The following is a 144,179-nucleotide window of genomic DNA, read 5'->3' on the forward strand; positions in this document are numbered from 1 at the left end:
AAAAAAATAGAAATAGTAGATAACCTCCATCCTTGATTAAAAAAAATTTACAAAAAGTCTACAGGTAACACTATATTTAGTGGTAAAAGACTAAATTCTTTCCCTTTTAGATCAGGAACAAAACAAGGATGCCCACTCTCACCACTCTTATTCAACATAACTCTGGAAATTCTGGCCAGTGCAATCAGGCAAGAAAAGGAAATAAAAGCTACGAAGATAGAAAAGAAGAAATAAAATTCTCCCTATTTGCAGGAGACATAATAATTCACAGAGAAAATCCCAAAGCATCTACAAAAATGTACTTAGAATTAGTAAATGAATTTAACAAGGTCACAGGATAAAAGGTAAACATACAAAAATAAATTGTGTCTATAAACTAGCCATAAACACAGGGAACTCAAATTTATTTAATTAATTCATTTATTTATGACTGCGTTGGGTCTTCGTTGCTGCGTGCGCGGGCTTTCTCTAGTTGTGGGGAACACTGGCTGCTCTTCATTGCGGTGTGTGGGCTTCTCACTGTGGTGATTTCTCTTGTTGCAGAGCACGGTTTCTCTAGGTGTGCGGGCTCAGTAGTTGTGGCTCGCGGGCTCTAGAGCATAGGCTCAGTAGTTGTGGCAAATGGGCTTAGTTGCTCTGTGGCATGTGGGATCTTCCCGGACCAGGGCTCAAACCCATGTCCGCTGCATTGGCAGGCGGATTCTTAACCACTGCACCACCAGGGAAGCCCAGAAACCCCAGTTTAAAACGCAGTACCATTTACAACTACTAGAAGATGAGAGAGAGTGAGAGAGAGGAAGGGAGGGGGAGAGGGAAAGAAAGAGGAAAAGGAAGAGGGAGAGGAAGGAGGGAAGGAAGGACAGGAGGAAGGAAGGGGGAAAAAGACTTAGATGTAAGTCTAACAAAATATATATAGTGCATTGATGCAGAAAACTACATAATTGATGAAAAAATCAAATAAGACCTAAAAAAATAGTCATATTATATTCATGGAAGATTTAACATAGTAAAGATGTCAATTATCCCCCAATTAATACACAGGTTTAACATGATTCCTATCGCAATCCAGGAAGTTTTTCTTTTTTCTTTTCGTAGACAAAGAAAAGATTATTATCAACTTTATATGGAAAGGCAAAGCAATTCTGAAAAAGAATAAAGTTCAAGAAATCAGCCTACTGATTTCAAGGCCTATTTATTATACAGCTATAGTATCAAGATTATTAGCATGGGGATAGAAACATAAATCAATAGAAAAGGATATAGAAGCAGAAATATACCACACAAATGAGCCTGACTTATTATTGAAGGCAAACGTGCTAAAGCAATACAGTGAAGGAAAGATAGTCCTTTCACAAATATTGTGGATCAGTTAGACATCCATAGGCAAAAATGGGCCAAAACTTAAGTCTCACACTTTATAAAATGATTACCTCAAAAGGGATCACACCCTTAAATATAAAATGTAAAACTATAAAGCTTTTAGAAAAAATCAGAAGAGAAAGTCGTTGGGATCTAGGGCTAGGAAAGTATGCTTGGCTCTCAGATGACACCAGCAGCACAATCCACAATAGGAAAAATTGATAATTTAAACATCAAAATTAAAAATTTTGTTCTATGCAAGATCCTGTTAGTAGTATAAAAAAAAGACAAGCTACAAAGTGAGAGAAAATATTTGCAAACCACATATCAAACAACACCTAGTATCTAGAATATATAAAATCTCTCAAAACTCAGCAGTCAATTTTTTTTTTTAAATCCCACTAGGAAATGTACAAAAGACATGAAGAAACATTTTACCAAAGAGAATATACAGATAAGCACATAAAAATATATTCAACATTTTTAGCTATTAGAAAAATGCACATTAAAACTGTAATAAGATATCACTACACAGTTACTACAATAACTAAAAGGAAAAGAACACAGCGACAACACCAAATGTTAGCCAGGATGTGTAGAAACCAGGTCACTCATACATTGCTGGATATACAGGATTTACAGTGGGATGTAAATGCCAGAGCTACTCTAGAAAACACTTAGGCAGCTTCTTAAAAAGCTAAACATGCAACCACCATGTGACCCAGGAATTGTACTCCTGGGCATTTATCCCAGAGAACTGAAAACTTACATTCACACAAAAACCTGTACACAAATATTTATAGCAGCTTTATACATAATAGCCACAAACAATACAACCCAGATGTCCTTCAACAAGTAAAAATACCCATAACCATGTGACAACCTGGATTAACCTTGAGAGGATTATGCTGAGTGGAAAAAGTCAATCCCAAAAGATTACATACTGTTTTATTATATTTATATTATGTTATTGACATAACAAATATAGAAATTGAAGATAGATTAGTGGTTGCCAGGGATTGGGGGGGGAGGGAAGTGGGTGTGGCCATAAAAGGGCAGTATGAGGGATCCTTGTAGTGATGGGAATTTCTGTATCATAACTATACCAATATCAATATCCTAGTTGTGATATTGGACTATAATTTTTTAAGATGCTACCATGTAAGGAGACTAGATAAGTGTATACAGGATTTCTCTGTATAATTTCTTAGATCTGTGTGCAAATCTGCAATTATATCAAAATTAAAACTGTAATAAAATATAAAGATATAATCCTCTCAAAATTATTAGTGACATTGAACACTAAGATTAATCAATGTAAGTGTCTTAGAATAATATGGTTATAAAACTCAATGAAACATAAATCTTTATAAAAGCAGAGCAATACCTTGAAACAATTGATAATGTAATAATAATTCTATAAACATACGATCTAGAATTATTAACAGAGCATTAATTGTAGTAAGGATGGTGATGGGGGAGGACAGAATGCTCTGAATTCCTTATCTCAGGTAAGACTCAGTAGAAGATTCTCCCTCCCATAATTCTGAGAGTAAGATTTCAGAAAGTAAATATAATATTGAAAATCTTAACAGTATTCACTGGTTGAATGAAAAATAAGACATATGCATATTAAATACCGAGTAATATAAAATCAGATAAAGCGAACCATATAGAAAAAGGTGTAAACATTGTAAATAAGAATAAAATAAAAAACAAAAATCATAATAACTGTTAAATGATATTTATTCTGTTCTAAATGCTTTACATATAATAATTCATTTAAATCTCACAATATCTGTATGATGTAGGTGTTGTTACCTCATTTTACAAATGATAAAATGTACAGTTTCATTTACTTACCTGAGATCATACACTAGTAAGTGTTGTAGATAGGATTCAAATCTAGACAGTTCATATTTTGATACAGCCTGCCTCTCTATTATACAACAAGATGATGGACATTAACTTAAACACTTTATGCTGATTATAATAAAAATGCTAATAATAAGCTTTTCCAATTAAACTAAAGCCTCTTAGCTACAATTACAAAGCATAACTAAACAAAATCATAGGAAGAACAAAAATTATAAATGTAGAACATCATGCAAAATGATTTAAGGCAAATGTAAACAAAATGGAATCAGACAATGATTACAATAGTTATACTAAGCAAAATGTAGTCAAGGCAAAAAATAAAGATGATTGTGATTAATATTTTGTAATAATAAACAGTAAAAATCACAACAGGGAAATAATTGCCAGAGACTTTTCCAGTGTAAAGAACATGTCTTTGAATCCTATGAACCATAATTAGTGGAAATACAAGAACTGAACAAAAAAATTGTAAAACTGGAAGATATTGCATCATACAAATAGGCACAAATAAATAATGGTATAAACCACTGCTTTCATACGTTTTAATTCAGAAAAATACCAATATTCTGTTGCTCTCACGAGGAAAATGTCATAGTTGAGCTGATGCAAACATCTGGTCTCCTTAAAAACATTACATTTTTGTAAAATATTTAATGGGAATTTTGGTTACACACTTCAGTTTTAATGACTGTAAATCAGTCTCTCCAACTTAAATCTACCATGGAAAGTAGTTAAACAACATTTATGAATCTGCACAGGGAAGTACAAGTAGCTAAGGTACATGTCTCACCATTATGCTATTGTGTGACCAGCCAGTTACTCCTCACTGCCTCCTTCTCAACTTCTCTAGAGCATATTTAATTAAAAGCTTCTAGGAGTTGTAAGAAAGACTTATCCCAATAGAAAATTTCAGAATAAATTTTTTACCTATATTTCCTTATTTATCACAGGGGATTCAATCAGTTCCCTTACTGTTAGGCTTTGGTTTGTTTTCAGACTTCAACATCTATAAATAGTGCTGTATTGATTAACCTTGAACACACATTGTTTTGTATTTTTCCAATATCTTTAGTATGAAATTCTTTCAAATTTCTGGAATTTGCTGGGTTTTATTAGAAATTTAGAACACAATTTCAAAAGTATTTAAGATAACCTATTTAAGATAACCTGTTTTTGTTTATTTTAACATTTCCTCTTAAGTGTTATACTTCTTTTTCTTGATGGCCTGGATAAAAAGGAATTGAATCCAAATAAGTAGATTGACGATAGTTAGGTAGATAGATAGATAGATGGACAGATAGGTTCATTATTCCACTCAAGAGCCTGTGGAAGGCAAAAATAACAATATGAACTGTCACCCGTGGAAGAGGTCATCAGCTACTTATAAAAACCCATTTATTCTTCTTACAGGACATAAAATTAAACCGTATTTTTCCAGCTCCCCTTGCAGGTAGATAAGACCTCTTGCCTGAGTGATGTTTAATGAGATAAGTAAAAGTATTATGTGCTATTTCCAGGACTGGCCCATAAAATCCTTTCAAGTGTGATCACCATGTTTAATCTCCACTTCAGTGGTTCTCAAATCTGGTCCCCAGATGAGCAACAGTATCACCGGGACATTGTTGGAAATGCAAATTCTTGGACTTCACCCCAGATCGGTGGAATCAGAAACTCTCAGGGTAGACTGAGTGATTTTGTTTTAACATACCCTCTGAATGATCCTGATAAACACTAGTTTGAGAATTATGGCTCTCTCATGGGCTGAATGCAGAGGACTATGGGACCCTAAAGGAAGGCAGATCCACAATATGGAAGGTACCTATTTCTGAATAGTACACAGAAGACCTTGCTCTAATCAGGAACACCTTTATTTGTCTTTAATCTTGACAAGAGATATTGTATTACTTCTAACAAAAACACTTGTACCAACAGGAATGTATTAGTAATCAAAGGTCCTCAGCCTTTTGTTAACATGCCTAATCTCTTATTGTCTGTCAACAATGTCCCTTTTTGATATCACAGTATAGTTATAGATGGGGAACAGCCATCTTAAGTAAAAGAACAAAAATGGCTAAATCTCTGAAGATTAGTTGACATGACAGACAGAGCAACGTAGGGTCTTAGTGATCCAGCTATTTTTTCATTTGATAATTTTCTTTTTCTTGTTTTGAAAGTTATTTCTGTGTAAATGGAAAGCTTCTCCTAGCTACTATATATTCGTCAATCCAGGCAGATGATGTAATGTCCCTGCTATTGGTAGGGAGATGTAATGATGTCAGCTTTCCACCAGACTGAGTAGCAGGCTGTTGCCATTTTTAACATTGATTGACATTACAAGGGTGCCTGATGATATAAACCAAAAATAATAATGATAATTATTAGGGAACAATACAACTAGGGAACAATACAACTCTGTTCTTTATTTTTTGCTAAAATCTACTTTGGACCAAATCCCGGGTATATTTCTCTGGATATAAATACCAATTTATGCTATGAAAAGTGAGATAGACATGCCATCAAAGAATTTACAAAGGCAAATACCAAACTTTGTTAGGTGTGTGCAAATTTATATATTCCCTCCTGCACATTGTTATTTTTTACTTGACTGTCTCAAAAAATACTGGTATTGTAGGTACGTTTTCTTTTTTAATAAAAGGCTTTCATCTGTCTTTGAGTCAGAAAGTTCTGTACAGGACTGATTATCATGGATATTTAAGTATTGGACTCAAATTATTTTTGGTTCGGTAATTACCCTCTTCCGGGGACATTTGGTAGAACACGTCATTCATATAGTTAATGGCCATTTCATACCACCCGGTGAATTTAGTCGTGTTTTTCATGATGATGTACTAATCACTTTTAATCAATGACTCAGGAATATACTGTCTTATTATGTGCTAAGTGTAGTGAGACACACTACCTCTCACTTAAAAGTAATTACTGTTAATCTTCCATTGAAAGCAGAAGGGGAAAGGCCATTGCCATAGAGTTGAGAACATTTAAAATAAAAATGAACAATTGAACTATATTGAACAAAGAACTGTTGAATGTTCATTGTAAGGTGTATTGTTTGGCTTGGTTGCCAGGAAATAATTCTTCAGAAGTAATACATTACAATTAGCTTGTTAATCCAAGGAGCTCTAATATGCTCTGCTATGATTTATATAATTACATTAATTAAAACCAAATTTATGTAGAACTAACTGCACTAAATACCCAATATAATTATTTTAAAGAAGTCTCCTGAAATATCTGCATTCCTCACAACTGAAGACAAACATTTCTATAGTGGAATTTGAACCTGCTATATGTTTGATAATTGTCAAAGACAAAATTAGAACAAGACTGTTAAGATAAGAAAGGCTAAAGACCTTCCCTCTAAGCATCACCTGCTTTGAAATAGAAAAAAAAAATCTGTATATTTTCCTAAGGCCAGCTTGAGAAAATAGTACTCCAGGGTCGTGTTTGCAAAGAAATTCTAAATTTTCTTTTTAGACATCTACAAGCAAAATGAACAGGGTGGTCTTCTTAACTTGGATGAGATAAAACTCAGTAGGGTATATATGTCCATGCCACTCTCTCACCTCTTCCCAGCTTACCCTTCCCCCTCCCACCACCGTGTCCTCAAGTCTATCCTCTACATCTGTATCTTTATTCCTGTCCTGCCCCTGGGTTCTTCAGAACATTTTTTTTTTTTTTAGATTCCATATATATATGTTAGCATATGGTATTTGTTTTTCTCTTTCTGACTTACTTCACTCTGTATGACAGTAAAACAGATAGCTAGTGGGAAGCAGCCGCGTAGCACAGGGAGATCAGCTCGGTGTTTTGTGACCACCTAGAGGGGTGGGATAGGGAGGGTGGGAGGAAGACACAAGAGGGAGGGGATATGGGGATATATGTATAGGTATAGCTGATTCACTTTGTTATACAGCAGAAACTAACACAACAATGTAAAACAATTATACTCCAATAAAGATGTTTGGGAAAAAAACAAAACAAAAACGGATATGGGATTAAAAAAAAAAAAAAAACTCAGTAGGAAGATCTTTGTACTTTTGAAACTTACTACATTTGCCTAGTATCCATTCTAGGTAAATTTTCTTCACAACATTGAATATGGAGCAAAGTGTTCTTCAAAGAGACATTGTTTTTTTGTACTCAGTGTTTTCTAGATGTCTTGTGCATCTTAAAAATTATTATAAAGTGCTTCGATATTTCACTAACGAAAAACCAAAATCCTTCAGCACGTAAAGAGCTTGCTTTCTTTCTTATATTAGGATCTGGTATGTGGCTTAAGTCTCTCTAAATTCTCTGTAAATCTGGATGGGAATCATTAAATCATAAAACAATTCTTGAAGGCATATTGCAAGATGATTGTCTATGATGGTACATTGCATCAAAAAATAAAACACAAGACAACTGTCAACCCATCAATTATTTTTTTGTTTTGTTTTTTGATAAATGCTTTGCATTTCATGGAGACATGTTAGTAAGAATTATTCATTAAACAAAATTAAAAGTTGATATAATTTGAGACAGAAAGCTGGTGTTCTCTGTTTTATTAGTAGGATTCAAAACATGTAAATAATACACTGAAATGGCGAAATTGCTAACTGAAATAAATTCAACAGAAAACAATGAAGGAAGCAACAGAAAGAGGGAAAAAACCCTAAAACTATACGGAAGAAAAGCCTCAGGAGTAATTAAATAAAACAAAAACAAATAGTTCATTAGTAGGCAATCATTTTGGAAAAATTTTTCTCATTTGTAGATTATTGAGGACCTCCTTTAATTTATGTCATGCATTTTGTTTTGTGCACATCTTTTCATTCCAATAGTGTAAGTAGCTTTTTAGGACAACAGATATTTTTTTTTAAATAACAATCCCTTACATTTTTATAGCAGGTTACATTATACCCAGTTCTTTCATGTGCTTAACTTCATCCAATCCCCACACAGCCATGACTGAAAAAATGATGAACTTTTATTGAAATGTTATTATTGTTTTAAAATTAATATTCAGTTTTCATCCTGACTGATGACTGTTTTTATCTCCCTAAACACTCAGATCCTACCAATAACAAATACAAAATGACTGATAGGAATAGGAAATTTTTCCTAGCTTCTTGTTCTAATCTCACATTTCTGACCTAGTATATCCATTTACATATAGCTAAGAAATGTCATTATCTCTTCTTTAATTAGAAAATTTCAGAATATGCCTTCCTTAGTTTTCATTAAAACATTGATAAATTATTTATACATTTAGCAGGTAACAAGCACATTATTTTTCTGTTTGTTAATTACCTCATCACATTTTTTCTTTTCTTTTTTTTTTTTTTTTGCATTTCAGTTCTTATGGTTCTGAACTCTTTGAGTCAGACTTGGATTAATTTAGATGAACGGACAAAGGGTATAGGAAGATTGTAGTATGCAATACACTTCCCTTGCTAATCTGATAATATTTTAGATCTCTGTGAAAAGATTTGCATTAATGCACAAGCAGTCAACTCCTTTTTACATTTCTCATCAACATTTCTCCCTTATAGACATGAGTAGAACGTCATCATAAGGATCAGTTCTTTCTCCTGTTTTAGGTATTAAGAAATAAAACTATTTCTGTTCACAGATGACATGTATGTCTATGTAGAAAATCCCAAAGAATCTACAAAAAACTCCCAGAATTAATAAGTAAATGTAGCAAGGTTACAGGACACAAGTTCAATATATAAAAGTCAATTATATTCCTATATACCTAAATAACTACATTCCTGTATGCCAATGGAGGACAGTGGCATAAATATGAGAAAATGCATATTACTCTGTAATTTCTTTTTACTTCATGAAGTATGCCTTGCATAAAAAATTATGGAGACTAATGTGATAAACACTGGTGTAACCCCTCAATTCAGCTCAAGATACAATATATTACAGATTCAGCTGAATTTCAAGGTGTACTCCTCCTATTTTAACCTGTCTCAGAGTTTATCACTATTTTAAATTTAGAGTGTGCCATTCCCACATTTTTAAAAATAATTGTACACATGTTTCTTCACAAATAACTATTTGTGTTATTTTACCTGTTACAAAACATATATAAATAATATAATTTATTCTTCTGAAAATAAATTTTTTAAATTCACTATCATGTTGATGAGTTTTACTGATATTTATACAGGTGGATTTTGTTCACTTATTTTAATCAGTCTATAGTATTTATTTGTATAAGTACACTACAAGTTGTGTACCTATTCTAGAAATGACCTTTAAGTTTGTTTCCAATTTCTACTATTGTAAATAGTGCTGCAGTAAACAGTCTTTCACATATCTCATTTGTACATAGGTAAGAGTTTCTCTAGAGCAGTGCTTCTCAAAGTGTGGGCCCTGGACCAGCAGCATCAGTAACACCTGGGAACTTTTTAGAAACGGAAATTCTTGGAGCTAACCCCAGCCTTACTGAACTAGAAACACGGGTGGTAGAGACAACAATCTGTGTTTTAGCAAGCCCTCTAATTGATTCTGATGCAGGCTAAAGTTTGCTGACTCCTGCTTGGGAGAATATATCTAGGTATGAAGTTACTTCATCAAGCATGCATACTTACTCATTTTATTAACTATATATTCTATAGTTCTTTACTTATTGACATTACATATTTACACTCTAACCAGTTATATATGAGAGCCTCTTTTGCTCCATATCGTCTCTAACACCTAGTGTTTTCATATTTTAAAAATTACCACTTTGATGTGTGTGTGAAATGGCATTCCTTTTAATGTACATATCCCTGGTTATAAGTAAAATAGAGCATTCTCTTATGTATTTTTCATACATGTGTGTCACATATTAGTTTATTGATGCTTTCTCTTATGTGAATAATTAGCTCATATTATTTGTCATATATTTTAAAAACTAGGGTTTTTGTGTTCTTCTAATTGATTTGTAAGATCTCGTATAATTTGGATACTAATGTGTATTCAGTTATTTGTGTTATATATATCTTTTCTTAGTGTGCTGTCTTTTCTCTTTGTTGGTGGTTCTCTTTTCTCATATTTTGCTATTACATTTGGTCTCTTATTCTTCATTATATTACACACATTTCTTTAAGCCAAAACATACAGATCTAGTGTACTTTATGGGTACAGCTATGTTAAAATTTATTGAACCATTTTCTTATTGATAGATGTATCAGTCAAGATCCCAGCTGGAAGCAGATGGCACACACTCAAGCTGAAGATAATTTAATAAAGGGACTATTTTTAAAGGTGTTAGGAAAAAAAAATAAGGTGCTAGTAGCAACAGGGAGCTATAAACACCAGGGAACCACTAACACCAGAAAGCCTGAATGGACAAGAAAAGGGAGCAGATATTAGAATTCAGAGAAATAGCAGGAGGAAGAGTGATTCTTGACAGGAGCTGTGGCCTTTGGTCAAGGGATCTAACCAATCCATGGCTATCTAGTGGGGAATGAATCCGTGAATAAATATTCTGGGTTTATGCTCCTCTTTTCCTTCCCCTCACTATCTAAACCCAACTAGAAACTTTTCTCAGAATGCAAGGGAATTCCTGATGCAATTTGTACACATCAGCCTCCCAGGTCACAGAGCAAGTAAAAAGATTGGTGAAAGGCACTGGTGTTCAAATGACCATCAGTCTTTAATTTCTATTCTTTGTTATACAAACAACGGTGCAATATGCATTCTTGTTCATTTATAAAATGTATTGGTACTCTTATATTGCATGATTGATCCCCAAATTTAGGATTGTGAGCTCAAAATATGTTGTTTTTCTCTGTTTATAAAGCCGTAATGCCAAGTTTCTTCCCCAAAACACAGGAATTCATACCCCATAAGCAATGCATGAGAATGTTCTAAATCTTTGTAATATTTCAAATTTTACTAATCTAAATAAAGACTATAGGCACCTCATTTTTAAAATGTATACATGATGTTGACCATAGTTTATTGGCTATTCACATTTCTTCTGTATTTACTTTTTCTCCTCTGTAAAGATTCTGCCTAGATACTGTTTTCATTTTTTTTTTATTTCTGAGATATACATTTTAAAGTAATAACTAGAATTATGACTTATAACATTTACCAGAACATATAAGATTTTTAGAAATTTCATGTAGTGTCTGAAACATTTATATTAACATATTTCCATACAAATAACCCAAAGAAAGTTTAGTATTAGTTGTTTCTTTTGTTTGTTTGTTTTTTTATACTGCAGGTTCTTATTAGTCATCAATTTTATACACATCAGTGTATACATGTCAATCCCAATCACCCAATTCAGCACACCAGCATCCCCACCCCACCGCGGTTTTCCCCCCTTGGTGTCCATACGTTTGTTCTCTACATCTGTGTTTCAACTTCTGCCCTGCAAACCGGTTCATCTGTACCATTTTTCTAGGTTCCACATATATGCGTTAATATACGATATTTGTTTTTCTCTTTCTGACTTACTTCACTCTGTATGACAGTCTCTAGATCCATCCACGTCTCAACAAATGACTCAATTTCATTCCTTTTTATCGCTGAGTAATATTCCATTGTATATATGTACCACATATATCCATTCTTTATCCATTCGTCTGTCAATGGGCATTTAGGTTGCTTCCATGACCTGGCTATTGTAAATAGTGCTGCAGTGAACATTGGGGTGCATGTGTCTTTTTGAATTATGGTTTTCTTTGGGTATATGCCCAGTAGTGGGATTGCTGGATCATATGGTAATTTTATTTTTAGTTTTTTAAGGAACCTCCATACTGTTCTCCATAGTGGCTGTATCAATTTACATTCCCACCAACAGTGCAAGAGGGTGCCCTTTTCTCCGCACCCTCTCCAGCATTTGTTGCTTGTAGATTTTCTGATGATGCCCATTCTAACTGGTGTGAGGTGATACCTCATTGTAGTTTTGATTTGCATTTCTCTAATAATTAGTGATGTTGAGCAGCTTTTCATGTGCTTCTTGGCCATCTGTATGTCTTCTTTGGAGAAATGTCTATTTAGGTCTTCTGCCCATTTTTGGATTGGGTTGTTTGTTTCTTTAATATTGAGCTGCATTAACTGTTTATATATTTTGGAGATTAATCCTTTGTCCGTTGATTTGTTTGCAAATATTTTCTCCCATTCTGAGGGTTGTCTTTTCATCTCGTTTATGGTTTCCTTTGCTGTGCAAAAGCTTTTAAGTTTCATTAGGTCCCATTTGTTTATTTTTGTTTTTATTTCCATTAGTCTAGGAGGTGGATCAAAAAAGATCTTGCTGTGATTTATGTCAAAGAGTGTTCTTCCTATGTTTTTCTCTAAGAGTTTTATAGTATCCAGTCTTACATTTAGGTCTCTAATCCATTTTGAGTGTGTTTTGTGTATGGTGTTAGGGAGTGTTCTAATTTCAGTCTTTTACATGAAGCTGTCCAGTTTTCCCAGCACCACTTATTGAAGAGACTGTCTTTTCTCCATTGTATATCTTTGCCTCCTTTGTCATAGATTAGTTGACCATAGGTGCATGGGTTTATCTCTGGGCTTTCTATCTTGTTCCATTGATCTATGTTTCTGTTTTTGTGCCAGTACCATATTGTCTTGATCACTGTAGCTTTGTAGTATAGTCTGAAGTCAGGGAGTCTGATTCCTCCAGCTCTGTTTTTTTCCCTCAAGACTACTTTGGCTATTCGGGGTCTTTTGTGTCTCACTGTTTTCATTTTTACATTGGATTTTTTTCTTATAATTTGGTGTATTTTTAGGTGTATTATTGATAGTGACACAGTTTGATTGCCTTAAGAGGTGCACATATTATCTCCTAGTTTATTGTTTTGCTTTATTTATGGTGATGAATGTGTGGAAGTGCAATATTGAGAAAGAATATTTACTATGAATATTTTAGGTGATTTTTTTATCACTTGGACTCCAGCTATATATACCCTTCAGTGGTTTAGTCCAACTCTGGCCTACATTACTGAGCACAATAAAGCTTTGTAATATTAATGAATGACACCAATTCAAACTTCATTAGTGGTGTAGTCTTATGCCAAGAAAAATAATGTTGGGCTCTTCTTGAAATGAATAATTGATGTGAAAAAGAAACTCACAGAAATTTTCATGTATGTCAAGAGGAAAGCATTATTCGTATACATTTTTTTGCATTCTGAGAGCATGAATACGAGTAATTTGTTCTATAAATTAGACTTCAAACTAATTCTTTCAAAAGGCAATTAACAATTGACAGCTTAATATGGGACTATGAAGAAATTTTATATTATTTGTGGTATATTTCTTGTTTCATTGTCTTACTTGTAATTTTCACTGGTGTCAACAGGAGCTATTAGTTTATTGATGTGGAAAGAGACTTGAATGTCTTCACTCACTAAGTTCTCCAGATCTTGAAATTGTCATTAATTTACTGAATGTATTAATATTTTCCCCTCTCCAAAACATTAAGTCAGTTTATAACAAAGTATAAAAATACGGTTAATTTAAATAGAAATTATGCTAAAAATCAGAGGTAGTGCATAGATGTGAATATATTTTGTTATAGCTAACACACTCCCCTGTATGTTTGCTTTTGAGATTCCTGATAACCAGGGCAAACCAGAAAATACAATTAATGTAAGGCACTTAGCATATGCTTTAGAAAGCCAAGGATTTTCCTGTGAGATAATTCTAAATAACTATGAGATGGACTTTTTCTAGCCAGATTGAACATTTAGCACTGGCCCATAAAACTATTTCCATTTTTATTTTATGCCTCAATAAAACTGTGGAATTATTTAAAAATCCCAAAGACCATCTTTTATTTATCTAACAAACGTTAGGATGCCATTGGTTTTTTTCCTGAGTTCCTATTAAGCTAGGTCAGTAATACTGAGAAGGAGACAAGATTAGGTAATGTCAGAAATGCATTATGCTTATATAGTTGTTGAGAAGTTAGCAGAAATAGAACAAAGTACAAAACAATAATGATTTAATGCTGTAAATAAATTTTCAAGTAAAATGTATTTGTCTTAATGAAAATATGTTACAGTATTATGCTCTTTATTTGAGGCATTTTTCAGCTTTTTAAACAATTTCAATGTTTGCATTTATAAAGAGATATTTGGAAGTTCTAATTGGTATTTATTAACAGACAGCCCAATAAGCATACAGGAAAGCATAAAAAGATTACAGAAGAATGAGTTTAATGCTGAGTTAAATTACATGGCAGGAGGTGAAATGAAAATAAAAAGGCAAACACATATGGATGAGGTGGGAAGATTAAGCATTAGTCAGAGTAAAGGTGTTTATAAGCCAAAAACAGAACAGGAACAGAATATTTGTACATAGTAGCAACCTATTCACACTGTATTTTTAAGTGGCATTGTCTTTGATCATTATGTTCATAATACTCCTTAAAATAAGTAAAGAAAGCAATGAATAATAAAGGGTGACATTATCTTAGTTATTATGTGCCAAACACTTTTCTTGGTGATTTACATGCAATTACCACACTTAATCTTCAAAAATCCCTATGAACTGGGTGCTATTATTATACTAATTTTATATAAAAAGAAATTTAAGATCAGAGAGATTAAACCACTTGTTCAAGATTGCACAGATAGTAAGTGGTAGAGCATGAATTTGAACTAAGGGTACCTGATTCCAGAGCCGGGGCAGTTACTCACAATGCTATATAGGTTTTGCAAGCAACTTTTCCTGGCCAGAGACTGTACTGCATATTTCAGTCATATTCTCTTATTTAATGCTCACAACTCTGGCAATTGCACATTTCTCTCAATTTTATAGAAGAGAAAATTGAATATGGGTCCTTTCTTTCATGATATAAATCATGCTAGATAGGCTATAAACCCCAGTTATATCATAGATAACCATGGAATATATGTCCATTATTCTGTGCTCACATGGAGATTAAAAAATGAGGCAAGATGTAAGAGGGACTTTACTTACTATTTCTAATTTGGACTAAATGACTAAATAGGGAAAGTTGACCCAAGCCAAATAAGTTCTTCTTCCTTTGAGCTCCCATAGCAATTCTCTGTATATTACAAATATAGCAATTAAACTGAATTGCAGTGGTTTATTTATGAGTCTGGTATCATGTAAAAAAAAAAATAATGGGAAGTACCATACTTTTTCCAGCTGTAAATTCCAGAATACGGTAAAATGCCTTGTATGTATCAGATTCTCTGTAGTGTTGCCTATATACATTCAGCTCAATAAATTAATGAATGACAACCTCTGGGGTCAATATATTGTTGAGAAGCAAAATGAGAGAAAGAAACTGACATTCTCCATGACGTCCCTATTGGATATGTAAGGTTTTTAGACCGTATTATCAAAAACTAGGTCTGGATAAGCTGATGAGACTCTTAGTGGGTAAACTTAATGCAAGCTTCAGTGTTTACAAAGTGTTCCAGTAAGATCAAGTAACAACCTGGGTACATTTTAGGCAATAGAAATTAAAGCGAATTTTAGATAGGAGTTCCCAAGATGGCAGAGTAGGAAGACCCTGAGTTCACCTCCTCTCAAGACCACACCAAAATTACAAATATTTACAGAACAACTGTTGATGAAAAAGACTGAAGCCTACCAGAAAAGATCTTCTACAACTAAAGATATAAAGAAAGAACCACAATGAGATGGGAAGGAAGGGGGTCGCTGTATATTCAAGACCCATACCCCCAGGTGGATGACCCACAAATGGGAGAATAATTACAATTTCAGAGGTTCTTCCCAAGAAATGAGGGGTCTGAGCTCCACATGGGACTCCCCACCTGGGGGTCCTGCACCGGGAAGACGAGACCCCAGAACATTTGGCTTTGAAGGCCAGTGGAGCTTACTTTTGGGAGTTACAGAAGGCTGGGAGAAAAAGGGGCTCCACTTTTAAAAGGTACACACAAAATCTCACATGCTCTCGGACCATGGGAAGAAGCAGTAATTTGAAAGGAGCCTGGATCAGACCTACCGGCTGATCTTGGAGAGTCTCTCGGAGAGGCAGAAGGCAACTGGAGCTCAATCTGGGAACATAACACTGGCAGCAGCCATTTTGAGAAACTCAGTCTACTGCGTGAACACTGGTGCTGGAAAATGCCATTTTGGAGTCCTCCTTCTAGCTTATTAGTCTCAGGACCCAGCTCTGCCCCCACCCACCAGCCTGTAGAAACCAGTACTGGAATGCCTCAGGCCAAACCACTAACTGGGCAGGGATACAGCTCCACCTACCAGCAGACAGGATGCCTTAAGGATCCCTGAGCTCACAGCTGCCCCTGGACACAGCCTGGTCCACCAGAGGGCCCAGGACTTGGCCCTACACACCAGTGTATGGGTACTAAACTTGGAACTCCCAAGGCCCTGCAGCCAGAGACCCTGGGACCCAGCTCTGTCCATCAGCAAGCCTACTCTAGCCTTGAGACCAGCTTTCACCCACTGGCAGGCAGACAGCAGCCCCAGGACAACTGCAGCCATGGCAGGACCCAGTCCACCCACCAGTAGTCCAGTACCAGCCCTATGACTGGCTTGGCCAGCCACACCCACCAAAAGTCCAATGCCAGCTCTGGGACCCCTGGGCCCTGCAGCCGGACCTTAGGACCAGGCTTTGCCCACCAGTGGGCCAGCACTAGCCCCAGGACCTGGCTTGACCCACTGGTGAGTGGGCATCAGCCCCAGGATCTGCTGGACCCTGACTTCACACCAGTGAGCCAGAACTAGCCCTGGGACACTGCCCCCCGCCCCACCAGGGTTCCACAGCCAGTCACCTTATGACCTGCCCCACCAACCAGCAGCCAGCAGCCAGCAGCCTCCATGCAAGGCAGAGCCTTGCAACAAACTGGACCACGGATGAGTCATGCCTACCGGAGTGCCCACAGTAATCAGCATGCCACAACAGAAGAACCCACACAGCCCACATTGGGGCACTACTAGAGCACTGGGGGCACCACTAGAGCATATAGTTCTGGTGACCAGAGGGGCGTATGCTGCTGGGATGCACAGTATGTCTCCTACAAAAGACCACTTCTCCAAGGTTGGGAAATGAAACCTACCTACCAGATACACAGAAATAAAAACAGCAAGTTAGGCAAAATGAAGAAACAGAGGAACACGTTCCAAAGGAATAAGATAAAATTCCAGAAGAAGAACTAAGTGAAGTGGAGATAGGCAATCTACCCAAGAAAGTGTTCAAGGTTATGATAATAAAGATGATCAAAGAACTTGGGAAAAGAATAAATGAACAGAGTGAGAAGTTAGAAGTTTTCAACAGAGAGTTAAAAAATATAAAGAATAACCAAACAGAGATGAATACAATAATGGAAATAGAAAATACACCAGAAGAAATCAACAGTAGACTAAATGATACAGAGGAATGTATAAGGGAGCTGGAAGAGTAGTGGAAATCACTGAAGCTGAACATAAAAAAGGAAAAAGGAATAAAAAGAAATGAGGACAGTTTAAGAGACTCTGGGACAACATCAACCATACTAACATTTGCCTTATAAAAGTCCCAGAAGGAAAAGAGAGAGAGAAAGGGACAGAGAACATATTTGAAGACATAATAATTGAAAACTTCCCTAACTTGGGAAAGGAAACAGACATCTAAGTCCAGGAGGTGCAGAGAGATCCAAGCAGGATCAACCCAAAGAGGACCACACAAGACACATTGTAATTAAAATGTCAAAAATTAAAGATACAGAGAGAATATTAAAAGCAGCAAAGGAAAAGCAACAAGTTACATGCAAGGAAACTCCCATAAGTCTATCAGCTGACTTTTCAGCAGAAACTCTGCAAGCCAAAAGGAAGTGGCATGATATATTTAAAGCGACGAAAAGGAAAAACCTACAATCGAGAGTGCTCTACCTTGCAAGGCTCTCATTCAGATTTGATGGAGAAATCAAAAGCTTTACAGATAAGCAAAAGCTAAAAGAGTTCAGCACCATCAAATCAGCTTTACAAGAAAAGTTAAAAGGACTTCTCTAAGGAAAAAAGAAAAGGCCACAACTGGAAACATGAAATTTATGAAAGGAAAAAGCTTATTAGTAAAGGCAAATATACAGTAAAGGTGATAAATCAACCACAGACAATGCTAGTAAATTAAAGATGATAGAGATGGAAGGTATACCGTGTTCATGGATTGGAAGAATTAATATTGTAAAAATGACCATACTACCCAAAGCACTCTACAGATTCAATGCAATCCCTATCAAAATACCAATGGCATTTTTCACAGAACTAGAACAAATAATTTTAAAATTTGTATGGAAACACAAAAACCCCGAATAGACAAAACAGTCGTCAGAAAGAAGAGCAGAGCTGGAAGTATCACAAAAAGACAACCTACTGAATTAGAGAAAATATTTGTAAATGATATGACCAATAAGGGGTTTATATCCAAACTATATAAACAGTTCGTACAGCTCAATATACATATATAAAAAAAGAGTAAAAAAATGGGCGGGACCTGAGCAGACATTTTTCCAAAGAAGACATAGAGATGGCCAACAAGCACATGAAAAGATTCTCAACATCATTAATCATCAGAGAAATGCAAATCAGAACCACAATAAGGTATCAGTTCATACCTGTCAGAATTGCCATTGTCAAAAAGATCACAAATAACAAATATTGGAAAGGTGTGGATAAAAGAACCCTTGCACACTGTTGGAAGGACTGTAAATTGGTGCAGCCACTGTGGAAAACTGTGGAGGTTCCTTAAGAAACTAAAAATAGAACTACAATATGATCCACTAATTCCACTCCTGGGTATATATCCAAAGAAAATGAAACACTAATTTGAAAAGATACATAAACCCCAATATTCCTAGCAGCATTATTTGCAATAGCCAAGATATGGAAGCAGCCTACTTGTCCATCGTCAGATGAATGGGTAAATAAGATGTGGCATATATATATATATATATATATATATATATATATATATATATAAAAGAATGAAATTTTGCCATTTGCAACAACATGGATGGGCCTGGAGGGTCTTATGCTTAGTGAAAAAAGTCACACAGACAAAGACAAACACTGTACTGTATGGTACCACTTATATGTGGAATCTAAAAAATAAAACAAACTGGTGACTATAACAAAAAAGAAGCAGATTCACAGATATAGAGAACAAACTAATGGTTACAAGTGGGAAGAGGGGAGGGAGTGGGTAAGATAGGGGTAAGGAATTAACAGGTACAGACTACTATGTATAAAATGCATTAGCTACAAGGATATATTGTACAGCATAGGAAATATAGCCAATATTTTACAACTATAAATGGAGTATAATCTATAAAAATTTTGAATCATTATGTTGTGCACCTGAAACTAATATAAGTCAACTATACCTCAATAAAAATAAATAAAGTGTTGTCTCAGAATGAAGGAACTATAAATAAGGGAAGTTCGGTAGAAAGCAGAGAAAGTGTGCAATTCTCATGATTAAAACAAAGAAATCTGGTTAGCAGACATTTGGTCCAGTTCAATACTTCCAGGTTCCAGGTTCTTTTAGCATGAACCAAATATATTATGGACATTTTGGGTAGGACCAACTGTCCTGCAAGGAGAAACAGTCTGCTAACCAGATGGAAGAGGCATTCAGGAAAAAAAATGTCCAAGTGAATGCATACCAAATGAGATGATATTGTTTAGTACAATTACTGTGTGGAAATGGATTTGAAATGATCTCATATATAGGATATAAAGGAAGAATTAGATAAAGAGTTATGGCTAATGTGGTTTATAATATAATTTATGAATGATTATTTTGTTCATTCATTCATTCAATAAACATTTAATTGAAGGACTACTTTGTCCCAGACACTATTCAAAATGTGAGGGATATAACAGCGGACAAAATAGCAAAAAAAGAGAATGTCTCATGGTTTTAATTCTAGCGAGGAGAGATGCACAATAAAAACATGTGTAAGGAAAATATTGATATGTTAGATCATGATGGATGATATGGAGAGAAATACAGTAGAAGAAGTAGATAGGGAGTATTGGAAAGGTGATTCTAATATAAATAAGATGTTTAGGGAAGGCTTCAGAGAGGACACTTGTGAACAAACCTGAATAAGAAGAGAAAGCTAGCTGTACAGATATTTGGGAAGACTTACCAGGTAAAAGTTTAGTAAGTGCAAAAGTCCTGAAACAGAAGTTTGGTATCTTTGAGGACAAGAAAGGAGTCTTTGCTGACTGAGGTGGAATGAACTTGGAAAAGATAAGGGGGAGATGAAGCTATCAGGAAAATGAAAGACAAATCCGGTAAAAGCCTGGGAAAAATTGGATAAGAGGCAGGCTTGTTATCCATTCTCTCCTTTTATCAGGGAGCACCTGTGGGGAATAAAAAAGATGAACCAATCAAATATGATTGTAAACCTGCCAATAACAAACTTTCTGGCAAAGAAACTATCTGTATTTGCTGGTGGGACAGTCTTTGTTTATGGAATCCTTCAGCAGGATATAACTGGTCTACTTAGGATTGCATATGATAAATTCGGAATTGATGGGTTTATAGGACAGAGTTCTGGGGAAAATGTCATGAACTTGAGAATAAAGAAGAGATATTTCATTACCAAAAACATAAGCCTTTGAGTAAATATTATATTATAGCTACTTATATTACTTACAGATTTCATATGTTAATCTGTACCAGATCAAATCCTGATGCAGGGCATTGTATCCTAAACCACTCTTTTCTTTGCCTGTCCCTCATGATTACTTTTATCCTTGAAATTATTAGTAAAGCTTGGTACTAAGAACTTTTATTCACATGGGTCTGATTTGACAGTTATCTAAGGACCTTATAGCAGACTACTACTCTTTCTCTGAATGAGATGTGATCACTGGACAGTTTTAAACAATGGCATAATATAATATTACTTGAATTTTAAAATGAATAATAGATTGTAGAGGAGCAAATACAGAAGCAGGAAAAGAATATTGCAGGTGAGAGCCCATAGTGGTTTGGATCAGATTTATAGCAGAGTAGATGGTAAGGAGTGGTTGGTTTTGGATACTATGGCATCAAGAATGACAACACTCAAATTATAGCTCCTTAGGAGAAGTCTATAGAAACTATTATTAGGTGATTCCAGAGAAGCACACAGATGTAATTGCTAGGTAGTTAAATCATTAAGGTATGGATGACAATAGATGATGTCGCTAAAGATAGCTAATTTAAAATATAAGTAAATTCTAAAGCTCTGCATTGGCAAAGCTCAAATAGCATAACTGAGCAGCAGATATGAAGGTAAATTCTGATTCTACGATATGTTCGCTTTCTCTTTGCCCACTTTCTTTATGTGTGTGTGGAGGGATGGCATAAGGTAGGTTGGTACATGTGAGCTTAAAATTAGAAGAAGCAGAACTATATTTAAGTGAAGGGAATTTCTTTTTATTGCTGAATATGCCATTGTATGGATATACCATAATTTGATTATCCATTCGTCTGTTGATAGACATTTATGATACTTTCAATTTTTAACATTGTAAATAAAGCTACTATTAACATTCATGTACAAGTTTTTTCTGTGTGTGTGTGTGTAGACATATAGGATTTATATCCCTTTTCAGAATAAGTGTTCTAATCTCCTATGACTCCTTTTCAGTATTTTTTTCACTTAAGGTAGGCTTTCATTGTTGGTAGCTGTTTTAGGTCAATCTTAGGCTAAATCTCCTTTTCTCTCTTCTATGCTTTTTTTCCCTAAGCTGCACTGCCTCTCCATGTGGGAGAGGGTTTCACGCATAATTTGAAAACTGGATGTTGTCTTTCTCTTAGTTATGCTGTGGGTGTGGGTTTTGCTTCATTTCTTCTTCTTCTTCCTCATCTTTTTAAGGAGTTGTTGGAAGATTTGAATTAAATGGTCAGCATTACTTTGGCTACCAGCTATCAAGAGGTAAAGAGGAAGAGTGTGACAGGCAAAATAATGCTCCCTCAAAGATATCAGGTCCACATAGAGGAGAAGGTGATGTGAAAACAAAGCCAAAAGAAATTTCAGGATGTTGGCCTGGAAGACTGGAGTCCAAGGAATGTCACAATCCAAGGAATGCCACCAGCCACCAGCCACCAGAAGCTGGAAGAGTAAGGAATAGATTCTTCCCTTAGAGCTTCTGGAGGGAATGTGTTCCTGCTGATACTTTGATTTTGACCCAGTTATACTGATATGGGATATCTGGCCTCCAGAACTGTGAAAGAATGCATTTCTGTTGTTTTAAGCCACCCAGGTGCAGTAATTGGATACAGCAGCCACAGGAAACTAATACAGAGAGGTTTTGTTCTCTAACTTTACTATGGGTTGAAGATAGTAAAGTATAACTATAAAGCAAAAAAGAAAGACTTAAAACATAACTTCAGATACAGCTCCACTAAACGGCCAGTAGATGTGTCCATTCACAAGGCAGTTAGTTAGTTAGTTAGTTGTTTGTTTGTTTGTTTGTTTATTTATTTATGGCTGTGTTGGGTCTTCGTTTCTGTGCGAGGGCTTTCTCCAGTTGCGGCAAGCGGGGGCCACTCTTCATCGCGGTGCGCGGGCCTTTTCACTATCGCGGCCTCTCTTGTTGCGGAGCACAGGCTCCAGACGCGCAGGCTCAGTAACTGTGGCTCACGGGCCCAGTTGCTTCGCGGCATGTGGGATATTCCCAGACCAGGGCTCGAACCCATGTCCCCTGCATTGGCAGGCAGGTTCTCAACCACTGCGCCACCAGGGAAGCCCCACAGGGCAGTTATTATTGGCAATTTTTCTCTTTAGTCTACATGTTGAAATTATGTTTCCAGGACCCTGTTCTACCCGACAGTAGAAGATCAACATGTATTTGAAGGATGTAAAATGGCTCTGTGCTCTTCTGGTATATTCTCTAACTTCTATTCCTGCAGCTCAACATTACCTCATTGATTACTCACATTACCAAACTGCACCCCCCCCAAAAAAACAAGTTTGCGTGATAGTAATCTCTTCAAAGAGATACCATTTTACCAGTGAAGTGAGCTATTAAATATTAACATCATCATGTAGAATGATGGATTTACTAATCTGAAAAAGCCATACTTGGATTATTTTACTGACTCAGGTCATCTTCAAGTAAATGAGTAATGAGGTGGTATATTTTTAGGCTTAATAAATCAGCCTCCACTAGGATAAAATAAAGAGTCTATTTCAAAGACAAATTTTAGTTCCCACTCTTAGAACTAATAAGAAATCAGGAATGTTCTAGTCTAGCTCCAGAACAGCCTGGTACCACTGTTAGAAGTATCTAACTGCTTCTTTTCTTTCTTTAATTTTCTCATAATCTAATTAGTACTTAAGGAAAATAGAATAAACAACTTTGACTGAAGCAAAAGCAGAGAGTCTTGTGTGTGTGTATGTGTGTATATATACACACGTGTGTATATGTATGTGTATATATATATATATATAATTTCTATTTATTGATGTTTTCAATTGTGAAGAAAATCACAAAAATATAATGAAAGCAAACAAATTGTAGCTAACATGCAAGCAATTGATTAGTTCCAAATTACTTTAAATATATGGGAAAATGTAATCATCTAGTATTTAAAAATAATTTCCCTGTACATAGTGTTTTAAGTATATCCTTTCATTATCATGAAAACTCTCCAAAGGATACAGGACTGTTCATAGGACAGTAATTTCATAGATGGAAAAAAAATGAAGCTCGGAGTAGTTTGGCCTCAGATCACAGAGTGGTGTAGCTCCCTTAATACTTAACATGTCTAATGTTCTTTGCACTTATAACATCTTTTTGTGACAGGTGAAATTTAGCCATACTAACACTATGAACTCACTTGAGAAGAGAGGAAATAATTCTAAAACAATTCAAAATTAGTATCAGTGCACTGACTAATGTATTAAAATTATCAATCATTTTAAAATTGGGCTAAAACTACCATTTTTGGAAAATCTACAGCTTTCAAATTTTAACATAGCTTCTGAATATTTGATCCTATAAAAAATTACTCAATGTGAACTCATTTTTTTTTAAAATAAATTTATTTATTTATTTATTTATGGCTTTGTTGGGTCTTCATTGCTGCGCATGGGCTTTCTCTAGTTGTGGCAAGCGGGGGCTACTCTTCTACTCTTCGTTGCAGAGTGCGGGCTTCTCACTGCAGTGGCTTCTCTTGTTGAGGAGCATGGGCTCTAGGCACAAGGGCTTCAGTAGTTGTGGCTCGCCGGCTCTAGAGCGCAGGCTCAGTAGTTGGGGCTCACAGGCTTAGTTGCTCCGCGGCATGTGGTGGTATCTTGCCTGACCAGGGCTCGAACCCGTGTCCCCTGCATTAGCAGGTGGATTCTTAACCACTGCGCCACCAGGGAAGCCTGTGAACTCATTTTAATAAGAGTTCAAGTGTGTCTAATCATGGCAATTAGTGGAAGTAGTATTTTCTTTATTAATATTATAAAGCAATATATTTTATGAAATTAGTTTTTTCTAGGTCTAATGGCTTTGCTATAAACTAAGTATTCACTTACTTTTTTTCATCTTTTCTCACAAAATGAGTTAAATTCAAAATATAGACTTAAAAAATGGACACTAAGATTTGGTAACCGTAGAGAATCTGCAGAAAACTTCTCTGTTTCTTCTTTGCTTAGGAAATCCAGAAAACCGATATGAGCACTATCTACTCTGTGATTTACATTCGTACTGCAGTGCAATGACTTTAACTGTTAATTGAAATTTCTCTTCCTGAGCTATAGACTAGTAGACCGGAAAGATGTCTTTTGCCAATTGTATTGTGTAATGCAGAGTTGCTCTTGAATACAGTAGTACACGTTTTACTCCTTGGAGTTTCTCCTGTTTTTTTCTTTAGCATTTCTAAACAAATAAGAAAGAATATCATAGCAGCTATTGTATGCATAAATGGGATATATGTTCTGAATATTCTTGATGCCAACAATGGAAAAGTTTGTTTATTCATTTAGTTTCTTTTTTTGTTTATTTTTGTGTGGTCTGGCATGAAATCAAATGAATCTATATCTTCACTGAATATGAGAATATTCATCCACTTATTTATTCAATAATTCACTTATTTCCAATATTTTATTCAATTACCAGTTAGTGATTGCCTACAAGTACCAAGCAACCTTTAAAGTGCTAGAAATATAAATGAACAATTTACAGCGCCAATTCTCAGGAGACTGAGTTTATTAGGCAGATAAGGGGACCTAATTCTATCACATAGAGTGCCATGTCAGAGGCATGTTTTGTTTGATAAGAGGGCGCTGAGGAGAAGCTTCCAACTTAACCTGAGTGTTTCAGGAAAAGTCTCTCAGAAGTAGTGTTTGACAATTCCTTAATGGTATTGATTTTGACATCAACACCACCTGAGGCTTATTTTATAGCAATCTCATTTCATGAAATTCTTCTGTAAACAAAGAGCTGATACTGATATCCTTTGAATGCTATTTCAGGGGGATTTTTTTCTTGTCCTATGCTCATGCTTTAGGATGATATGTGAGAAACGAGAATTGAGAGGTGAAATTACTAACAGAATGAATACCTGTGTTCCCAGATGGGCTTAACAAATGAAGACAGGGGAGGGCCCCATGTAAGTGACTATACAGTTCAAGCGTTTTTTTTTAATTATAAGGTAAATATGTTTATATATATGGTCAATGGAAAAGGTAGCTCAGTAATGACAGTGTTCATCATAAAATATCATCATATTTAAACCCCAAAAGCACTGCCAAATAATTGATTTTAGAAACTGAAATCTAACACTTGAATTAATCATTATAATTTGGAAAGTTCATACCAATTATTGTCCTTGGCTTTTAGGTAAAAATAGATAATTTTCAGTACTCTGTATAGATCTTTTTATTTGTCCTTGGTTACCGTGTAATGGTGCCCTCAATGACCATTCTATACATGCATTTTCCAGCACCTTGTTCAATATCTTTGCTTGTTTCTTCTAGAGAAGATAGAGGAAATCGGGTATGAACTATCTCACCTTTCTGCTATCCATGCATTCAGACATTGATGCTGGAGCTCCCTACTTCCTTTCCTCCAGTCTCTGATGATAATGTTTCCTTCATGTCCTATTCAAGTTAACCCACCACCAATTTGGATGTTGATTCCACTCCTCTCCTACTCCTGAGACTTTGCTATGTCAGTTATCTCTTCTTCCTGCAGAATCTTTAAGCTCCCTTTTTTTCTCTTCTGACTTTTTCCCTTTGGCATTTGAACCATCTTTTTCATCCTAACAAAAGTCAACAATAAAAATCACTTAACCCTAAATAAATACCTCTGGCTAAGATCCAGGTTTTCTTTTTTTTTTTTCATTACATGATCAAAAATCTTGTCTACTTTTGCAGTCTCTGTTTCCTCACTTCTGGTCATGCTTAACGCCCCCCCTCCACCCCCGGTATGGCGAAAGTCCCTGTTGATTGTCATATTGCCACACTCCATATTATGAAAATGAAGCTCTCTCTTGTATTTGGCAACTTTGACCATTCTCTCCATTAACTGTATTTTCTGTCCTTGAAACTTTACTTTCTTTGTTTCCAAGACAACTTTGCATTAACCATAAACACTACTGTAGTAGCCTCTCAACTCTTCTCTAATTTTTAAGGCCCATACATGTTATCTCCTGAGCTACAGGAGTAATCTAACTGAAATGCAAAGCTTACCAAATCACTCCCCTGATTAAATCAATCAGAGACTTCCCATCACCTAAAGAGTAAAATTCTTGTACCTTAAAAAGTAAAAGTCAAGTCCCTCTGGACTTTACCTTGACTCTCTCTCCAGCTTCAGCTCCTTGTTTTTCTTATATTTCTGACTCCTAACTTTTGGTGCTCCAAGAATTTCATCCTTTATTTCCTATTTTCCTTAGTCAACTACTCTCCTGAATGATCTTATCTACTCTTACAATTTTTACCTTCTTGATAATCACTTCATAATTATCTAAAATTCACCATGTCAAAACTGAAATGATCCTTTTCCATCTAAATATGTTCATTGTGGTTCATTTTTTCACTTATGTAAGTTATGTAAGGTAATTACTGTTATTAAAAACAAACATCTAATTAAATATAATAAAGTTCAATACAGGTCGGTAGTGAAGCTTTGCTTCTTAGGGTCATTCAGGGATGCAGTCTCCTTCTATCAAGTGCTGGGGTCTTGGAATACTTTCTCAAAAACCTATGCATCCAAAAGAGTGAGAGAAATAACAGCAAGATTACAAAAGGTTTGGATGAGCCAGGACCAGAAGTAGCAAATAGCAATTCTAGCTATAGTCCACTGGTCAGTACCAAGTCATAAGGCCACCTTAACTGCAATAAGGGCTGGAAAATGTAGTCTGTCCATAAGCCTAGGAGGAAAAGTAAAGGGGTATGCTGAACACACAGCATCTTCTCTGCCATAATGGCTGCCTGCCAAATTGTTTTTTTTTTTTCTCCTTTACTTCTTGAATAAATTTTAAGTCTGCTACCACCTCTATCTTTAACCCAACTAAACCCATTCTCACGGGTCTGACCTCATCATATCTCGAAAGAACTACTGCAATAGCCTTCAAACTGCCTTCTGGTTGAACCCTTCCTATCTATCATCTACACAGCTGCAGGAATAATCAAGTAAAATGAAAATTTTACCTATAAAACTCCCCTGATTAAATCCCCTTGGTGACTTCCCATTATGTACAGAGTAGAAATATCATAGAATAGAAAAATAAGGTCCTCCTGACTTGGAATCTGCCTATTTCACCAGCTTCAACTCTGGATACTCATTGACTTTTACTTTACACTTGGCCAAGACTGAAACATTTCTTGTACCCTGAGCACTCCATTTAGTGTCTTTGCTCATTCTACTTTCTAATCTGGAACACCTTTCACCTCCCTACTCCATAATCCCTCAGGATGAATTAGCTGCCTCTCATCAAAACCTGCATAATCCTGGTACCTTTATCAATCAATAATGTACTTGATTATACACAACCATCTGTGCAAGTGCCTAAATAATTCATTAAACTATGAGATACTTGAGAACAGGGGCTGTGTCTGACTTTTCACTCCCAGTTCTAGCAGATGCTTGGCTAATAGTAATCATCTATAAATATGTCTCAAATGAACAAACTGCTTGCGTTGAAGTAAGAGGGACCTTGAAACTCAGTTCCTTTTCCTGTATCCCTTGAACCCTACTTATGTCTTGCCATTCACTTGCCTAAGACTAGTTCCAGACCTTCCCTAGTCTGCTGACTGGAGTTTGGTTTTGTATGACCAGATGATACAAGATAATAATTATCACTCTATTAAATTCCCCACCCTTGTACCCTGCTCATATGATTGGATATCCTGGCACCACATAAGCATATGACACTTGGGCAACATGTTATAAGCTGAGGGAAGCCCATCAACCTATTTGGAATTGGTCCCTCAAACCAAATCACTGTCTTTTAGCCCATAATTATCTTGAACAATAGATTCCTGCTTGTAACCCCAGCTACCACTCTATGCTCATTCAAGTAACAAATCATGTCTCACAACTAAGGCTGTTTCATATTCTAATGATAGACACTTAAAAGATGTGCATTTCTATTACACAGTGGGATCAAGAGTGTAACTATGATAATAGTGCAAAACAATACAAAGCAATTCAATTGGAGCAACAGAAGAATGTGGGCAGCAATCTAAGTGGAATTTCCTTTTCTTCTCTGAATTCTAAAATCATTGGCGCCAATTGTGAATTGTATTTTACAAAGAAGCCAAAACTGAGTGGAAAGTGCTCTCCACTCAATCTTCCTCCATTAAGTTTTAGTCTCATTTCAAAATGGTAGTTCCAAGGCTGCTTCTTCCAGTACCTTGATTGATATCTTTCAAATTATGATTCAGGGGCTTCCCTGGTGGTGCAGTGGTTGAGAATCTGCCTGCCAATGCAGGGGTCACGGGTTCGAGCCGTGGTCTGGGAAGATCCCACATGCCGCGGAGCAACTAGGCCCGTGAGCCACAACTACTGAGCCTGCGCGTCTGGAGCCTGTGCTCCACAACAAGAGAGGCCGCGATAATGAGAGACCCGTGCACCGCGATGAAGAGTGGCCCTCACTTGCCACAACTAGAGAAAGCCCTCGCACAGAAATGAAGACCCAACACAGCCATAAATAAATAAATAAATAAATAAAATAAAGGTTAAAAAAAAAAAATTAAAAATTATGATTCAGTACCAAGTACATTAGTAGTACTTGTACCTCATATATAGTACATCAGTTTTCATTAATTAATGCCATTGAATTAAGTTGAATTATTGGAAAAAAGGAACATAAGTACATGCCTTAAAATGTCCATATGTTTAAATAAATACTGTTTAGAGGTTAAGTATCTAGAATTCTTGAATTTGAAGTAAATTTGATACCTTTTGTGATATGTAAAGAGTGGATAGAAATTATTAAAATATCTAAATTTAGGAATATTTTGGGAAAATATTATTTACTTTGTGATTCACTTTTAAAGGAATGTTTGTACAGTTCATTTGAGGTATTTTTCATAATAGACAACAAAACAAAACAAAAGAATGTGTATATATGTACATACATATATATAATATATATGATATTATACAGATATTTGATATATATTATACCTGTACTACTTCATATATGTCTTTGGAGACTTGAAAAATGTATTTTCTTAATCCTATTTATTATTTAAGAATATATATGGATATAATTATACTTTTCTTTTTCAAATTATGAATTTAATAATTCAATATTTGTTAAGATATAATAAATAACTCTACACTGGGGCAAACAAATAGTATGTGCTTCATATCAAAGACCAACAAATCCATTTTCCAGGCTATGCATCACACTTTGGTCAGTTCTGCTGCAGATTCTAACATTGGCCATTAATCTTCTGTCAATTATTTTTATAAATACCGTCTCTTCCGGGATTTATAAACAAATCATTTAAAACCAAAATAACCCAAGATTCATTAATTCTGTCTTGTACATTATAAACTACTAAAGGTAAATAATCATTCTTGAATTAACTCAGAAAAATAGAATATAAGAAAAAGCATACTGTTTGATTCTACAGGAAAAGATCTTGCTTAATGATAACTCCGAGTATTAGGAAATAATTTGTCAATGTCAGTGTTTTTAAATCTCAAATTCCCCTAAGAATTTAGAAAATGTTCCGTCACGTCTATTTTTGTACCCTCTAAACACACACAAACCCACACACACCCACACACACACAAACACACCCTAAATTATTCAAGGCAGTTAGTCAGAACTCAGAAAACATATACTCATGCAAATCGTTCTAGACTGCCCAACACAAGATCATTTTATCCATACAATAACTAAACAAGAATTAGTTGAGAACCATAGAGCCACTTTGAGCTCTGTGAGTTCTTGGGAAATGGAAGGAAGGTGGAAGCAGCGCTGAACCTCCAGAGGTTTTATCCTGAAGAGGAGGGAAAGAGGATGGGGAGGCTCCAGAGTGTCTGGTTGCTTCCGTAACAAAGAGAAGGAGTAGTTTCAAAAAAAGGAAGCATCAAAAAACTGTGAACAAAAAAAAAAAAAACTGTGAACATTGTTATTATTTTTACAGACATTAAATACTTACTTATAAGGCTTCATAAAATTCTTCAGAGTATAGTCCAGGTGTCATCTCCTCTGTCAAAGGGCCCTAAATCTCCCAGCCTGAGTGTGAATTGACATTGATCTCCTGTGTATTTCTATAACAATAATATTTTAGAACATGCTGCTTTAGAACACTTATCACTTCATTGAATTAAAATTCCATGAAATCTGTCTTCAGAGATTCTGGGATCCTTGAGAGCAGGAACTGTGCTTTTTTCACCCTTGTATCACCTTTACTGGTGCCACCACCACTATTCCAGTTTGTAGCACCACGACTGGCATTCAATAAAACAGACACTAAATGAATGACTGAGGCACAATCAGAGGACATTAAACGCATGTCAGGCTGAGTAATTTAATCATGGACTGTGAATAATGGGAAGCCAAAAAAGCAGGTGTCACAAATTCAGATTCCTAGTAGGTTCCCAAGAAGGTAACAAAAGTGTTACAAATTTTAAAAAAGAAAAGAAATTTTTTTCTAGTATTAAAAAATGCTACAAGATAAACTATAAGGTTGATGACAAACCCCAATCAATAGTTGGTCCCAGTATCAGGGACATAAGAGGGAATAATGTGTACTGTGGGAATGCATTCCCTGGATCAAGAATATGTCTCTCTCATTTCCAACCTATTGTGGCAACAAGGAAATCTGCGTTCAGTACTGCTAGATGTACCAATTTATAAGAAAAGCCAGAAATTAAGTATTTATATTTATTATTATATGACATATCACAGTATGAACATGTTGGCTTTTTTTTTTTTTAAAGATAAAGTGTGAGCCAAACACACTCTGTGAATGTGAAACAGAGACCACCAGAGTTTTAATGCCCTCTAAGTGCTCTTTACAGGATTGACAAATCTCCAAAAGTATTTTAGGAAGTTTAGTTTCATGCCAGGCTGTCTCAACAGTCCAGGCTAACACATAAGCATATTCAAATCCGGTTCCCAAGGTGTTGAGTCCAGAAGCATGGTGACAATAGCTTATATAAAATAATTTTATAATCTTCCACTTTGTTTCCTGTATTTGACTCTCCTGAGTGAGCACAACAATGGCACAGCCAAATCAGTTTAGATACTAGGATCTCTACATTTCACATGTTATTGTCCCTTCCTCTTTTATTTCTGGTATTGAGTTACTATTTCCTACTACATTTCCCATAATTCTTCAGCACATTCATTCTACCCAGCCAGCTCTTTTTTTTCAAACTTCCTAGATTCTGACAAGCCACAGAAATACCTGATTTCAAAGAGATGCTTGCATTCTATACTGATACCATCTAGGAGTGTAAATGCCTAATGTCACACTGCTGAGGAAGGTAAGAAAAATCATTACAGGTCTTTATATCTTCTAATCTTTTAACATTTTTTTGAAGAGACAGAAATGTTTTATTTTTCAACGAATATCTTAGTTACTTATTTTTGTTACATCTGTGCAAATCAAAATGCAATAAAATTTTTGAACGATAGAGCTGGAATGTGGACTCAAAATGTGACCCAATAAGATTGCAAGGACTATTTAAAGAAGTCTTCCATAAATCTGACAATGACTCTGACTCCAACAGCGTGGATCTGAATATAAATTTTGCACAAATAATGAACTACTAAGAAAACAATTAAACTGCTATCCTGTCTGATTGATATGCCATTATAGCAATGCAAGGACAAATTCATTTAAGTTAGGCTAGAGGCTTAATTAATTTTTTCACAACTATCATCAGAAACACATATTAAGTTTCTACTCTCAAATCATTTCATGATATGATTTTTTTCTCAAATTTTGCAAATAGGGAGTCAACATTTATGACAAAAATAAACCCCAGAATATACAAAGAAAATTTGAATTGGCCAAAGCAAAATTTAGTTACTCTGGTAGTAATAGGATTTTTTTTTTTTAACTAAATGTGAGTGTAATCTGATAAGCCTATTTTCCAACTAGTGGATATCATGGTTCTGTATTAAATGTATGCAGTTGAAGAATATGTTTGATTGTTTACTGCCTGGGATTTATATAAAACTGGTATATTACAATATGCCATGTGTGTGGTTAACCCAGTTGCAAATCATTAAACCATTATGTAGTAATTAGCAGTGTTATAAAAAGAATGAGATATACGCATCATTTATTTTCAATACAGCTTTGCATAATCGGAATAATATGCAATTTGATCTATTAAGATACTAATTAAATTCAAAACACTTAATATGTACCAGAATGTTGTGCTCTGAAATTGCATAATTGTCCATTGTGTGGTCATTTTCTTCACTATCCCTTTCTCCAAAGCATGTGAGAGTAATCCATAAATTACATTCAGGGAAAAGGTAATATTAAGAAACAATGAGAACCACAAAGAAGTCTTCAATTGGTCAAAAGTGTTATACTTCTCCAGGCAAGTAGAAAAATCTAATTTGTTTTATACCTCCATTCCAAGCCCCTCTTCTGTGCCCTTGAAGATGTGTATACTTAATAAAATGGCCCCAAACAGAAAAAGAAAAAAAGGGAGCAGTTTAAGTGCCTAAATAATTGAAAAATTGGGAATTTTAAATAAAGTATTTCTGAAAAACCAAGAGGTAGTTTTTCTCCAACTTCTAATTAAGGAGTCTGTCTTTATGAAGATTCACATCCTGGCAAGAGATCAAAGTCATATATTCTTATTATTCTTTTTCAATTTAGCTTCAGTGTACTATCAGATGAAATCTTATCACTGTATTCAGAATTTATCACTTAGCTCAAGAATTTAGCACTGTCTACAATATCAAATCCAACCTCAAACATTTCCCAAGGCCTTCACATATTAGCCCTTGCTACTTTTAGAATAGTAAGGATGATGGTGAAAAAAAAAAAAGCTAATATTTTTCCTAGGTATTGTGCTAAAAATGTGCCACATTATCTCATTTAATTCACAGAGGTTAAAATATGTGAGCAAACTCAGGCTGTGAGAGGTAACTTAAACTTGGTTTGAGTCTTACTGTTTCTATGTTCCAAAGTTGAGTGAAATCTGAGGTTATGTGATTCAGAGAAGCACTGTTCTTAACCTTTCACTATGCTACAAACTTCACAATATTCCAACACTCCTCAAAACCTCCTCTGTACCTGCTCTAAATGAATCAGACCAGACTCTTCCATGTACTTAGTATTGACTTATTCTTTTCTCAGTGCCTTAGTTCATGCTGTTTCCTCTCTTAAAGTGTGTACTTTGTCACTTAGCCAAACATCCCTCCTCTTTCAAGGCATGGGTCACATGCCTCCTCCGCCACAGCTCTTTCACCTCAAATGCATACCTCAGATCTCATTCGTATTCCCATAGTGCCTAGTATAGAGTTACAAAGGTGATTATCTCTCAATAAATATATTTTCTGAAAGCATTAATAGCAAAGACATAAATAATCCATTATAAAACAAAGAATGTTGTCATGCACATTTGATTCCTTGTTATAAAGGATAGATTTGCTGCCAGACATATTTCCTGTGCCAGATTTTCCATCATCAACAAAATTTTCAAAAAGATTTTCATTCACTTTGACTGCCCTTGGCCTGTGTCCAACTTTTTTTTTTTTAGAGCTTGCAAATTTAATTTTAAATTCAAGTGCTGCTGCTGAATACAAGCAGTATAGAGCCAGAGAAGGAGTTTTCCTAGAAGAGAAATGGGATCCATTTTAATTTAGAGGCAAATAAGGGGAGTATCCTGAGGTTGCACCCATTATCAGGAATGGTCGGCTCCATCCCTCTGCTTTTTCACCCTAGTGTTCCTGCTCCCTTTACCCTTAGACTCAGGTCCATTCACACTCTTGGGGCAAGTCCTGGCTTGCCCGTGGTAATAAAGGAGAGCTCTTCTTGAGAATGTGGTGGATTCACTAAAGCTCCAGCCAATTTTATCACATGTTATTCTGACGTCTTTACCAAAATCCCAACCTCATGATGGCCAAACCTCTTTTTGTCTCTCTGGTGTATTATTGGCAGGGCATGGATGTCTGCCAAATCGTCAGGCTAGTGGTGGGAAGGACGGCTGCTTTGGACCCTAGGCTGGCAGGACCAGGAGGCACAGTTGCCATTTCTTTAAGCTAGCCAACATTAGGCATATAGGTATCATTTCAAGGGTGATAATTTAGATGTGTGACGTAACTGTACTTACAGAAAAGGCAGTATGGTGTAGTGATTGAATGACTCTGGAGCCAAACTGCTTAAGGTCCAGTTCCAATTCTGACACTTGTAAGTTGTGTGTGACCTTGAACAACCTTGGACAACTTATTTGATCTCTTAATAGCTCAGTTTTTTTCAACTGTAAAACAGGGATAATGATAAGTCCTACCTAACAGTGTGTTTGTGAGGATTAAAAAGAATTAATCTATGTCAAACACATAGAGCAATGATAACACTCAACAGTGTTAGCTATCATTGTTTAATATTCCTTCAGTAAGTAAATGAATAAAAATAATAAATTTATTGTATAGTAAAGTTTTTTTGCTTGTCTCTTTCTTCCTCAAGACCAAAAACTCCTGGAGGGCAGAGAGCAGTTACTAATCATCTTTGTACAGCCTCAGCATTTTCCAGGAGGATGACTCATTATTTGCACACAATGACTATTTGTTGAATGAATGCAAGTTGTAGTCATTAGAGAGAAAAGGTAAAGTGAAGTAGAGCTTACCATTGTAAGAGTCCAAATTATTTAGGAGTAATGAGACTATGATGTTTGTAGTTTTGTCCCCTTCAGTGTTGAAGTCACACCCATGGTAACGGCAATAAAGTGGAGAGGGGAATTGTGAATCAGATGTCAAAGTTCTCAAGAGAGAAAAAAGTATGAACCTAAAACATAAGAAGATATTGACATGTAGACTAGCTTAGACTACTGGCACAGGCTGCATATAAAGAGTTTTCCATGAAGAAGAAGTTAGATTATCTGGTTATACTTGGGGAAATAGAGGAATGCCAACAGTACTTACAGTATTTGATGTATGAGGTATCCTTTTAAGATGTCCTCCTACTCTCTATTTCTTCTTAAATGTCCTAAAGTCATTTTCAAGACAGCTCTTGATTTCCTCCATTTCTTCCCACCAAAATATATACAAATTAACAGCAACAATGTTATGGGCCAAATTGTATCCCCTAAAAATTCATACATTGAAGTCCTAACCCCTGGTACCTCAGAATGTAATTGTATTTGAAGGTAGGGTCTTTAAAGAGACAATTAAGTTAAAATTATCATTAAGGTTGGCTCTAATCCAGTATGCCTGATGTCTTTAAAAGGAAATTTGGACATAGGTACAGTAAGAAGACTATGTGAAAATACAGGGGAAAAGGCAATTATCAACAAGCCAAGGAGAAAGGTCTCAGAAGAAACCAAGCCTGCTGACACCGAGGTCTCAGATTTCTAGCCTCTGGAACTGTGAGAGATAAATTTCTGTTGTTTAAGCCATCCAGTCTATGGTATTTCATCAAGGCAGCCCTAGTGAACTAACACAAACAGCAAAACCAATCTGTTCTTCCCCTAGTCTTTGTCATTTCAGTAAACGGTATGACCATCTTCACAGCTGTTGAAGTAAAAAACCAAGGAGCAATTATTTATTTTCCTTTTACTCTTGCTGCTTACACGTACATCTAATCCATCAGCAAACTCTCTTAACGCTACCTTGAAATATAACCCAATTCAATTAAGTGGACTCTACATTCCTGTTTTAAGCCACTGTCATCTCTCTCTGTCCACCTTTTCAACCACTCTTGTATCATTCTACTCTGAAACCTTGCTACTGCCACATTGATTTTTTCCTTTCTTCATATATACTAGATTCATTTTTAAGTTTTTGCTTGCTCACTGCCTACAATTATCTTTGCCCTCCTCCCCCCAGTTCTCTATATCATTGACCCTTCCGGTCATTTGGGTCTCAGCTAAATGTCTTCTCAATGAGAGCTTTTATAATCTCTCAACCTAATAGCTCTGTCGTATAGCCTTGCTTTATCTTCATATATCTATTATTATCTGATATTTGTGTGTATATTATTTGGTGGGTATAGAATGTTGATTGGGATTTACCGCTAATCTAGAATTGGCAACTTGCTCTCACAGTAGAAAATAAGAGATATTAAATTTCACTATATTATTTTTCTCTGTTAAAGAAATTTTTTAAATCTATAACTAGAGGCAGACGATTCTATTTAAGGTTTATTCAGAGGCAACAGAACTGGTCCTGCTCTCAATACCACAATACTCAACCATCCCATAAAAAAATCTATGAAGATGACTAGGGAAGAGACAGGGAAGTGTTTTCCTCACCCCTTCCCCAAAGCCGAATATGATAAAGTGTAGAAATTGAGGGTGTCTGCAAGAAGGAGGTATTAGTATTCCATTCCCCACCGTATGTCTACTCAAGCTGTGGAGGGTACCACTGGTGGTGGGAGCTGAGGCAAAGAAAGAGGTAACATTAGAATTATATTTTCCCAAATTATTGGGTTCTATGGTCAGAGACCTCAGGATGTCATGTGAAAATCTCTACAATACCCTGACAAGGAAGGCAGAATTTGGATACCTACCATAAAAAAGGCACCAACTGCCTAGCACTACTTGTCAGAAAAGTGACACTAAACAAACACAAGTTGGGAAAAGAGACACTTGTCTCTTTGCCTCTCACTCCTTCCTGCTCCCAAGAATTTGAATGAGCTGTTACCTATAGAAGAAAAGGAGAACTGTAAGGCTATGAATCAGATATGAGACTGAGGTTTTAAACTGGAAAAAGCTAACATTTAATAAACAATATTTACCGGAGAAATATGGAATCTTCCCAAGAAAGGATTAATTTACAAAAAATGAATTCAACAGAAAGCAGATAAGAAAAAAATTCATATTTTTATACCATAGATTTGAGATTTTTAATACACTAGTTACAGCTTATTAGTTTAATGTGTGTGATCCATGTTCTCGTGTGTGACCTCTCTATCCACAATGCTTACAACAGTATCTTTAATAGAGTACAGACGACTGTGGGACTCTGCATTTTGGGTGGTAGTTGAGAATAATGAAATGAAAAGAATAGAGGAAGAAGCTAACTTTGATGTTATAGGCATATTCAGGCTGAAAATCAAGTATTCAGACAACTGGTATGATTAATCTATACAGCAGTCCACTCAAAGTCCTAAAAGAGGTTCTTCAGAGAAGTTCTCCTGCCCAAGAGTTCTTAGGATAAACATTTGAATAACTGACTAGCACTGAGGATGCTTCTTTCCAGTGGAGTCAACAGTGACCTCTATTGGTTTGGAGGCCTCAGGCTTCAGTGCTAAAACTGTATTGTGATCAGGAGCAAATGAGCCTTGAAGACAACTCTGCTCAGGTGATTGAAGGGAGAGTTGTACCAAGAAGCTCCTTCCTTAGAATAATTGACAGTGAAGCTTTCTGAAAAAGGACCGACCAAGATGCTGTATAAAACGTAAAGCTCAAACGATATGTGAGGCAGTAATAAGTGTATATTATCATTTTGGTGCCTCCTTTACCTTCCATGCTGCCCTTTAGCAGCAATGTGAACTGATTTCTCCTGTGTGGAAATGTGAGGGGAAAGAAGACAAGGGTAGATAGATGAAGTAGTGATAAAGACTGAGGGTCACCTCAAGGGAGTGACCCTCACAAGTGCTTACAGGAGCCAGTGACCATTCACCTGCTGCATAGAGCTACCCATGGCCAATCACGGTTACCAGCAGTAACACCAACAATCAACAGAGAACTATACCAACGGCCGGTTAAGCAAAGAGATGCCTGCCTCTCCCCACATTGATTTTCCTCAGATTCTTCTGCTCTTCAATAGAAATGTTTCTGACTAGTGAAAACAGAGGGAAGATGATGAGGGATGCACCTGTGAACACAATTGATCTTTCACTCAAACACCTTTTCTATTCAAAGTCTTTTGATTTAAAAAAATCCCCTGTTTCACAGTGCCAACTTTTCTAATATACAAAGACTAACTACAAACTTTGATGTCTCCGGTTGAAATGTATAGAGTAACTTTTTTCTTTATTTTTAATAGCTTTCAGTGGTCTCATTTTGTTCAGCAATCCCTTTTATGTGTTACATAGAAATACAGCCAGATAAATGAAAGGCAGCTTTTCCCCCAGAGACATAACAGGACGGCTCTAATTTAAAGAGAATGGCAGGGTATGTACTCATGTAATTGACAAACAGAGAATCTTCTCTAAGATGTGGCTTTTAGTATAAAGTCTATTAGGCAGCATCATGGAGGAAAATGCTTTCATCTGTGGTATCAGGAGATTTCCATTCTAATCCCAGCTGAGCTGACTATTTTTTTACATAAATTCTGGCATGTGTTATATCTTCTCTGGGCCTAAGACATATAAAATGAGGAGGTTCATCTAGAAAATATTTAACATCCCTTCCAAATATGAATGTCTATGACCACTTAGTGTTGGGAATGACCCCAGACTATTAATAGAAGTAAAGAGCCCTCTGACCATTGGGCAATTTCTCAGTCCATTGTGAAATCCCTCTAAAGGCATTTCATGTCAGATTGAAATATAAAGGTGTTTCAAGATAGAACAAGCATCAACCTAAAAGGAGTATTTTAAATGTTTATTCCATATAGGAAAATACATTACAGAGAAAGGGCAAGGACTAAGTCTATCTTATTTATTGCTCTCTTTCCAGTGCCTGGCTCAGAGCAACATGTAAGCAGCAATCAAATAACTATTGGTTGAATGAATGAATGCAGATAATTTGCTACGGTGAAAAAAAGTGTTTTTAAAAAAAAATGGAAAAAAAAAAGGATAAAATACTTCTCTAGCTTCCTTTGATCCCATGTCATCTCCACCCTGTGAGGATGTAAGCCAGTGCAGTTATAAGGCAGAATGGATGTACCAATGCAGTCTCTACCTCAAAATCTCGACAATCCAAGGCACTGCGTCCATGAGTGACCACTGCATTCCTACATTGGATCCCCAGTCATTGAGTAGGGACATTTAATCCCTGTGCTGACTACTAGGTTTCCGCATTAACCAAAGCTGAGCCTCTTTTGCTGATAATTCCCTCTAATGCCTTATTTCAGAGCCCGAGTCTTCTATCTCCCTATTATTATGAGCATCACTCAGATTCAGGTTTCTGCCTTGGTCACTGCTATACATTCTGATTTCAGTAAGTTGCCAACTTCCACCATGTCCCAGTTGTAATTGGGGACAGGAGTAGCGTTTTCAGATTCCTATAACTGTGTATAGAAGCCCATCACTTAAATTCCAATTCAAAGCAAGGCCCTGTTATCCATGGTCATCAGTTTCTTCCTTCTAATATTTATCTTATCTACCTAGAATTCTGGATATTACATACCTGCCTTTTCCATCCTGTGGCTGTTTTTGGAACTCCTTCCTATACATCTCCACTTATAGATAGGCCTGACATGAAAACCAGCTTAAAACTTCCATAGCTTGGTATAAATAAATCATCACATCTGCCAAGTTGTCCTGAGTTATAACATTGGTTTCACCTACTGAAGCAATTAACAATGCTTTCCATTTTTGGATCTATGAGAACATGATCTAACAAGAATAATAAATTAATAAATAATAAATAATAAACGACCCTAAATTTTGAAATTAACAACCAGTGAGAAAAATGTTATTAGAACTTCTGATTTTACCACAAAGAAGTTTTGCGTCATACTATTGTTGAAACAAAAAAAGAAAGGAAAATAAAATTCACCCATGATCTTATTCTTTAAAATGGTGTGAAAAAGAACTGAAAGTTTTTCCCTCTACTATTGGCTATTGCCTGGAGAAAATGACTGTTAGTATTTATCAAGCACCTATCATGTGCTAGGAACTGTTATAAGCCCTGAAGATATCGAAGTAAAAAAACTGCCTTCACAAAGCTTATATTTTGATTGGGAAAAAATGCAAATAAAAAAAGTGAAAAAAATAATGGTAAGTGGTAAGAAGAAAAATAACGTTAGGATGGAGAATAGGAAGTGTTAGGGAAGTACATACTGAAATTTTAGATTGTGTAGCTGGGAAAATTTGACAGGAATTGATATGTCAAACCATGCAAACCTCTGGAAAAGAACATTCCAGGCAGATGAAGTAGCAAGAATAAAGGCTTTGAGTTGAGAGTGTGACTTTAATTTTTGAGGACAGCAAGAAGACCTGTGTGGATGGAGTGCAGGGTAAAGGTAAAACAGAAATGATGTTATAAGCAGGTGGGAGTGGGGTGGGGGAGGACCAAGGATATATGTCAAAGTACTTTTGAGTTTTATCTGAGGCTGGTGAAAGATATTTTGGAAGACTTTGAAAAAAGAGTGACATAATCTCAGTCTAGTTTTAAAGGGTCATGATGGCTGTGTTGAAAAAATACTAAATGGGGCAAAGGGTGAATGAGAGAGACAACAAAAATTTACAGTAATTAAGGCCAGAAATGAGTTTGGACTAGTGTAGTCCTAGGAATCCTAGTCACTGAATTTTTTTTAATAGATCTTTATTGGAGTATAATTGCTTCACAATCTGTGTTAGTTTCTGTTGTACAACAAAGTGAGTCAGCCATATGCATACATATATCCCCATATCCCCTCCCTCTTCAGCCTCCCTCCTACCCTCCCTATCCCACCCCTCTAGGTCGTCGCAAAGCACCGAGCTGATCTCCCTGTGCTATGCTGCTTCCCACTAGCTAACTATTTTACATTTGATAGTGTATGTATGTCAATGCTACTCTCACTTCACCCCAGCTTCCCCCTCTTGCCCCCCTGTGTCCTCAAGTCCATTCTCTATGTCTATGCCTTTATTCCTGCCCTGCCACTAGGTTCATCAGTACCATTTTTCTTTCTTTTTTTGTTTTTGGAGTCCATATATATGTGTTAGCATACAGTGTTTGTTTTTCTCTTTCTGACTTACTTCACTCTGTATGACAGACTCTAGGTCCATCCACCTCATTACAAATAACTCAATTTCATTTCTTTTTATGGCTGAGTAATATTCCATTGTATACACATGCCTCATCTTCTTTATCCATTCATCTGTCGATGGACATTTAGGTTGCTTCCATGTCCTGGCTATTACAAATAGTGCTGCAATGAACATTGTGGTGCATGTCTCTTTTTGAATTATGGTTTTCTCAGGGTATATGCCCAGTAGTGGGATTGCTGGGTCATATGGTAGTTCTATTTATAGTTTTTTAAGGAACCTCCATACTGTTCTCCATAGTGGTTGTATCAATTTACATTCCCATCAGCAGTGCAAGAGGGTTCCCTTTTCACCACATCCTTTCCAGAATTCATTGTTTGTAGATTTTTTGATGATGGCCATTCTGACAGGTGTGAGGTGATACCTCACTGTAGTTTTGATTTGCATTTCTCTAATAATTAGTGAGGCTGAGCATCTTTTCATGTGCCTCTTGGCCATCTGTATGTCTTCTTTGGATAAAAGTCTATTTAGGTCTTCTGCCCATTTTTTAATTGGGTTGTTTGTTTTTTTGATATTGAGCTCCATGAGCTGTTTGTATATATTGGAGATTAATCCTTTGTCTGTTGTTTCATTTGCAAATATTTTCTCCCATTCTGAGGATTGTCTTTTCATCTTGTTTATGGTTTCCTTTGCTGTGCAAAAGCTTTTAAGTTTAATTGGGTCCCATTTGTTTATTTTTGTTTTTATTTTCATTACTCTAGGAGGTAGGTCAAAAAAGATCTTGCTGTGGTTTATGTTATACAGTGTTTTTCCTATGTTTTCCTCTAAGAGTTTTATAGTGTCTGATCTTACATTTAGGTCTTTAATCCATTTTGAGTTTATTTTTGTGTATGGTGTTAGGGAGTGTTCTAATTTCATTCTTTTACATGTAGCTGTCCAGTTTTCCCAGCACCACTTATTGAAGATGCTGTCTTTTCTCCATTGTATGTTCTTGCCTACTTTGTCATAAATTCGGTGACCATATGTGTGTGGGTTTATCTCTGGGTTTTCTACCCTGTTGCATTGATCTATATTTCTATTTTTGTGTTAGTAGCATACTGTCTTGATTACTGTAGCTTTGTAGTATAGTCTGAAGTCAGGGCGCCTGATTCCTCCAGCTCTGTTTTTCTTTCTGAAGATTGCTTTGGCTATTTGGGGTCTTTGTGTTTCCGTACGAATTGTAACATTTTGTTGTTCTAATTCTGTGAAGAATGCCATTGGTAGTTTGATAGGGATTGCATTGCATCTGTAGATTGCTTTGCATAGTATAGTCATTTTCACAATATTGATTCTTCCAATCCAAGAACATGGTATATTTCTCCATCTGTTTATGTCGTTTTTTAATTTCTTTTATCAGTGTTTTATAGTTTTCTGAGTACAGCTCTTTTACCTCTTTAGGTAGGTTTATTCCTAGGTATTTTATTCTGTTTGTTGTGATGGTAATTTGAAGGAAAAGCCAGCAGGATTTGTTAATAGTTTAGATGTGGGGTATGGAACAAATAGAGGATTCAAGGATGCCCCCCAATTTTTGAGTCTAAAGAACTGGAAAGACAGAGTTGTCATAAAGTGAGATGGGAAGACTGTTAGAGCAAGTTTGGGATGGTTTAAGAATCAGAAATTCAATTTTAGACATATTAACTTTGAGATGATTATGTGTTGTTCAAGTGGAGATGTAAGTAAGCAGTTGGATATGAGTGTTGAGTTAGGGACAAAGAGATTCAGAATGGAGCTACAAGTCTGGGGGTCATAAGAATTTAGATGGTATTTAAAGATAGTGGATTCAATCACCAAGGAAGTGATTGTAGATGACATGAGAATTGATTTAAGGACAGACTTTGAAGTTTAGATAACTGGAAGGAGTAGAGAAACTAAGAAAGGAAAACAAGAATAAGGAACCAGAGATTTAAGAAAAATACTAGGTGAATATGGTAGCCTGTAAGTTAAGAGTAAAAAGTGATTTAAGGAGTTGATCCTATAATTATATAGATCATATATGTGTAATCAAATATATATAGTTATATATGCATATGTGTGTGTCTACATGGGAGGTGGTTTTTATTTCATAAAATGAGATCATGCTGTACCTAATCATCTAAAATCTGCTTTTTTAAAAATTAATTCATTATGGAACAATTTTTTGGTATCATCTTTACTCTGAAGATTAAAGATGTTTTATTTTCAGATGTTTGACTTTCCAGCATTATTAAAATAGAATATCATGGTGAACTTTAAAAATAGACATATACAGAGTACAGTGAAAATATTAGCTGTGAATTTTTAAAGTAACACTTGTTCTTTTCTATTTAGCAAAAATTCCCTTTGTAAAATTGAGAAACCAAAGGGGGGAAAAAAAAAAAAAAACAAGGATAAGGGAGTAGGAGCCAAATGGGAAAAATGTCAAATTGTTCTTATTTCTTCCAATTTCTATTAGTTCATATCAGTGCATGCTGATTCTCTCTTGTTAGAATGAGGAAGTAAGCTTTGAATAGAGCAGAAAGTTTAATGGAAAAAAAAAAATGAAACAGCTGTTTCCACTCATTCTTACCAGAGATAAAAGTAATGTTTTTTCTAAGATTCTAACATCATTTGGTTTCACAAACTCTATGGCAAATCACCTATGTGGGAGCAGCATGATTTTCATTAGACAGGAGAGATGAAAAAGGAGTAAATTAACAGTAGTTACAATGTGTTACTATTTGCAAATTTAAGACAGGAACGATATGGTGCATTATGTCACTCCATCTGGAAAACAATGAATGAGTTGAAGACATTCTATTAGAAGATCTGAATAGAGTAATCTCTCAAAGACTCTTCTCAATAACACCCAGATTTCCCCCATATGAGTGCAATTTTCAAAAATGAATTGGCTATGTCACAAGATATTTCATCTACTAAAACACAAGTGATAATTAAACAAACAATTATTCATCATTGACTACATACCAGAAACTGTGGTGGGCACTTAATAGTCTGTATAGTATTTCAGATAATTCACTGTTGCTCAGAGAGGGGTGTATAGAAATATTCATTTTAAAGTAATTCAATGAGAAAACAGAAATCTTATAGTACATATTTTGACTTTATTAGTTAGAAGTAAGTACACTGACCAATACAGTTTTTCAATCAACAGTTCTTATGATTCAAGTGTTATAACGAATTAGACATGTCATTTACAGATTTCTGAGTATTTACAGTAGACATAAGAACAACATTAAATTTTCCGGTATGTAAAACTATCACTGAATAAAAGGCACCAAGGTGGGAAAAGTTAGTCTTTTTGTTCTTTATCAACCGCCTACTAAATGCAGTTCTCCTTCTTCTTCATTTATATTTTTTATTTTGGAAAAATCAGCTGGGTTAAAGTAGATTTCATATGCAAAATTGTTTGTTGAGCAGATTTGTAATAAACAAGTAAGAATGGATTGCATACTGTGGAAAAATTTCTGAACGAACATTCATTTGGACCAGACATATAATCTCTGCTCTGCTTCTAAATGACTATTTAAACTTGTCATTTCGGTATGCCCTCTGTTCTACTCTTCGTAAATAAAGAAAGCAAACCATGACTATGCTCTCACTCACGAGAACAAGGCAATGGGATGCTGAGATGCAACTTCTAGATTAGAAGCCAGTTCATTTGGAGAATCCTATTGTGTGTAAATACAGAATATTTTTCGGTAGCCTTAAAATTAAGAAAGAAAGTTATCAGGATATGTGAGCCTTGTTTCTGTTTTTAGGAATTATAGTTACTGTGTATAGACTTTTTTTTTCTTTTCTTTTCCTACAGAGTAGTTTTTCTTTTATTTTTTTTCTGTTTCATCTAAGGATTTCTGTTTGTTTTCTGATTATACTTTGCAAATATTTGAATTAAGATTGCTATTAGTTTCCATTCTCTTTCCTTGCTTTTATATTTTTGTCCTTTCCCTTTACACTTCCTCGGAATTGACTCTGCAGCATCAATTGTGCCCTTTAGCAGCAATTACATATTTTAATTTCTTATATTATTTTTGGAAATAACTCTGAAATTTTTGGAATCAAGTTGTGTGTGTATCTCCTACATCACAATAAATATCTGTTGAATATTTATTCAACTTCAGCCCTGTCTCCACTGGTTGATTTATGTTTCTTTTCTATAGATGCCAATCTTTCCCATAGAACATCCAATTGATATTCTAAATTGTCATTCTAAATGTCCTTTTCCTTTCAGAAAACAATTTTCAAAATTAAGCTCTTACTCTAATTATTCATGAGAGTTCTTGCCTTTTCTAGGGCCTCATTTCATTTGTGTGCTTGGTTTTTTTTTGCTTGTTTGTTGAATATTTAGTAACCCTTGGATGGGTTGTGATGAGTTTGGATCTAGAATTTGGTGGAGCTGAGAATTTCAACCCCTTCACTGTGTACTTATTCTTCTCTGGGGTACTACAAAAGTCCCCACTCAGATCTAGACCAGGAGGCCAGGTTGATGCAGAAGGATCCTAACTCACTTTGTGATATCCAGTAGAGATTTATTGAAAGTGGTGCCGGTAGACTGAGGTAGACTGAGGTTCAATCTCATGCTGGTTTTTCTGACCTGGGAGATTTCCTGTTCTTTTCTATTGAATTATTTTGTGCTGGTCTCAGCCTGTCTATAGCTAATGTTGTGGCTGAACCAGCCCTTGTGGTTCTTACTATGATTGCAAGATGCCCTCAGCTATAACCATTAGGAAACCTTGAAAGAGACAAGCTTTATTGCTTACAAGTCCTGAAATTACATGGTACACCTGGGGCCACATAGTGAAATTGTGGGGAGAGAGAGTGACAAAGTGTGCCTATGGGCCTGGAGTTCTGCTTTTATTAGAGTCAAGGATGAGGGCCTAGGTTTTCACCGGCTCACTCTTTATTGATGAATTTAAAACATAAGAACAGGAATTTAAAGTGCAAGAAGAGAAAAAAACAAGTGGTCCAAATGGTCAGCTACTGAAATCAACAAAGATCTCTCAAATAAAGGCGCTTGCAGGGGGTGGTGTGGGATTGTGGCTGACTCTTTAGACATGCGGCTGGCAATGTATTTATTCAAGATAGACATTTCTGAAGTGGATGCCTCTTTGAAGTGGATGCCTTAGCAATCAAAGCTTAAGTCAGGCACTTTTATGAAAATAAAACAACTGTTCGAGCTTACACTACAAGAATAAAGATATGAAACACTATACCCCAAACCATTGCAGTGCTTCTGATGCTCTTCCTATCTATCTTTCCTGACAACAGTTTCTTCTGTGGCAATTTAGTATCACATGTTGCAATGTGTTTCTATGTCTTATATCCTAATTCCCGTCATGTCACCCTACTAGGTGTTATATCATTGAAGGAATCCAGGCAGAAAACAGCTAATAGAAGTGGATGAAGGTGCAAAGATATGTGAACAAAAAAGGAACAAAGAGGGTTGCTCATCATTCAGTTCTACAAGGGTTAAGTTGCAACCTACTGCAGTTGCCCACAACAGTGTACCTAGAGGAGAATTCAGGAGGAAAAAAACAAGATGGGGTACTCTGTGCTTTGGATAAAACATCCCTAGATAGTTAGATGCATATCTCAGGAAGAATTTCAATGATCTCAGGTTCTTGCATCTTCCCATACGTAGAAAAGCACTAAAATCATCAACTTGAAATATCTGTTCTTTGTGATTAGCTGTAATCTTTTACCAAAATGTGTGCTTGACTACATGTATTTCATATCCCCCAAAATTCGTATGTATACTGGCTCCTCCGCTGCCCCTTCAGAGCAGTTCCTCAGAGCTGTCTCCCTGGCTATTGTCCTCAGTAAGACCCTGAATAAAGTAAAATCACAGCACTTAGGTTTTGTATTTTTCTTTAGGTCGACAGTTTGTCCCCTCCTGTTTGGGAGTATGAATGACAATTTTGTGTGTCATGGAACTAGAGGGGTCAACAGGCAAATATCAACAAATTGTGCTGAGATCAATATCTTTTTCAGTCTCTCTCTCTTTTTTTAGGTTTGGGGAGGTGGGTGGGGTTAAGGAGAGAGGTGGTTCTCTGTTGTGTTCTATTTCAGAGGATGGTGGTGTGGTGAGTATTCCAAGGATATTTTTCTCAACACATAACCATTGATATGCACTAAATAGGAATAGATCCCTAGACTTTGCCCAATTGTTTTCTTTTACATTTAGTTTACTCTGCTGTTTTCAGTTCTTGACATTTTAGTCTTTTTGTATATTTTCACAAATATTTACTGTGAAGTTGCAAGAAGGCTTATCATGCACTACATAATGTTTACATGTGAACAAAAGAGCATTTGAAGCTCATCTGAAATCAAAGCCACTATTACAGTTTGCTGGTTATATATGCCCATATTTCCTCTAAGCTTTCTGTGACAGTTATTAGATTGGGCTGTAAAAATTTGAGAGTGTATTGAAAAACACATAAAGAAGCACTTTCATAGAGAAATGCAAGGTCATAGCTATAAAGAATCCAGGTCTCAACTTTTATACTAGTCTACTTCTAAGTTCTTAAACAAAAATATACCATTCCATCTCTATAAAAGTTAAAAGACAATGAGAATTAGAGAAATTCCTTATTTAAATTTTCAAGGAATGATTTCCAAATTTTCACATAATCACGTTATGTTCTGAATCCAACTATAAATAAAGCCTTATATTATTATAAATAAATACATAAATATACTAGGCAGAGAAAAGAACTTTGAGCTTGAAATCAAGAATTTTCCAACTCCATCACCAACTGCATTGTGATACTGATCATGATCATTAATTACAAAACTATAGAACTTTAATAAAAGTTCCTTAAAAATCAGTTAGAATAGGGGACTTCTCTGGCAGTCCCGCTGCAGGGAAGACTCCTCACTTCCACTGCAGGGGGCACGGGTTCAATCCCTGGTTGGATCCCTCATGCCGTGAGGTGCAGCCAAAAAAAAAAAAAAAAATCAGTTAGAATAATGGTTCAGTGTACTATAAGCTTTGTCTTCTTTTGATGAATTTGAAAATGTGATGTTCTCTTACAGAGTATGATAACTCTTCCATGGGATATTTGCTGCTTTATATTGATAATTACTGGAATATATTTTCCTATTTAAACTACTGTAGAGGTAGTCAAGTTTTAATACACATAATTTATCTTTGGAACTGTGAGAACATAATATTGAACATACAGTATAAAACTACAATCTAGAAATTTTGACATTCCATCCTCTCAGTTAAAAATATATTGTTTAGATTAACCTCTTGATTTTAGACATAATAAAAGTTGTGGAGAAGTGCACTATCTTGTCAAATGTTGCACTACTTGTAAATGGAAGAACCCAGGTCCCTGACTCAGCCTTTCCACAATATTATGCAGCCTAGCAAGATAGGATCTATTGACATTGCTTCCTAAATTGATATCATCTGATCAGGACTCTATGCTTTCCTGATTGTCCTTTGTGTACTGTGTCAATTAGGATTGCTTTATGCTGTTCTGCTACCCTTATCATCTAACTTTTATCCTTAAGATCACAAAATGGTTGTTCCCACTCTAAGCATGGCGCTTAACTACAGTTGTATGGGAAGAAAGGGGAGTAAGTAGGAGGAGGTGGTGCTTTCTTGGAATAAATCCCATTATGTCTGATTAACCCAGAAATATATTATATGACCACAGCTATTTGCAAGGGAATCAAGAAGCAAGATTTTGTTTGTTTGCTTTAAGCAGACTATTGACACCTCAAGCAAAATTCAATCCACTACCGAATATCTAGCATTCAGTAGACATTGAGCAATTGGCAATATCTGCATCACATACATTTGCATTACTGTTGATATGAATGGATATTTGTAGCAATTGTCAAGAGTAGCTAAATTAATAGAATACATTATTTATGTCAGATTCAAATAATAAAATGGTTTTTTAAAATTTTTATTTGCCCACTTTGCAATTCTTCTAATACATACGATCTTTTCCTTTTAAATTCAAGTTTCTATTGATAATCAATATTGATCTCTTTTTGATATCAGTGATTGATAAATTACATTCTATCATGATGGGAATTTTTTATTCTTGTGAATTAGTTACGCACTTCTAGGTCTAATGAATGGCACATTTGAGTCAACCTACTCATGCTGCTTACTTATTGAAGTCTTATGAACATCAGAGTGAACCTTGACTATATTGTAAGCTAAAAATGTATTTGTTTAATAAAAACATTTCCAACAAGAATATTACACTGATAGCAGGATACATTTCACAGCTTTTTGTAAAGAATTTGTCTTATAGGCTATCCTTTTATAATAATGTTTTTCTCAAATGATGGATAAAAGTTGACTATTAACAAGATAGTGACATAGTCTCTGGAAAGTATGTAGACTTCAATGGTTCTATGTTTTCAGATAAGTGCATATTTATGCCTAGTGAATAACCAGATTTGGGGTTATTCTGGAATTTGAAATGCCTGATGAGAACTTGTGGCTAAATAGGTGGAAAAGTAAATGAAATTATCTCCATAGACAAGGATTCTCCTCAAAAAAGTGTTTTTAATACCTTAAAGAACACAGAAAATGACCAATAGCAACCTTAAAGAACAGCTTCCTAGATCACTATTTTAAAATCTTTTTTCATGAAGAGTTCTGTTTATTTTGTCCTTATGATATCATGTATCTCATCAACTCTCAAAAACTTAACAGTTAGAGTTCCTTAAAAGGAGGCATAAGTAAAAATAATTAAACTTAAATTTCTTTTTCATGAAAAACATGATTTTTAAAAGATGTTACAGTTCCTGGCCAAGGCTTGATGCACAAAATTATAAAACTGATTATAAAAATAATATATGATGAACTATGAATTATGGATCCACAGTGTTTGTAGGAAGATTTCTAAATTCTGGGAAACAGTAATTTCTCCCAATATTTAAAATTGTTTCATGAAAGTGATGCCCAAAATAGTATGGAGGATGAGCTATAGTTTGCTAGAATAAATCTGATGAACCGATGTTCAAACAGACATACCATGGTATCCTTCAATTCAATAATCACAGTGGTTGCAATAGGAAAGAAGGAACTATAGTAATTTTTTACCAACATTAGTATACTTATACAGATATATAGTAAATGTATATGATATATTGCATATGACCAATAAAATTTTAAATAAAAATAAAGTGAAAAAATAAAATTGAATTTCTAGAATAGCAATATTTTCTAGGATGGGTAAAGTATTTAAGAACACAGACTCAAAACTTCGATTACACAAATTCAACTCCAGCTTCTTTCTCTTACTAGCTGTCATCTGGTAAGGCTGCTTGTGTAATACCAGAGGGTAAAATTTACATTCTATTGAATATTGTATTCTTAGGAATGTGAATGTCACTTCCAGGCATTGTAAATAACTGATTCTTACCTGTTCTGTGTCTCAGTATTGTCAACTATAAAATGGGTGTAATCATTAATACTTTATCTTATGAGTTTGTTGTGAGGATTAAATGACATAATACATGTAAGGAGTTTATTAAAGTACCTGGTATATAGTATGTGTTTACTTATTAAGTGGTATTAGTAAGCGCTGCCTCCATTAGTAAAATAAATATAGACCGCTAGGCTCAACATTTCCCAATTTGTTTCCATACCATCTCTAGCCTTTCCTTCATTTTTTTAATTCAAGCTTTCATAGGAAAAACTTTTCTCTGAATTTCCATTTGAGACCAGACATGAATCCATTATAAATATCATTTTATGTGGTATTATAAACCACCCTCCTCTATTTTATGGAACTTCCATTTTAACTATATCTGCCATGAAAAGTCAAAGTTATGGCAACCTGTTTTGGTATACATGAAATACGTGGGAATACCTAAACCCCAACCTAAATCCTTGATGCTTGTAGGTAAAGCAGACACACACACACACACATCTGCACATCTGCACATGCACACACACAGGTATGTATACACACACACACACTTGCTTGGGAAACAGTTTTAACAAAAAAATAAATTAAGTTGACAGAAAATAATAGCAGATGGCTCATGTGCAGTAAAAATGGTTCATGCTATCAATACTATAAGTGTACTCCACCTAAATTGTACTGGTTAAACAGGTAAAGAGTTTGCCTGCTAAAATTTTAACCTAAAATTAAGATTTTTGGTATCCTACTAATATCCCCCCAAATAATCCAATCTTCACTCCACGGATTCAGCTATATGCTATACATCTAGTTCTTCTAGGCTACCCCTAAAACTGGTCCATTTTTTTAGTCAAATGTTAGGATATCAAATGAACAGATTGGTGAAAAATAGGAAAATATAAAATGGGCACTCATATTTGTTAAGTTTTGACATTATTACATTTCTTAAATATAACTATTAAGTAATTTCAGAGAATTAAGAACTGTGTTTTCTATGTATAAAATTATATTTATATATATTATATATACAATATCTATACATAAAGATTGTGAAAAAAATAGCTGAAAAAATCTATTTTCTTCATGTGCTTTATTATTATCTCAGAAAAATGAAAATTTTATCTATCGTATTCACACAATCTCAGAAAAGAGCAATGCAGCCATTGGGATATTTGAGCATTAATTTTTCATTGCATGCAGTAATGAAGTAATACAATAATGCAATTGTGCAATGTCTTAATGTAATTTTTCATTACATTATTGATATCATTTTTCCTATTCACACTTAACTATAAAAACTTGAATTTCATTGCTCTGACAAAATATTGATTTCATATATTAAATTAACAGTAGCTGGTATTAATCAAGAGCACATACATTTTCTGATCATTTTTAATGGTGATTCTTTTAACTACAGAAAGAATGTCAATATTTTCATCAATGTTTTAGAGACGCTAGAAATATTATAAATGAATGGCTCTTAAATTGTTTCTCCAAAATAACCGAAACAGCTTTAGCAAACTACATTTCTTGAAGTTGTGCATCATTACTTAGAGTAGAAGGGAAATAAGGAAACCTAATCTTAAATTGGTAGTAAGAAAGTTAATGAACCTCTTTTCTTTTCTAAATTATGCTGATAGTATGAATTAAAATTAGTTTAATAGTCTGTGCAGAATATGTAGATACAAACTCATAAAATCTATTACTAAAAATCCTATAGCTCATTAAAATTAGTCATTGAATAAGGAAACCAGGGTTTACAAATCTGGCAGTGGTCAAAAACAACAAAGATGGGCATATAATGCACTTGCTATTACTACTCCAAAATGCTAAAATGTGTGTGGAGGGACCTTGACCTAATGCTAGATCATCCAACCAATTCAAGAAATCTCACATCAATAGTTGTAGTAGGCATATCATATCTCTTTAGAATAGTTGTTGTAACTATAAACAATTTTTATATATCAAATCATATACTGTTTTAAACATTTTTAATCAAAAAAACCTTTTTTAGTAAATCTAAGACTATTAAGCCCAACATTTTTTCAACAATTTCAAAAATATAAAGCATAAGTTAAATCTGTTTTTCTCACATAATATTTGCTGACAATAATATAAAATATTAAAATAACCTGATTAAAAATAGAATTTTCCAACTAATTATTCGGTTTTCAACTAATCATACCATTTAGGAATGACTCAGTGTGGGAAAAGCAAATGTTAAATACCTAATGTGGGAAAAGGAATGTGCTGATGCAATAAATAACTACACATGGAATGAGAGAGATGCAATTTTTTTGTTTGCATGAAACAGTATTTTAAAATACAATGTATTCTATCAGTACTGAGAGTTTGGTCCTGGTGCTAAATTAATTACTTAAATGTCATGGCTCTAAAACTAGTATTTTCATCTAAAAGGCAAACTGATTTAAGTGAATACATATTCCTGAGTACTGTTCTAATTTATCAGTTTTATTTTTCCTGTTATACAATCCAATATGCTACTGAAAACAAAGCATGAGGTATAGCCGATCAAAAAGTTAATCTTAAAGTTAGAAATAAGACTTGATTCTTGAGTGCTAAAGAGTAAGGAAAGAAGGAAATGAGGCATATAAATGAGCTCATATGCCAAGTTCTTTCTCAGACATTGCAAAGCCTCTATTGAATAACTGGGCACCTAAACATAATAACATCACCACTAAAATCTTTATTAAAATTGAATGGCATTCTGTTCTTCTGAAAAATAGGACACCACCAAAGTTCAATTCTATCTGCTGTACTGAACAGAGAAACCATTTACAAGATATAATGAAGCAAGAACCTCTTTAAAAATACATGAAGGGCAAATGTGTTTTCTTTATGAGCTTCACAAATTTGATGCACATTCTAATTTCTTTCTGTTGTAGCTTCCAGGGTTCCATTGATCTTGTGGCGTGGGAGGACTGTTGCGGTATGAGTCTGTTACCAGGAGCTATATGACAGCATTAATTAAGTTGTGCTTTGGGAAAATGAAAGCAAGCAAGATGAATATTTGCCTTTCTGCCAATAAATGCTTAAGTATAGCAATATGCAGGAATTCCTGGTACATTAATCAATTTGATTTTTCTTCTTCTTTTGTTGTGTCTTTTATTCTTTCTTTTTTTTCCCCCTCTCTTTCTTCCTTCTTTACTTCTTTTACTTTAGTGATGGCTTCTACCTTTGTAATACAAGGGAAGTTAGCGGGGATATATATTAGACATGGATGCACTACAATCCTAAATTCATAGAGAATTTTAAGAAAAACACATATAATAAAATTGGGTTTCAAGGATCACTGGGTCCAGGAGAAACTTTCTTAAATACTCTGAATTTGTTATATATGTATGGTGTTTTGTTTGCTTGTGTTTTGTTGGAAGGAGAGAAGCTGTTCTTTATACAGGAGTATGTCTCTATGAAGGATCATTTAGAGTCACTATTTTGAGGAAGGTGATCCCTCTTATCATGATCATCTGTCTAAATGTCTTTGCTTCTATTCTTACTTTTATTTCAATGAGAGCTTTAACTTCATTTGCCAAGTTGCTGTCCTTTGGGAATATCTTCCACAATCTTTTTTTTTTTTTTATAAGTTCACAGGTTTTTAGAAAGAACTGTATTTGTGCAGAGGGACAAAGCATAAGGTTTAAACTTCTTCTGTGTGCTGGCTTAGTCCTCATTTAACCCCCTCCCAAATTTTGTGTCCAGCCCTTCCTTTACACGAATTACTTATATACTGTGCTGTTTACCTGTGATGTTCCTCTTGATATGCTGTTTTCTTTGCCACATTCCATCCTCAGCCTCCTTGGGGAGTCTTTTTCAAGTCTCATTTTCAAGTTTTATCACATGTGTCTGTCTTCCTCAGCCAACTCAGCCTCTCTCAAGTGACTTAACCTTTCCTTTTATTTTTGGCTATTATAATTTGTTAATGCCAGCATCATAGAACTTGTCATATTTTATTTTTTCAACTATTAATATATGTCTCTAGTTGGGCTGTGAGTTGCATAAGGATAGGGTCCATGTTCTGTTTAACTTTTTAAATAGATATTCTTGTTATAATTGTTGTCATTTTACCAAGGAATACGTGCAAAAGATTATTTCCCTACATTTTTCTCCATCTCCCTTGCCTTATACTTCTATCAAAGTGAAAAACAGACATGTTCTGTCCTATGATTATAATCAAGAAATATTTATTGAGTGCCCATTTTTGTCAGGGCAGGCACTGCTCTTGGTGATATCCACAGAGCAGTGAACAAGACTTTCTGTCCTCCAAGAACTTCCAATTTGGTGGGGTAAGTCTTCCTCACTTGGGGATAAGTTAATTATTAAGTATGAAAATAAATAGTTTTTGCAATATCAGGTATATACAATATTGAACTTCTGCACAACTAGTGGGGGTGGATTTGAAGAGAAGAGAAATCTCCCTTGATATATCTATGTCACTTAAATGAGATACTTTAGTTATTAAAACCAAATGCATTATATTTTCCTATATTTAATCAATTTGCTAAAAATAATGATACTTTTTTTTACTTCTTATTTGGATCATGACTTTCTAAAATAGTTGTTTATTTTTCCTGGAATTACTAATTCCCCTTGGTTTTCTTTTGTTTCCTGATTGTTTATAGAATAAGAAACAATTACCTTCAACAAATCACTAAGTTGACCCATTGCTTAATAATATATTTGTTAAAAAGGACAATAATAGGAAGACTTCTTAGACTTCAGTAAGTCTATAATCCAGAAATTTTCTTTAATTGCAGTTTTGAGACCTTTCCAAAATTTATTGATCACTTAAGTTATTTTTGGCTTTGCTAAAGTGTTTCTTCAAATAACAATTTTTAGAAGTGTGCAGACTTTCTTATTCTTCAAATTCTAAAACTGTTGTTATTTGGCTCAAACTTGATAGTATAGCTGGGAATGGAATTCAAGATTCAAAACAGTTTCAGTGAAGACACTGAATGTATTTCTGCATTTTCTTTAAGTGTTCAGTTTTGCTGGGGAGAAATCTGTTGTCCTTTTCTCCCATACATGCCTAAATATTAATTAAATCCCCCACATATTCTTACCTCTAGGAAAGAAGGAATTATATAGCTCATACATTTTTTCTTATGGTGCCTATCATGGTATTTGTGTTGGAATAGGTGCTCCAAAGAGTGTTATTGATAAGAAGATGATGATAATAATATGTATGATTTCTTTTTTTTTTTTAAAGAAATTCACGTTCTTTTATTTATTTATTTATTTATTTATTTATGACTGTGTTGAGTCTTCGTTTCTGTGCGAGGGCTTTCTCTAGTTGCGGCAAGTGGGGACCACTCTTCATCGTGGTGCGCGGGCCTCTCACCATCGCGGGCTCTCTTGTTGCGGAGCACAGGCTCCAGACGCGCAGGCTCAGTAATTGTGGCTCACGGGCCCAGTTGCTCCGTGGCATGTGGGATCTTCCCAGACCAGGGCTCGAACCCGTGTCCCCTGCATTGACAGGCAGATTCTCAACCACTGCGCCACAAGGGAAGCCCCCTATGTATGATTTCTTATCAGTGTTTAAGATATAACCACAAACCTTTTCCCCATCCACTCCTCCCTAATTTAAAAATTGCATCCACTCAGAAACCTGTTAATCATTCTACATCTTGCTTACACATATATCAGTTCACTTAATTTGTTAACATTGATTAAGTACCTTCTCTTGTGTGTCAGGCACAATCTAAGAGCTGGGAATAAAGTGGGTAAAGGAAAAACTCCTTACCTCATTTGAGCTTACTTTCCAGTATCCTAGCAATAATAACGCAAAAGTATCTTGAAATATATACTTCTCTGCATCTCTATAGCTGCTATGGGCTTAATGTTTGTGTCCCTCCCTCCCAAATTCATATAATGAGACCCTAACCCCAAATGTGATAGTATTTAGAGGTGGGGGCCTTTGCAAGGTAATTAGATCATGAGGGTAGAGCCATCGTGAATGGGATTAGTGGCCTTATAAGAAGAGACAGACAGACGGATATGATCTCTTTTATTGCCTCATGAACAAAAAGCAAAAAGTCATCCATCTACCAACCAGGAAGAGGGCTCTCACCAAAAATTAACCTTGCTGGCACCCAGATCTTGGGCTTCTAGTCTCCAGAACTCCGGGAAATAAACATCTGTTGTCACCCTTTCTATGGTATTTGTTATAGCAGCCCGAGCTGATTAAGACAATAGCCGTTGTCATCTCTCACTGATAGTACTAAAGTAGCCTTCCTACATATTCCCTCCAACAATCTTCAGACCTCACTAGAACTTACAACTCATGAATCTTACTGTCCTCTCACTATTCCTCTTTTACCTCTCTACCTCCATTATTCATAGTTCTTAGTTTGCTTAATTTCAATGGTGATCACTGTTACTAACCCAAAGCGTATATCCTCTTCTCCTGATTTGCCAAACTTCTGGCTAAGTCACAACTCTGGTTAAAATTCACCTATCCACAATTCTCCTGGTGCACCCATGCAGCTGAGCATGGCCAGAGACAAACACACAACTCTCAACCTTGCCACACTCATTGTCTTTCCCTGCCGCACATAACTTTCACCATATTTTCTTCCTGTTTTGGGACCTTTGTCCTATTCCCTTGACCTGGCATCTCTTCCCTCACTTTTTTATACTACTCATTGCTCTTCATTCTATAGCTCTCAGTTCAAATATCCACTTCCTGCACAGCCCCTCTCTGGCTGACATTTAAAAAATAAAATATATATAATCTTTTATATTGATATATTTTCATTTCATATAACCATTCTCTCTCAGTTTGTTCTTTGATTTCACAAAATGAAGGACATGGGATTATAAAGGAAACAAAGTATATCAAAATGATTTTATTATGGTATTTAAAAGAAATGTTGATGGAGTAATATATGTGATTCTTTATTAATGCATTTAATGGAATGATCTTGCTATGGATCTAATAATTATCATAATTGCTTGGGAGTAAATGCCAGCTTGAAATATCCATAACAACTACTATATAATACAAAAATACCTGTGATTTTTATTGGTGAAAAACGCAGAGGTAGTGCTGATATGATTATCAGTTTATTCACAATTGAAGGAAAAGCTAAAATTCAATTAGAGGTTTTGGAAAATAAAGATAATTTTTCTCATTTAATTTCATAATTTCCATGAATTTTTCCTGAAGACTCTGTAGGATTCTATGGTGCCCTGGTTAAAACCCCTGACAAGTCCAAATCCCTCATTTTGTGGATAAAAAACACTTTTTACATCCTATGGATTTTTCTATGTAAGTTAGGTGAGAAGGGAAGCCTACTCTCCCTACCCTTATTCCAGTGCTGAAAGGCCACAACAGTCTCTGAAGAAAGTCACACAGTAGGTACAGGAAGGGCTATACATTGAAATACTGTTGGACAACATCACATATAGCAGTGCTTTATTAGGTCCTTAAAAGAATCTGAAAATTGCAAGTATTACCTATTGAATTAAGTAACAAAACTACTTGTACCTGATCCCACCACTGTTATACTCCATCCCTCTCCTTCTACTTATCTCCTTGGGCCACTTATCACTAACTGAAAAAAATGTAGTATCTCTAATATACTAAATATCTTATTTCGTGTTTTTGTTAACTGTTTTTACCGTGTACCCTACTAGACTATAGGCTTCATAAAAGCAAGGACTCTCAGTCTCTCATACCATTGTATTTCTTGCACAAACAATGTTGCCTGGCACTTAGTAGGTGCCAAAAAATGCTTGTTGAATAAACTAATGACTGAATTGACCAGAGTATAAAATCCACTTTATAGAAAATGTCCTTTAATTTGCATTAAAACTGTTTTAGAAATTCAAAAATAATATAGAATGACATATCAATGAGTAAAATTTAAGGTTTTTTCATTGCTAGCTAATAAGGGGGTAATGCAAAAATCGTGAACTATCCTAAAGCTACTAATACAAAAATACGGTAGTAGAATTCTTATTCTTAATTATAAAGGATGAAGAATAAACTAACAAATCATCATTATATCAAATGATAAGAAGAGTTTCATGATTTATTAAGACTCAATTAGGAAGTGTATTCATTTATTACTTGCATTTAGAAGAATATATATAGAATATTGGGCTTATACTTGACTGGAAAAGCAAACTTACCACTTTTCAGAGTTAGTTGGCCTGGGAAAAAATATATCTATTTATGTACTAGTAGTTAGAATTCTCTAAGGGAATTTTCAAATCTTCATGCAGGTAGGTGGAAGATGCACTTGTTTAAAATGAAAGGAGACATTAGAAAAGCATGTAGGAGGAATGAGTGAAATGACACAGGCAGGAGCAAAAGCACAGCAGTGGGAAAGAGAGATACTCGACCTTGATGTGGGTGGTGAGGAGTAGGCAGTGAAATGTGTTATGGGAATTAAAAATAAGAGGTACTTGGAAGAAAACTGAGTTTTAAAAGACCCAGGAATGTCAAACACACAAAGAAACAGCACTAGTCCTTGTTCCCAGCTCTGTGAGAAGTGCTGCACACCCATTGACCTCATAGCAGGCATGAAGAATTTGTCTGCCATTGTAATTTAGGGCAATGAGTTCATGGACCTCTCCTTCCATGATAGGCACTTTATGAAATGTAGAATTATTTGATAAAGACTAAAAAACCATGCTAGAGAAAAAAACTCTCTTCCTTCTATTGTTTCTTATTAAAGCTCCCTCTTGATTCTAATGATAATGATTAGAGTGGTTAAAAGAATAGACACTGACCTATATGGGAAAAGAATTTGAAAAAGAATTGATATATGTATATGTATAACTGAATCACTTTGTTGTACACCTAAAAGTAACACTACATTGTAAATCAACTATACTCTAATATAAAATAAAAATTAAAAAAAAAAAAAAGAATAAGGGCTTCCCTCGTGGCGCAGTGGTTAAGAATCCGCCTGCCAATGCAGGGGACACGGGTTCGAGCCCTGGTCTGGGAAGATCCCACATGCCGCGGAGCAACTAAACCCGTGCGCCACAACTACCAAGCCTGCACCCTAGAGCCCACGAGCCACAACTACTGAAGCCCGTGTGCCACAACTACTGAAGCCCGCGTGCCTAGAGCCTGTGCTCTGCAACAAGAGAAGCCACCACAATGAGAAGCCTGCACACCGCAACAAAGAGTAGCCCCCGCTCACTGCAACTAGAGAAAGCCCATGTGCAGCAGCGAAGACCCAATGCAGCCAAAAATTAAATAAATGAATAAATAAATGAATTAAAAAAAAAAAAGAATAGACGTCGAAATTAGATAATCTTGGCTCCAGTTGTAGGTGTCGCATTTACCAGCTATGTATCACTGTGCAAGTACTTAGCTTCCCTGAATCTCAGTTTTTGCTGGGATAAAATGAATCAATGTAAAAGCAAGCAGGGCTAGCATCAGGCCCAGCACATAGATATAATCCCCCAATAAACATTGTGAATTATTATTGTTTTTATTTTTGTTATTATTTTTATTATTATTATGTGCCAGATCCAAATCTATTTGATTTGATTTGGTAAAGTTTTTCTATTTTATTCTAAAAACTATTTGCATAAACTCCATGATTTTTTGTTCAAATACCAAGAAACTAATATTTTATATAATGCTATTTTACTTCATAACTTGTATTTACATCAGAATGGCCAAATATGTCTTTATTTACCTGAAATTCAATACTACAGAGGTTGAAATTAGTTTACTAAAAATGTAGAAACAGAATGTTATTGAGTATACAGTGATTCAGGCATGTAAAATGATAGTTAAACAATATTAAGTTGGCTGAATTTTCCCTATACTTAATCAATTACTGGTAGTTTCTCCTAATCTACATTATATTTCTGACTTGACTCTTAGACACAGAAATATCTTGAGGATACAGACTTAATTTCCAGGACTTGATTTTCCAAAAAGTTCATGTGATTTCAAGCAAGGAATTTCATATTTTAAAGAGATAAATATGCTAAAATAATGATAAAGTATAATATCAAAACAACTGATCCCATTCCAATTAAAAATCCCTGCTGCTCAGAAGATGAAAGAAACAATCTCTGAATCATGAATTAATCTCAGGTGTCCAATATCCAATCTATTTTGTGTAAGAGTAACTACTTTTTTCCTGAAGATGCTCTATAAAGGGTTGGAAACTACGATTTAGTTGTTCCACCTAAATTATTCTAGGCGTTGCAGAAAAAGTATAATCAACATTTTTCAGACAGCCTGTTTGTATGACTAATTTATTTATTTATAAGTCACCTTGTTTCAAAAGAGCAAAGTCTATAATCAGGTGGAACCAAAATACTATCATTGAGATTTACACTGATAGATTGGGTTTTTTTCTGCAAAACTATGAAAACAATAAATTAAAGATTGACTGAGAATCAATTGAAGATTGAGGGTGCTCCTGAAATGGCCTCTCAACTATCAGGTGACTGCCAATTGATACCATGTATATATGAGCAGAAAATAAAATAAGTGAATACATGGATGTGTGTAAAAACAAATTCGTGGTAGAAGAGACTACAGTAAAAAGTGTAAAATGCTTATCAGTATACTCAAGGCATTAAACTGCCCTGTTTAATCTGGTGGGGAAAAGAAGTTGCTTTAAAAGGGACTTAATTTATTTAAAATAAATTTTTAAGGGCTTCCCTGGTGGCACAGTGGTTGAGACTCTGCCTGCCAATGCAGGGGACATGGGTTCGAGCCCTGGTTTGGGAAGATCCCACATGCCGCGTAGCAACTGGGCCCGTGAGCCACAGTAACTGAGCCTGTGCGTCTGGAGCCTGTGCTCCGCAACAAGAGAGGCCGCGATAGTGAGAGGCCCGCGCACCGCGATGAAGAGTGGCCCCCGCTCGCCGCAACTAGAGAAAGCCCTCGCATAGAAACGAAGACACAACACAGCCATAAATAAATAAATAAATATTAAAAAAAAATTTTTTTTAAATAAAATGAGGTTTTGAAAGTCTACATTAGGAAAATGCATACATTCCTAAAAGACAGGTACAAAATTTTTCATAATCTTACACACAATGGCCCCAAACTAGAAACAGCCTAATGTCATCAAGAGCAGTGTTTTAAAGAATGGGGTTGTGATTTGCGTCATCTCCCTTTTTTCCTTGATGAGTCTGGCTAAAGGTTTATCAATTTTGTTTATCTTCTCAAAGAACCAGGTTTTAGTTTTATTGATCTTTGCTATTGTTTTCTTCCTTTCTATTTCATTTATTTCTGCCCTGATTTTTATGATTTCTTTCCTTCTACTGACTTTGGGTTTTCTTTCTTCTTCTTTCTCTAGTTGCTTTAGGTGTAAGGTTAGATTGTTTATTTGAGATTTTTCTTGTTTCTTGAGGTGAAAATGAATTGCTATAAACTTCCCTCTTAGAACTGCTTTTGCTGTGTCACAGGTTTTGAGTCTTTGTGTTTTCACTGTCATTTGTTTCTAGGTATTTTTTTATTTCCTCTTTGTTTTCTTCAGTGTTTTGTTGGCTATTTAGTAGCACAGTGTTTAACCTGCATGTATTTGTGTTTTTTACAGCTTTTTTCCTGTAATTGATTTCTAATCTCATAGCATTGTGGTTAAAAAGATGCTTGGTACGATTTCAATTTTCTTAAATACTCTGAGGCTTGATTTGTGACTGAAGACATGATCTATCCTGGAGAACGTTCTGTGTGCACTTGAGAAGAAAGTGTATCTGCCACTTTCGGGTGGAATCTCCTATAAATATCAATTAAATCTATCTGGTCTATTGTGTCATTTAAAGCTTATGTTTCCTTATTTATTTTCTGTTTGGATGATCTGTCCATTGGTGTAAGTGGGGTGTTAAAGTCCCCTACTATTATTGTGTTGCTGTCAATTTCCCCTTTTATGGTTGTTAGCATTTGCCTTATGTATTGAGGTGCTCCTATGTTGAGTGCATAAATATTTATAATTGTTACATCATCTTGGATTGATGCCTTGATCATTATGTAGTATCCTTCCTTATCTCTTGTAACAGTCTTTATTTTAAAGTCTATTTTATCTGATATGAGTATTGCTACTCCAGCTTTCTTTCAATTTCCATTTGCATGCAATATCTTTTTCCATCCCCTCACTTTCAGTTTGTATGTGTCCCTAGGTCTGAAGTGGGTCTCCTGCAGACAGCATATATATGGGTCTTGTTTTTATATCCATTCAGCCAGTCAGTGTCTTTTGGTTGGGGCATTTAATGCATTTAGCCTGACTCATCAAGAAAAAAAAGGAGAGGATGCAAATCAATAAAATTAGAAATGAAAAAGGCGAAATCACAACTGACACTGCAGAAATACAAAAGATTATAAGAGACTACTGTAAACAACTATATGCCAATTAAATGGACAACCTCAAAGAAATGGACAAATTCTTGGAAAGGTACAGTTTTCCAAGATTGAACCAGGACGAATTAGAAAATATAAGCAGACATATCACAAGTAATGAAATTGAAACTGTAACTGAAAATCTTCCAAAAAGCAAAAGTCCAGGACCAGATGGCTTCACAGGCAAATTCTATCAAATATTTAGAGAAGGGCTAACACTTATCCTTCTCAAACTTCCAAAAAATTGCAGAGCGAGGAACGCTCCCAAATTCGTTCTATGAGGGCACCATCACTCTGATACCAAAACTAGATAAAGATATCACAAGAAAAGAAAATTATAGACCTATATCACTGATAAACATAGATGCAAAAATTCTCAAAAAAATACTAGCAAACAGAATCCAACAACACATTAAAAGGGTCATACACCATGATCAAGTGGGATTTATCCCAGGAATGCAAGGATTCTTCAATATATGCAAATCAATCGATGTGATACACCATATTAACAGATTAAGGAATAAAAACCATATGATCATCTCAATAGATGCAGAAAAAGCTTTTGACAAAATTCAACACCCATTTATGATAAAAACTCTCCAGAAAATGGACATAGAGGGAACCTACCTCAACATAATAAAGGGCATATATGACAAACCCTCAGCAAACATCATTCTCAATGGTGAAAAACTGAAAGCATTTCCACTAAGATCAGGAACAAGACAAGGATGTCCACACTTTCCACTTTTATTCAACATAGTGTTGGAAGTCCTAGCCACGGCAATCAGAGAAGGAAAAGAAATAAAAGGAACACAAATTGGAAAAGAAGAAGTAAAACTATCACTGTTTGCAGATGACATGATACTATACATAGAAAATCCTAAAGATGCCACCAGAAAACTATTAGAACTAATCAATGCATTTGGTAAGGTTGCAGGATACAAAATTAATGCACAGAAATCTCTTGCATTCCTATACACTAATAACAAAAGATTAGAAAGAGAGATTAAGGAAACAATCCCATTTACCATTGCAACAAAAAGAATAAAATACCTAGGAACAAACCTACCTAAGGAGGCAAAAACCTGTACTCAGAGAACTATAAAACACTGATGAAAGAAATCAAAGATGACACAAACAGGTGGAAAGGTATACCATGTTCTTGGATTAGAAGAATCAACATTGTGAAAATGGCTATACTACCCAAAGCAATCTACAGATTCAATGCAATCCCTATCAAATTGCCAATGGCATTCTTCACAGAATTAGAACAAAAATTTTTACAATTTGTATGGAAATGCAAAAGACCCTGAATAGCCAAAGCAATCTTGAGAAAGAAAAACGGAGCTGGAGGATTCAGGCTCCCCGACTTCGGACTATAGTACAAAGCTACAGTAATCAAGACAGTATGTTAGTAACACAAAAACAGAAATATAGATCAATGGAACAGGGTGGAAAGCCCAGAGTTAAACCCACACACATATGGTCACCGACTTTATGACAAAGGAGGCAAGAACATACAATGGAGAAAAGACAGCATCTTCAATAAGTGGTGCTGGGAAAACTGGACAGCTACATGTAAAAGAATGAAGTTAGAACACTCCCTAATACCATACACAAAAATAAACTCAAAATGGATTAAAGACCTAAATGTAAGACCAGACACTATAAAACTCTTAGAGGAAAACATAGGAAACACACACTTTAACATAAACCACAGCAAGATCTTTTTTGACCCACCTCCTAGAGTAATGAAAAGAAAAAGAAAAATAAACAAATGGACCCTAAATTAAACTTAAAAGCTTTTGCGCAGCAAAGGAAACTATAAGCAAGACGAAAAGACCACCCTCAGAATGGGAGAAAATATTTGCAAATGAAGCAACAGACAAAGGATTAATCTCCAAAATATGCAAACAGCTCATGGAGCTTAATATCAAAAAAAAAACAACCTAATTAAAAATGGGTAGAAGACCTAAATAGACATTTCACCGAAGAAGACATACAGATGGCTAAGAGGCACATGAAAAGATGCTCAACATCACTAATTATTAGAGAAATGCAAATCAAAACTACAGTGAGATATCACCTCACACCAGTCAAAATGGCCATCATCAAAAAATCTACAAACAATAAATGCTGGAGAGTGTGTGAAGAACAGGGAGCCCTCTTGCACTGTTGGTGAGAATGTAAATTGATACAGCCGCTGTGGAGAATAGTATGGAGGTTCCTTAAAAAACTAAAATAGAACTACCATATGACGCAGCAATCCCACTACTGAACATATACCCTGAGAAAACCATAATTCAAAAGGACACATGTACCACCGTGTTCACTGCAGCACTATTTACAATACCCAGGACATGGAAACAACCTAAATGTCCAACAACAGATGAATGGATAAAGAGCAGTGGTAAGTATAGACAATGGAATATTACTCAGCCATAAAAAGAAACGAAACTGGGTCATTTGTAGAGATGTAGATGGACCTAGAATCTGTCATACAGAGTGAAGTAAGCCAGAAAGAAAGAAACGAATATCATATATTAACACATATATGTGGAATCTAGAAAAATGGTACACATGAACCTATTTGCAGGGCAGGAATAGAGATATAGATGTAGAGAATGGACATGTGGACATGGGGTGGGGAAGCAGAGGGTGGGACGAATTGGGGGATCAGGATTGACATATATACACTACTATGTGTAAAATAGATAGCTAGTGGGAACATTCTATAAAGCACAGGAAGCTCAGCTCAGTATTCTGTGACGACTTAAATGGGTGGGATGGGAGGTTGAGAGGGAGGTCCAAGAAGGAGGGGATATAGGTATACATATAGCTGATTCACTTCACTGTACAGCAGAAACTAACATGTCATTGTAAAGCAATTATACTCCAAAAAAAAATATATGCAAAACAAACAAAAAAAACAAAAAAATGGGGTTTTGAAATCTACAACAATTAAAAAAAGAGTAGTACAGATAAGTGAATTGTAGTTTATTTTTACAATGGAATACATGCAGGATTGAGAATATTAAAAACTACTAATACTCAAAACAATGTGAATAAATCTCATGAAAATAAGATTTAATAAAATAAATAGGTTGCAAAAAGCATGTGTGATTTATATAAAGCTCAAAAACCTGCACATGATAACGTGCATTTAGAAAATCTATGTTCTTAGAAGTTACACCATAGGTTACCCGTTACCCTGAGGGTAAGAGTGTAGTGGCTGATAGGGGACAGGAGAGGGCTTCCAGGTTGTTGCTTATGTTTTGTTTATAATCTGGTTTACATAGATCTGTCCACTTTGTAAAAATTCACATAGCTACACTTATAATTTGTGCGTTTTTCTATATGTGCATAATAAAAAGTACTTCAACATGAAAAAGGCAGTGTAGGATTATTCATGCTTCCCACTGAAACACCCATAAGTGTAATATGCATTATTGCCTGTGGAAAAACTGAAGGGCTCCAGACTTTTAAATGTCTAGCCTGTTCAGAGTAGGATGACCAGATCATCTAAACTAGGACTGGTTGACATCCTAAACAAAATTGGCATCTTCAATTGACTCCTTTCTGATGATTTTAATATTTTAATTGACAAAATTACTTCCTCTATAGGTGCTGAGATAACAATATCAGATAGCAATATCAGTATCAGAACAAATTCTGTGCAATAGCAATAGCAATAGCAATATCAGAACAATAGCAATAGCAATAGCAATATCAGAACAAATTCTGTGAAATGAAAGTTCTTTTCAATTCTTAATTGTTTTCTTTTCAATTGAATGGGTAAACATTTTAGCTCATGAGTTTTCATAGGTACTGTATTTTTGACTCACTGAGTGCCTTTCTTAGGCAAATAATTTTGCAAGATAAAGTTCATCAGATAATATCTCTATTATGTTTATTTTAATTAGTTGGCAAATTTAGGTGCTGTGAAATGGTAAGGCTTCTTAATTTCAGTTCCTCCCTTTACAGTATATAAATTTATCAAATTAAAAATAGGATTGCAATCAAAAGAGACGTGTACAAGTGGAACTATTCCAAAGTACAATTCTGAAATTAAATCTTAAACACCATGTAAGGTCTCATCATCTAATTTGTTCAGTTTCTCCCTTGTTTTTGTGGAGATACATTTTAATGTTTGCCTGTTTTATTTTAAATAAAGCTTTGATTTAATAAAAGCTTTAAAAGCCAAAGTTATTTGGTGCTCTATTTTTTAAGTATTTTGATTAAAGATTTCAAAGAAATTTTATACACAATGTAGAGGCCTGATATACCAAGAAAATTAAAAATTATTGCAGTACATGTAGGTTGATTTACAAAGTCAATTTCAAAAGCTCATATATGTTTAAAACCAAATTGATGAAAGGAATTTAAGTCAGAAAGCATACAACATAAAGCTGAAGTATTCTTTTGTGTTCAACATCAATTTCACTTCAACAAAGTTACTTTCACTCTGTATAGATAAAAATAGTTGTATATTTTGACACTTCAACTTTTTGGATTGGTATGTTACAGCTAGTTTCTCTACACAATTACAAATTAGGTGTTCATCACCATCAATTTTAAGTGCATTCCTAATTTTTAGATTTTTCTTAATTAATAAGAACCTGGTTTTGCTTTACAATGTGCTCCACCCCAAATTGTATCCACATTGTCACCTCAAAAAAAAAAATCATTTTTGATTTCGAGCATTAATTGAGTTTATATTAGCATTCAAAATAATGTCATATTTCACCTTTGAACTAATGAATACCCTAAAACTTTACTTAGATTACATGAATTGGGTGAAACAATATCACATTTATGAGAATTAATTTTTTTGACATTCTGTTTGAAGTATCTGATGACACATAAAAATTATATTTTTTGAGTGTTTGTGAAATTCTGTTACTGGAACTAACATAATAACAGCTATGCTTCAGTTTCCATATGTGCACAAGAAAACTTGGAATTGAAAGCAAGCAATTTGATCTAAATTCAAAATCAACCTTCACAAAATAAATTGTAAACATACTTGCTGAAGTTGTCTGGGTTTTTAAAATAACTCCTAACTTTTGAAGTAGAATGATGAGACTTTGCAGCAGTTTCTGGTCTTCATACATTCAGCAATATCACTGTGGGTCCCATAGTAATTGGTCAACATCAGCAAACATTTTGTGAAAGTTACATTTTTATTATCAACTTTCTGGAAAATTAAAATGCAGTAGACATTTCACTAGACATTGACTTTTGTTTGCTTCACATTCATTGTTGCCAAAAGAGTTTACTGTAAAATAAAGATATGAGTGTTGCCAAACCAAAAATGAATAAATATTTGTAAATTAAGAAAAATTGAGAAAATCACTGCAGCAAGGGCATCAAGCTTTTTCTCTATAGACTGTAGGACAGGATTGCTCAACCTCTAACCTCTACATATATTCAGTATACAATTCAAAAGTATATTTTTCCCGCATTTCCCATTGGCTTCACTGACTAGTGACCAAGTGACTTAGTGAATCTCATAGGGTACAACAGAAGCCACAGCTAAACTGGTTTGTATACAGCAGGGGCAATGGAGTCAAGAATTCTAATCCTACCTAGACTGGAAGGAATTAGTTTTATCTGGCTGCTTAATTTTGAGAGCACTTCATTTATCAGCTCGCACCCTAAACACTGTTCTTAAAAAGGAGATGTTAGCTACTTCACTTTTCCCTAACTTGGAAACGTTTCTCTGGTCATCTTTCAGGTTTACCTAGTTAAAATAAAAACTGTTCACTGTACATGTATCTCATGCCACTAACTCAGACCATGACCAAAGCTGCAGATACGTATTGTTGATCTATACAACACATCCTGTCTTACCTTAATACAACAACTAATAATAATATTTCATTGAAAAATTTAAAATCTCTGGGACAGATGCTAAAGTGCATGGGATCCTGGAACACCAAATATAAGTTAAGATCTCTTTAAAGTTCTTATGTTGGAATACACATAATCATTTCTTAAAAAATGAAATTTTCTTGATAAGAGCTTTTACACACCAAAATGTATCCCAATGGTCTCTATCAATCTCATTTTTAACCATTGTAGCAAATTTTTACTCTTTCACAGTTCTACTCAATATGAAAGTGAAAGAAAATAAGACACTTGAAAAAGATAAATAGCAGTCCCTGAAGAAACATATGCAGATCAATCTTAAAGTCAGCCAAAAATTCTAAGTGGGTGGTAGGATAATTAGAAGGCTAATGAACTTATAATACATTTTTTCTATTGGATGATAGATGCCATATTGCTTTATTAAAATTGACAGAAATTAATATCTTTACTATCTGATAAATGGTTCTCCAGACTGCTTTCATGGATAATTCAATGATTCTTTGGTCTCCACTTGGATCTGGTAGCTTTTCCATTGATTTAATACTTAGTGTTCAGTTATACAGACATATGTTCCTTAGGGAAATTCTACAGTGTAATAATATCCTGACTATGTCTCTAGTACCTTTGATTTGTAGGGTCAGCATAACCAACCACCTGTTGACATCTTACTTAATCTGACTGTGTGTATAGTAAAATAGATATGTGGCAAAGATAATTGTCTTCTAATAGAATGGCTCAACTATCAGTTATGATTTTTTCCCTGTGACCTCAACAATCTTATTAGTAATAAAAGCCTTTTTCTCGGCAGTGGTAATGAATTACGTTTTGAGACCAATAAAAAATGCCCTATAGTATTCTAAAATACTACAAATAAACAAAAATCATAGTCTTATATTGTCTTCTGTAGAAAGAACAAACCTGATTCCCAAACTAGACAACTCTTCAAAATATATTAAGACAGTTTTTACATTTTCAGACAGTCATTGCTTATTACTCTCATTTCCTCAGCCTGGTCCCCTCCATATATGTTCCCTACTGAAATTTAATTTAAGCACTTAAACCAATACATATCTTGTGTCTACCTTTATTTTTCAAAATGATTTTTATTTCATGGCTGTCATTATAACATGTGCGAATTAAACTGTGAATAATTGAGCATTTTGTATTGTAAAAATGGCAATAATATTGGCTGATCATCACATAATCGTTTGGTTTGTTCAATGAAGTCTAGCTATTAAGATGGGAAAAATAATTCACAAAATCAGTTAATTATTATTTTTTCTAGCAACCTAGAAAACTAACTAGGGCCAAATATTTTTAAATAACTGCTTTAAACATATATTTTAAATAAAGTTTTAGGATGCTTTTTCAACATGTAAATTGCTAAAGATTTCTATAGGAATTGGTGGAGGAGTCATGCAGTAGGGATTTACTGGGAAACTTTAGGGGAATAGATGGTCACAAGAGCCTTGGGTCAACGTTCTGATTATGCAATTAATTTATTCTATCATTTGAGGTAAGTCATGTCAAGACTGAGTCTCAACCATAAAATGAGGTTGACATTTATCAACTGAGGTCTGAATGAGAAATTGATGTATAACTGAAGAAACTCTTAGAGCCTTAGAGTGCTCTTTCCACCCAATATAATTCCTCTTTAACTGACTAATTCTTTCTCAACCTCCAGGTCTTAGCTAAAATACTATGTCCTCCCCTTTGCCTCCTCCGTTACTTCCAAATGAGATTGGTGTGCCTCCTATGTGCTGCTATAGCCTTCTGTACTTACACCCATCACAGAAATCATCGGTCTCAATTAACTGCCTTTTTACTTATATATTGTCTTGAGGACAGGACCACGTCTTATTCATATTGTGTCTCCAACATCTAGCATAATGTTCAGCATTTTTTTTAAAAATTATTTATTTATTTATTTATGGCTGTGTTGGGTCTTCGTTTCTGTGCGAGGGCTTTCTCTAGTTGCGGCAAGTGGGGGCCACTCTTCATCGCGGTGCGCGGGCCTCTCACTATCGCGGCCTCTCTTGTTGCGGAGCACAGGCTCCAGACACGCAGGCTCAGTAATTGTGGCTCACAGGCCTAGTTGCTCCGTGGCATGTGGGATCTTCCCAGACCAGGGCTCGAACCTGTGTCCCCTGCATTGGCAGGCAGATTCTCAACCACTGCACCACCAGGGAAGCCCTTAATAACTGCACGATAAATGTGGTGAATGAATGAAATATTAAAGTCTTTATTTGTAAAAGCAGTTTTTACAAGTTCTACTTTAGAATAAGTACCAAGTGCAATCCAAGTAAAGTAAGTAATTTTGTACCAAATGCAAATGAAAAAGTTGAATGTTACTCTTAAACAGTAAAATAAGACTAGTAAATGTTGCTACTTAAGTATGCTTTCCTTCAGTTTTTTGGTTGTTTATATTGAATATATGTGGCAAAGATAAGTGAGCAAAAATTTTGTTATATTTAGGTATATCGAGTGGATGCTTTCTTAGGATATTTCAAATGAACAAAACATATTTATTATCAAAAATGACTTGAAGTTATTTTCAATTAGGAGATTTAAATGCATATATGCAATGCTTATATATTCAGCCTGAAGAATAAACTAAACATATTAGAAGTACATAGCAACAAAGTTACTTGTTTAATTATTCTTATCTTCTGAATAATAATTAAGATGACCAGAAGAATATATAAAAACAATAAGAATGAAAAATCATGCTATTTATCTTTGTAGTAATCTAAAAATTACATAGGGCATTGACTGTAATCTATCCATAAATAAATCTGCTGGGAAGAAGATGTGCTATGAACCTAAATATATATTTTGTTCAATTGTATGCATGCTCACAGTGTTTCTAAAAATCTTTTTTCAATGTATAAAAGATGACAAGGCACCATAATTCTCCTTGCTCGATCTTTCTTTTTTTTTTTTTTTTTTTGCTCGATCTTTCTTGAAGTACATTCTTTATATATCAAAGGTCAAATTCACTGGCTTGCTCAGCACAGGAAATGAAAAGCAAGTTCTAAGAAAATAGGTTAAGAATGTTAAATGCCTCAGGACATGAGGCATGCCCCAAAGGAATTTCCTAACAAGATTCAAGTACAGAAACAAAGAAAGAGACAATGTAAATAAAGTAACCTTAATCAGAAACATTTCTGAAGGAGTCTTCCCTTGTATGATGTAAAAACCTCACATCTAGAATTATAATAAATTCCTTTTTTTCTGAGAACAAAATATAAGAAAATAATATTCTTCTTATACCCTATATTTAATCTATATCTACTTTCTCAGGCTCGAATCAAATATATAATTTGCCAAAATTTTAAAAACTTTATATTACTATAAAGCAGACCTAGTTATTGAGTTTTCCATATTATCTGAACTTGTTATCAAATAATACTAGGAAATTCTGCTGTGCAACTCCACTATAACAAGACTCGTAAGCAATTTCTATTCTTAAACTGTCTTCAAAAGGTAAAGATAGTTATTCTAAGTGAAATTTGTAGTCAAAGTCTTAATGCCAACCTAGTTTAAACCATTTAAGACAATTTAAATTTATTAATTAATAACCATATACTTTCTTAATCTTTAAGAAACGTAATATGCAAAGAGGAGCTAAAGACTTTTAACTCCTGACTACTCAAACACACCCCTGTAACATAGGTGAAAGCATTGAAGCAAATTTGAGTTTCTTTTGGAAAACAAGCACAGTCATTGACTTTTGAGAGTAAATGCTGTATAATGGAAGGAGATTGGTGTTGGAAAGCAATTCCCGACTTTTCATGGCAGTCCCTCAATTTACTTGTGTGATCCTGAACAAGTTACAAGATGTTCTTTTCTAAATATTACCTATCTGAAAATGAGGATAAAACAAATGAAGCAATATAGAGCAAAAGTCCTCATTCAATTTCCTTTCTTTCCTTTCATGTGCAAAAACACTACATGATTTAAATTTCTATTACTGAGGCATTAAACCAAAGAGTATTATAAATTTTAGTGTTGTAAATGTTTTTAAAGTTCTATGAATCCAACTCCATCCTTTCATATATGGCATAATACAAACCCAGGATAATTAAGTAACTTGGCTAAGGTCACAAGTAGTGCAACCAGGAATAAAACTTGTTTCACTAAACTTACAGTCCCATGTGTTTCCCAGTTGCACCTTCTTCTGAGTTTGTATTGTCTTTGTAAAATTCCTGCATACAGCTTCCTACTTAAGCAATTAGTCCGTCCAACAACACTGTCTTGAAAATACTGTTTGGATTTTTATTTTCATCCTCTCACTGGTTTATCCAGCAATCAAGTTCAATCAAGTTCAGTCAAAATTATTTATGACCATCTCTTCTTCTCTAACATAGAAATAAAAATGTTGGCTTTTATAAGAATTCATTCAAGTTTTGTATTCTAGAGCTATGCACTGCGTGCATCCCCAACATGGTAATGACTGGGAAAAAAATGAAAAGAGAATAAATGAACTTCAAGATTGAAATTAGAAATGTCAATGGACTGAAAAAGGACACATTAAGGAAATTCTTTTGGACGAAAGAGAAAAAATAAAATAGAAAATATTATGCAACCAACCTAAGAACTTTTTTCTTAAAATCCCAAAGGCATTGACAGCACCCTGACATAAGCTCTTTTTGCCTAAAATCCAGTTTTGAACTACTGCTTTGAAACTACTTATTAGAATATTGAGTATTATGTAGGAGGACAGGGAAGGCAGTCTTTTTCTTTTTCTTTTTCATGCCCCGTGGAGATAAATTTTCTTCAAGCTGATTTATAGAGTCTACTAGATTAAAACTTTCACTAAATTAAAAAAAATTTTATTTTAGAAAAATTTTATCAATTATAACACACATGGAAAAGTTTCCATGGGGTATTTCTTTGCACAAGATCGCCTCAGTTTTTCCTGTATAGAATGCCCTTCCATAAACAAGACATCATTTTCTTAAAATGTACCTCTCTCCACAATATATCATTAAAAAAATAAATCATGAACCAAGTTAAGATATTTAAGATCTAAAAAGGATAACACAGAGTCAATCATAAGAGGGAAGAATGTGTGAAGAACATATTACAAAACATAGAATGCCCTGCACTTCTCTAAGTTTCTGGATTTAAAGCTGAATTCAAAAAATATATCCAGTTTTATGGTGATTAAATGCCAATTTTAATCTGCTAGTATGATTAGAAATGTGTGTGTTCTGTTCCCGACGAACTCTAAAGCTTGTTGAGAAATGGGAATAAATACAATAAAGCACCTTAAAACACAACAGAAATACCAAAATTTTGAGGTCTCACAGTTGAAATTATAAGTTGAAACTCAGGAGGACAAGTTTTATTCATTTTTCATGTTACTTTGGGCAAGTGGTTCCTCTCTAAACATGTGAATTTGTAAGTCTTTTTTTTTTTTTTAACACCTTTATTGGAGTCTAATTGCTTTACAATGGTGCGTTAGTTTCTGCTGTATAACAAAGTGAATCAGCTATAGATATACATATATCCCCATATCTCTTCCCTCTTGCGTCTCCCTCCCTCCCACTCTCCCTATCCCACCCCTCTAGGTGGTCACAAAGCAAGAGCCAATCTCCCTGTGCTATGCGGCTGCTTGTAAGTCTTCTTAATCCAACACTAACGTGTTTCCATTATAATGACATTCTTTTAACAAGTAATAATGATTAGGAATTGCATTCTCTACTAATTGTCAGGCATGTTTTTTACATTTATTTAATTTTCATCCTCAAAACAGTCCTATGAGATTTGTATCATTATTTATATTTTATAAAGGAGGAAATCAAAGCTGAGTGATAAGTGAGTTATTAATATTTGCAGAACAGAGTTGGGATGACACCCAGTTCTATTGTTTTGATTCTTTTTTTATGAGTTATTTAAATTGTAATTTATTTCATATGGACATACTAATTTAACAAATGTTCATTTAAGTATTTTCAGTATAGTTAAAAAACAATCTAGTATTTATAACATGTGTATTTTCTTTTTTCACTCATTTTATTGAGATATAATTGACATATAACATTGTGTAAGTTTAAGGTATACAACCTGTTGATCTGATACATTTATATAGTCCAATATGATTAACATCAGAGCTTTAGCTAACACCTCCACAGTGTCACATAATTCGATTTCATTTTGGGGTGAGAACACTTAAGATCTACTCTCTTAGCAACTTTCAAGTATATTGTATGGGGTTGTTAACCATATTCCCAATGCTGTATATTAGATTCCCAGAACTTACTCATCTTCTAACTGGAAGTTTGTACACTTAGACCAACCTTTCCACATTTTTCCCATCTCTAGCTCCAGGTTACCACAATTCTACTCTATTTCTATGAGTCTGGCTCTTCTGGATTCCACATATAAGTTAGATCATACAATATTTTCCTTTCTCTAACTTATTTCACGTAGCATAATACCTTCAATCCATCCATTTATCTCAAATGGCAGGATTTTCTTCTTCCTTCTGGCTGAATGATATTCTACTGTATATACATACCGTATCTTCTTTATCCACTCATCTATTGACAGACTGTTAGGTTGTTTGCTTATCTTGACTATTATAAATAATACTGCAAGGAACATGGGAATGCAGATATCTCTTTAAGATCCTGTTTTCATTTCATTTAGGTATATACCCAGAAGTGGGATTGCTGGATCATATGGCAATTCTATTTTCAAGTTTTTGAGAAACCTCCATACTATTCTCCATTGTGGCTGTACCAATTCACTATGCACAAGCATTCCCCTTTCTCCACATCCTCACCAACACTTGTTACCTCTTGTCATCTTGATGATAGCCATTCCAACAGGTGTGACGTGAGATCTCCTGGTGGTTATAATTTTTATTTCCCTGATAATTAGTAATGTTGAGCATCTGAGCACCTTTTCATGTATCCTGTTGCCATTTGTATGTCTTCTTTGGACAAATGTCTAATTCCACCATCCATCTTTTAATCAGATTGTTTATTTGTTATTGAGCTATATAAGTACTTTATATACTTTGGATACTAACCCCTTATCAGATATATGGTTTGCAAATATTTTCTAACATTCCATAGGTTGCTTTTTAATATTGTTGACTGTTTCTTTTGCTGTGCAGAAGCATTTTAGTGTGATATAGTCCAACTTACTGATTTTTGCTTTTGCTTTTGATGTCATATCCAAAAAATCATTGTCAAGAACAATGTCAAAAAGTTTTCCCTATGCTTCCTTGTAGGAGTTTTAAGTCTTATGTTTAAGTCTTTAATTCATTTCAAATTAATTTTTGTGAGTGGTGTAAGACAGGAGTCCAATTTCATTTTTCTGCCTATGGTTATCCAATTTTCCCATCACCACTTATTGAAGAGACTACCTCTTCCCCATGGCATATTCTTGATTCTCTTGTCAAATATTAGTAGACTACATATGTGAGGGTTTCTTTCTTGACCTTTGATTCTATTCTGTTGATCTTTGTGTCTATTTTTAATGCCAGTACAATGCTGTTTTGATTACTATAGCTTTGTAGTGTAGTTTGAAATTAGGAAGTGTGATGCATCCAGCTTTGTTCTTTCTTAGGATTGCTTTGGCCATTTGAGGTCTTTTGTGGTTTCATATGAATTTTATAATTTTTTTTCATTTCTGTGAAAAATGCCATTGAGATTGTGCTAGGGATTGTGTTGAGTCTATAGATGACTTTGGGAAGTATGGACATTCTAAATTCACTCTTTCTACTCTATACTCTTAATATTTTTTGAATTATTATTTATGAGAAATAGTTTGAGGCCAGATCCCTATGCCGTAATTGTAGAAGATGTTAGAGACTACTTTACTAAAAATCTCGTTCCCAAAAAGTGAGAACAGGGCTAATTTCAAATTCTTGTGAGTAAATTGGCAAGTGTAATTGATGACCTGTTTCTAACAGGATAAGTGTATGGTGATACTTAGTATTCCTCCCATCCTTCTTTCTTCATTGTTGTTAAGACATATCTTTTAGTAACACAGCAGAATCTTAGAGCTGAAAGAGATTACAGATTCACCCAATCCAATCTTCCAAGCAATATGAGGAATATTCTCTTCAATCCCTTTTTGCCTTAGTTTAGTTATCTGAAAAAATGAAGAAAATATAATAATACCTACTTAGATTATTTTAGAATGATTGAGTTGTTTATGTAAAATGCTTAGAATAATTTCCGTTATTTAGTATGTACTTTAAAGGGTTATTTTTCTCTAGTTTAGAAATATAAATAGCCTTCTCCAAGTTGGGATAAAATTTTAAGTAATGCTGACTAAATAAAATTGGAAATTAATTCAGTTTTTTTAAATGAACAAATCAGTTGTATAGAGCTAACCTTAACACTTCTAATATATTTAAATGGTTTTCTACTGAAAATTATCATTGCTTGGTTCAAGGCCTGTGATGTCAAAATATTGATTTTTGACAAAATTCAGACCTTATCTTTCCAGAATTAAACCATTGTTTGGCTATGTGCCAAAATCAGGAAATGTACAGATATTTTTAATATACAGAAAGTTCTGCCATTTGTTGATTATACTGATGTGAACTGAATAGCTTCAATCTGAATGATTGTTTTATAATAGTATACTTTCAATATTGCAGTTTAAATAGTTTTCAAGTTTGAAAACTACAAAAGAGAAATGATCAAAAATATAATCAAATGAAAGTTTAAAGTTCAGGAATGGGGATTTTAAAAGCAAATTATGATCTTATTGGTGATTTTACAGTTAATTCTGGACATTTAAATTGCAATGATATAAGCTCCTGGCACCAGTTAAGAGTTTTCTGCCCCAGGTGTTCCAACCAGAGAACAGCCAAGAGAAGCTGGCCTTCCCAAAAGCACATCGTGAAGTTCTCTTAAAATAAATGAATAACCTGGCCTCATTGACTAATCTGAGCAGTGCCTCTATCAGCAGCTTTTATGTATTTCAATTTCCATAAGGAATTCTTGCTTGTCTCCTGATGATTATTTTAATGAGGATATAACGTATTTTATATTTTAATATATTTTATTGTTTTGTAATCTAAATTCTATTCAGTGTGGATTGTACTTTTATTCTTCTTTCTATTCTTTTGACTAGAGTGAGCCAGCCTAAAAATGGAAGTTTCTGTATTAGATATGTTCACAAAAAGGAAGATAGGATGTCTTTTTTTTCTTCCCATTGAATAACTCATAGAATTTTCTTTTACTCCCCAGAAAAAAGTCTTCTATTCCACTCCTAATTTGTGACTATAAACATAAAGGTTGACATCTATTGACAACTACACAGAAACATGTTAAAACTTCTCCTAAGGAAGCATCAATAAATAATTAAATGGAAGAATAAATTAATATAAATAAAATTAAAGACTAAAGAGTTAAAATATGAATATAGTCTGTCATTTAGTTAATAGTAGTGTACCAATCTTCCGATTCTGATTATTGTATTATGATCATGTAAGATGTTATCATTGAGGAAAGATAAGTGAAGTGTACATGGAAGTCTGTACTATTTTTCAACTTCCATGAAGAGTTTAAAATTATTTCAGAATACAAAGTTTTTGTATTCAATATTAATAAGGGGCCCTACACTTGAAACTGTAATATTTTACCCTTAGGATGACTTAGTCTACATATTAAGAAATAAGGTCATGGATCACTGTAATATTCATGATTTTCAACACATGTCTCTCATTAGAGCCACCCCCCCCCGCCATCAATACTGTAATTAACTGAGATGGAGGTAGGTAAAAAATGGTATACCTGAAAACTATGTGAGTAATATGTTGTTGTCTTTAGTTCTAGAAAATAACCAGGTAGTCCAGAATATCTTACTGAAATATTCGGAGAGTGTAGCACGATGATGTTTCTTTAATTAAGCTCTTAGGCCTAGTTTTATTTTTCTGCCTCAAAATAAACCTAATTACATTAAACTCACTTCCATTGAGAAGGCATCAAAAGGATTCCTCTAGTGCATCATTTTTTTTACAAAACACTTTTATCAATGTGAATATCAAGAACAAGAGTTATTTTAAGGATCACATAATATGTATAGATGAAAACACTTTACAAATTCTAACGCAAAATATACCTTAAGATGCTGTAATCCTTTCTGTTTGAATCATTCTAACATTGTCTTCAGAATGATTCTGAATGTGATAAAATGAAAAGTACACGGTCTCCTAGAGGAGATAGACAAGGCTTTGCAGTAGCTAGATAAAATCTGACAAACTTCAATATGCTTAAATCTCAGCTTCCTGTGAAAACAGGGATAAAGTATCTGGAATTTTTGTGCAGATTACATTACATAATTATGTTAAATTACTAGGTCAATTCTAGAACATATAAGGGACCTGCTTATAACGAGTTTCACTCCCTGTCTTCCCTACAAAATGCAGAAATTAAATTATCCATTGAAAAATGGCTGCAACATTCCTTGACAGAATGTGTCCTGTCCATTATTAAGCTCCAGTTTCTTGATCAGTTTAAAGATGGTATTTTGATTATTTCTGCACTGACTACCTAAGGATTGACAGGAGCCCTGAAGTTCTGGAGATGAAATAAACAGACAATAAGTAAACCAGAAAGCCTTATATTATAACTACACAATGATGCATTATATTTATTTGAATTTTCACTATTCTAAATTGTTTTGAACATAACATAGCTTTCATTGAGTAACAAATCTCTACTAGGTTCTACTAGCTTCTGATTATTTCAGCACTTTGCACAGTGCCTGACACATAATACTCAGCAAATGTTTGTGAGATGAATAAATGCTAAATGAATGAAATATATTTCTAATGATATTTTCTAATGTATTTGTGAAAAATAAATGATTCCATGCATTTCTTTTATGCAACTATAGAACAAGCAAAACATAATTATTAAGATATGTTGTAGAGTTTTATAGAAAACTTTCAAAGATCATCACTGAACAGGTCATCATTTAAATCTAGACCACATCTGTTTAAATTTATAGTCAACTTCATTTGTATGGTTCTAAGTTATTAATTTATACATACAGAAGACTGATAGCAGAAGCATGTGCTAACAGTATTAAAAAGGAAACAATTTGCTCAAAGTTACAAATGAATCTTTTTTAAAAATGACAGAATTAGATTGACTTATGTAAGACCTTAGAATTCAACACCAAATGCTTGCTAGAGAAATGAATTTTCATGTGAGTAAGTAATGAAATATTGATTCATCCATTCTTTCCCAAGATTTCCATCATCAATCTTCTATTTCTTCTTGCTCCTGGCTGCCACAACTGTAAAACCAATGCTCCTGTTCCAACTGTAAAACCAATGCCTGGCTCTTCAGGATTTGCCCACTGAGATCTTCAGTTGCTGCTTGCTCAGGCGTCAGCATCTCCATCACAGGACAGAATAGCTGTCCTCAGGTATATAGTAACCAAGTGACTAGCCAGGCTAACCAAGAAGAAAAGAGAGAGGACCCCACAAAAAATGAATAAATAAATAATGAAAGGGGAGAAATAACAACTGATACCACTGAAATACAATAAAAAATCCCAGAAGAATACTATGAACAGTTATATACCAACAAATTGGATGACCTATAAGAAATGGACAAGTTTCTGGAAACATACAGCCTGCCAAAAAGGAGTCAAGAAGAAACATAATTTGAACAGACCAAACACTAGAAGTGAAATAGAATCTGCAATTTAAAAAATATTCCCTCCAAACAAAAGTCCAGGAATGAACAGCTTCACAATTCTATCCAACATGCAAAGAAGAACATATACCTATCCTGCTCAAACTATTCCAAAAAATTGAAGAGGAGGAAACACTCCCAAATTCACTCCATGAAGCCACCATCACCCTGATATCAAAACAAGACAAAGACACTACAAAAAAAGGAAAGAAAATTACAGGCCAATGTGTTTGATGAATATAGATGCAAAAATCTTCAAAAAAATTAGCAAACTGAATCCAGCAACACATATAAAGGATCATACACAATGATCAAGTTGGATTCATTCTAAGGTCACAAGGATGGTTCAGCATACACAAATCAACCAATGTGATACACCCCATAAACAAAAGGAAAGACAAAAACTACATGATCATCTCAATAGATGCAGAAAAAGCATTTGACAAAATTCAACATCCATTCATGATACAAACTCTCACCAAAGTGGGTATAGAGGGAACATGTCTCAACATAATAAATGCCATTTATGACAAACCTACAGCCAACGTAATATTCAACAGTGAAAAGCTGAAAGCCTTCACACTAAATTCAGGAATGGGACAAAGATGCCCACTCTCACCACTTCTATTCAACATAGTATTGGAAGTCCTAGCCACAGCAATCAAGCAAGAAAAAGAAATAAAAGGTATATAAATTAGAAGAGAAGAGGTAAAACTGTCACTATTTGCAGATGACATGATACTGTATATAGAGAACCTGAAACTCTCCACACAAAAACTATTAGAACGAATAAACTAATTTAGCAAGGTAGCAAGATACAAGATTAATATACAGAAACCTGTTGCATTTCTTTATACTTAGAATGAAATATCAGAAAGAGAAAATTTTAAAAACATCCTGTTTAAAATCATGTCCAAAACAAATACCTAGGAAAAATCTTAACCAAGGAGGTGAAAGAACTGTATGCTGAAGACTATGAAAAATTGATAAAGGACATTGAGGATGAGTCAAAGAAATGGAAAGGTATCCCATGCTCTTGGATTGGAAGAATTAATATTGTTAAAATGACCATACTACCCAAGGCAATCTACAGATTTAATGCAATCCCTATCAAAATATCCGTGACGTTTTTCACAGAACTAGAACAAATAATCTTAAAATTTATATGGAACCATAAATGGCCTAGAATTGCCAAAACAATTCTGAGGAAAAAAGAACAAAGCTGGAGGCATAACCTTTCCAGACTTCAGACTATACTATAAAGCTACAGTAATCAAAACAGTGTGGTATTGGCACAAAAACAAACACATAGATCATTGGAAAAGAACAGAAAGCCCAGAAATAAACCCACACACCTGTAGTCAATTAATCTACGACAAAGGACATAAAAATACACAATGGAGAAAAGACAGTCTCTTCAACAAGTGGTGTTGGGAAAGCTGGACAACTACATGTAAATCAATGAAATTAGAACACTCCTTCACATGATATACAAAAATAAACTCAAAGTGGTTTAAAGACCTAAATATAAGATGTGACACCATAAAACTCCTGGGAGAGAACACAGGCAAAATGTTCTCTGACATAAATTGTAGCAACATTTTCTTAGATCAGTGTCCCAAGGCAAAAGAAATAAAACAAAAATGAACAAATGGGATCAAATCAAACTTAAAAGCTTTTGCACAGCATAAGAAATCATCAGCAAAATGAAAAGACTACCTATGGAATGGGAGAAAATATTTGCAAGTGATGCAACCAACAAGGGGTTAATATCCAAAATACACAAACAGCTCATAGAGCTTAATAAAAATAAAAATAAAAACAACCCAATCAAAAAGTGGGCAGAAGATCTAAATGGACATTTTTCAAAAGAAGACATGCAGATGGCCAAAAAGCACATGAAAAGGTCCTTAACATTGCTAATTATTAGAGAAATGCCAATCAAACCCACAATGAGGTGTCACCTCATATTGGTCAGAATAGCTCTCATCAAAAAGTCTATAAGCAATAAATGCTGGAGAGGTGTGGAGAAAAGGGAACCCTCTTACACTGTTGGCGAGAATGTAAATTGATGCCACCACTAAGGAAAACAGTATGAAGTTTCCATACAAAACTAAAAACAGAACTACCATATGATCCAGAAATCCCACTTCTGTGTATATATCTAGAAAAAACAAAAACTCTAATTTGAAAAATACATACACCCCAATATTCATAGCAACACTACTTACAATAACCAAGACATGGAAACAATCCAAGTGCCCATCAACAGATGATTGGCTTAAGAAGTTGTGGTAGTATTTATATATTTTTTCTTATTACGTCTAGCATTATTTTTATAGATTTCCTAGGAGTTTCTTTGGAAACAATTATTATCAACTATGAATAAAGACATTTTTCATTCATTCATTTCAATCTATATCCTAGTATGGTAACTTGTATCTTCTCTCCTTTTTTGTAGGTAACTATGGAAAACATTGATTTTTAAAAAGAACCAAATTTTGGCTTTTAAACATTTTGTCTACTGTTTTTATGCTTTCTATTTCATTGATTTTTTGCTCTTATTTTATTATTTATTACCTTTTATATTTACTCTGGGATTAATTTGCTCTTCTTTTCCTGGCTTCTTAAATTAAAAACTTAGATCATTGATTTAATCCTTTCTTCCCTTCAATACAGGCATTTAAAAGTATAAATTTCTAAGAAATGCTTTAGCTATATCCACTAAATCATAATGTTTTATGTTTTCATCATTATTCAGTGAAAATAATACTACTTTTGGGTGGGTTTTTTTGATGCATGGTTTACATACAAGTGTATTACTTAATTTCTAAATATTTCCATATTTCCTAGATATTTTATTGTTATTGATTTTTAAATTAATCCTGTGGTTGTTTTCAGATCAGAATCTGTAAGATTTTAATCTTTGAATTAAATTTATTTTATGGCTGAGCAGATGGTTTATCTTGGAGAATCTTTCACATGCCCATGTAAAGTTTATATAGTTTGTACTTGTTGAGTTAGTGTTCTAATAATGTCATTAGATCAAGATGTTTGACAGTGATGTTCAAATTTTCGAAACTGGTACTTATTTTTCTAGTAGACTTTCCCCTGATTCATAGATTCCTATATCCAAATGACTGTTACACATATTAACTTCATTGTCTAAAGTATATCTTAGACGCAACAGGAAACTGCTCAAATGTGTCCCCCACCAAACCTCCACTATTTCAGTAAGTTTTAACACTATTCATCCATTTGTCCTTTGCTCAAGTCAAACACTAAGAATAATTTTCTTAACTTCTTTTTTTTCTTACACACTACTTCCAACCGTGTTCTACCTCCAAACATATTAAATATGACAACTTATGAACATTTCTATGGATAAATCTATAGTCCAACCATGATATCTTTCACTGATTGCCCTTTTTGCCCCTCTCCTCCCCTCATAACTTCACATCCCAGTTGTCAAAGAAGAGACAGAAAGATCTTATTAAATCCTCCATTGGCTCTCATGTGACCAGAAAAACATATAACTCCATATCACGGCCCACTGGCCCCTGCATGTGTCTCAAACTTACCTCAAGCCACTCTTCCCCTTCTCCATTATTCTCCACACACAGTGGCTTTTGTTTTCCCCTTCATATGTGAAGTCTGAGGGTTTAGCACTTCCTGTGTCTTCTACTTAAAACAGTCTTCCCCCAGATTATCTGATTCTCTCAAGGTTGCTTCCTCTCTCTGCAGAAATCTTAACACAAATATCAACTTTTCTTATGGGACTTCCTTGACTTCCCAAATTCATGTACTACCCACCATCACTTCCTCAATATTATGCTATTTTATCTTTTTCATTACCCCTTTTATTACCTGAAACTATTTATTTGTTTATGCATTTGTTATCTCTCTCATTCCTGCAATGTGATATTGTAAGAGGAGGAATTAGGTAAATTGAGTTCAGTGCTCCTGTTGTATATCCTGTCTCTAATACAGTGCCTGATAGACAGTACCCACCTAATAAATATTGATTAATTGATTGATTGAATAACTGCATTTCTCCAGTTTAGAAAAGAGACCTAAGTGTTTAGCTTAATTATCAATGATACATATTCACAGATTTCACTAGGTATGTGACTTTCTCATGGAAAGTCATGAAGGGGATGCTTCCCATAAGTGATTCACTTTTTTAATTATCCCCACTTTTTCTGTTTAACCTAAATCCCTCCATTGTATTTTAAATCAGTTCCTCCTGTCTCTACCCAGTATGTGATGAAAAACAGCTGGTTGCCTCTCTTTGAATCCTTTCTGTCATTCAAGACCATCATGAGGCCAGGTCTCTTTCTTCTTTCCAGGCTAAATAATTCTGCCATTTTTAACACTTCCTGAAATTCTGAGTGCCTACCCCTGAAATCCTTTCCAGGACTCTTGATTTACAGCCTTGTCCAATAGAACTTTCTGCCACATGGAAACGTTCTAAATCTGTGCTGTCCAATGCAGCAACCATTAGCCATATGTGTGTAAGGAGTACATGAAATGTGAGGAACTGAGGGACTGAATTTTTAAATTTTATGTAATTATAATTAATTGAAATTTAAATATCCACATGAGATTAGTGGCTACCAAACTAGCACAGCTCTTTTGGAAGCTGTGGAATATGCTATATGCTCCTATGCAGAAGCCTATTTTATTTACTAGTTGAAGACTCATATTAAATATGAAACAGGATATTATTTTTAAAGTTTGTTGTTAAAAAAGTTCCAACAGTATTTAAAGCAAATTTTGAATCTAAATTGTCTTAAACTTGACTTTAATTATAAAATTGACATTAGAGCATTAGTTAGCTACGTAAAAATCTTTTTATTTATGGAAGAAGCTAACTTTAAGAAACTTAATTTATGGTATGGCAGATTTATTGTAACAACTTCTATGATTTTCCTCATATATGGCATTTCTTTCTGATGAAATGAAACGTACAGAACTATTTGATTTTTCTAACTTTTTAAGGTATATGCAATTTAGACTAGATTTTCCTCAGATACTATATATGATGCTATGTTTAAATTTCTTAACACTGATGACACCCTCTGATATTAAACTTATTTTCAGATTTTAAGGTGAGGGATGTGTATTAATTAGAGATAGCAGGTGGTATTTAAAAGTCAGCCTCACATATCTGGGTCATGGTTATGTCATGATATCAGTGCACTTTCTGATTGAAATAACTGTGTTCATTAGACAAGTAAGCGAGATTTATGCCAAATTTAGCTAGCAAACATGTTTTTGTTTCTGAATTTATATGTCATATTTCACTTCTGATTTGGGGGATTAAAAAGAGTGTTCGCCTTTGTTTTGTTTTTTACAAATGAGAAATATCTTGATTTAAGAAATGGATGTCAATTTTTGTTAGCTAATTTAGTTGAGCTCTCCTTAATACATTTGAGACTCCAAACCTCATTTATGCTATGCTATTCAATAAATTGAATATCAAATATAAAACCAATGTCCTTTATATTGAAAGTTTAATACTGCTGCTAGTCACAAAGCATGCTTACACATTTCTATTGATATATCACTTCTAATATTTCAGCTTTATTTAAAGCAGGAATTTTTTAAAAATTAAGGGGAGGAAAAGCCTTCCAGATGTCATCTGTGCTATATCTCCCCTAGACAGGAAAGCCGAACATATGGTTCAAGACTGAAGGGAATAATGGATCATCATATTTTTAGGATTCCTTGAATATACCATCTCAAAACTTCTTTTATTTTTCCTTCTTTCTTCTTCATAGAATCTAGCTATTTCTGACTCAATGTGAAAAGGTTTAACTTTTTAAAAAACTAGCAGTAAAGGAGATAATGCTTCAATAACATTGAAATACCATTTTGAATGCATCACCCATGCTCTGAAATCTTAATGAGCTAAGGGTCACATATTTTACAACCATTTCTCTTTGAATTTCTCTCTGTCTGTCTCTCTGTCTCTCTCTCTCTCTCACACACACACACACACACACACACACACACACACACAATGTGGCTATCAGCTTTAACAAAAGTCAGTCTACTTACTTAATACCTAATATGTTCTTCATTTTTTGATGGTAGAGAAGAAAAACTAAAATCTCAGTAAAATAAACATGTTGTGTGGTTTTTGTAAGGCAGGAGTCTTCGTATAACTGATTCCCGCCCCCCCCCCCCCCCAGTACAGAAGAGTGTACTGCTCAAAGGCCACAAATTTCATTAGTGGAAGGATAATTGAAAATTGTGACTTCAGTGCTCATAAACTGTGAGACATTTTTCACCTCCCTTCTTTAATGGTGCATGCAAATGCTAAATTTCATATATCGTGATGAATGCGATCGTGATGAATTTCATATATCGTTAAGCATGCGAATGACTATGTTTGCCACTATCAAAGGTAAAATTAAGAGATTTATTAGAAAGCTTTCCCCATGAAAGTTCCAAATTTAATTAAATGAAATTCATTAGAAAGTATGCCAAGTCCCCCCCAGACCCATTTCCCACCAGTTATGTCTAACCCATTATCATCTGTGCTTTGTTTATATGTCCAGTTATGCTGTTTAACACACAGAAGTATGCTTTTGACATCTCTTTATCGAACCCTTAATGAATAAACAAAATAAGTAAGAAAAATGAAAAAAAAAAAGAAAGTATGCCAAAGACATTACAGAAGAAAGGAGCAACTAGTGATATATATACATATAGTTGGTGAGGAGAAGAAATAACCATATATGTAACCACACATGCACACTTTTTTTAACTTTTTAAAAAAATCTCAGACTTGAGAATTCACAAATGTCAGTATCATCCTTTGCATGTACTAATATATGGCATGGCATAATCTCTGTTTTATCCTGATACTCTACACACATATATAAATACACACACACACACATACACACCCAGAGCAACACCTTCATCTTTTTCCTGCTGTAGTTCTTACATTTTTTGACTCATAGAATTCTCATATGGAAAAAATCTGAGGGCTTCACATCTTTCTTGAAGTTTGACATGGGACCTCTCCTTAGGAACTTGAGAGAAAGAGCTTTCAAGCGTTTCACTATAACTGGCACACTCAAAAAAAAGGTTTATTGAGCCGAAATTTTTTATCTCCCAAATAAATCAAACTAATGCATTTTCCTCTAGACAGTTTTAAACTTAAAAGGTCTTAGGAGCAGAAATCTAAAATTTTTCTTTTTTGGGGGCAAATTTTATTCTATAAAATGTAGCTTCCATATTGTTAGTCTCAATTATATCTTTAAATGCAGAATATATCTATACCCCATGATATGTTTACATTTTATTGAGCAGAAACAGTTGTTAAATGTTTCCATATTAAGAATTGAAAGAATATAGACATTAGCTAGTAAAGCCCAGTGCAGTATTTAAATTACTCCCCAAAGGTGTATCTGTTTCTTAAAATTTAGGGTGATTTTAAGTCTTTATTATTCTTGCCAAAAGTTTATTGATCTTATTCGTCTTTTTAGTGAGCGAATTTTTGATTTTGTTAAAAATCTCTATTCTATTTGCTTTCTGTATCATAAAGTCTGTTCAAAACTTTATTATGTCATTTATTTTATGTGTATTGTGATTTTTCTAACTTCTTAAAGTAAAATTTTACTTCATTAATTTTCAGAAAATTTTGCCTCATTCTCTTTTGTCCCCTTTTCACAAATTAATATTATTAGCACAATAAAAATAAAGGCAGAAGCTAAAATTTACTTGTTATAAGCATTTTGGAAGGAGAGAAAAATATTTAACAGACACAAGAAACTTAAAACATAGTATTCCAAAACAGTTCAATAATTAGACATAGACTTGTGCAAATGTAGATGAATTTCTACAAACACCCAATTAAGAAAACAAAAAGACATCTTCAAAAAACCAGAATTTAAAAGGGCCTCAGATTTTTCTTCCAAAATAATAAATACCAAAACACAACAAATAAAACATCTTCAGGCATTTGGGAATCTCTTTATCCATTTTATAATCAGAAAAAAAACTAAGATGAAATGTAATAAAACAGAGAATGATGGCAATGAGCAGAATGAATAGTATAAAGAAATAGCAAAGATGTAGTGATACAAAATAAATCATTCTACTAATTTAAGTTGGAGATAATAAGATCTAAACTATATAAATAGTAGACATAGGAAGAAAAAAACAAGTTTGAGAGTCACTGTATATCATGAAATAGTGTCATATGGAATAAAAGGGTTAGTATAAATTCTGAATCATAAATCATTTAACTCAGCCTTGGCATATCCATCTGTTAAATGTGACCAAACTCACAGGATTATGATGAAGTAATACTGCATCTTATTTACATATCCATTTCCTCTCCATTTAATGAGATAATGTGTGGGAGGAAGCATTATAAACTTCTAAGCTATATTCCAAAGTCAGGTGTTATTTACTATTGCTTTTATTGCTGAAGCTAAGTCTGGAGTATTTGGAAACTTCTTTTATCTGGAAGGTGAAGAAGAAACCCAAAAATTATTCCAGGATTCTAGGTCTGAATGATTGGAACAATGGAAATATTTTTTTAAAAATAGCAAAAAAAACTGGGCTTATCATTTACTTCCCAAATAGACTTTGCTTGCCCTTGAATTCAGGTTTATGTTCAAGGTATTTGTAATAAAAAATGTGGATATATGAAAGACAGGCTGGATTAGAGGAGGAAAACAATTCATTAAACTATGGATGTGTTAACGCTAAGAGCATTTTATGCTAGAACATTTTAGTAGAGATAGAAATGCTAAAGCAAGCAAGCAACTATAAATTTAAATGTGGAACTTGAAAGACAAGTTGGATTTGTTATTCCACTGCCATAGAATTTTTAAAGGTCATGATTACTTAAAGATTTAATCTACCTTCTCACTTCATAGGTACAAAGCTTAGGTAAAAGAGCAGCCTTAAGAGATAAGAAAAGAGGCTTAGTGAATAAATAAAACAAGATGAATAAAATATAGTTCTGTGTGAATTTGTCTTGAAGTTGGATGTTTTTGTTATTGTTTGTTTGTTTTGATTTTGGAAGACAGTGAAAAGTGAGGATAGGAGATCTAGATCTAATATTAGGCAACTTAGCTAGGTGAGTCAGTCAAATAACCCCAAGGAAAAGAAAATGAAGCAGTTGTAAAGGCTGGAGTACAATCAGTACATTATAACAAACAAGGCAAGGTGGCAGAGTTGCAAGGGGATGCTCAAAAGAACCAAAAGTAAGAGGAAAGTCAAGGAGAAAGAGAATATTAAAAATTTTTAAACAACTATTTAATTCTGGAACAAGGAAACCATTGGCAACCTTTGAGAGAACAATTCCAGTAGAGCAGTGATGATGGAAGCCAGCTGGCAGAAGGCTATGACAGTAGAAAGTGGAGAGGAAACAAAGGCATCAATCCTTGGAGAAAAGTGGATAATTTTTCAGGTTTGTGTTCTAAGGGCTTATCACAGTCCCTGGCATTTAGTGGAAATACCAAAAGCATCTGTTGAAATGAAATGTATTTGGGTGTGAGAGTTCAAGATGAAGAAACTGGTTAAAGGTTAGGAATGCAGAAAAAAATTAGGGAACAGAGTGGGAAAGGGCCATAGAAATGGCAGGAGTCATATTTGACATAGACCTGGGATCTTGAACCAAGTGTTGATATATCAGAGTATCATTGCACAAGGAATGTCAGAGATTGAGGTTAAAGATGATGTAAAGACCAAAGGTTCCAGCAAGAATCTGGACAACAAGTAGAGGGATCCCCCCAAAGTGGTATTATGCTAAACTTCTCCATCTAGTAAATTCTTTATACCCTTCTTCTGTACTGCAGCCAATCCTTACACAGTAATAGACAAGACTTTTAGAGACTTAGAGATAAGAACAGATAAACGGTATGCTTCTCAGAAAATTGAGTTTAAAGAGAAAAAAAGACAAAATTTGGATTTAGTAGAAGAAAAATGGTGCTAGGAAAGAGATTTTTGAATGGTACTCAGATCCACAGAAAATCAGAAAGAAATGGAATAAATATATAAAATGAAGCACTAGCCCTAGAGAGAATTTTCTTTTTCCTAGAGCCTAATGGGGAAAGAGAGGGGATAGGTAAAGAAACAAAGTTGTCGAGTTGATGATGAGAAAAAATGCTGAATTCATGTCTGAGAACTTAAATCTTTTTTTTAATTGAACTATAGTTGATTTACAATATTATGTTAGTTTCAGGTGTACAGCATTGTGATTCAGTTATTTTTTCAGATTATATTCCATTATAGGTTATTACAAGATATTGAATATAATTCCCTGTGCTATACACAGAGAACTTAAATCTTCCTGTGGAAGTAACCTACTGAGTCTTCTGATAAAGGTAGGTCAATGGAAAGTGACAGAATTGAAGATATCAGATCAGAGTTCATCTTGTGGAAGATTCATGAAGTAAACAGCAAAAGAAAAACTAAATGTTTTTCCACCATTAAGATAATGAGCAAGGAACTATTTTGTATCATGTATACATAGTGGACTAAAGCTATAGTGTTTTGCATTTCCTTAGATTATGGCAAGTGAACAAAGCAAGCAGTGCAAATGATCCAAGAAGGAGATAGTAAAGAAACACATTGTATTTGTGTTAGCCATGCCAAATTAGGTCATAAATAGCTAAGTATATCCAGTATCTAAGGTTTTCATATTGGTGTCTAACTGTACCATTGTCAGTTAAGCTTCCCACATAAAATCTATTTACGGGATAGAGACTTCCAAATATGAAAGTGTTGCTCTCTGGTAGTTCTCAACAAATCAACTTTTCAAAAAGAAGAGAATGGTAAAATATTCCCAGACATCCACAGGACAAAACTATATGTTATAGATCTTTATTTCAAAAAAATCTTACTATGACATTTGTCTTACACAGAAGTTCTGCATCTATAAAGTGATGCTGTAATTTTAATCAAAGTGACTCCTATTTTAAATTTTATTTCAAACTTTCAATTTTCTTTCTAAGCTCTTAATTGTTTTCTTCATTGACATTAGGTTTCTTACAATAAATTTTTGATGTACTAGCTCTCAATAACTGTTAACTAAGAATTGGCATGATTTTGTTACTTTGCTTTTCCAGTTTTTTAGTTCTAGGTATTTTATGGTTTGGCCTTCTTTTAAAAAATAGATTTCATAATAATTGTGCCTTAGTTCTAGGTGCAAGAGATCAATAGTACATAAAAATACATAGAGTTCCAGACCTCATGGACCTGTCTTGTAGGAAAGACAGATATTAATGGCTTAATAATATAGTCCTATTTACATTGAATAATTAAAGGAAGGGATATCAAAATTTTCTTTTTTGATGTCCTGAAAAGATGATAAAAAGAACATATGAACTGTTAACTAGAAAGGCTAATCATGTCATAAATTGCACATATGATATTTAAGATCTAAAGTGATTTATATACATAAATAGCTATAATACAGTTAATAATTATATATAAGTGATATGTGATAGATAAATTAATTTTATATGTACATGGGTAATTGTACATATAGCTATATATGTATCATATATGTGACATAATAGATAAAATAATGTTATCTTCTGTATGGGTATGTGCATTATTTATATAGACATACATGCCATTAATTTAGTCTAAACTGTGAATCTTTATCTCTGTATATATACTTTCAGTGTAAATATCCATTTCTACCTTTTACTCAAATTGAAATATTTAATACGCAAACCTCGACAATAGCCTGAATCTTAATCAGGTTATTCTTATCCAAGGTCTCAAGACATTGTCTCCTGTTCCTTATATCATTATTACCCAGCTAAATTGCTACCCTTATTGTCATTTATTTTAAAACCAGCTGCTTTAACATATGTTGCCTATTCAGAAAGTGCCCTGCACAATTTCACCCACAGTTATAAAAACCAAGATGTCACTCGTGTGTAGATTTGTAAATAAATGTAACAGTTTGGCAGAACAGGCCCACCTGTTCTGGTAGGTCCCAATCCCACCTCATATCTTCTGCAGCTTCTTCTTTTATAATATATTCCAGTACATTCCCACCTTTTTTTCTTTAATTCTTTTAAAATGTAGGCACTTCAGTAACACTATTATTTTTAAATTGCTGACTTTATCTCTCTTTATTTTATCCTCTTGTCAATTCTTAAGAATGTTGACCTTAGAAGATACTTATCTTGAAAGAGTCACTTAACTTCTCTGAATCCCTGATCCCTCGGCCTGTAAAATGTGAATAGAGACATCTACTTTGGAGGAATATCTTGAGAATTAAGTTAAGTAATGTGTGTAAGGTGCTTAGGATAATGCTCAACATTATGGCCGTGGTAACTATCTGGTTTTTATATTTCAAAGTGGAGCTTCTTCTAGACTTCCAAGCTGTGTCCCCCTTCTCTTTGCCATTTCATGTAAACTGCCTACAGCATTTCAGCTATTCTTCATTAAGTATTTTTTGTAGGACCTGACTTGTATTTTGTCCTGTATCTTGAAATCTCTAGTGTTTTCTTTCTGGGATTTTGGTCTGAATAAATATTGCCATAGCAAAATATCATCATGAACCTGATTGTTTTCTTCTTGGTCATAAATTAGTGTTTCCTTAGTTTATTGACTTAGCACCTGCACTGATTATCTTGTTGTGTTAGAGTAAGGGCTAAACAAGGCAAAGACCAGGAGTTCATTCCCTGTTTAGGCCAGTTGGGGTTGCACTGAAAACACATTTCTTTCATGGCCACAGATGTGCCCCTAACCCTGACCATCTGCTTAGCAAATGAGCAGGAGGGGCAGAGTAAGTAACAGTGGTCTGTATTATACAACCCAGTCCCAGCACTAACATTGTATGCCACTAATCGCAGCATCATCATATTTAAAGACTAGAGCACAGCTGAGCAGATGTCTTGGGTGTGATCCAGGAACAACACCAATGAGGGGGGAGAGTGAGAAAAATGAAATCCTTGGACAAAGTGGCATCCAACAGGGACCCTGCATACACTGATTTAGATGTACCTGTTATTACAAATTATTTTAAAAGAGTAAGCAATTTTTATCTTTAATGATTCTTCAGTTATTCTCTACAAGAGGTTCAGGTGAACATCTACTTGAAATTTTTATCCTCAAGCCAATTTTACATTGTAAAATATTTTGTATACATAATACATATAGATTATATTATTTAATATATATATGTGTGTGTGTATATATAGATGTATGTATTTGGCTACAGTTGGAGTTTCAAAGTGGTGTGCTCTTAGTTGCCTTGTCATGATTTGTCTGATTTAGGTAATTTTAAATAAAATTTTCATTGAATTAAAGAATTTGAATTATAGCCATGAAAGGGAGATTTTGGCAAGCAGTTTAAAAGATCTCCAACCTCTCATTGCCTTCTGAATTCTAATTAGGCAAATATAAATTGGTTCTCTGTCAGAGCAAGCTGCCCAAAAGACAAAGCTGCACTATTAAGATCAAATGGCACTAACGTCAGCGGAGCGCTGAGACATTGGGATTTCCAATGAGAAAAAACGTCATTAAAAGAATGGTGCTTTCCTCAGAGTTCTATTTTTATCCCCTGTCAGAGAAAATGATGAGAAGCTCTGTTTTTTCAAAGAGAGAAAAAGGTGTTCACAGATGAATAGCATTTATATATTGGACACTTTATCTTCCGGGGACAGTTTGATCAAGTTACTGGTTTATTATCTTTGAAATACTAATGAGATTTTTCCTTACAGAGGAAAGTAGTCTTTGTTCATAAGAAAAAAGAAATGATTCATTTATCAAAGCATTTGCTCCAGATGCTTCTCTTTTTTTTTTTTCATTTTCTTCATAAAAGTACATACTGCTTTTAACATTTAACAATTAAATCAACAGTCAGTGACCTTTGGGTGTGACATTCCAAGTCTTTATTTGTTCACTCTAATTTCAGATTTCATGAGCCAGCAATGTACTTTAATGATTAGGAGATCTATTTATATAGTGTAAATATTATTGCAGACAAGCAGTAATGATTTAAAAGAATTGTTTATGAAGGGTTTTTTCTTAATTAAATGAGAGTAAGGCAGTCCACATGATCCTTGATTTTGCTTTTCTTTATAGAAGTTGCAGGAAAAAGATCACCTCTTGTGGGAGTCATTATGAGTCATAATTCTCTGCTCTGTTATGCCTAGGACAGCTGTTGGGAGCAGAGGCTGTCAAAAGGGAGCATAATGCTGTATTTGTTGAAGGCAGGGACTGTTTTATTTCATCTTTGCATCCTCTGTGCCTGGTACATAGGAGGTTTTAATAATGGCTGTCCAATAAATAAATCCAGTTTGGAAGTATCCTTTTCAGATATGTTTGTATTGAGGTACTATTGTACTGAATTACGTTATTCTTTCATTTCACTATTGGCCTATTTATCTTTGCAGTCCCACCTCCATGGAGGTATGAGTGAGGCCATCAATCATGGCTTCATTTCATAAAACATCTTTAATCTAACCTAATGTCTAATCATCTGCTAAAGCTCATGGATATGTCTTTAATTAGAAATACAGAATATTAACCTTCCAGACACTCACCCTAAAAATAAACCATAACTCTCAAATGTCTAGTACGTATGAAAATTCTAAATGTGAAATAAGTACTTGGGAAAGATGTGTATATTAAATTTTATTTTCTGATCAAAACAGATAACTAAAAGAATTTTTTCATGGTTTTGGCCCCAATATCTAGAAAAGCTGTAATCCTTAAAAATATTAAGGGCATTATAATTTTTAACTGTATCTTTCTGTTACTTTTATTCCAATTTAAAAATCACTTTTGAATTTAGATTACTTCAAAAGAATTAAAAAGATTATTCTTTGTATTATATATGAATTTTGTGACAGATCTCAGATCCTATGGGCAATGAAGATGCTATAAATGTTCATATAGAATTTTCCTTTTTGCTGACTCTGTATGTAGAACAGTGCCTAGCACATAAGTGTTCAATAAATGGTTTATAGTAGAACTGAACTAACTCAGGAATTCTATTTCTGAAAATAGAATAGAAGGGCAATTAAGTGTTGGAAATACTTATTCATAGACTACAATAAGTAAATGAGGGCCTCAGTACATAAACTCTTGCATTAAAGTATAATCCAATGGTGAAAAAGGACAGGCAAGTGTACTTTCATTAGTATGACCATCTCATTTTGAACTGAGATGAAGGAAATAATGTATTAAGGTAGCCATATCTTGCTTGCATATCAACTTGAAGCAAAGTTGAAATTAAAAAGCCCATTTTATTTGGAAGATAAAAGTAAGTGAATTAATTCATGAATTCTAAAGGAATAAATTAGTTAAGCATTTCTGTATTGTAAAATATTCTGGTAAAATTTTTTACCTTGAGTTCCTCCGTAGCTGGGTGATGATGTATTATTTATTCATCATAGTTTAATTTTGAGTCATAAATGCTGACTGTTATCAGGCATGATTCACTAATAAAATCAAGTTAGAGTAAAAGGAAATCTTCCAGCTTTAATGGAACCATGTCTCAGGCTCTACAGGTAGTTCAAGGAAGTTTCCAAGTCAATACAAGATTTTGTTGTATAATTTTTTATGTTCAACTTTTCAATTATTGATATTTTCAGAAGAAAATAATTTAAACTGAAAATATATTGCCTTTTTGTAATACACTTGAGTCTATAAACTAGAGAGATATTGGATTCTTTCCAAATATTCATGATTAATTAAATTGATAAATGTTGTCCTACTTAGTTTATGGTTAATATTTTGCAGCATAGACAAAGAAGGTAAGGAAGTCTTAGTTTAAGAGAACCCCAGTTGAAACCATTATCTTAAAGAGACATCTGCACTCCCATATTCATTGCAGCATTATTCACAATAGCCAAAGTATGGAAACAACCTAAGTGTTTATGAACAGATGAATGGATGAAGAATTGTGATTACGTATATATGTATACACACACACACAATGCAATATTATTTAACCTTAAAAAAAAAGGAAATCCTGCCATGTGCAACAACATGGATGCAACTGAAGGGCATTATGCTAAGTGAAATAAGCCAGAGAAAGACAAACTGCATGGTATCACTTACATGTGGAACAAAAAAAAAAAAAAAGAAAGAAAGAAAAAAAAAAAGTTCAACTCAGGGTACAGGAAATAGGGAGAGGCTGGAAAATGTTGTTGGTGCATAACCTCAGGAGTTCCCTGGTGAAATCTAAAACAGGCTCCAATGCACAGAGAGCAAGAAGAGACCAAAGAGAGAACAGACCACTCCAGATTGGTAGGTCGCGGGTTTAATAAGCAAGGGAACTTACATATGAGACTTATCTTGGGCAGCTGCAAGATAAATAGATCTCTGCACCTACCTGCCAAAATCTTAAAAGTTTATACAGAGGTCTTAACTGGGTTCAGTCATGTATACCATCCAGATAACCTCAACAACACATTGCTCTCTCAAGGCTATGTCCCTGAAAATGGCTCCCACTGTGGGAATGGCATGTAGAATACACATTCCAAGGACAGGGGAGGGATGAGGAGCCTTTGACTGCCTGGGTCCAGCTCTCAGGTCTACCAGCACGCAGGTCCTGTCCTCTCAATGACCTCCTCTAACAAAAGGGTACAAACTTTGTTATAAGATGAGTAAGGTGAGAATCTAATTTATAACATGGTAACTATAGTTCATAACACTGTATTGTATAATTGAAATTTGCTAAGACAGTAGAATTAAATGTTCTCACACACACACACACACACAAGGTAAATATGGGAAGTGATGGATGTATTAATTAACTTGATGGGGAGAATCCTTTCACAGTGTATATATATATATCAAATCATTATGTTGTATGCTTTAAATATCTTACAATTTATTTGTCAATTATATCTCAATAAAGCTTAAAAAACCCCACAGAATCCCATGATCTACTTGATAAACCTCAGAAATATGTCACTCAGTGGTACAAACAAAGCAATTACAAAGAAAAAAAAAAATGTCCACTTGAGACTTTTACAGTTTTTATATGGTAATTAAGTAGTTCTTATACATTAATATGAATTAAGACTCTGGATCCATGGGGATCTGTTAGAGTACAACATATTTTCAGAAACATTTATTTACAAAGTCATCGCACTAAATGAACATCTAATTGTGAAACTGAAATGATCCTTTATTTCTGAAAGCCTTGTTTTATCACATAGTCTCTTAGCAGGAACAGAATTAAAATAAGTGTGTAACATCTTCTTTTTCCAACAGAGGATGGTGGTTCAAATGGTTAGAAGTGGGATGACACTGACACTGTCACAGTTTTGAGTTTCTCTTGAATCAACCAGGTTTGCTTTAAATTAAGTAATCACAGTCTCCATCCCTACCTGGGAAGCCAAGATCCCCGTCGTAGAGGTCTTATAATAATAATGTTAAAAATAAAAATAAAATTATAATATAATTAAATAATAAATAATTATTACAGTCAAATCATTTGCTTCATTTAACCCTCATAGTAATCGTATGAAAATTTCATACCCATTTTGCAGATGTAGAAATTGAGGCTTAGAGAAGTTAATTGCCAGCTGTTATGGGGCTAGAAAGTATCAGAACCAGGATTTAAACCAAGTCTTCAACATCCAAAGGCCATGAAATTAAGCTGTATGCCAGTGTTTCTGCTACTTAAAAGTTTGCAGGTATATTCTCATGAGTCTGAGAATTCTATCTGAGTAAGCTTGTATGGCTGCCATTAGTTCAGTATTTTCTAGTGAATAAAGCAGGGACTGGCCCCCATCTGACGTTGTAGTAAAGATGAATTATTTTACTTTTACTATTCTCCAAGATATTGATTGATCAGAATATGCTAGTCACTCTGTCGGGAACTGAGGATAGAGGAGAAATTTAGCACACAAAAATGCCTGCACTTGAAGTGTGCATTTTGGTGAGGAAAGACAGATAATAAATAATGAATAAATAAAAATGCATAGAATGTAAAATGGTGATAAGTGATAGTGAATAAAATAAAGCAGTGCATAGGGAGGAGCTGAGGCAATCTCTGAGGTTATAGGGTTACAATTTAAAAGTGGGTGGTAAGTGAAGGCCTCATTGAGAAGGTGATAGTTAATCCTAGAATTGATTGGCATAATCAAATAGAACAGAGTAATCCTTGAAATTATCTGGGAAAAGAACAGTCCAGGAAGAGGCAGTCTAAGTAGAGAGCCTGAGCTGCAGGGTACCTACTGTACTCAAGGACCAACAAAATGGTCAGTGTGCTGGGGCAGACTGAGCAAGGGGAAAGTAGTAGGACAGAAAAGGCAGAGAACCAGATTAGGTAGAAATAAGGAGGCCACCATATAGATTTAGATTTATTTTGAATATGATGGGAACCACATGGGCTCTGAGTAGAGGATTAAAGAGATGTGAGATATCTGGGGGAAAAAATCACTACTTGCACTGTCAAAAACAGTGAAGGTCCAAGATAAGAACAATGGTCAGTTAGGAGGCTATTGCAACAATCTAAGTAAGAGATAGGCAGTCATGCCATATCTGACAGCATGACTATGGAAGAAGACATTGAAATTCTGAATAGTGGTTATAGATAGGAAAGAGTATAGAGATGACTGATCCCTAGAGCTCTAATTTTAGAGGTCAGGGAAATTAGGTAAATCAACAAAAGAAAGTGAAAAGGAGCTGCAAGAGAGTTGGGAGGAAAAACAAGAAGAGTATGGTATATGGAAAGCCAAGTAACAAGTATGTTTCAAGAAAGGCAGTCAACTGTGGTAGATGTTGCTGGTTATTAAATACGATCAAGGTTAACAACTGACCACTAGATTCGCAACTTGGGGGTCACTGTTAACCTCAACAAGCAGTTTCAGTTGACTGGTGGCTTCCAAGTTTGATAGAAAGACCTTTATGTAGTGTAACATATTCATTTCTTAATTTATCGAATAAAACAAAAATGTGATTTGTTATCACAGACACATTTTGTATGTGAATTTTTATTTGCTTCAAGGAAGAAATTTTCATTAGGTAATAACTTTAAAATCTTCCTGGGTTACATTTTGGGGCACACTATTAGATTGATGGACTTGTCAAAATAGCAATTATTATATTTAAAAATTATCCATTGTACAACAAGAACAATACAGCTTTGATAATTTTATAGATTTGTTCATTTTTAATTTGAAAATCTGGTTTTACAGCTTTATTAGATCTGTAAACAAAGAGTTTATACCTAGTTTGACCATATTTATTTAAAATTACAATTAAAGAAAATTAAGTCAATATGAATGAGTATCTGAGAATTGTTTTCTGTGGGAAAAGAGCAGAACATTGCTCAATAGTGATAAACTCTGTACCATAATATACTGCCTCTAAACAGGCACCAATCTAGGTTGGAAGGAGAGGAAACTATCATTAATGTCAACTGCAAAACTTCACAGGCCTAGTAATAAGTTAATATAAGTTTTTAGAACATAGCCTGACCATATGACAAATGTCATATGTTTGCTATTATTATTACTGAGAATTTTGGAGATACTGAGTATTCAGAGGACTTCAAAAATTGTTTTACATTTAATTATTTAATAATATAATCCTAGCTCTGTCTTAAACTTTTACTTCCCCTTCTTATTTTTTTATAAGCAAAGTAAAACAAGTAGATCCTCGAACAAAATTGTGGGGTATAACATCCTGAACTCACTTTACAAAAAATTATATATATGTATTCTAAGCTTGGGACTCTTAACATCTTAATTTTTATCTTGATTTCTGACTATTCAGGTTAATGAATTTTCATGACTGTCTTAGTTCTTTCTGTTTTATATTTCATGCCATTATATGAAGAAATCATTTTTGTGTGTCTTAAAGTGTAAGAAATTGGCATCTGCTAGTAAAATATACATGTATTATATATGTATATTTTATAGACTTATATAACATATATATACACGTAACATAATATATAATATTATGTGTATATTTATGCACATATATGCATAATGCATAGTATATGTATATATATACACACACATACAAATTGTGAGTGTGGTGTGGGAGGATATGATTTTGAGTATGAATATATTGTATGTTTATTTATAATCCATATGTATCTATTTATATATAAAGTATTTAGCTTTTAGTATTATATGAAGTGCAATCTTTTAATATAATTTTTTGTGCAGATTAATGGTAAACTTAAAAATTATAATTTTTAAAAAGAAACGCATTATCTGTGGTCTCTTTAATAGAGATTCCATTAATGATATCTGATTTTTGCCACTGTGATATGTTTCCCTTAGAATATAAGGTGAAGTATTTTAGATCATATAATCTATAGTATGTTTTCAGTTGTGAGTCTGAATATTTACATGGGATTCCATTTCTCTTCCTCTACAACCAGGCTTTCCTAATTATACCTTTAATGTATTTTATTTGCATATTGAAGGATAGTGTAGATTGAGGTCTTTGAAAGAATTTCAGCTTCAACTCTGTCTCTACATTCTCTGTATTTCATGGACTGCTTGAGGCCAATTGTATGTGAAAGACTCCCAACCGTTATTACTTTGTTGGAAGAAGCAAGGGGAAAAAAGAATGTCTTAAATTAATTTTTCAGATCATACTTAGTCCAGATTTTCTTCCTTTTCATATTCTCTTCTGCTTTTTGGTATTATTGAGGTTCTTTAAACAAGGCCTTGAGCTATTCACTGCTAGTGATTCAGTAAGTGATTAACTAAAATTACGTTTTGTTAAAGGATTTCATTTTGGTTCAAGGAAAAGGAAACTATGAAACTGGCCGTTCTCTTTGGAAACATCGTGATATCACTGAAAAACCAACAGATAGAGGTTTTAAACATTAAAAATAAAAAACTTTTTTATTTGAAGAGTTTTCAGCCTCCAAGTCACTATGCTTTTTAGGTAAAAATGTATTTCATTTCCCATGCTTTCCTATTCAGTCTTTGGGATTTTCCCTGTACAAACTTGGTTTTGTAAAAATTGAGTTACTTTAATATATATTTCCTTCAAATTAAATATTTAACAATTCCAAATCCCCATTCTGTTTTATATATATATTTCAATTTCAAAATATATTCTTATTCAACACAATTGTGTATTTTCTTTTGGATATCTCATATTAAAAATCTCAAACTAGCACACATACTTTTAACCTGTTTTGCATCCTGTTTCATTTGGTCTTGTTTTCTGAGCTGAGCTCTGGCAAAAGCACAGGGTAGTTCTTGTCTCACATGCTTCGTACATGTGTACTGCTTTATTCCCATAAATGTAGCAGAAATGTGCAGTCAGTGTTTTAGCCCTTCGGGCACTCATCAGGCACCGATTGTTTACAGAAGTGAACTGGGTAGAGAGAATTTAAACTCCCTTGAAATCTTTAGATGATTAGCTTTCCCTTGAGTTCCATGTTACTCTGAACAGGCTTTCTGAAGGGCCCATTATATTCTTCTTCCCCTGGTACTGATCAAGGAAAACAAAAATAGAAACATCATTGAGTGCAATGTTGATTTTGAGACAGGCATTGTTTAAAAAGAGAATGGTAGGAAACTCCTATAAAGTACAAACATTTATCCAGGCATAATAGACAATGCCAATTGTTTTGCTCCAAGTCCAGAGCTTTTTAAAAAGTCCCTTTTTTCAGTGAATAAAATCTCAAGAGAAATTGCTGAGATTATTTCTCTAAATGATAAGCACATGGATGTAAACTAGTAAACTCACTGTTTCATGTGAAAAATGTTGAACGTGTTGCTAAGTGATGGCAATACTGGTTTTATGAAGCAAATAAAACTGCATGCGAATAAAGGCTGATTTAAAATTTTTATCAGTAAGAGTCTACTATCAATATAAAAAATGACCAGGCCCATGTAACCAGTCAAAACTAGAAATAGGATCAACACTCACTGAAAAAAAGGTCATAAATACAATGTGGACATTTATCATTTATTGCAATATTCTCTGAATATATGTGTACTGATTATTGGATGTAAAATACGAAAAGAGAAATTTTAACTACTTACTGTAATTTTGGGCTTGTATTTGGAGTTTGGGGGCTTGGATAATTAAGCTTATATTACAATACCATTAAATGGAATCTTTTTTTCTCATTTGTAAAACAGGTGTTCAAAGATCATCAATCATTTTTTTCCCAAAGTAGTCCATATAAAAGTAGTACTTATATTAATGTCACTTTAAATACAGCTTCTTCTCAGTGTTATCCTTACAAATGAGAAAAATGTCCTTCAACCACCCAAATCTTAGAAAATATACGGAAAGAAATATATATTTGTTGTCCAAGAAATGAGAATGTGCTGCTATTATCTGTTGCTTAGGGTGGAATAGTAAGGGCTGGTGGTTGTTAAGAAGTATTGTCATTTACACAAATGCTACAGATCACAGAGACTTCCCAGGGCCTTGTATAGGACTTATGTGTCATTTAAATATTTAATATTTTACAATGTGATAAAAGTCTTATTTCTAAATGAAGTCCGTGATCATTCTGGATATTAAGTGTAATTCTACCAGCTCAGTCTTTAGTAGAGAATGAGAACAAATGGAACCAAGCAAAATAATAGTCTCGTAAATTTTAGCCAAAAAATGTTTTTTTATGATTGTGTTTGTGGTTATGATTATTGTCATTTTTGTTGAGCACCCACTCATGTGGCAGCTCTAAAAAGATTCTACTTTGGGACCAAATTTCAAATTATGACAATATTTAATTCAGTGATACTTGAGCATATCCCACCCGTAAGTTCAGTTTTCTTCCACAGGGTAAAAACTAGTTCCAATGCCTTTTGCATTTTTTGAAAAATGTACTTCAATGCCTGTGAATTTCAGCCAAAAGTCATAGTCTGCCCAGCTTGTTAACTGCCAGATTAACTGAGAGCTCCAAAATCCTGTCCCTGAAATGGGAACTTGCACTTAAATTAACTAATCTGTTTATTATTTTGTCTATTTGCTGCAAGAGTAATGGGATGAAATTTAGCTGATGTTTCCCATTCTATCAGGTGCTAGTAATTTTTCAAGTAGCATTTTTGAGGTCTATTAGAATGACATGGAGGATAGCTAAGAATTGGGACAAAAGTAGATGTTACAGCCTGACTAGTTGCTTCCCTTTTTCAGTCGTTGCCTCCCAATCACCCAAATAACCAAAAAATAACCAAAACTATGTGTATTGTTGGGGAGGAAGAAAATTTCCTCTACCCTTCTAGATTCTTCTGGCTAATCTAAGAATTAACATGAGACAGATTAGCAGGAGAAAATCAAACAAAGTTTAATAACATGTATATATGGGAGAGACCCAGGAAAACTGAGTGACTTGCCAAAATGACTGAAACCCTCACCTTATATACCATCTTCAGCTAAAGACATAAGAGGATGTTTTGAGTGGTGGTTTAGGACTTTGAAGGGAAGGAAAACAATTCACATGAAGATGGAAAAGCAAATGTTTGGTAAACAAATGTTTGTTGGGCAGGCAGAGACAGTGGGACACAGAGAAGGATTTTAACAAACTTTGCTAAGTTCCTCCCTGTCTACCACGCTGTGTTCATACTATAGTTATCTGTGGTGATAGCTCCCTTCCTGGAACAGGTCTTCTATCTATATTCTTTAGGCAGTTGGAGGGAAGTTCAAAGGTTCTTCCTGAGTGTTTTGGGCCATAAAAATAATCAACCTAAATTAATCCTCCTGCCAAAGAGACATTTTGGGGTGGCAAGTTTTATTCCCTTACAGTATAAAATTAGGAAACTGTCATAAATCTTAGTCTACAAGAAGAATTTTCTAATTGGGCTTTGAGAAGTCCTAACGTTTCTGAAGAACGTTTTATTTCCAGCTTGGGTAGAAAGAGCAGGAACCGAGAGACAAATAGGCAGCCCCCATTTCAACCCACGCAAGTCTACTTCCTTCTTTTACACCTCAAGCTGTAGCTGCTTCAAATATTTGTTTGCTTGTTATGAAGTTAGAGAGAGAGAGAAAGAAAGAGAAGGGAAGAAAGAAAGAAAGAAAGAAAGAAAGGAGGAAAGAGAGGGAGGGAGGGAGGAAAGAAGGAAGGAAGAAAGGAAGGAAGGAAGGGAGGGAGGGAGGAAGGATGGGGCTCCTAGTCAAAAACCAGTTGTCTAATATATGCTTTAAAAAATTTGTTGATTAATTTTATTGGAAGTTTAAATTAGTTGGCATACTTGGATCTAAAATCTAGCTTGTGTTACTTTTTACACATTTTATCTTTGTGTTTGTCCAAGAACCACATCTCACCATCTGAAAAAAGGAATTAAAGAATCCACTTACAGTGACTCCTTGGATGGTAAATGAAACATTTTGCGTAATCCCAAGGACTATTTCAAACCCCAGACAGTGAAAGAGTTAGTCACTGTGTACTTTAGAGAGAAAGTTAGCCCATTAGTGCTTTTAAACTAACATTGTTTTGAAAGTACATTAATGTAATTTTCTATTTTTAAAAGAAGTTATACAGAAAAAAGCTGAATTGGAGAAAATCATAAAAATGAATCACCAAACAAATATTACTGTTGCAGGAAGTGGGACCCCTTCCAGGGCCTGAGATTGGGCTCTTGTCTAACACTCAGAAATGAATTGTCCGAGGAGACACACGTACAGACAAAGCAAAAGACTTTATTGGGAAGGGGTGCCCAGGCAGACAGCAGCAGGGTAAGGGAACCCAGGAGCACTGCTCTGCCACGTGGGTCATAATCTCAGGTTTATGGTAATGGGGTTAGTTTCCAGGTTGTCTGTGGCCAATCGTCTGGCTTGGCCCATATTTCATCTAACCCAGGGTCCTCTGTGGTGGCGTGTGCATCTCTCAGCCAAGATGGATTCCAGCGGGAGGGTTTCTGGGAGGTTGGCAGGACATATCATCTCCTCCCTCTTCCTTTTGGCCCCTCCCAAATTCTTCCAGCTTAGCGTTACAAGACATACTATGGGCTGGCATGTCCTCCCTCCTTTCAGCCCTTCCTGAATCTTCCCAGTTAGTTTCGGCAGCAGCACGGTGTTCTTTATCAGGACTTACTGTTGTGAGACAACTCAGGCAAGTGGTTATCATTGTGCCTAGCCAAGGCAGGAGGTTTCGGTCAATGGTTCCCTAACATCACCATATGAATATACTAATATTAGATTTCCTAAAAGCAAAACTATATTTTAAATAAAATCATAGAAGCAGAAACTTGTTTACTAGTCACCCAAATTTTTTATTATCTGCTTATAAAGAAATAATTTTTATCCATACTTGAAAGAATTTTCCTATCTTGAACTTTATAAAATTTATCTTTCCAAAATCAGGAATGGAGAAGAAATATTTCAACTTTCAGCAGCCTTTTTTGGCCTACCAACTTATCAAAACATTCCAACAGAGACACCCAGACTTTTTTCTGCTGTAATCAGGTTCCAGTCTAGCACATGTCTTTACTACTGGTAAAAGTGATACTGCCAGGAGGAAGAAAAGTTTCCTCTACCCTTCAGAATTCCTCTGGCTGGTCTAAGAATTAAATTGACATAGACAGATTAACAGCAGAAAATCAAATTTAATGACGTATGTACAGAAACCCCACATGCATGAGCAAGTCAGAAACCCCACTTATATGAGAGGTTTAAAGACAGAAAGGTAAAATGAGGTATATATGCCATCCTGAGCTAAGGAATGGTATAGGGGCCTGGGGCTTCCAAGGACAGGAGGGTCATTCACAGGACAAGAAGAAGTGAAGATGTTTGGTAGTTAGATATTTGCCCTGCCATATAGATGGGGACACTTAGATAAAATTTATCTCCAGTAGTAATTCTTTTTCTGAGAAAAATTCCCCATTTAAATTCTTCTAGGTAGCCAAGGGAGTGGGGGGGCAGTATTTTCTCTTGAGCCAACAGTATCTCCATTGCCTTTAGCTCAAAATAATCCACATGCCCAAATGGCACATCTTCTGGAGGCCTGTTCTGAACTCCTACAATACTTATAGAAAATCTGGAAAACATAGAAAGACATAAATAAGAAAATTAAAACCCATGAATCACAGCACTTGCCAATATTTTGGCTTATTTACTTTTTCTAAGTCATTTTACTCTGCATATGTTTTCAGTACATGTATGGACATAAATAAACTTGATTTTTGAGTTAATCACTCCTTAGTGAAGACAGACTTAAATTGAAAATTCTTGTCAGCTGAAAACTTGGCCTCTGTGCACCGGTGCCAAATCAAATCTCAGAGACAGAGTTTTGGGTAAAGTAGAAAAGAATAGCTTTATTGCTTTGCCAGGCAAAGGGAGACACATGTGTTCCTGCCCTCAAAACTGTGTGTCCCAGACATAGAGAATAAACGTATGGATACCAAGGGGGAAATGGGGGATGGGATGAATTGGGAAATTGGGATTGACATATATACACTATTGATACTATGTATAAAATAGATAACTAATGAGAACCTACTGTATAGCACAGGGAACTCTACTCAAAGCTATGTGGTGACCTAAATGAGAAGGAAATCCAAAAAAGAGGGGATAAATGTATACGTATAGCTGATTCACTTTGCTGTACAGTATAAACTCATGCAATATTGTAAAGCAACTATACTCCAATTAAAAAAAACAAAACAAAACCATGTGTCCCAACCTGGGGGGGATTTAATGAGGAATTTTATAGCAATGGTTCAAGGGCAGGTTTGCTGATAAGGATCAGTGTGTGTGCAGGGCCTGTATTCCTTTAATCTGGCCTTAGGTGGTCTCCTGATGAGCTTCTGTGGTTCTCAAGGTTATCAAACTGTGACCTTCTCCCTGGAATGAAGAATGCTTCATCAAGTAGTAAACATCTTCCATTTGTCGGGGGTTTTAGTTCTACAGAAGAGCCCAAAGATATTGTTATGTGTATCTCTTGAGGCAGCACCAGGACCCTGCCCCAAGGCTGCACTATTATTTCTTGACTGCTCCTCCCACTGTCTCTGCATCCCCTCCCTTCCCTGATTAGCAACGGTTTGAACCTGCCCTTTGGAACTCAGAGAAGGTAATGGAGATTGAAGCCTATTCTCTATAAACAAGAAATGGGGGGCATAGAAAGACTTTCATGCCCCGGAGCCTCACAGGGTCCTGCTCAGCTTTACTATTACTATTTTGAACTATTTCACATCTCATAAAACATTAAGGATTCATTCCCAAGAATACATCTCAAAGCAGACATACTGTACAGAAGGAAAGCAGCCATGATTATACATGAATATATCAGTGCCTACAAGCTAGAGACTCTTGTTCATAGAGCCTCTATGAAGAAGAAACAGAGGGCTTAGGCATAAGAGATTTGCAAAGTGACAGAAAATTGGTCCTTACATTTTATTTCCTTCAAGTTCTGGCTTAGGTTGAAATTAGCTCATGTCCTTCAGAATTGTCACCGCTGCTGTCATACCCCAATGGACTTTTTAACTTCCTGATCATTAGAGTGCTCATTGGAATTCTTGACTCAGTTATAAAGTTTATCATATCTTGTGGGGAGTTAGCATTACCCAAAAACTGGGTTTGCCTCTTGGTGGGTGTCAAGCCAAAAGGCACTACCAAGCCAAAGAGCAGGAGGAGGAAGAATTTATTACTTGCAGCAAGTAGGAGAACACAGGGGATCTTTCCCAAAGCAGTCTACCCAAACAGCAAAATTGGGGAAATTTTAAGCTAAGGGTACATGTATATTCCTAAAGGGGCTTGGGCAGAGAAGAATTCAGCAGAGAATTGGATCAAAGGTTGACGGAGTCCAAGCTTTAGGTGATTGAAGTCTCAACGATCAGAAAAAGTCAACATCATCATCCTTTAAGTTCCAGTTGATCTGGTGGTTTAGTGCTTGAGGGGTTTTAAATTCTGCGAAACAGCTCAAGAAAGTGCTTTAAGTTAAATAATTCTGTTAACAGAACTGGGAGTCTTTACAACTGATTCATCATCTTTGCTATTGTTACTTCTCTTGCCTGATAACAGTTGTCTGTTCTTCTGTTCCTTTAAGATGTTATTGCTGAGACCTGTTCAAAGGCAAGCATTGTGACCAGGCTTAGATCACAAAATGGCTTAGACTTAAAATGGCTTATCTTATGTCAAAAAGCTATGCTTCGTTCTTTTCCTCCGGGGACTCCCTACCCTATCTGCTTACAGTAGGGTAGATATTAAAATCTTTATGGAACATTTAGGCATCACCTGGAGTTGAGTCTGGAACCCAAATATCCCAACACCAAAGAGTGTGCACTCTTTACTTCTTTGTATTACCTCTTTTATAGGAAGAACCAAAGTCTCCCAATAGATAGCACATCTGCTTATGTGCTAAACCAAATAAAATTAATTTAACATAAACTCACTTCAAAAGGTACATTCCTTGAGCTTGTTGATTTCACCAGGAAAAGAAAACTGTTATAATTTTCTAACAATTTTTACAATAGACTTCAAATATTTTAGAGTGATAGATATTTCAATTGGTGTTACATGACTGTGGAACGCAAAACAGCATTTCCTTATTTTTATTTAGTTTATATTACTAGCACAGATATTGAATAGTCAGAAGTGTCAGAGGAAGCTTTTAATTTGTCTCTTGTGTACCAAACCAAAAAGAAAGATGCTTTAGCAAGATAGACCATTTCTCTCAAAAAATTGCTATGCATAGGGAGTCATTCTGTTTAATTTCTGATTAAACTGATAAATCCTATTTGAGAGTGTTCTGTTCTTAAACTAAATTGGAAATGTTGATTCCTGAAGGGGAGTAGAATATGCCTCCCCAAAATATGCCTCTTTGGCATAAGGACTATTTTGAACTGGATATTTTTTAAAAAGAGCAGTCATGAAAACGGAACATGTTACTTTTTGTAGGAGACATTTACATGTATAAGGAAAATCACTATTTGTAAGGGTGTCTCCTCTCTGTGCCAAAAAGAGGAGGAAGACAATCTCTAAACTTATCAACAAAGAAGGCATGGACTTAAATCTACATGACAACCATATCCTTGTTTACTGTGCTTTGCCTGATAACCTCCCATAACTGACTCTCCCCACCCCCAACATATTTCTTTTGTCTTTAGCTGGAGATAGTATTTAAGGTGATGGCTTGGGCCATTTCCAAGAGTTAGTCTTCCTGGGTATCTCCCATGTATACAGGAGGTATATAAGTTATTAAACTTCTGTTTTGTTTTTCTCCTGTTAATCAGTCTTTGATTACAGGTTGTTCTCAGCCAAGAACCTAGAAGGGTAGAGGAAAAATTATTTTTCCTCCCTGACAACCCTAACCCTTGGATTCTCCATGGTTTGTTGCAGATACTTATAAATCTCCTCAAGCCCTCTCACTCTGATTAGATAAGTTTCCCGCACATTTTCACAGAGTCTGAGGCCATGGGAAGATTAGGTCTATAGTCCCTCCACTTTTTCAAGACATCTTTTCATCAACACTCCTTCTTCTCTTAGCTATAGTGGGAGTCTCCTTCTTTCTCCAGGATTATTCCATCAATATCATATTTTTCCTATTTTAATCTCTATTTTTTACCTTTTTACCTTCAGCTTAGATTGTCCAAACTCCTCTTTTGGTTATCAGTGCTTCATTCCCTCTGTGTTCTTCTCCATTTTCTATATCTTCTCTCTGTTACTTGAAGTCAGTCTTTTCTAGATCACCTTATCATCTATGTTTTACCTTGCCTTCAACTGACATGGTAAAACATGTCTGGTGTCTTTTCCAAATTGAAATTATATACTTGTCTTTAAAAAGTTGTCAAGTAGGATCAGGGTGGGCCTCTGGGAAAGGGGCTATGGGTCAGATTCCTTAAACCTATAGAGGAAAAAATCTATTACTCAACTCTCTTATTATCATACTCAGTTTCCATGCATGTTTAGAGCCAAGTCGGAGCTAATAAGTTTGATTCCATAACCCCCATGATTAACTACTATGCTATACTCTCTGAGCACCTAATTAAGGATGTTGAGATTCTGGCCATCTTTATTCATTTTCTTTTCTTTCTTAATTGAGCATCTAGTGTGCTTTTGCCATTTAAAATTAAAATATATCCAGGGAACTAGGTATTTGGGCAAATTTGCTGAGCTAGGTATTTCAGCAAATGCAGGAACCTCAAACTAAAAGAACAGTTGTATTTATTGAATACTAGTACCCTACACTCAGAGCATGTCTTTAACGTTGAGAAAAGATCTTGATCTCTAGTGATATTTTGGTATGAACATGAATAAAACTTACTCTGGAGTTAAAGTCCTGATTGACAACTCCATGCCCTAACAGGTTCCACTTATCCTGGAAAAAGTAATCCTCTCATGTAGGGAGAGAACAACATTTGCACTGGCATAAAATCTTAATCAGGAATTGATTTGGAGCCAAATTCTTAGCTAATAAATATATATATATTTGCTTAAAAAATACTCTATGCTTATATAGAAAGAAATATGCAATAATAATCTCATAATAAAATAATTAACACACATTGAGTATTTATTATGTGCCAGATGTAACAAACAAGTGAGATAGGAATAATCATTTCCTTTAACTTTATATGTAAATGAATTGAGGTGCCGACTGGTTAAGTAATATTTGAACACAAGATGCCTAACTCCAAAATCACACCCTTAACCATTATTATACACTGTCTCCTTGACAATAGAAAAACTGGATCCAGAATCCAGTCCTGATATCCTCTTTTATTAACAATATACCTCCCTCCATAAAACAAAATCAACTCATAATTGATAAACCAATTACAAAAATCCCTTTCCCTTTACACCAACTCCTTTTCAAGCTACTATATTTTTTATTCTATTATATTTTTAGACGAACCTTCTGAAACATGGAAGTACATTTTCTGTGTTCTTCCTCAACATCTATTTATTACTTAACCCATAAAAACTTGAATTTTTCTTCAACCATATGCCAGAATACTATATTAAGGTTAACAGTGTCCTTCAGTTTTCTTTGAGAATCTTTTTCATTTTTCTCATCTACCCATATCACTGCAGCATTTGGTTCTCTTGTCTGCACCCACTTTCCCTCTTCTTTTTCTTAAAACTCTCTTTTCATTAATTATTGTACTACTTTCCTTTACTCTGTGACTTTCTTCCTCAGAATCCTTTGTTGGTGTCTCATCTTCAGGCTAGCTATTAATGTTGCCATCTTTTAAATTAAAATCTTTTAAAAAACATTTTGTCTTCTTCTATGACTTGAACCAGGTTGATTATTTCACATATTTATTTAAGTCTAGATCTTCCTCTTGAGCACCTGAATCATATTTATAACTGTCATGTTGACATCTATCCTTGGATATCCCACAAATACCTTGAAGATGAACATATCCAAATTTCACTCATTATCTTCCCTGCCATACCCATCCCACTTATACGACATATTTTATTTAATGGTACAGTTAATTACACAGTTTCCAAAACCAGAATTTTTAGCTCCTCCTCATTCCTCTCCACACCGGTCTTATCATATACTGTCAATATTACTTTAGAAGTATTTCTAAGAACAGTCCTTTTTCATTATCACTGTTTTACTACCACCAATCCCCCCATGGATGATCTTACTTCTAAGTCAGTATATTATTCTTAACTGTTCTCCCTTTCACCTGTCGACTGCAGCCCCATCCTCTTTTCTATCTGTTGACCTGGATGCACTCAGAATAGTTATTTGCAAAAACTAATTTAACTGTCATATTTTTTTCTAAAAATATCCTCATTGCCTATAAGGTAAAATCCAAGATCTTTATCAAATATTAATGCTCAGATCAGTTTTCCTGGTTAAGATTTCTCAAATTTAATGAAAATGTTAGCAGTTGAGTCCAAAAATGCTAATATCTCAGAAACAGCAACAACAACAACAACTATTTTCCCATTTGGTCTATGTCTGGAAGAAGGAGTAAGCTGCAAATCACTTCTGGAGTCAACCAAACGACTTAAAGAAGTCTGTAGACTATTTCATTCCCCTCTGTAAGGGAGGAAAACTTCCTTCTGTCTTCTTAGGTTCTACGGTGGGCCTAAGAATCCAACTGACATAAGACAAATTAATAGAAGAAAAAATACACATTTTATTTAATTATTTAATGTGCACACAGGGGTCTTCAGAGGGAAAATAAAGATCCAAAAAAGTTGTTAGGGCCAATGTTTGTACACATTTTTACACAAAGAACAGTAAATTGCAGGGATGTTACAAGACAAAAGGTCTCGAATGAGGGGTGGTAATTTGTGGGACAGTGACCAGGAAATATATTGTGTCGGGGGGGGTTGGTACTAATGGATGATAAGGGTTATTTTAGCAAGTTTGCTCACACAGGTTCATTCTGGTGTCAACTCCCAGTCTCTGGTGATAGGAATGTTCTTCTCTTCCTAGCACAGAAAGGGCGTCTTTCTCATGGGAAAATTTATAACCTGCTTTTAGATAGAAAGGGGGAGGTCAGAGCCCTTTATGCATTTGCTGTTTCTCCAGCACCTTCAGTTCAAAATAATCAACTTTTCAAAGAAGTCTATTTCGGATAGCATGGTCTAAATCCTTTCACTTTCATCATTCAGAAAGTTGTATATGCATACCTTACCTCCGTGCCTCCCTATCAGTTCCTCTCAGATTGGGTTGAAATTTTCATAAGACTTTGCAATTTAGCATGAAAATCCCTCTTGAAGACAGCATATACATGTATATTCCCGTAGCCCTAGATTGTTGGTTCCTATGCTCTCTACAGTGAGGCTGGATGTCAGTCATCTTCTAAAAGCATAAAATTATGTGATTGAATTCATTACTCTGAACCATTCAGAGGCCTGTTATTGATGACTGTTACTGGTTTACCCAGCTTAGAGCCTGTGTAGCAATCTTGCCTAAGGTGCAAATTCTTCATGCAAAACCTCAGTGCAAATAATAGTCTACCAAGCCTTCCATCCCCAGAACTCAACTTAAATATTGACCTTCACCCCTATTGTCTTACCCTAAATCAAACTTCTGATTACAATAAACTACCAAAACTCACCTCTTATTGCCTTTGCTATGAAGCCTTTCTCTTGCACAGAGTTATTAGACTCTTCTATTTCTTCAGCATTTGGTTATTATGTTTATTATGGCCATTATGACTTTGTATTTTTTTTTTAATTAATTAATTAATTTATTTTTGGCTGTGTTGGGTCTTCGCTTCTGTGCGAGGGCTCTGTCCAGTTGTGGCGAGCAGGGGCCACTCTTCATCGCGGTGCACGGGCCTCTCACTGTCACGGCCTCTCTTGTTGCGGAGCACAGGCTCCAGACATGCAGGCTCAGTAGTTGTGGCTCACGGGCCCAGCTGCTCCGCGGCACGCGGGATCCTCCCAGACCGGGGCTCGAACCCGTGCCCCCTGCATTAGCAGGCGGACCCTCAACCACTGCGCCACCAGGGAAGCCCTGACTTTGTATTTTAATTAGCTGCTTACATTTCTGTCTCCCAACCTAGATAGACTTTGAGTGCCTGAGGATAAACTCTGTGTCCTTTAATCTCTTCATCTCTAGCACATAGAATAATCCCTGGCATACAGGAGATACTTATTATTTGTTTAGTAAGGAAAAAAAGGGGTTGAATTATTGACTACATGAATGAATAAAAATGACCTTGTATGGTATATTTACTATTATTCCACTTTGGAGTTGAACACATCTTCTGTTTACAGATGGCCTTACACTGTTTAAAGCTCTTTCAAAATCACTTGGTATTCAAACCTCACTATGGAGCAGACAGAGCTGATATAATTTGTCTTATTTTAGAGATGAGGGCGTTGCCTTTCAGAGCAAAAGAGACTAACCTCTCTGATATAAAACTAGACCACAACTCAGGTTTCCTGACTTCATGAATAGCAAAATATAAAGTGACCTTATATTTTATACTATCTATCACATATGGATGAGGAGAAATTGAGAGGTCTACTATGAAATAAGGTGAATTATCCATCTTGAATTCACAGTAGAGAAAGAAGAAATACAAAATAATATGGAATATATCCCTTCAGGTAAGAATCAAATTGTAAATATAACAGTGAACTTTCAAGAGAATAAATGTTAAACTTTTTTGAACAGTCTATTATCTGTGGGCAACATATCTTCAGAAAATCATTAAAATGATAAAATCATTTTAATCCATATTTGCTTCATCCTACACAATTACCTGTTGTTTCAGAAGAATTCTTCCTAAAATGGAATAGAAGTAGGACATTAAATCTATAAACATAATTATTAGTATGTTCATATCTCCATATTAAGCCTTATTTTGTTTGTCTCTGATGATCTTCCTTGAAACCACAGAATTTAACAAGTCCCTGCTCCAGATAAATGTTGGAAGACCTAAGTCAGGATAAATCTGTGCTAAACTAGAGCTGAGAGTGCATAGAATGGGATATAAGGAAGAATGAATAAGGTTTCAGGATAACAACAATTGATAGCTGTTGTTCTTGACTTTTTTTTTTTTTTTTTTGGCTGTGCCAGGTCTTAGTTGTGGCATGCAGGATCTTAAATTGCAGCATGTGGACTTATTAGTTGTGACATGCAGACTTCTTAGTTGCAGCATGTGAACTCTTAGCTGCAGCATGCATGTGGGATCTAGTCCCCGACCAGGGATGGAGCGCGGAGTCTTACCCACTGGACCACCAGGAAAGTCCCGTTCTTGATTTTTTTTTAATTTAGCCTCATAATTTTAGTAGATCCAAATTTCCTAAATAAGCAAATTGCGTTGAATGTTGAATTCCAAAAATAATGGAAAGGATTTTTAGAATATCAGTGAGCTACACCATCAACTCTTCCAGCTGCATCATAATACATTGGGAAGTAATAACAAGTAAACTGCAATACAGCAAAGGTCAGGTAAGAAGTTTCCTTCTGGTGTTCTACAACTTTCCAATTAATTTGTTGTCCAATCCCACTTAGTTTATTGTTTAACTGCTCAATCCGTCAATCAAAACATTAATGTGTGTCCCCCAGAAATGCCTGGCTCTCACTGGTTGCCCAGTGTAAACTGTTATCTTGCCTGAAGAAGGTACGCTTTTCTATATATAGTCCTACTTTTGCTGTCTACCTTTTTGAAAGCTGTGTGCCCCATATTCCATTTCAAAGAGCATGCTTTCTTTTCTGGCACTTATCTAATCAACAAACATATTTCTATCACTGTCTTGAGGGCTAACAATTCTTACTACTGGAAAGGATTAAAATATGAAAATGATTAAGAATGAATTTGAATTGATATTTTCACTAGAGATACAATTCCTTTTTTTTTTTCTTCCAGTTTTATTGAGATGCTACTGACATACAGCACTGGATAAGTTTAAGGCATACAGCATAATTATTAGGTTTACATGCATTATGAAGTGATGATCACAATCAGTTTAGTGAACATCCATCATCTCATTTAGGTATAAAATTTTAAAAATAGAAAAAAATTTGCTTTCTTGTGGTGAAAACTCAGGATTTATTCTCTTAGCAACTTTCATATATAACGTACAGCAGTGTTAATTACATTGATCATGTTGTATGTGAAATCCTAGTACTTATTTATCTTATAACTGGAAGTTTGTACCTTTTGACACATCTTCATCCAATTCTTCCTCCCCGCACCCCGAAACCCACTGCCCCACCGCTGGTAACCACAAATCTGATCTCTTTTTCTATGAGTCTGTTTGTTTTTGAAGTACAATGAACCTACAGCACTATGTTAGTTCTTATTACACAATAGAGTGGTTTGATATTTCTATACGTTTCAAACTGATCATCATGATAAGTCTAATTAAGATGTGTCACCATACAAAGATGTTACATAGTTATTGGCTATATTCCCTACATTGTAGAGTTATAATTCTCAATTACAATGGATTTCATTGTTAATTTTTAAGTTTTATTTATTTATTTACAAACAATAAAACTCTCCCATTTAGATGTACAGTTTTATGAGTTTTGGTGATTGTGTACAATTGTGTAACCACTACCACAATTGATATACATAACATTTCTATCTCCCCCCAAATTTCCGCTTCCTCTTTTGCTGTCTGTTCTCAGCTGCTGGCCTTGGGCACCACCAATGTGCTTTCTGCCATTATAATTTTGTCTTTTCTAGTATTCCATATAAACAAAATCAAACAGTATATTTTCTTTTGCATTTACTTTACTTACAGTAATGCTTTGGAGAGTTATGCATGTTGTTGAAAGTGTCAATATTTTTCCCTTTTTCATTACTGTTATATAAATGAACCAAAGACAGACCCTGTGTATTGGCTCCTAAATTGTTTCTTCACAACATTCTGAAATCTATTAGCTCAAAAGCCCGCTGGCAGCAAACTCAAATTTTCACACATTCAATCGTTTTAAAAACAACCATGCTAGCAGGTTTTTAGCCATTGAAAGAGTCTGCTTGTATTATATACCCTGGGAAACTACACCCAGCATCTGCTGACCGTTAACAAGATAGAGCCTATGTTTATAAGAACCCAAGATCCTATTGTCATTCAGAGGTCGCTGTCACTGATCTAGGGACTGCTCACTGTGCTGCTGAGAGATGTCACCTAGATGGGGGAGACCTGTCTCTGATCCCCTGTCCCCTGGCAGTTCCTTGCCCTCCTCCCCTTCTGGATGGTAGACCCATCACTGCATGCCTCAGGACAGTCTCGTGCTGGGAAGGATTTCTCACACACAACCCTTTTAAAGAGCTACCCAATAAAGATTGTTATGGTCATATATTTACTGTCAGATTTTACCTTGATCAACTCCCAAATCCTTTAAACCTCCTAAAATTACAAAGTACTGAATATTATAGATATTATCACATTGTATTCATTAACCAGTTGATGGACTTTTGATTTGCTTCCAGTTTCGGCTATTATTCACAATCCTGCTGTTAACATTTACATACAAGTGTTTATGTGAGCATATGTTTCCATTTCTAGTGGGAAAATACTGAGAGTGTGCCTGAATCATATGGAAGGTATATGTTTAACTTTAAAAGAAACTGCCACATCGTTTCCCAAAGTGGCTGTATGCTTTGTATTTCAGCAAGAATGCAAGTTTTAAGTGTTCTACATTGTTTCCAGCACATGCCATCGTCAGTTTTGTTTTTGGTTTTGTTTCAACTTTAACAATTCTTGTAAGTGAGAAGTGGGATCTTATTAAGATTTCTATTTGCATTTCCCTGATGACTAGTGATATTGAGTATATTTTCATAAGCTTATTGGCTATTCAGAGATCTTCTTTTGTAAAGTGCCTATTCAAATAATTTGCCCTTTTCAAAATGTGTTGTTTGTTTTATTATTGAGTTGTATAAGCTTTTTGGGTTTGTTTTTGATTTTTGTAAGTATATTCTGGATGCAAACTGTCAAATATGTATTTTACATTATTTATTTTCTTATAATACCTGGCATGCATTTTCATTTTCTTAACGGTATCTTTTGAAGAGTATATGTTTTTAATTTTAATGAAGACCATTTTATCAAATGTTTTCTGTCACAGTTTGTGTTCTTTTAATGTCCTGTTTAAGAAATTTGTGCCTTACTCAATAGCACAAATCTTTTCTACCATGTTTTCTTTTAGAAATTTAATAGTTTGGGGTCTTATGTTAGGCCTATGACATATTTTAAGTTAGTTTTTATGTGTGGTGTTAAGTAAGGGTCTAAGTTCATTTAGTTTTTATAAAGATAGCCAATTGTTCTAGCCCCATTAGTTGAAATGACAATCTTTTTCCTAATGAATTTCCTTGGCACATTTGTTAAAAATTGACAGCTTAAGTATGGTTTGTAATTTTTAAGTGCCTTTTCTGACTTGACCTTAGCAATCCATTCTGTCACACTGATCCAAATAAAAGACAGTATTATCATGTGAAGGGTTTCAGAAAATGACACCGAAAATATTTTATTTTGGTATGTTGATTAGTTTGAACTGAAGGTACTTGAGAAATAGCAGATACAGGAAGAGCTCTCTGACTTCCCCTTTTCTAGCTAAAAGCAGGTCGTAAAATTTCCCTCGAGAAAGGTGCCCTTCCTGTACCAAGAAGGGGAGAACATTTTCAGAGACTGGGAGTCAACACCAGAATGGACCTGTGCAAACAAACTCACTAAAATATTCTTATTATCCATTAGTCATACTCCCTGTTCTCCATATATGTCCTAGTCCCTGCTCACAATTTACTGCCCCAAGCCCTTTTGTCTTGTAACATCCCTACAATTTGTCCTTCTTTGTTTAAAAGGGTATTTAAGTTTTGGGGCATAACAGCTTCTTTGGGTTTTTGTTTTTCTTCATTTTCTTTTTGAAGACTCCCACGTACACTTAAAAATATTAAGTAAAATTTGTATGTTTTTTCCTGTTAATCTCTTATGTTAGTTTAATTCTTAGGTTCAGACCTAGGAAGGCAGTGGGAAGAGTTTCCTCCCCTACATATGTCATTTTCCTACTTTTAATTCTTCAAGATTCTCTGCTCACCATGGAATAAATCTAAGACACATTCACATTCTTTAATACTTTTTACAATTTTGACAGATAAAGGAGGGCAGAAAAATAAACATAAAAGTATATGATGTGCAAGGATGTAGAAAGTTTTAAAAAGTATGATAATTTCAGAGATCTCCAAGTACTTTTGTATTACTGTCATATAGGCCATGAAGTCTGATGTATACTCATCCAATTAATAAATTTCTCTATCTTTATTGTTTGTAATTAATTTTCTCTTTTACAAATTTCCTCTGTACATCTTTGTAGAGTTTTATCTTAGTGCTGTGGTCTAGTTCAGTCCAACTCAAAATATTGTTCTCTTGACAGGCATTATCAGCACTGCTTGGTAGACTGTTAGAAACACAAATCTCTGGCCACACTCCAGACCTACTTAATCAGAATTTTTGAGGGTGAAGTCAAGGATCCATGTTTTAACAAGCCCTCCTATTTATTCTTATGCATGGTCATTGTTTTTGTAAACAAAAAACAAAACAAAATAGAAACTTCAATTAAAATAGAGTTGGGAGACCAGCTGGGGGAGAATTCACATCCTTGATGATAGTAGAGCCCAACAGGAGGAAGAAAGACTTCCTCTTCTTGCCTGCAAGAGCTCAGCTAGTGAGAGACTGTCACAATTCAGCCAATGAAAAGCCACTATACTTTAAACTCTCAGTTCCTCCAATGGACTCTTTGTTTACTATAGCCCTCCCAATTTTAAAAGTCCTTATTTCCTTGTTGTATAGGTACTTTCACAAGACTAACCCAAATTGCAATTCTTTGTTGATCCGAATAAACCCATTTTTTGGTGGAGAAATAACTGGCAGTGTCTTTGTTTTAGATCAATATTTTGTAAGGCATGTCTTCTGTTTCTTTAGTGTTTGTTCTATGATTTCTAAGATTTCTTACACGTGGTCAGCCATTTTTACATCTCTTAAAATAATTAATACCTTCAGAAAATGCGCATTCAGAGAATATTCAGAAATTCTTATCTATAGTTATGAATTAACTGTTACTCTCCAGTATTAACTTTGCTAAATTAATGTGTAGTTTTCACTCAAGTACTGGATGCTTGACTGTTAATTTACTAGAGTTGGAAAACCATACTGTGTGAATTCTTGAGGAAACACAGAGGAGAAAGAAAATGGTAACAGCTGTGTTTTAAAAGTGAATATCATGTTCTAATACACCCATCTTTATTTTTGGAACTTTGACAATAATGATACAAATTTTCTACTTTAAAATGTTACCCTTGTGAATTACATTAGCGTATTTTCTAATGTTAAATGATTCCTAGATGAGCTTTTTTTGGCTACAATCTATTGCTACTTTTTTCTATTATTCTGTTGAATTTTATTAATTTAATATATGTAAAGTTTATGATTGGTTAGTATATTTATGTGATTCAAAGACAAAACTTTTAAAAATTTACACTGAGAAACCTCACTCCCATCTTTGTCCCACCAACTCTTTTCACCATTTTTATTAGTTTCTTATTCATTTTTTATGTAAATAAAAACTTGTTTATACTTATCACCTCCCTATCTTACAAATGGTGGCATAAAATATACACAGTAATGCATCTTAATTTTTTCTTTCTCTTTACAGAAATATTCTCAAAATCTCTCCCTATTTGTACTTAAAAATTTTCTGATTGTTTTTTTTTAACAGTATCTCTTTGCAGTAAAGAAGATAGTTTCTTTAGTTGCTTATTGCTGGATACTTAAATTGTTTCCAATTTGTTATTCTAAAGAATGCCACACTTAACAACATTGTATATATATTAGAATACCCCAATTGTTACTTAGATGACCTGAGATGGGATTCTTAGGTCAAAGGGTAAATGCATCTGTAATTTTGGTAGATATTGCCCGATATTTACTTCCTTCAGAGGAGCTATTCCACTGTTTATGTGCTGGCCTCACAGATATAGTAATTTTCAAATTTTTGGATAATTTGTCCATTGATATTTTAGAATAAGTGCATTCCTCTTAATATAAGTAAATTTTTATGTCTTTTCATACATTTGCCCAATGAACTATCATATTCTTTGCCTAATTTTGAAATGGGTTATTTGTGGTTTTTTCCACATAGATTTCTAAGAGTGTTTAAAATTAGAGTGAGACTAACCCAGGTCTTTGACTTAAACAACTCAGCAGAGAAAGTTTGGGGAACATGAAGGTTTAGGGCAAAGGGAGATAGAAACTAAGAGTTTGATTTTTGACATATTAAATTTGAGATATCTGTGAGACATTCAAAGTAGATGTAAATTAGGCAGTTGGGTGTTCCAATTTTGAACTCAATGGAGAGAAGTGGGTTGCTGATATAAATTTGGCAGTCATTAGCATATAGATGGTAATTAGGGTTCTGGGAATGGATGAGATCATCTAGGAAGAAAACGTAAAAGAGAAGGGAAAAGAGACTAGGGCTATTCTCTAAGATATTCAAAAATTTAGAGTAGCCAGAGCAAAGCTTCCCTGATTCCCTCCTGTATTGGATTAGCCAGACTGGGCCTGGGTCTGCTGTTTCCCCTAGGTTGTTGCCTCTAAGAGAATGAAACCACATTAGGGACTCCTCCAATGGGAGTTAGACTAGAGTGGGGTCTGATAGCCCACTCCACAGTCTAATACAACTGGGAAGCATTGTGAAATTGTATGGAATTACTGATCCACCATAAAGGCTGAAAGCAGTTAAGGAGAGGCTTGACTACCCGGATATCTATCATGGCAGCTAGTTGCAGTTTATAACATTGTCCCTAGTTTGGGCAGGGTATCAGCAGAGTTCCTAGAGTAGTTCATGTTCCAGTGCCCAAGGAGCCAGATGCATAAACCAAACTTTGATCACTCACTGTACTACATCTTAACAATCTCTCTCTCCATATATATACATTTTTTACTTTCTATGTGCTCAAGCATGTTCTTAACCAACTGATAATACCACAGATAACAGCATAAATTCTAAAAAACATAAAAAATAAATACTTAGAGGCTCTGGAGAGTGAACAAAACCAGGCAGATTCTAGACGAGAGCTGAAATTTGGAAGAAGGAAACACAAAGAGCGCAAGGTGTGAAATTTTTTTTCTTTTCTTCTTCTAGTTTTAGCCTAAGGGAAGGAAGTCATGGAGTCTCAGATGTGGCTAAAACTGGTAAGCCACAGTCTTTCTGGATTGAAGAACAAAAAGATTCCAGAACAATCACATCTATTAGAAAGTGAGGGAAAAAAGAAATCCAGAGAGGAGGTGCCCCTGTGTTGTAAATTCTTTCCAACACTTTGGTTGAACCCTGAACTACATAAGCGTGAGGTGGATTGAAAAAAAGCCCAGTTAAGGGCTGGAGAGAGGGACTGAATGTCTGCTTAAGCTATCACCAAAGGGTTAGAGTTCACAACTTGAATTCAATCAAATTAATTGCCTGCTTGAAAAAATATATCAGTAGTATATTCAGTATATACTTCAGAGTAGTATAACAGGATCCAGAGTCTCCACAATATGACATTCAAAATGTCTAGTTATCAGTGCAAAATAACTCAATATAAAAACAACCAGGAAAATGTAACCCATTCTCAAGATAAGATAATCAGTGGAGACAACACAAAGTTGATACAGATGTTGAAGTGATCAGACGAGGACTTGAAAGATGCATCTTTAAAAATAAGGTGCATCTATTATAACTAAGCTCAATTAGATTAAAAAATACACTCATAATGAGTTAAAAGACAGAAAATCTTGGTTGAGAAATAGAAAGTGTAGTAAAAGTATCAGATGGAAATTTTTAAATGAAAAAGTACAATATCAAATAAAATTTATAATAAAAATATGCATTTTGATCTCTTTCACAGAAAATAAACAAGTAAGCAAATGACAACAACCACAAAACCAAGTAATAGTCTAAAGTTACATAACTACTTCAAAATTTGAACTTCCTTCTGACACCACAGTCCTTGCTACCAACATTTTGAAGAGTGTGATTTATTTAATAGAGCAGTACAATGAAGTTAATTTACAAATATTCAGGAAATAAACTTGTATCTAGATGAAAATATATGCCAAAGTTTTAACAGCAGTTTTCTTGGTTGAAATGAAATGTGATTTTCATTTTCCGCCTTTTGGTTATCTGTATATTCTTTTCTTTTTCTAGTTGAAAGAAACCAGAATATGTGACCCTAAAATATGCCTCTTTGACATAAAAATCATTTGAGCTGAAGGCAATTAAGAAACAGCCAACCCAGCAAAAGCTCCCCCTTTTCTGCTCAAAGGCAGGATACAAATTTCATTTAACTGGAGACAGACTCTTATCAACACAGAAATGGCACCAAAGGAACCTGCAAACAAAACTTACTCCCTAGTTTCCTCCCATATATTTACCTTCCCACAGCTTGCTGCCCTTGGGAGCTTAAAACGGCTTTCTTCTGTCCTGTCATTTCTCTACAAACATATTGTTCTTTGTTAAAGATACTATAGAAGCTGGAATTCTAAGTCATCATTTTTTTAAAAAATATGTATTTATTTATTAATTTATTTATGGCTGTGTTGGGTCTTCGTTTCTGTGCGAGGGCTTTCTCCAGTCGCGGCAAGCGGGGGCCACTCTTCATCGCGGTGCGCGGGCCTCTCACTGTCGCGGCCTCTCTTGTTGCGGGGCACAGGCTCCAGACGCGCAGGCTCAGCAATTGTGGCTCACGGGCCTAGTCGCTCCGCGGCATGTGGGATCTTCCCAGACCAGGGCTCGAACCCGTGTCCCCTGCATTGGCAGGCAGACTCTCAACCACTGCGCCACCAGGGAAGCCCCTAAGTCATCATTTTGAATAACTTTTGGTTTAGGTTTCTCCTGAGCCATGGACAATAAGTAAAGAAATGTGTACAACTGTGTTACCATAAAACTTATTCTATGAATGCTGAGTTTCCTATAACTTTTACATGTCACAAAATATTCTGCGTTTTGGACATTTTCCCCAATCATTTAGTTATGTATTCTGTGATGTGTTCTGCATGCATTAAAAAATTACTTGTTTTTCTCTTGTTAATCTTTTTTGTATAAGAATTCGAGCTGAAAACCTAAGATGGGTAGAGGTAGTTTTGCCTCCTCTATGTAGTAATAAGCAAATATTACACATGTAAAGATAGGTTATTTTTCTTTACTTAAGCTAGATGAAAAAGAGAATTCAAAGTGATGTTTACTCTCTGTGAATACGATTATTTCCCAGACTTAAAATAAGTTATAAACGAAGTGGATAAATTAGATTTAACTACTCTATTAGCCTAATTTTTGTCTCATGATTGTTAAGTTTTGCTATTGGAATCTTTTAAAATATTTTTTGTTAAGGTAAGATTTTTCTTCTTAATTTGACTCAGTAGAAGCAGCATGCTGTTTTTATTTTGTTTTCCATTATTGGCTGTGACATTTGGATCCATTTGCTATTTAAATGCAAAAAAAATTCACACAGAATTACTTTAGTTAAAGCGCAGCTTTAATTAATTCAATTTTATTAGCCACCTCTTGACCAAATCACCTTACCCTACTGGGAGGTGATATTACAGAAATGTAAATAATTTTCCAAAGCACAAAGATCATAAAGTGATTTGCTGGGGGCAAAGCAAGGAGCATGCTGGAGTTGTGAGGGTGGGAAGAGCTTTTCCTAGTGGTTATATAAAATAACAAGGATCAAAATGTGCTTCCTTACGCTTGGCTGCAGTTCTTCTTTCTTAAAATCTAACTTTTCTAAGGCTTAGGCACCTCATTATAATTCTTATATATGGTTCTCCAATTGCCTCTCTTTTGATACATCTCATTACTTCGCTTCATTTTTATATTTAACTATATCCCCATAAATTATGTACATTTCATTATGTTGTAGTCAAGCTTGACCTTAACACCTCTGCACCTCATTTGACTTGCAATATGTAACTCCTGTTAATAATTCCTTTCCATCTGTGTCACTTATTAAACATTTAAAGGCATAACTACATATAAAATTTGCCTTCATTTTACAGGTTTGCCTTTTCAAATGTAATAATGAAACGCCTGTTTATTTACACCTGAGTATTTTGTCTACAGTTTGAGTGAGCTACCACCATGTGGTGTTTCACTAGATAGTATACCAGTAAATTTGCCTAAGTCATACGCTGATGCATAAAATGTATGGATTGCCCAGTTACTAACATGAATAGGATAGATCCAGGCTGATGTTAGTCCATAAAATGATTAAGATTAAAATTCGTTCCCTCACTGTAAGATGACTTATAGTTGTTGAAGAGTGGGGAATGTGTAAACATTTAAATGGATAATTAGAGGACAATGAAGGTAATGCACTAATGGAGGTTTCTTACATACTATATTATCCCATAAACACCAGTATACCATGTTTACAATCCAACTTCTCAAAATACCACACATATGGCTTCTTTAACTACAAAATTAGAACACACTGGACTGTAACTTTAAACTTCATTAAAACAGATACGTTACAAGATGTTAAAAGGGATATAAAATTATTTCCTTATGCTCCTTATTCCAATAAGTTGTCCTCAAAGATTAAAAATATATCAGTTATATCAATAGGTAGTCACTTTGTGTCTCATTAAAATTCAATTATTAACATTGTATAAGCATTCCCTAAGGCATCCTTTGAGAGATTATGAGTGTCTCCTTGAGGAAACTTTTTCATAAAATTCAGACATAGAAGTAGTTAATGATTGGATTCACATGATCTCCTGAATGGACGTTTCATTGGAATGTACTTGATAGATCTCTATTAATTCCTGATCTGGGTAGGTGTTTTGCAATAGCACCATCTCAGCTTAGCTCCAGAAAATGTGTATTATTGGGTACTGATAGTTAATAGGAGAAATTCCTGCTTAACCAAGGCATCAACATGATATTGGTAGTCCCATCTGGAGAGCCCTGCACATTCAATGATATTCAGAGATTCCTGAGATTCCATGGTTATTGTCAACCCCTCTCATGCTCCATTTTTCTGTCCCATGCTCCTCAATAACTGTATCAGAAAAGAGAGGTGAAATTTCAGGCCTTTTGTCAATTCCTAGTCTTGTATCCACCACATCCCTTTCACTTCTGCCCCAATAATGGCTTTCCCTGATCCTTGGTTTTAAACCATCAAAACAGATTTTTCCAAAGAGTGGGAAAGGCACTCTTCCATAGTATGATCCAGGCATCAGCTTCCTAAATCTCTGCGTGTGCTTTTGCAGGTAATTAGTTCTGGTTAAGGTAAATTAACCCATATGGTATTGAGTGTTATTTACAATTATGACTAGCTGAAACATCAGGTGCTATTTTGGGTAGTCCTTAGGACACTCAATATTACATTTGGACTACCATATCCTGGAGCAGCAAATGTAGAGCCAGGCATGTAATTCTTGCCAGAGAATTTAGTCTACTTTCTTTAAGAAATTCAATAATTCAGATTCATGACATATACATTAAGAGCTAACTCAAAGAGTAGATAGCTTATCCCAGATCTAATTTTGGAATAACAGAGGCTGACCCAGTCTACAAAATTCTCCAATCTGAGAACTTTATGACTATATAACCACATCTAGAATTAAATATTATGATCTAAGACCAGTAGTAAGAAGAGTCCTCTGTGATACAACTGAGCAAGATCCAGAGCCATTCAGAGATAACCCCATGATGGGGAGAGAGCAGAGAGTTGTTCTACTGACTAGCATGCTGGTAGTAATGCCACCCCGGCAGGACACTAGGCTGTGTTCCAAATTTTAAACATAGTTTACATTGACTATTAATAGCCCTATATCAGACCTGTGAGTTTCAACTTTCTGAAGAGAATGGACATTGACTAGTTCACTGTTATATACACAATTTTAGACCACTGTTTAGACCAGATATTAATGATATTTATTGGCTGATAGTATACAAACCTGTGATACACACTCCCAGGGCAAAGACTTCCCAGTAGACTGAAATACTGCTACATTTAATCATAAACCCAAACACCCCAGAACAAACCAGTATATATTTCATTAGAATATCTTCTTACAGCTCAACCATACTCAGTAAACAAATGTTTTCAGTGAAGTGATGGAATTACTCTGTCATCAAACTCTCATTTGCTCCTGTAAAGATGTTCCTCTTTTTAAAAGAATGTTCCTCTCTGCCAAGCCCAGCACTTAAAACACAACCAATATTCTCAATTTGTATTTGATTTAGAAGGTAACACTGTGAACTTTTCATATCTAAATATACCACTGGACACCCACAGATCAATGGCCAAAAGGAATGTTGCATCTAAATACCAGAATATGTGAATAACTAAGAACTCTTACAGTTTACTTTTGTAAGCTCTACCTGGTGTAATGTTTGTCCATGTGTACCTCATTTCCTATGCCTTCCATAGTTAATACAACTACTCCATCTACTCGATCAAGGCTAAATTTGAATTAAAAGGGGGGAAAAGTTCACTGAAACCCCCCATCCAGAATGCCTTATTTCTCAACCTTGGGATTATTCTCCAATATGTTTCCAAAACTTTCAGCCCTCAGTCAGTCCCTCAAGAGGAGAATCAGAACAAATACTATGGCAGTGTACAATGACCTCACCCTCCATCCATAAAACCAGTGTTCAATTTCCATAATTATGGATGAGGACCTTGAGAACATCCATAAAGTGCTTTAAGATTCATACTGACATGTTAGTCACTTCTGGTGCTTTATTCACTGGGAAAGAACTAAACCTGGAGAAAGTTCCCACTTCAAAACATTCTAGTACACATGAAGTTCTCAGGCCTGAGGAGGTTAAAGAAGTTTGGTGTTATCCACATCTTTCCTGGCTCTTTTATCATAGTTGACAAGCCCAAGCATTAAAGTTCATGGAGCTTTTAAGAGCAGTTGAAATTCTTGGATATCTGAAGCTATCCTCCTATTTGTCTGTTTGATTTAGTCAACACTTTAGCTTTGCATTCCAGATCCTTGTATCTGTCTAAGGCACCTTTATTTTCTTACAGTTTTACTGGATTTTTTTTTTTGTCCTATCAATATTATATAGTCATTCTCTACCCAGCTTCACTCTTGATATCATGTACTTTCTTAATGCCAATAGTACCTGTACTTCTGGGTAGGACATATCTTCTACACTGGCTTCTTTTACACATGATGAGCTTACCTCATTCAACTTACCTTACTTCCTATTCTCACCAGGGAACAGAGAATGAAATAATTATAGCTAAGCTGTCAAAGCCACTGGGAGGTCAGTAGGAATTTTCAACTGTGTGTTGACTTCTTTCATTATACAGAAACCTGAAAATCATAATCTGAACACATTTTAAATTTTGCTGGAAAAAGGAATATCATCTTAAGGATCTTTCCTTTACTCACAGTTGCTATCTTCCATCCAGTATATTCCTCCATTCTCTCCACTGCTCCCTCTCTACTGCTGCCCTGTGTAAAGCACACAGCATTTTCTCCAGAGCTAAGTGACTCTTAGCTTTCCTCAGAGGCCTTCACCATTGAACGAGTTCTCAGGGTACCTGCTGTCTTTCCTCTGATATGTCAAGCAAATTGTAAGTTTGCTGAGTCCTGCCAGTTTACTATCAAATTATAGGATTACAAAGCCAAACATGATCATGATTCATTAACATGCTTAGATTTTAAATTCTAGACATTAATAAAGCCTGTAAAAAAAATTGGGAAAACATGTACTTATAGAAATATTGTTACTATTCAAATGTAAAAGATGTTTTCAGAAAAATATATTTTCATAAAACAAATATTTCATTTTAATTATACTAAGAGAAATTATGTTAATTATCATTGTGTTATTAAACATTAAACTAATGATAAGAAAAAGTAAAATATTATTGCATTTATATATTCTCATAAATACAGTAACCTATTAAAATTACCACCAAATACAGATGTTTGTTCATATGTATTAACTTTTCAATGTTGCTAATGTACTATATTCCCAAAAATGGTACCATACTTTCCAATAATGACCATTTCTTATAACTCATAAGTTACAATTCCCATAAATTACTCCCAAATTGTCTTTAAGAAGATTGGATGTGATAATAAATAAAGCTCACAATAATAATTCCAGATGGAACATTTTTTCCAGTATTATTATACTTCTAATTGACAATTTATTTTTCATATAATTTCTGTTTAAATTTATACTGAGGAGAAAATTATAAGTCAATATCCTGTTGATGACCTAAGTAAAATAATTTTATTTAAAGCTTGCATGTACTTTATTTTTGACATTATGCAAAAACATAAATAATACCTTCCTTGATTTATAAATTCTATTTAATAAACACATTACTATTTTATGAATCTTTTACCCCCATTTATACAATATTATAAAAGTGATTTTTTAATGTATCTCCACAATACCAGTAACCTTTAATACTAGAAAAGAAGAAATTAGTGGGCTTTAAAAGATATTTTACCTAAGGCTAGCATAATTTAAAGTATAAAATCCTTTTTCTATTTTTTATCATTTCTGACAAGTAAACTTCAGGAGGGCAAAACAATTTTTAACAAGTGAAAAAGCTATTTGTACAATATTAAGAGGGAAAAAAATCTGCTGAGATATTTTGTTTATTCTTCAGTTTGTAAAGTGTCATTTTCATTAAGCTTGATAGACTTGAAGCAAGTAATATTTTTAAAAGGCATATTTCAATGCTTCCTAAACATATAAATGAATTTCTGGAAGGGATTACTTGTTCTACAAATAAAGGACTTTCATATGTGAGATACAGAGTAACTTACCTAAATATTCCCCTTTATTGATGAGAAGTCATTAATTCTAGCCATCATAATATATTTATTTGCTTAATGACATGTAAGGTAAAATTTCACCATCACTTTCCTTGTCCTTGAAAGAATGCCTGGTCTCTTTAAAGCAGTATTTCAAAAGTAATTAGTCTGCTTTTTGACAAGACACACATGCATTTATTCTGAATAAAAGTTTCAAATGAGATTTTTAAAAATGAGTTATTTAGAATTCTTCTTGTACTTTCTATATCCTGGCAACCTTGATGACATTCAAGACTAAATCTCCAGCCATAGTTATAAACAAAGACAGGGCCCATGTTATTTTTAGTATTTTTAACATTAAATCTGTTATTGTATCTTAGTGTGTGACTGTGAACCTTTCCATATTGTCTAACTTGAACTTAATATTTAGTAATTAAAATCAATCATTATTCATTTAACTTTTTATGCATACCGGTATACATAGACTGATAATCAATATAAAATAGTACTTAAGGCCATTTCTGAGTTCCCCAAAAGGCTCAGCATTAAATACATTGGATTGTGTTATACAGGAATCATGTTAATGAGTCTTAAAAAATTAAATGTCTTAATGGAATTTGGTAAATATAGTGTAGTCCCTTAAATCAGTTACTAAAAAAAATACTTGTAAAGGATGCTTAGGAACTAGTAGAAATTATTATTATTCACCAATTGTTTATGTTTTGCCCCAATCATATCTATCAATCTGCATGTCTGCCTATCTATCATCTATCTATCTATCTATCTATCTAAACATGTATATCATGAACATATATACTCACCCTCAAATTATTTAGAAAAGTTTATATTCTTTGCAATATATATTCTATACATTTATATTTTCAAATATTGATAAAATTGATAAAACTTTAATTAGACTGACAAAGAAAAAAAAAAAAGACAAAAACCACCAATATCAGAAATTAAAGGGGGATAGCACCACAGACCCTACAGAAAATGAAAAATAGGGGAATAATATGAAGAACTTAAACACATAAATCCAAAAACTTAGACAAAATAAAGCATTTATTTGAAAGTCTCAAGGTATGAAAATTCACACATGAAGAAATATGTAAACTGAATAGTAATAATTAAAGAAATTTTAAATAAAATTATTTATTTATTTGTTGCTGTGCGCAGGCTTTCTCTAGTTGCAGCAAGCGGGGGCTACTATTTGTTGCAGTGCACGGACTTCTCATCATGGTGGCTTCTCTTGTTGCGGAGCACTGGCTCTAGGCACGCGGGCTTCAGTAGTTGTGGCTTGCGGGCTCTAGAGCACAGGCTCAGTAGTTGTGGAGCACAGGCTTAGTTGCTCCACAGCATGTGGGATCTTTCCAGACCAGGACTCGAACCCCTGTCCCCTGCATTGGCAGGTGGATTCTTAACCACTGCATCACCAGGGAAGTCCCAAGAAATTTTAATTTGTAGTTCAAAACCTTCTAAAAAAGATGGTTTGTATTCCCAAATAGTTTTACTGGAAAATTTCATAAAACATGTAAGTAAGATATGACACCAAGGCTATACAATCTCTTCCAGATAATAGGAGAGAATACTTTACAATTCATTTTATGAGGTCAGAATTATCTTGCTGTCAAAACCCCACAAAGATAGCACAAGAAAAGAGAACTACAGACAAATAACTCTTTGTGAAGATAGATTCAAATAATTTTCAGCCTAATACTAGTGTACATCAAATTCAGAAACATGTAAAACCACAACCAAGTGCATTTTATCCTGGAAATACAAGATTGGTTAAATATTTGAAAATTATTCAATGTAATCAATTATATTTGCAGACTAACAAAAAAAACCCCATAGGATCATATCAACTGATACAAGGAAAGCATTTGCCAAAATTCAACATCCATTTATAAAAACAAAAAACTCAGCACAGCAGAAACAAGAAGAAGCTTCCTTATACCATTTGCAAAGACATGGGTGAAACTTGAGGGCATTATACAGGAAGACAAATCAGACAGAGGAAGGCAAATACTGTAGTATCTCACTAAGGCATTATAGAGGAAGACAAGTCAGACAGAGGAAGACAAATACTGTAGTATCTCACTAATATATGGAATCTAAAAAAGCTGAACTCATAGAAATGGAGTAGATTGGTGAATTCCAGGGGCTGGGGTGAGGGCTGGTGATGAGGAGATTTTGGTCAAAGGGTACAAACTTCAGTTATAAGAGGAATAAATTCTGGGGATCTAATATATAGCATGGAGTAATAGAACAATTGCATACCCTGTGATTGTGACAGTAGTTATATGAAGCTATGCATGTGTTAAAGCTCATAAAATTTCATGCCAAAAGCAACAAAAAAATTAATTTTAATGTATGTTAATTTAAAAAATACAAACATTCAGAGATACTGTTACCTATCTTTCATGGTTATGTACTCACTCTAACTCAGTAATTTTTTTTAATAAATAAGCGGTCTCTCTATGCTTTCCCTTACCTCATTTATTTTTCTAAATATCTTTAGCCAAAAATATTAATAACAAGGTTCATCATGACTTTTTTATTTAAGCAAGTTTCCAGTCTCTCTTTTCATTCATAGATATTGTGTTACAAAAATTGTAAAAGCTATCACCATCAAGAAGAACTATGTGACAATATTCCTACAGGAATGATAAATTCCGTCAGTCATTTTTTAGCAGGAAACAAAGTTCTCATTCCCATCTCATGATCCAAGTACCATAAGTAGTACCAAGAAGTTCTCAGTTCTCTTCATAATGTGGATACTATCCAAAATTTTATAGCCTGACTGTCCTACAGATACTAAGTGAGCACGTGTCAAAGATTTACTTAGTTCATTAATGAAGGAAATAGCAATTCGGTAAGGCAGGTCCAAACTGAATTGGAGAGAGAACAAATATTTATTATGGCAAAAAGGATGCTTCAGTTAGATTGCTGATTTAGATACAAAACTGAGTAATGTCCTATAGATCATTAGAAATGTAATTTCGCTGATATAATTTGAATATCTATCAAATAAAGTTCATTTGCAAAGCTATGAGGCAAGAATCATTTCATTTCTATAGAACAACAATTATTTGCATCACTGTTGGTTTTCTACAAATTAACACCTTTCCTTCAAAGATGTAAAATATACTAATGAATAGTAATTGGGAAGTCGATGGAGAGTGTATGCACCTAGATGCCTGAAGTGTCACTGTATGACCTTGAGAGAATAAACAGCGATCCTTTTGCCTATTTCCAAGTTTTAGATGTATTTTCTTAATAATTTGATATTTATAAGTTAAGGATTGAAGGGATTCATTGTGATTGCAGATCTATTTTTAAATGACACTGGTAATTAGGAATATGCAATGCATTTGCAACAAGTATGAATCTGCTGCATAGCTCCTGAGGTAGAAAAATGTCACTTTCCTTGGTTTTCTTAATCAAATTAATTGTGGAACAGCCTCTGGCTGCCAGGTAGTTGGGAAAGTCAGTCTTTAGCATTCTAACCATCACTTATGCTTGTCTTGTCATCATTCTATCATGGGCTACCTGTCCGATTGTTCCTTGTTTGTGCTCACATGGTCTACTCAAAGACCCTCTCTTCAATTTCTCTATTCCATGCCACAGTTTCTTTGCCAAGTTTTCTAAATGTCTAGCATCTGAAGTCTAGCATGCTAGGATCCGTTTTAGTCACCACCATGTAAGAAGTGCTACAATTGACTAGGGCTTCAATTCCCACGATTGGGGCAACTGGCAGCAGTGTTTATTCTTTTAAGCCTCTGGAGAATACCATCCCCATAGGGCTTTTCCCCATAGAGCCACCATCATTGATTCATTTCCCTCCTGCTTAACTGGGACATCTCCAGCTCCATTTCTTGATAGGACAAAACAAAAACAAAAATGCATTCTAAGCAAAGACCTTTGAGGATGTTTTCTTCATAACACACTGGTTAATCCCAGAATATATGTGTGTATTTGGGGGACATAGGAAGGGTTGGTAATAGCATCAAATGCAGGTACATTGTGAAGAGAAAGAAGTTTAAGCTTCAGAACTCCACTTTTGCAAAGGCCCTTTCAGATCCCTGGGAAGACCCTAGCAATTTGTCCACCTGGAACTCATATTTTGGTAAAATTTACAAAAAGGGAAGGAATTTAACCACAACTGGTTAAATGAGCATCTCTTTCTTTTGTGACTTCTAGGTAGGTTCTCCTCAAGTGTGGGGAGCTGTGGAAGTTGGGGGGTATGTAAAGACAGGCATCGGAATAGGGCAGAGTATTCTGGAGATCTGGTAAAGGGGAGTTAAGTTTGGCAGAGTAGGGTATATTTATGCGGTTTACAGCATATCTATATATAGTTACATTATTGCTAACATGGTTTCACGGGCCAGACAGTAGCAGAACTGAGAAGCTGAAACTTTTCTAATTATCAGTAATAAAAAAAAATTAAATTTTGACCAACCTTCCTGAGGGATGAGTAAATTACTTTTATCCTCTCGATAGATAATGATATCACAAAATCACTTTTATATGAAAAAGATCATCAAAGAGTAAACAACCAAAAGGTAAAGGGACAAAATGTATTATAGAGACGGGTAAGGCAATAAATTATGCATTTTTCCCCTGGATTTTGTGATTTTATTTCAGTTCTTTAAAAATTGTAATTTGTTGTACTTTTTCTTATTCTAAGTAAATTTTCATTTTCACATTCCATTTTGAATTCATAATTTTGTATTCTTTTCCTTAAAGAGGGATCTCAAAATTAACCTTCAAGCTCCAAAGAACATGAATCAAGTCCTTAATAACCTAGATCTTCAAAGCCTCTGCTCTTTTTAGTGTTGAGTCAGGAGAATGTTTGGTGTGCAGAAATTGCCTTTTTATTCTTTTGAGTCTTTCATAGCACTAAGATTTTTATATAATAATAATAAATATAATAATAAAAAGAATAACATAAACAATACAATTTAAATGGGTTACCATGTCCCACGTTTTGTTTTATATTGCCATTAACTGGCTGTTCATGAGATATTCAGCCTGTTTTAAAAATAGTATGATATCCTAGATATTATCAATCACACTAGAGATTTCTAGATTTTCCTTTATTTTTAAAGAATAGAGAAAAAAAATCTACCTGTAGTTAGTATATATAAGCTCAAAATCTGTATGTAAATTTTGCTTCCATCTGTCCTTGAAAAAACATCCACAGACAACCAACAAAAAATAATTTCAAATGTGCCAGGTTGTGAATTAGAATTGCATCAAGCAAGTCTGCAGGATTACTTCCCTCATGTCTACTGCTCCCTAAATGCAAAAAAAAAAAAAAAAAAAAAATGGCAAAGATGTATGTTGGCCCATAACAGGAATAATGGTAACCAACCATATATCTGTGGCTCTATTTCTGTTTTTAAAATAAGCTCATTTGTACCATTTTTTTTTTAGATTCTACATATAAGTGATATCATATGTTATTTGTCTTTCTCTGTCTGACTTTACCCAATATGACAATCGCTATGCCCATCCATGTTGCTGCAAGTGGCATTATTTCATTTTTTTATGGCTGAGTTCTATTCCATTGTATATATGTACAACATCTTCTTTATCCATTCATCTGTTGATGGACATTTAGGTTGCTTCCATGTCCTGGCTATTGTAAATAGTTCTGTATGAACACTGGGGTACATGTATCTTTGCAAATTATGGTTTTCTCCAGATATATGCCCAGGAGTGGGATTGCCGGATCATATGGTAGCTCTATTTTTAGTTTTGTAAAGAACATCCATACTGTTCTCCATAGTGGCTTCATCAATTTACATTTCCACCAACAGTGTACTGGGGGGGTTCCCTTTTCTCCACACCCCCTCCAGCATTTATTATTTGTAGAATTTTTTTAACATCTTTATTGGAGTGTAATTACTTTAAAATGTTGTGTTAGTATCTGCTGTATAAAAAAGTGAATCAGCTATATGTATACATATATCCCCATATCCCCTCCATCTTGCCTCTCCCTCCCACTCTCCCTATCCCACCCCTCTACGTGGTCACAAAGTACCAAGCTGATCTCCCTGTGTGATACAACTGCTTCCCACTAGCTATCTATTTTACATTTCGTAGTGTACATATGACAATGCTACTCTCTCACTTCGTCCCAGCTTACCCTTCCCCCTCCCCATGTCCTCAGTCCATTCTCTATGTCTGTGTCTTTATTCCTGTCCTGCCCCTAGGTTCATCAGAACCATTTTTTCTTTTTTTTTTTTCTTTTAGATTCCATATATATGTGTTAGCATACGGTATTTTGTTTTTCTCTTTCTGACTTACTTCACTCTGTATGACAGTCTCTAGGTCCATCCACCTCACTACAAATAACTCAGTTTCATTCCTTTTTATGGCTGAGTAAAATTCCATTGTATATATGTGCCACATCTTCTTTATCCATTCATCTGTCAATGGATACTTAGGTTGCTTCCATATCCTGGCTATTGTAAATAGTGCTGCAATGAACATTGTGGTACATGACTCTTTTTGAATTATGGTTTTCTCAGGGTATATGCCCAGTAATGGGATTGCTGGGTCATATGGTAGTTTTATTTTTAGTTTTTAAAGGAAGCTCAATACTATTCTCCATAGTGGCTGTATCAATTTACATTCCCACCAACAGTGCAAGAGGGTTCCTTTTTCTCCTCACCCTCTCCAGCATTTATTGTTTGTAGATTTTTTGATGATGGCCATTCTGACCGGTGTGAGGTGATATCTCATTGCAGTTTTGATCCACATTTCTCTAATGATTAGTGATGTTGAGCATCCTTTCATGTGTTTGTTGGCAATCTGTATATCTTCTCTGGAGAAATGTCTATTTAGGTCTTCTGCCCATTTTTGGATTGGGTTGTTTGTTTTTTTGATATTGAGCTGCATGAGCTGCTTGTATAGTTTGGAGATTAATCCTTTGTCAGTTGCCTAATTTGCAAATATTTTCTCCCATTCTGAAGGTTGTCCTTTCATCTTGTTTATGGTTTCCTTTGCGGTGCAAAAGCTTTTAAGTTTCATTAGGTCCCATTTGTTTATTATTGCCGTTTCTCTAGGAGGTGGTTCACAAAGGATCTTGCCATGATTTATGTCAAACAGTGTTCTTCCTATGTTTTCCTCTAAGAGTTTTATAGTGTCTGGCCTTACATTTAGGCCTTTAATCCATTTTTAGTTTAGTTTTGTGTATGGTGTTAGGGAGTGTTCTAATTTCATTCTTTTACATGTAGCTGTGCAGTTTTCCCAGCACCACTTATTGAAAAGGCTGCCTTTTCTCCATTGTATATTCTTGCCTCCTTTATAAAAGATAAGGTGACCATATGTGCGTGGGTTTACCTCTGGACTTTCTATCCTGTTCCATTGATCTACATTTCTGTGTTTGTGCCAGTACCATACTGTCTTGACTACTGGAGGCTTGTAGTAGTAGAAGTAGAAGTCAGGGAGACTGATTCCTCCAGCTCCGTTTTTCTTTCTTAAGATTGCTCTAGCTATTCGGGGTCTTTTGTGTCTCCATACAAATTGTGAAATTTTTTGTTCTAGTTCTGTAAAAAATGTCATTGGTAGTTTAATAGGGATTGCATTGAATCTGTAGATTGCTTTGGGTAGTATAGTCATTTTCACAATGTTGATTCTACCAATCTAGGAACATGGTATATCTCTCCATCTGTTTGTATCATCTTTAATTTCTTTCATCAGTGTCTTATAGTTTTCTGCATACAGTTCTTTTGTCTCCTTAGGTAGGTTTAATCCTAGGTATTTTATTTTTTTTGCTGCAGTGGTTAATGGGAGTGTTTCCTTAATTTCTCTTTCAGATTTTTTATCATTAGTGTATAGGAATGCAAGAGATTTCTGTGCATTAATTTTGTGTGCTGCTACTTTACCAAATTCATTCATTAGCTCTAGTAGTTTTCTGGTAGCATCTTTAGGATTCTCTATGTATAGTATCATGTCATCTGCAAACGGTGACATCTTTACTTCTTCTTTTCCTATTTGAATTCCTTTTATTTCTTTTTCTTCTCTGATTGCTGTGGCTAAAACTTCCAAAACTATGTTGAATAATAGTGATGAGAGTGGGCATCATTGTCTTGTTCCTGATTTTAGAGGAAATGGTTTCAGTTTTTCACCATTGAGAACAAAGTTGCCTGTGGGTTTGTCATATAGGGCCTTTATTATTTTGAGGTAAGTTCCCTCTATGCCTACTTTCTGGAGAGTTTTTTTCATAAATGGGTGTTGAATTTTGTCAAAAGTTTTTCTGCGTCTATTAAGCTTATCATATGGTTTTTATCTTTCAGTTTGTTAATGTGGTTTATCACACTGATTGATTTGCGTATATTGAAGAATCCTTACATTCCCGGGATAAACCTTACTTGATCGTGGTGTATGATCCTTTTAATGTGCTGTTGGATTCTGTTTGCTAGTATTTTGTTGAGGATTTTTGCATCTATGTTCATCAGTGATATTGGCCTGTAGTTTTCTTTTTTTGTGACATCTTTGTCTGGTTTTGGTATCAGGGTGATGGTGGCCTCACAGAATGAGTTTGGGAGTGTTCCTCCCTCTGCTATATTTTGGAACAATTTGAGAAGGAGAGGTGTTAGCTCTTCTCAAAATGTTTGATAGAGTTCGCCTGTGAAGGCATCTGGTCATGGTCTTTTGTTTGTTGGAAGATTTGTAATCACAGTCTCAATTTCAGTGCTTGTGATTGGTCTGTTTGTATTTTCTATTTCTTCCTGGTTCAGTCATGGAAGGTTGTGCTTTTCTAAGAAATAGTCCATTTCTTCCAGGTTGTCCATTTTATTGGCATGTAGTTGCTTGTAGTAATCCCTCATGATTCTTTGTATTTCTTCAGGGTCAATTGTTACTTCTTTTTCATTTCCAATTCTGTTGATTTGAGTCTTCTCCCTTTTTTTCTTGATGAGCCTGGCTAGTAGTTTATCAATTTTCTTTATCTTATCAAAGAACCAGCTTTTAGTTTTATTGATCTTTGCTATTGTTTCCTTCATTTCTTTTTCATTTATTTCTTATCTGATCTTTATGATTTCTTTCCTTCTGCTAACTTTGTGGGGTTTTTGTTCTTTTTCTAATTGCTTTAGGTGTAAGGTTAGGATTTTTATTTGAGATTTTTCTTGTTTCTTGAAATAGGATTTTACTGCTACAAACTTCCCTCTTAAAACTGCTTTTGCTGCATCCCATAGGTTTTGGGTTGTCGTGTTATCATTCTCATTTTTTTCTAGGTACTTTTTGATTTCCTCTTTGATTTTTTCAGTGATCTCTTGGTTATTTAGTAGTGTATTGTTTAGCCTCCATGTGTTTGTATTTTTTACAGTTTTTTTCCTGTAATTGATATCTAGTTTCATAGTATTGTGGTCAGAAAAGATACTTGATATGATTTCAGTTTTCTTAAATTTAGTAAGGCTTTATTTGTGACCCAGGATATGATCTATCCTGGAGAATGTTCCATGAGCACTTGAGAAGAAAGTGTACTCTGTTGTTTTTGAATGGAATGTCCTATAAATATCAATTAAGTCCATCTTGTTTAACATGTCATTTAAAGCTTGTGTTTCCTTATTTATTTTCATTTTGGATGAGCTGTCCATTGGTGAAAGTGTGGTATTAAAGTCTCCTACTATTATTGTGTTGCTTTCGATTTCCCCTTTTATGGCTGTTAGCATTTGTCTTATGTATTGAGGTGCTCCTATGTTGGGTGCATAAATATTTACAATTGTTATATCTTCTTCTTGGATTGATCCCTTGATCATTATGTATTGTCCTTCTTTGTCTCTTGTAATAGTCTTTATTTTAAAGTCTATTTTGTCTGATATGAGAATTGCTACTCCAGCTTTCTTTTGATTTCCACTTACATGGAATATCTTTTTCCATACCCTCACTTTAAGTCTGTATGTGTCCCTAGGTCTGAAGTGGGTCTCTTGTGGACAGCATATATATGGGTCTTGTTTTGGTATCCATTCAGCTAGTCTATGTCTTTTGGTTGGAGCATTTAATTCACTTGCATTTAAGGTAATTATCAATATGTATGTTCCTATTACCATTTTCGTAATTGTTTTGGGTTTCTTTTTGTAGGTCTTTTCCTTCTCTTGTGTTTCCTGCCTAGAGAAGTTCCTTTAGCATTTGTTGTAAATCTAGTTTGATGGTGCTGAATTCTCTTAAGTTTTGCTTGTCTGCAAAGGTTTTAATTTTTCTGTCAAATCTGAATGAGATCCTTGCTGCGTAGAGTAATCTTGGTTGGAGGTTTTTCCCTTTCATCACTTTAAATATGTCCTGCCACTCCCTTCTGGCTTACAGAGTTTCTGCTGAAAGATCAGATGTTAACCTTATGGGGATTCACTTGTATGTTATTTGTTGCTTTTCCCTTGCTGCTTTCAATATTTTTTCTTTGTATTTAATTTTTATAGTTTGATTAATATGTGTCTTGGCGTGTTTCTCCTTGGATTTATCCTGTATGCGACTCTCTGTGCTTCCTGGACTTGATTGACTATTTCCTTTCCCATATTAGGGAAGTTTTCAACTATAATCTCTTCATATATTTTCTCAGTGCCTTTCTTTTTTTCTTCTTCTTCTTCCTGGACCCCTATAATTTGAGTGTTTTTCTGTTTAATGTTGTCCCAGAGGTCTCTGAGACTGTCCTCAATTCTTTTCATTCTTTTTTCTTTATTCTTCTCTGTGGTAGTTATTTCCACTGTTTTATCTTCCAGGTCACTTATCCGTTCTTCTGCCTTATTTATTCTGCTATTGATTCCTTCTAGAGAATTTTTAATGTCATTTATTGTGTTGTTCATCATTGTTTGTTTGCTCTTTAGTTCTTTTAGGTCCTTGTTAAACCTATCTTGTATATTCTCCATTCTGTTTCCAAGATTTTGGATCATCTTTACTATCATTACTCTGAATTCTTTTCAGGTAGACTGCCTATTTCCTCTTCATATGTTTGGTCTGGTGGGTTTTTACCTTGCTCCTTCATCTGCTTTGTGTTTCTCTGTCTTGTCATTTTGTTCACTTACTGTGTTTGGGGTCTCCTTTTCTCAGGCTGCAGGTTCATAGTTCCCGATGTTTTTGGTGTCTGTCCCCAGTGGGTAAGGTTGGTTCAGTGGGTTGTGTAGGCTTCCTGGTGGAGGAGCCTGGTGCCTGTGTTCTGGTGGATGAGGCTGGATGTTGTCTTTCTGGTGGGCAGGACTGAGTCCAGTGGTGTGTTTTGGGCTGCCTTTGAACTTATTATGATTTTAGGCACCCTCTCTGCTAATGGGTGGGCTTGTGTTTCTTTCTTGCTTGTTGTTTGGCATGGTGCATCCAGCTCTGGAGCTTGCTGGCCATTGTGTGTAGCTGGGTCTTAGCACTGAGGTGGAGATCTCTGGGAGAGCTCTCACCGATTAATATTATGTGGGCCCAGGAAATCTCTGGTGGGCCATTGTTCTGAACTCGGCTCTTCCACCTAAGAGGCTCAGGCTTGACACCTGGCTGGAGCACTAAGACCCTGTCAACCACATGGCTCAGAAAGGGAGAAAGAAAGAAAGAAAAAAAGATTAAAAAAATAATTAAAATTTAAAAAATTTTAAGAATTATTAAAATACAAAAATAAAAAAGTAATTAAAAAAAAGAAGGGAGCAACCCAACCAATAAACAAATCCACCAGAGATAACAACCGCTAAAAACTATACTAAGGTAAACATAAATCAGGAACAAGTCATTCGCAGACAGCAAACCCCAAGTCTACAGTTTTTCCCAAAGTCCACCACCTCAATTTTAGGTTGATTCATTGTCTATTCAGGTATTCCACAGATGCAGGGTACCTCAAGTTGACTGTGGGGATTTAATTCACTGATCCTGAGGCTGCATGGAGAAATTTCCCTTTCTCTTCTTTGTTCGCACAGCTCTAGGGGTTCAGCTTTGGTTTTGGCCCCACCTCTCCATGTAGGTTGCCCTCAGGCTTCTGTTCCCACCCAGCCAGGATGGGGTTAAAGCAGTGGCTGATTAGGGGGCTCTGGATCCCTCATGCCAGGGGAGGGAGGGGTATGGTAGCTATAATTGGAATGTGTGGCAAGCTTGTGGTGGCAGAGGACCGCGTGACATTGCAACAGCCTGAGGTGTGCTGTGTGTTCTCCCAGGGAAGTTGTCCCTGGATCACGGGACCTTGCCAGTGGCAGGCTACACAGGCTCTGGAGGCGGGTGTGGATAGTGACCTCTGCTTCCACACAGGATTCTTGGTGGCTGCAGCAGCAGCACTAGCATTTCATGCCCATCTCTGGTGTCCGAGCTGATAGCCGCGGCTCACCCCCGTATCTGGAACTTGTTTAGGCGGTATTCTGCCTTCTGTGGGCAGACAGGGAAGGAATCTCTTCTCCTCGTGCACCCCGAAACAATGGTCTCTTGCCTCTTACGCAGGTCCAGACTTTCTCCTGGACTCCCTCCCAGCTAGCTGTGGTGCACTAGCCCCCTTCAGGCTGTGTTCACGCAGCCAACCCCAGTCCTCTCCCTGGGATCTGACCTCCCAAGCCTGAGCCTCAGCTCCCAGCCCTCACCCGCCCTGGCGGGTGAGCAGACAAGCCTTTCAGGCTTGTGAGTGCTGGTCGGCACCGATCCTTTGTGCCATAATCTCTCTGCTTTGCGCTCTGCATCCCTGTTGCTGCGCTCTCCTCCGTAGCTCCGAATCTTCCCCCACCCTGCCCACTCCTCATCCCTGCCAGTGAAGGGGCTTGCTATGCGTGGAAACTTTTCCTCCTTCGCAGTTCCCTCCCAGAAGTGCAGGTCCCATCCCTATACTTTTGTCTCTGTTTTTTCTTTTTTTCTCTTGCCCTACCCAGGTACATGGGGATTTTCTTGCGTTTTGGGAAGTCTGAGGTCTTCTGCCAGCATTCGGTAGGTGTTCTGTAGGAGTTTTTCCACATGTAGATGTATTTTTAATGTGTTTGTGGGGAGGAAGGTGATCTCCACGTATTACTCCTCCACTGTCTTGAAGATCCCAATTTGTAGATTTTTTATGATGTTCATTCTAATTAGTGTGAGATGATACTTCATTGTAGTTTTGAGTTGCATTTATCTAATAATTAGTGATGTTGAGCATCTTTTCATGTGCACTGTGGCCATCTGTATGTCTTCTGTGGAGACGTGTCTATTTAGATCTTCTGCCCAATTTTTTGTTTGGGTTGTTTTTTTTTTTGATATTGAGCTGCATGAACTTGCATTTACCATCGCATCAAAAAGAATACAATACCTAGGATTAAACCTACCTAAGGAGACAAAAGACCTGTACTGAGGAAACTATAAAACACTGATGAAAGAAATCAAAGATGACACAAACAGATGGGGAGATATACCATGTTCTTGGATTTGAACAATCTATATTGTCAAAATGATTATACTACCCAAAGTAATCTACAGATTTAATGCAATTCCTATCAAATTACTAATAGAATTTTTCACAGAATTAGAACAAAAAGTTTTACATTTTGTGTGGAAACACAATAGACCCTGAATAGCCAAAGCAATCTTGAGAAAGAAAAACAGAGCTAGAGGAATCAGGCTCCCTGACTTCAGACTAAACTACAAAGCTACAGTCATCAAAACAGTATGGTACTGGCACAAAAAACAGAAAGATAGAACAATGGAACAGGACAGAGAGTCCAGAGATAAACCCAAGCACCTATGGTCACCTAATCTATGACAAAGGAGGCAAGGATGTACAATGGAGAAAAGACTGTCTCTTTAATAAGTGGTTCTGGGAAAACTGGACAGCTACATGTAAAAGAATGAATATTAGAAAATTCTCTAACACCATACACAAAAATAAACTCAAAATGGATTAAAGACCTAAATTTAAGACCATATACTCTAAAACTCTTAGAGGAAAACATAAGCAGAACATCCTCTGACATAAATCTCAGCAACGTCTTTTTTGATTCACCTTCTACAGTAATGAAAATAAAAACAAAATTAACAAATGGGAGCTAATTAAACTTAAAAGTTTTTGTGCAGCACAGGAAACCATAGACAAAACAAAAAGATAACCCACAGAATGGGAGAAAATATTTGCAAAAGAAGCATCAAACTCTTCACA

The sequence above is a fragment of the Eschrichtius robustus genome, chromosome 13 (genome assembly GCF_028021215.1).
Source record: "Eschrichtius robustus isolate mEscRob2 chromosome 13, mEscRob2.pri, whole genome shotgun sequence".
NCBI lineage: Eukaryota > Metazoa > Chordata > Mammalia > Artiodactyla > Eschrichtiidae > Eschrichtius > Eschrichtius robustus.